This window comes from Lampetra fluviatilis, chromosome 19 (assembly GCF_964198595.1).
Source record: "Lampetra fluviatilis chromosome 19, kcLamFluv1.1, whole genome shotgun sequence".
Lineage (NCBI taxonomy): Eukaryota > Metazoa > Chordata > Hyperoartia > Petromyzontiformes > Petromyzontidae > Lampetra > Lampetra fluviatilis.
In genome coordinates, this window is record NC_136293.1 from 918,796 (window position 1) to 1,062,974 (window position 144,179).

Here is a 144,179-nt window from a genome sequence, read left to right on the forward strand (position 1 = left end):
AAATTCACCGTCGCAAAAAAAAGGGGGGGGGGGGGGTGCGTTCATCCACTCATTCTCGAAAGGGGGGGGGGGGTCGTTTCGAATTAGCCCATCCCGCACTTGGGCAGCGGCCACCGCCACTTCGCGCCCGTGGCTGCTCCGCCCGCTGTCGCCCGCTCCACCTCCACCACCCTCTCCAACAGCCCCCTGGCCAGTCGGCACACCTCGGGAGGCGACATATAGGCGCCCTTAATCAGTTTCTGGCGCGCCATCCACAGGGCCTCTTTTACGGCACCTATGACGGCCCATGCCTGAGCCCAGACCCCACCCGCTCTCTGCCTGAACATCCCCCAAATCATATTAGGCGCTGTGGCCTTTACGGGGCAAAAATGGGACAGCAGGGGTCGGCTTAACTCCCACACCTCCTGGGCAAATGGGCACTGTACGAGGGCATGAGCAGCGCTCTCTCCCAGGCCGCAGCCTCTCGGGCAATCAGGTGAGCGGGCCAATCTGCGGGAGCACATAAATAGTCTGCACTCCAGCCTGTCCCATGCGGCCAGCCAGGATAAGTCCCGCTGCCTTTTGGTCAGGGCTGCCGATGCTACGTTTTCCCAAATTTGTCGTGCCCGGGTACCCCGAGCACCCGGCACCTCTGTGCAGACCTCCTTTTTCGACATTTCCGCCAGGACTTCCCTGGGAACCCACGACCCCCGCGTCCGGTCCGGCTCATACTTCGCGATGTATTCATTTACCGTGGTGCACAACCACCCCTGAGGCCAAGCCAGGGGGGTGCTGCGCGGCAACGACGCCATGCTTAGCCGTCTCAGGAGCCACGCCAGTCTATACCGAACATAATACGAGGCTTTCACCTGGAGCCCATTGGAGAAATATAGTCGCAGCGTATTACAAACAAAAATCGTGTTAAGGATGCACACGACATTCGGGGCCCCCCTCCCACCGTTCTCAGCACGTTTGTACATTGTTTCTCTCTTCACTCGGTCCATCCCTCCCCCCCAGATGAACTTGAAAAACAGGCGCTCCAACCTTTTTGCCATTTGCGCCCCTGGCGGGAACACGTAAGCCAGGTAGATGAGTACCGGGAGGATTTCCACCCTCAAAACTAACACTCTACCTTCCATTGAGAGGCGCCTGTCTGCCCAACCAGCCAGCCTGCCTCTCACCATGCACTCTTTTCCCCGCCAATTCTTAGTCGCCGAGTCCTCCCTATAGAACGTGACTCCTAAGATTTTGATACCCTCACCCTGGACCGTTATACCTGGCGGGCGGCCCTCAAATAACCTGGGGTCACCGAATATCAGCAGCTCACTTTTGCTTACATTCACCTTTAATCCTGAGGCCAAAAATAATCTATCCGCAAGTCTTAGGGCCTCCCATACTGAAGCAACATTCCCACAGAAAATGACAACATCGTCCATATACGTTGCAATTTTTGCTGGTTCCGCACACCCTGGCATGCTCACCCCTCTAATCAGCCGACTTCCCCTGACAGCCTGGGAAAAAGGCTCCACGCACATTATGAATAACACCGGCGACATCGGGCACCCCTGCCGCACACCGGACCCAATTGGAAACCCTTCCGAGAGGACTCCATTTATTAGCAGGCTACCTGTGAGCTTATGATATAGCTTCCCTATCCAGTCTATAAGCTGTTTCCCCACCCCCATTTGCCTCAAAACCGCGAACAAATAATCGTGCGAGATGCTATCAAATGCCTTCTCCTGATCCAAACTGAGTAGACCCAATGAATTACCCCTCTCCACAGTGGTTTCCACCACCTCCCTCAACAGAACGAGGGTATCGGCTATCCGCCTGCCCGGAACCGCACACTTCTGGTCCGACCCCACCACCTCCCCTACCACCTTCCCCAGGCGCGCCGCGATAACTTTGGCCAGGATTTTATAATCGGTGTTCAGCAGGGTGATCGGGCGCCAGCTCCCGAGGTCGCTGCGCTCCCCCTTCCCCTTGTATATAAGGGTTATGACCCCTCTAGTCATTGAATCTGGCACAGGGCCTTCCTCCGTAATTTCCTTATACATCTGCCACATGTCGTCCCTGAGGGTACTCCAAAACGTAACATAGAATTCGGCCGGTATCCCATCTAAACCTGGTGCACTGTGCCGACGTAATCCCCCCACCACCTCATCCAATTCTGCCCTCTGGATATGCTTGTTTATCTCCTCTGGAGCCTCAATAACCCTATCTACCCCCCCTAGCAGTGTGCTCCGCGCCCCCTCATCTGACGGCCTGCTCCTGTACAATTCCTTGTAGTAACCCCTGGCGGCCTCCGTTATCCCCTCTGTGTTCTTGAGTCTACCTAACCTGGGACAAACCAATTCTCGGATTGTGTTGTCTGCTTTCCTGCACTTCTTAAAGAAAAAACGCGTGCAACGCTCACCCTCCTCGACCGCCTTCACCCGAGCCCTGAATGCAAGTTGCGCGGCCTGCTTCTCCCACACCGCAGAGATCCTATCTTTTAGTTGCTTTATTTCTCCCATGACGGGGAATCCCAGTTCCATCAGTTTATATGCTCCCTCCAATCGCTCATTCAATCCCCGCAACTCAACCCCTACGCTCCTCCTTCTACTCTGGGACTGAAAAAAGGACTTAATTCGCCCCTTCACCATTCCCCACCATTCAGCTATCGTGCCAAAGCAGCACCGCAGGCTCCTCCATTCCTCGTACTGCCTGACAAATTCCTCCACCACCTTTTTGTCCTCCAGCAGTCCCGAGTTCATGCGCCAGATTCCCCTTCCCAACCTCAGCCCATCTGGGATTCTGAGCCCCCCCGCTATCATCTTATGGTCAGAAAAAGAGAAAGGTTCGTTTTCCACTCTCTCCACTTTAACCTTGGCAGATACAAAGAGGAAATCAATCCTCGAGTGCGCGGTTCCCAAACAACTCGACCATGTGAACCCTGGTCGCTTTGGGTGTAACGACCGGTAAGCATCAATCAAATCAAAATCTCCAACCAAAGCCCCCAGCCTCCTAGAGGAGGGGTCCAACTTTCGACATCCGGCGACTGGCCGCGTGTCCGCCAGGGTTAGAGGGCAATTAAAATCACCCCCCATGACGATGTGTCTTCGTGTTAGCAGCAAGGCTGCCACGTTCTCTAGCAACTCCACACGTTCCGGAGAGCCTGTGGGGGCGTACACATTGATCAGCCGGACCGCCGCCCCACCATATGCAACATCGACATAGTGGAGTCGTCCCGGGACCACTTCTCGGGCCTCCTGCACCTCTATGTTCTTTCTACCTAGGAGGATAACCACTCCTGAGCACCTATTAACATTGCTTCCGGACCAGAAGCAGTGTCCCTCCCAGTCCCTAGCCAGATCCTCTCGACCAAGGGAGTATGGCAAGTGGCACTCCTGTAAAAAGTAAACGTCCTTTTTCAGGGACCGTAGATAATTTAGAATGGCCCCCCTCCTAGCCCTGCCCCACATTCCCCTCACGTTTACTGATGCTACGGTAAGGTCCATACCCAGAATTGTCTCTCCCTACCCAGACCCGTCGTCCAATAGTTCATACAGGTTTGTGTCAGCCAATCCCTGCAATTGTTCCCCTCTCCTAGGCTCCTTGGGCAGCCCTCTTCCCTGGTTGGTCTTAGCCGCCACGGCACCATCTTCCGACGACCTCGCGTCTATCGAGGAGTCTGTTGCCTCCAGGTCCCGTTTGCGGGTCGTCCTCGCTGGGCCACGCTGCGCTTTCTGCTTTCTTTTCACCACCCTCTTGAATTTCTCCCTCCTGGTGCTCTCCCTCTGTTGCTCCTCTCCGTCTTCCCCCGCCTCCACCGCCTCCGCCCAGTCAACCACCGTTGGGTCGGGGGGTTTTCCCACGGGCTCCTCGTCCTTGTCCCCAGGGTGCTCCACCTGCCGCCCCGTGGGATCCGCGTCTTCCTCCGATGTCATCTCCCCCTCCTCCCTCTCGTCCTGCAGTGGCGTACCCTGCCTGCCCACCTCTCCACCCCCGTCCTCCATCTTCCCGCCGGGCTGCGTTGGCTTCAGCCCGTCCTCGGCCACCTCCCCTTCTCCATCCGACACCCTGCTCCTATGTGCGCGGACCTTATTTGCGTATGACAGCGGGCAGTCCCTGTACAGGTGGTCCTTATTCCCACATAGGTTGCACAATGCCGGGGCGCAGCATTCTGCCACTACGTGGTCCCGTGCCTTGCATCGGTAACATATCCGTGCCTCGCACGCTGCAGCCAGATGGCCACTCCCCCCACATCGCCTGCAGAGCTTCGGCTGCCCCGCATACACCACGTAGCCCCTATTGCCACCAATGTTCAGGGCGCTCGGGATGTGTTGCAGAGCCCCTTCTGCCGTTCCCAACCTCACTCGCCATTGCCTGGCGCCCGTCCAGATCCCTAACGAGTCTTGGACCCGCTTACTGTCCGAAAGCACCAGGCAGTGCTGCCTCAGCCACACCTCGACGTCGTGGTCTGGCAGAGCTTCGTTGTACAAAAATATGGTGACCACTTTAGTATCGAGCTCAGAGAGCAGTTGGAGCTTCAGCAGTGACAGTGGCCGTTCCCCCGCCTTCTCCTCGAACAAAGTCATAAAACGCTGCAGTAAGTTGCTTGTCTTAAAGCTCACGTCAAAAGCCCTGCCACCTGGCAAGGCTATCAAGCAAAACAGATCTGCCGGATCCACCTTCAGAGTTTCGACCATCACTGACCGCACGAACCTCGGTCTGTCGATCGTGACCTCCTCTGGCACGTCCTCCTTAAAGGACACCCGCACGCAGTTATGCCTCTTAGCGTGTAGCGGGGTGAAGTTCCCTGCCGAACCTCCGCGCCACCGCCCTGCGCGCTCCTGGGGCCGCCCTGCCCCCACAGGTCCAGGACTTGCCTGGACCGCGTCGCTTTGGGCACCTTGCGCCTGCAGGCCCGCCGAGCTCGGTGCTTCCTCCGCCTCCTCTCCTGGGCTGGCCGACACCATCCCACTCCTCGTCGGCTCCTCTACCTTCCTCGCCCGCTGCCACCAGGCGTCCTCCTCCGCTCGCCTCGAGGTCGACGCTCGCGCCTCGTCCCTCTCCTCTGCGGGTCTCCCTCCTCCAGGCCGTCTCATCGCACCATCCTCCGCCTCTTGGCTCACCACCCCGGATCGCTTGGTCGCCATGGCCCCGCGGGCCTGCGAGGCTGCCACTGGCCAGGCAGCCAGGGAGCCGAGACTAGACACGACACCAGCAGAGACACAGTAGATACAAACCAGCCGCAGCCGTGGCCCTCCTCATCGGGCAATTCGCCAGAATGGTGAGGCTCTGCTGTGTCTCCCGTTCTTATATATAGAGCAGCAGCAGCAGGGTGACGTCATCATTAACTCATTAACTCATCAGGTGCAAAGATTTGAGGGGGAAGTTATTGTAATTATATACTAGATTAGTAATCAGGCTATTGTTACGATGCGAGTTGTAGATTAGTAATCATTTGGAATGTGTTTTATTGTGATTATGCTACATTAGTAATCAGTTAGTGTTTGTTTCCCTTATAAGGAATTGTAATGTATCTTATTTAATAATACGTTTCCAGGCCGTACTAAGCCTGTAGCTGTCTGAGCGATTAAAGTTATTTCTGTTTCTCTCAATTTCAATCGATTCTCTAATTAGTATTTGCCAGTAGTAACTAGTTTTACACAGCACTTCAACGTTGTCAAAATCAATTGAGTGTCCCTGTTGGCATGCATGTTCTGCCACTGCCGACAGTTGTGTTCGTGATAATTTAATATTTATCTGGTGTTCTTTTAGTCTTACACTAACGTTACGCCCTGTCTGTCCAATATAGCATCTGCCACATACACAATTAATCCGATATACACCTTCTGTTGATAATTTAGGTAATTCGTCTTTAGTGCACGTTACTAGTTGTTGAATTTTGTGTACTGTACCAAATCTTACTGTAATTTTTGCTTTTGCAAAACACGGGCTAATTTTTCAGTTACTCCTGAGATAAATGGTATTTTTATTGTTTTAATAATCTGATCGCTTTCAGCAGTGTTGCTTTGCGATCGTGATTTGGCATTTAGTGCTCTGTTAATTTGAGCATTATTGTAGCCATTCTGTCTTAGTGCTTCTTTAATATGTTTAATCTCTCTCACTAGACTTTCACCATCTGACACTGTTTTAGCCCGATGTATGAGCGTCTTGATAAGAGAGGATTTCTGAGCTGGGTGATGATGCGAATCTGCATTCAGATAGGCATCAGTGTGCGTTTGCTTTCTGTAAACGCTGTGTGTTATGTTACCATTTAGGCCATGCCCAAGTAAAATATCCAGGAACGGGAGTGTGTTATTCACCTCCATTTCCATGGTGAACTGAATGGCCGGGTTTTGTGCATTGAGATGATTTAGAAAATCGTTAAGTGTATCTTTACCATGTGGCCAGACAACCAAAGTGTCATCCACATATCTAAACCAAAAGGATGGTTTTAATGTGCTCGAGGCAAGTGCTCTGGTTTCAAAGTTTTCTACGTACAAATTTGCTATAGCAGGAAATAAAGGAGAGCCCATTGCTGCTCCCTCCTTTTGTTTAAAGAATTCGCCTCTCCATAAGAAGTAAGTGTTATTTAAACAATGGTCTGCGAGTTCCGGAATATCTTTTGGTAAACCTGTATTCTTTACCAGTGTATCAAGTAATTTAAGCGACTCGCTCACTGGAACCTTAGTGAATAGCGAAATCACATCAAAACTCACCAAAATATCATTAGGGTTAAGTTTAATATCTATGATCATATTCACAAGATGTTCTGAATTTCTTATGAATGATGATGTCCTACCGATGTAAGGCTGTATTTGTTTAGTTACATATTTTGCTAATTTATATGTGGCAGAACCAATTGTACTGACTATGGGTCGTAAAGGGATGCCGATTTTATGGATCTTTGGTAGCCCATACAGTCTAGGTGGTTTTGAAGCCCTTGGCTTAATTAGGAATTGCTCATTTTTTTGGATTAATGAATTTGCAATGATTGCAGTAGTCTTACGTTCCAAAGTATTAGTTGGATCGCGTTTAATTTTAATGTAGGTACTTTCCTCTAATAAATCTTTAATTTTATTATCATAATCGGTCCGTGACATCACTACTGTAGTGCGGCCCTTATCAGCTGCTAGGATTTAAATATCTTTGTTTAGACGAAGCTCTCTTAAAGCTTTTGCCTCGTTCGAGCTAATATTTACTTTTGGTACTTTACTATTCTCAATTATTTTGGCAACCTCGTGTCTAGTCATATCTGCCTCATTATGTGGAAGGAGTCTTACTGCTGATTCTACCTCAGCAATTATCTCATCCACTGGAATTGTGCGTGGGGTAACGGAAAAGTTAAGGCCTTTAGAAAGGACAGAAATCACGTCAGTGGTTAAATCAGTGTTAGTCAAGTTCATTACGGTTTTGTTTTTAAATTGTTAGTTTTTAATAGGGATTTGTTTATTGTAAAGTCTAGAAAATGTGTTAATTTGGTTAGCATTTGTTAGATTAAACACATTCGGCTGATAATGTGTTTAATCTAACAAATGCTAACCAAATTAACACATTTTCTAGACTTTACAATAAACAAATCTCTATTAAAAACGAACAATTTAAAAACAAAACCGTAATGAACTTGACTAACACTGATTTAACCACTGACGTGATTTCTGTCCTTTCTAAAGGCCTTAACTTTTCCGTTACCCCACGCACAATTCCAGTGGATGAGATAATTGCTGAGGTAGAATCAGCAGTAAGACTCCTTCCACATAATGAGGCAGAGATGACTAGACACGAGGTTGCCAAAATAATTGAGAATAGTAAAGTACCAAAAGTAAATATTAGCTCGAACGAGGCAAAAGCTTTAAGAGAGCTTCGTCTAAACAAAGATATTCAAATCCTAGCAGCTGATAAGGGCCGCACTACAGTAGTGATGTCACGGACCGATTATGATAATAAAATTAAAGATTTATTAGAGGAAAGTACCTACATTAAAATTAAACGCGATCCAACTAATACTTTGGAACGTAAGACTACTGCAATCATTGCAAATTCATTAATCCCAAAAAATGAGCAATTCCTAATTAAGCCAAGGGCTTCAAAACCACCTAGACTGTATGGGCTACCAAAGATCCATAAAATCGGCATCCCTTTACGACCCATAGTCAGTACAATTGGCTCTGCCACATATAAATTAGCAAAATATGTAACTAAACAAATACAGCCTTACATCGGTAGGACATCATCATTCATAAGAAATTCAGAACATCTTGTGAATATGATCAAAGATAGTAAACTTAACCCTAATGATATTTTGGTGAGTTTTGATGTGATTTCGCTATTCACTAAGGTTCCAGTGAGCGAGTCGCTTAAATTACTTGATACACTGGTAAAGAATACAGGTTTACCAAAAGATATTCCGGAACTCGCAGACCATTGTTTAAATAACACTTACTTCTTATGGAGAGGCGAATTCTTTAAACAAAAGGAGGGAGCAGCAATGGGCTCTCCTTTATTTCCTGCTATAGCAAATTTGTACATGGAAAACGTTGAAACCAGAGCAGTTGCCTCGAGCACATTGAAACCATCCTTTTGGTTTAGATATGTGGATGACACTTTGGTTGTCTGGCCACATGGTAAAGATACACTTAACGATTTTCTAAATCATCTCAATGCACAAAACCCGGCCATTCAGTTCACCATGGAAATGGAGGTGAATAACACACTCCCGTTCCTGGATATTTTACTTGGGCATGGCCTAAATGGTAACATAACACACAGCGTTTACAGAAAGCAAACGCACACTGATGCCTATCTGAATGCAGATTCGCATCATCACCCAGCTCAGAAATCCTCTCTTATCAAGACGCTCATACATCGGGCTAAAACAGTGTCAGATGGTGAAAGTCTAGTGAGAGAGATTAAACATATTAAAGAAGCACTAAGACAGAATGGCTACAATAATGCTCAAATTAACAGAGCACTAAATGCCAAATCACGATCGCAAAGCAACACTGCTGAAAGCGATCAGATTATTAAAACAATAAAAATACCATTTATCTCAGGAGTAACTGAAAAATTAGCCAGTGTTTTGCAAAAGCAAAACATTACAGTAAGATTTGGTACAGTACACAAAATTCAACAACTAGTAACGTGCACTAAAGACGAATTACCTAAATTATCAACAGAAGGTGTATATCGGATTAATTGTGTATGTGGCAGATGCTATATTGGACAGACAGGGCGTAACGTTAGTGTAAGACTAAAAGAACACCAGATAAATATTAAATTATCACGAACACAACTGTCGGCAGTGGCAGAACATGCATGCCAACAGGGACACTCAATTGATTTTGACAACGTTGAAGTGCTGTGTAAAACTAGTTACTACTGGCAAATACTAATTAGAGAATCGATTGAAATTGAGAGAAACAGAAATAACTTTAATCGCTCAGACAGCTACAGGCTTAGTACGGCCTGGAAACGTATTATTAAATAAGATACATTACAATTCCTTATAAGGGAAACAAACACTAACTGATTACTAATGTAGCATAATCACAATAAAACACATTCCAAATGATTACTAATCTACAACTCGCATCGTAACAATAGCCTGATTACTAATCTAGTATATAATTACAATAACTTCCCCCTCAAATCTTTGCACCTGATGAGTTAATGAGTTAATGATGACGTCACCCTGCTGCTGCTGCTCTATATATAAGAACGGGAGACACAGCAGAGCCTCACCATTCTGGCGAATTGCCCGATGAGGGCCCCGACCGCGGCTGGTTTGTATCTACCGTGTCTCTGCTGGTGTCGTGCCTAGTCTCGGCTCCCTGGCTGCCTGGCCAGTGGCAGCCTCGCAGGCCCGCGGGGCCATGGCGACCAAGCGATCCGGGGTGGTGAGCCAAGAGGCGGAGGATGGTGCGATGAGACGGCCTGGAGGAGGGAGACCCGCAGAGGAGAGGGACGAGGCGCGAGCGTCGACCTCGAGGCGAGCGGAGGAGGACGCCTGGTGGCAGCGGGCGAGGAAGGGAGAGGAGCCGACGAGGAGTGGGATGGTGTCGGCCAGCCCAGGAGAGGAGGCGGAGGAAGCACCGAGCTCGGCGGGCCTGCAGGCGCAAGGTGCCCAAAGCGACGCGGTCCAGGCAAGTCCTGGACCTGTGGGGGCAGGGCGACCCCAGGAGCGCGCAGGGCGGTGGCGCGGAGGTTCGGCAGGGAACTTCACCCCGCTACACGCTAAGAGGCATAACTGCGTGCGGGTGTCCTTTAAGGAGGACGTGCCAGAGGAGGTCACGATCGACAGACCGAGGTTCGTGCGGTCAGTGATGGTCGAAACTCTGAAGGTGGATCCGGCAGATCTGTTTTGCTTGATAGCCTTGCCAGGTGGCAGGGCTTTTGACGTGAGCTTTAAGACAAGCAACTTACTGCAGCGTTTTATGACTTCGTTCGAGGAGAAGGCGGGGGAACGGCCACTGTCACTGCTGAAGCTCCAACTGCTCTCTGAGCTCGATACTAAAGTGGTCACCATATTTTTGTACAACGAAGCTCTGCCAGACCACGACGTCGAGGTGTGGCTGAGGCAGCACTGCCTGGTGCTATCGGACAGTAAGCGGGTCCAAGACTCGTTAGGGATCTGGACGGGCGCCAGGCAATGGCGAGTGAGGTTGGGAACGGCAGAAGGGGCTCTGCAACACATCCCGAGCGCCCTGAACATTGGTGGCAATAGGGGCTACGTGGTGTATGCGGGGCAGCCGAAGCTCTGCAGGCGATGTGGGGGGAGTGGCCATCTGGCTGCAGCGTGCGAGGCACGGATATGTTACCGATGCAAGGCACGGGACCACGTTGTGGCAGAATGCTGCGCCCCGGCATTGTGCAACCTATGTGGGAATAAGGACCACCTGTACAGGGACTGCCCGCTGTCATACGCAAATAAGGTCCGCGCACATAGGAGCAGGGTGTCGGATGGAGAAGGGGAGGTGGCCGAGGACGGGCTGAAGCCAACGCAGCCCGGCGGGAAGATGGAGGACGGGGGTGGAGAGGTGGGCAGGCAGGGTACGCCACTGCAGGACGAGAGGGAGGAGGGGGAGATGACATCGGAGGAAGACGCGGATCCCACGGGGCGGCAGGTGGAGCACCCTGGGGACAAGGACGAGGAGCCCGTGGGAAAACCCCCCGACCCAACGGTGGTTGACTGGGCGGAGGCGGTGGAGGCGGGGGAAGACGGAGAGGAGCAGCAGAGGGAGAGCACCAGGAGGGAGAAATTCAAGAGGGTGGTGAAAAGGAAGCAGAAAGCGCCGCGTGGCCCAGCGAGGTCGACCCGCAAACGGGACCTGGAGGCAACAGACTCCTCGATAGACGCGAGGTCGTCGGAAGATGGTGCTGTGGCGGCTAAGACCAACCAGGGAAGAGGGCTGCCCAAGGAGCCTAGGAGAGGGGAACAATTGCAGGGATTGGCTGACACAAACCTGTATGAACTATTGGACGACGGGTCTGGGTAGGGAGAGACAATTCTGGGTATGGACCTTACCGTAGCATCAGTAAACGTGAGGGGAATGTGGGGCAGGGCTAGGAGGGGGGCCATTCTACATTATCTACGGTCCCTGAAAAAGGACGTTTACTTTTTACAGGAGTGCCACTTGCCATACTCCCTTGGTCGAGAGGATCTGGCTAGGGACTGGGAGGGACACTGCTTCTGGTCCGGAAGCAATGTTAATAGGTGCTCAGGAGTGGTTATCCTCCTAGGTAGAAAGAACATAGAGGTGCAGGAGGCCCGAGAAGTGGTCCCGGGACGACTCCACTATGTCGATGTTGCATATGGTGGGGCGGCTGTCCGGCTGATCAATGTGTACGCCCCCACAGGCTCTCCGGAACGTGTGGAGTTGCTAGAGAACGTGGCAGCCTTGCTGCTAACACGAAGACACATCGTCATGGGGGGTGATTTTAATTGCCCTCTAACCCTGGCGGACACGCGGCCAGTCGCCGGATGTCGAAAGTTGGACCCCTCCTCTAGGAGGCTGGGGGCTTTGGTTGGAGATTTTGATTTGATTGACGCTTACCGGTCGTTACACCCAAAGCGACCAGGGTTCACGTGGTCGAGTTGTTTGGGAACCGCACACTCGAGGATTGATTTCCTCTTTGTCTCTGCCAAGGTTAAAGTGGAGAGAGTGGAAAACGAACCTTTCTCTTTTTCTGACCATAAGATGATAGCGGGGGGGCTCAGAATCCCAGATGGGCTGAGGTTGGGAAGGGGAATCTGGCGCATGAACTCGGGACTGCTGGAGGACAAAAAGGTGGTGGAGGAATTTGTCAGGCAGTACGAGGAATGGAGGAGCCTGCGGTGCTGCTTTGGCACGATAGCTGAATGGTGGGGAATGGTGAAGGGGCGAATTAAGTCCTTTTTCCAGTCCCAGAGTAGAAGGAGGAGCGTAGGGGTTGTGTTGCGGGGATTGAATGAGAGATTGGAGGGAGCATATAAACTGATGGAACTGGGATTCCCCGTCATGGGAGAAATAAAGCAACTAAAAGATAGGATCTCTGCGGTGTGGGAGAAGCAGGCCGCGCAACTTGCATTCAGGGCTCGGGTGAAGGCGGTCGAGGAGGGTGAGCGTTGCACACGTTTTTTCTTTAAGAAGTGCAGGAAAGCGGACAACACAATCCGAGAATTGGTTTGTCCCAGGTTAGGTAGACTCAAGAACACAGAGGGGATAACGGAGGCCGCCAGGGGTTACTACAAGGAATTGTACAGGAGCAGGCCGTCAGATGAGGGGGCGCGGAGCACACTGCTAGGGGGGGTAGATAGGGTTATTGAGGCTCCAGAGGAGATAAACAAGCATATCCAGAGGGCAGAATTGGATGAGGTGGTGGGGGGATTACGTCGGCACAGTGCACCAGGTTTAGATGGGATACCGGCCGAATTCTATGTTACGTTTTGGAGTACCCTCAGGGACGACATGTGGCAGATGTATAAGGAAATTACGGAGGAAGGCCCTGTGCCAGATTCAATGACTAGAGGGGTCATAACCCTTATATACAAGGGGAAGGGGGAGCGCAGCGACCTCGGGAGCTGGCGCCCGATCACCCTGCTGAACACCGATTATAAAATCCTGGCCAAAGTTATCGCGGCGCGCCTGGGGAAGGTGGTAGGGGAGGTGGTGGGGTCGGACCAGAAGTGTGCGGTTCCGGGCAGGCGGATAGCCGATACCCTCGTTCTGTTGAGGGAGGTGGTGGAAACCACTGTGGAGAGGGGTAATTCATTGGGTCTACTCAGTTTGGATCAGGAGAAGGCATTTGATAGCATCTCGCACGATTATTTGTTCGCGGTTTTGAGGCAAATGGGGGTGGGGAAACAGCTTATAGACTGGATAGGGAAGCTATATCATAAGCTCACAGGTAGCCTGCTAATAAATGGAGTCCTCTCGGAAGGGTTTCCAATTGGGTCCGGTGTGCGGCAGGGGTGCCCGATGTCGCCGGTGTTATTCATAATGTGCGTGGAGCCTTTTTCCCAGGCTGTCAGGGGAAGTCGGCTGATTAGAGGGGTGAGCATGCCAGGGTGTGCGGAACCAGCAAAAATTGCAACGTATATGGACGATGTTGTCATTTTCTGTGGGAATGTTGCTTCAGTATGGGAGGCCCTAAGACTTGCGGATAGATTATTTTTGGCCTCAGGATTAAAGGTGAATGTAAGCAAAAGTGAGCTGCTGATATTCGGTGACCCCAGGTTATTTGAGGGCCGCCCGCCAGGTATAACGGTCCAGGGTGAGGGTATCAAAATCTTAGGAGTCACGTTCTATAGGGAGGACTCGGCGACTAAGAATTGGCGGGGAAAAGAGTGCATGGTGAGAGGCAGGCTGGCTGGTTGGGCAGACAGGCGCCTCTCAATGGAAGGTAGAGTGTTAGTTTTGAGGGTGGAAATCCTCCCGGTACTCATCTACCTGGCTTACGTGTTCCCGCCAGGGGCGCAAATGGCAAAAAGGTTGGAGCGCCTGTTTTTCAAGTTCATCTGGGGGGGAGGGATGGACCGAGTGAAGAGAGAAACAATGTACAAACGTGCTGAGAACGGTGGGAGGGGGGCCCCGAATGTCGTGTGCATCCTTAACACGATTTTTGTTTGTAATACGCTGCGACTATATTTCTCCAATGGGCTCCAGGTGAAAGCCTCATATTATGTTCGGTATAGACTGGCGTGGCTCCTGAGACGGCTAAGCATGGCGTCGTTGCCGCGCAGCACCCCCCTGGCTTGGCCTCAGGGGTGGTTGTGCACCACGGTAAATGAATACATCGCGAAGTATGAGCCGGACCGGACGCGGGGGTCGTGGGTTCCCAGGGAAGTCCTGGCGGAAATGTCGAAAAAGGAGGTCTGCACAGAGGTGCCGGGTGCTCGGGGTACCCGGGCACGACAAATTTGGGAAAACGTAGCATCGGCAGCCCTGACCAAAAGGCAGCGGGACTTATCCTGGCTGGCCGCATGGGACAGGCTGGAGTGCAGACTATTTATGTGCTCCCGCAGATTGGCCCGCTCACCTGATTGCCCGAGAGGCTGCGGCCTGGGAGAGAGCGCTGCTCATGCCCTCGTACAGTGCCCATTTGCCCAGGAGGTGTGGGAGTTAAGCCGACCCCTGCTGTCCCATTTTTGCCCCGTAAAGGCCACAGCGCCTAATATGATTTGGGGGATGTTCAGGCAGAGAGCGGGTGGGGTCTGGGCTCAGGCATGGGCCGTCATAGGTGCCGTAAAAGAGGCCCTGTGGATGGCGCGCCAGAAACTGATTAAGGGCGCCTATATGTCGCCTCCCGAGGTGTGCCGACTGGCCAGGGGGCTGTTGGAGAGGGTGGTGGAGGTGGAGCGGGCGACAGCGGGCGGAGCAGCCACGGGCGCGAAGTGGCGGTGGCCGCTGCCCAAGTGCGGGATGGGCTAATTCGAAACGACCCCCCCCCCCCCTTTCGAGAATGAGTGGATGAACGCACCCCCCCCCCTCTTTTTTTGCGACGGTGAATTTTTTGTTTTTTTGAGTGAAGGGTGTAAAAGAGGGGAACTTGAACGCGGCGTAGCTCGGTGCGTCGGCAGTGAAGGGGATCCCCTGTTCCCGTTACGTTTGTGTGGTTTTTCCGGTCCTTTTGGCTGTACAAAGCAGAGGCCTGCTCCTGCTTGAAAGGAAATAAAAACCTTAAATCGCGGCTGGTTTGTATCTACCGTGTCTCTGCTGGTGTCGTGCCTAGTCTCGGCTCCCTGGCTGCCTGGCCAGTGGCAGCCTCGCAGGCCCGCGGGGCCATGGCGACCAAGCGATCCGGGGTGGTGAGCCAAGAGGCGGAGGATGGTGCGATGAGACGGCCTGGAGGAGGGAGACCCGCAGAGGAGAGGAACGAGGCGCGAGCGTCGACCTCGAGGCGAGCGGAGGAGGACGCCTGGTGGCAGCGGGCGAGGAAGGGAGAGGAGCCGACGAGGAGTGGGATGGTGTCGGCCAGCCCAGGAGAGGAGGCGGAGGAAGCACCGAGCTCGGCGGGCCTGCAGGCGCAAGGTGCCCAAAGCGACGCTGTCCAGGCAAGTCCTGGACCTGTGGGGGCAGGGCGGCCCCAGGAGCGCGCAGGGCGGTGGCGCGGAGGTTCGGCAGGGAACTTCACCCCGCTACACGCTAAGAGGCATAACTGCGTGCGGGTGTCCTTTAAGGAGGACGTGCCAGAGGAGGTCACGATCGACAGACCGAGGTTCGTGCGGTCAGTGATGGTCGAAACTCTGAAGGTGGATCCGGCAGATCTGTTTTGCTTGATAGCCTTGCCAGGTGGCAGGGCTTTTGACGTGAGCTTTAAGACAAGCAACTTACTGCAGCGTTTTATGACTTTGTTCGAGGAGAAGGCGGGGGAACGGCCACTGTCACTGCTGAAGCTCCAACTGCTCTCTGAGCTCGATACTAAAGTGGTCACCATATTTTTGTACAACGAAGCTCTGCCAGACCACGACGTCGAGGTGTGGCTGAGGCAGCACTGCCTGGTGCTTTCGGACAGTAAGCGGGTCCAAGACTCGTTAGGGATCTGGACGGGCGCCAGGCAATGGCGAGTGAGGTTGGGAACGGCAGAAGGGGCTCTGCAACACATCCCGAGCGCCCTGAACATTGGTGGCAATAGGGGCTACGTGGTGTATGCGGGGCAGCCGAAGCTCTGCAGGCGATGTGGGGGGAGTGGCCATCTGGCTGCAGCGTGCGAGGCACGGATATGTTACCGATGCAAGGCACGGGACCACGTTGTGGCAGAATGCTGCGCCCCGGCATTGTGCAACCTATGTGGGAATAAGGACCACCTGTACAGGGACTGCCCGCTGTCATACGCAAATAAGGTCCGCGCACATAGGAGCAGGGTGTCGGATGGAGAAGGGGAGGTGGCCGAGGACGGGCTGAAGCCAACGCAGCCCGGCGGGAAGATGGAGGACGGGGGTGGAGAGGTGGGCAGGCAGGGTACGCCACTGCAGGACGAGAGGGAGGAGGGGGAGATGACATCGGAGGAAGACGCGGATCCCACGGGGCGGCAGGTGGAGCACCCTGGGGACAAGGACGAGGAGCCCGTGGGAAAACCCCCCGACCCAGCGGTGGTTGACTGGGCGGAGGCGGTGGAGGCGGGGGAAGACGGAGAGGAGCAGCAGAGGGAGAGCACCAGGAGGGAGAAATTCAAGAGGGTGGTGAAAAGGAAGCAGAAAGCGCCGCGTGGCCCAGCGAGGTCGACCCGCAAACGGGACCTGGAGGCAACAGACTCCTCGATAGACGCGAGGTCGTCGGAAGATGGTGCTGTGGCGGCTAAGACCAACCAGGGAAGAGGGCTGCCCAAGGAGCCTAGGAGAGGGGAACAATTGCAGGGATTGGCTGACACAAACCTGTATGAACTATTGGACGACGGGTCTGGGTAGGGAGAGACAATTCTGGGTATGGACCTTACCGTAGCATCAGTAAACGTGAGGGGAATGTGGGGCAGGGCTAGGAGGGGGGCCATTCTACATTATCTACGGTCCCTGAAAAAGGACGTTTACTTTTTACAGGAGTGCCACTTGCCATACTCCCTTGGTCGAGAGGATCTGGCTAGGGACTGGGAGGGACACTGCTTCTGGTCCGGAAGCAATGTTAATAGGTGCTCAGGAGTGGTCATCCTCCTAGGTAGAAAGAACATAGAGGTGCAGGAGGCCCGAGAAGTGGTCCCGGGACGACTCCACTATGTCGATGTTGCATATGGTGGGGCGGCGGTCCGGCTGATCAATGTGTACGCCCCCACAGGCTCTCCGGAACGTGTGGAGCTGCTAGAGAACGTGGCAGCCTTGCTGCTAACACGAAGACACATCGTCATGGGGGGTGATTTTAATTGCCCTCTAACCCTGGCGGACACGCGGCCAGTCGCCGGATGTCGAAAGTTGGACCCCTCCTCTAGGAGGCTGGGGGCTTTGGTTGGAGATTTTGATTTGATTGACGCTTACCGGTCGTTACACCCAAAGCGACCAGGGTTCACGTGGTCGAGTTGTTTGGGAACCGCACACTCGAGGATTGATTTCCTCTTTGTCTCTGCCAAGGTTAAAGTGGAGAGAGTGGAAAACGAACCTTTCTCTTTTTCTGACCATAAGATGATAGCGGGGGGGCTCAGAATCCCAGATGGGCTGAGGTTGGGAAGGGGAATCTGGCGCATGAACTCGGGACTGCTGGAGGACAAAAAGGTGGTGGAGGAATTTGTCAGGCAGTACGAGGAATGGAGGAGCCTGCGGTGCTGCTTTGGCACGATAGCTGAATGGTGGGGAATGGTGAAGGGGCGAATTAAGTCCTTTTTCCAGTCCCAGAGTAGAAGGAGGAGCGTAGGGGTTGAGTTGCGGGGATTGAATGAGAGATTGGAGGGAGCATATAAACTGATGGAACTGGGATTCCCCGTCATGGGAGAAATAAAGCAACTAAAAGATAGGATCTCTGCGGTGTGGGAGAAGCAGGCCGCGCAACTTGCATTCAGGGCTCGGGTGAAGGCGGTCGAGGAGGGTGAGCGTTGCACGCGTTTTTTCTTTAAGAAGTGCAGGAAAGCGGACAACACAATCCGAGAATTGGTTTGTCCCAGGTTAGGTAGACTCAAGAACACAGAGGGGATAACGGAGGCCGCCAGGGGTTACTACAAGGAATTGTACAGGAGCAGGCCGTCAGATGAGGGGGCGCGGACCACACTGCTAGGGGGGGTAGATAGGGTTATTGAGGCTCCAGAGGAGATAAACAAGCATATCCAGAGGGCAGAATTGGATGAGGTGGTGGGGGGATTACGTCGGCACAGTGCACCAGGTTTAGATGGGATACCGGCCGAATTCTATGTTACGTTTTGGAGTACCCTCAGGGACGACATGTGGCAGATGTATAAGGAAATTACGGAGGAAGGCCCTGTGCCAGATTCAATGACTAGAGGGGTCATAACCCTTATATACAAGGGGAAGGGGGAGCGCAGCGACCTCGGGAGCTGGCGCCCGATCACCCTGCTGAACACCGATTATAAAATCCTGGCCAAAGTTATCGCGGCGCGCCTGGGGAAGGTGGTGGGGGAGGTGGTGGGGTCGGACCAGAAGTGTGCGGTTCCGGGCAGGCGGATATCCGATACCCTCGTTCTGTTGAGGGAGGTGGTGGAAACCACTGTGGAGAGGGGTAATTCATTGGGTCTACTCAGTTTGGATCAGGAGAAGGCATTTGATAGCATCTCGCACGATTATTTGTTCGCGGTTTTGAGGCAAATGGGGGTGGGGAAACAGCTTATAGACTGGATAGGGAAGCTATATCATAAGCTCACAGGTAGCCTGCTAATAAATGGAGTCCTCTCGGAAGGGTTTCCAATTGGGTCCGGTGTGCGGCAGGGGTGCCCGATGTCGCCGGTGTTATTCATAATGTGCGTGGAGCCTTTTTCCCAGGCTGTCAGGGGAAGTCGGCTGATTAGAGGGGTGAGCATGCCAGGGTGTGCGGAACCAGCAAAAATTGCAACGTATATGGACGATGTTGTCATTTTCTGTGGGAATGTTGCTTCAGTATGGGAGGCCCTAAGACTTGCGGATAGATTATTTTTGGCCTCAGGATTAAAGGTGAATGTAAGCAAAAGTGAGCTGCTGATATTCGGTGACCCCAGGTTATTTGAGGGCCGCCCGCCAGGTATAACGGTCCAGGGTGAGGGTATCAAAATCTTAGGAGTCACGTTCTATAGGGAGGACTCGGCGACTAAGAATTGGCGGGGAAAAGAGTGCATGGTGAGAGGGAGGCTGGCTGGTTGGGCAGACAGGCGCCTTTCAATGGAAGGTAGAGTGTTAGTTTTGAGGGTGGAAATCCTCCCGGTACTCATCTACCTGGCTTACGTGTTCCCGCCAGGGGCGCAAATGGCAAAAAGGTTGGAGCGCCTGTTTTTCAAGTTCATCTGGGGGGGAGGGATGGACCGAGTGAAGAGAGAAACAATGTACAAACGTGCTGAGAACGGTGGGAGGGGGGCCCCGAATGTCGTGTGCATCCTTAACACGATTTTTGTTTGTAATACGCTGCGACTATATTTCTCCAATGGGCTCCAGGTGAAAGCCTCATATTATGTTCGGTATAGACTGGCGTGGCTCCTGAGACGGCTAAGCATGGCGTCGTTGCCGCGCAGCACCCCCCTGGCTTGGCCTCAGGGGTGGTTGTGCACCACGGTAAATGAATACATCGCGAAGTATGAGCCGGACCGGACGCGGGGGTCGTGGGTTCCCAGGGAAGTCCTGGCGGAAATGTCGAAAAAGGAGGTCTGCACAGAGGTGCCGGGTGCTCGGGGTACCCGGGCACGACAAATTTGGGAAAACGTAGCATCGGCAGCCCTGACCAAAAGGCAGCGGGACTTATCCTGGCTGGCCGCATGGGACAGGCTGGAGTGCAGACTATTTATGTGCTCCCGCAGATTGGCCCGCTCACCTGATTGCCCGAGAGGCTGCGGCCTGGGAGAGAGCGCTGCTCATGCCCTCGTACAGTGCCCATTTGCCCAGGAGGTGTGGGAGTTAAGCCGACCCCTGCTGTCCCATTTTTGCCCCGTAAAGGCCACAGCGCCTAATATGATTTGGGGGATGTTCAGGCAGAGAGCGGGTGGGGTCTGGGCTCAGGCATGGGCCGTCATAGGTGCCGTGAAAGAGGCCCTGTGGATGGCGCGCCAGAAACTGATTAAGGGCGCCTATATGTCGCCTCCCGAGGTGTGCCGACTGGCCAGGGGGCTGTTGGAGAGGGTGGTGGAGGTGGAGCGGGCGACAGCGGGCGGAGCAGCCACGGGCGCGAAGTGGCGGTGGCCGCTGCCCAAGTGCGGGATGGGCTAATTCGAAACGACCCCCCCCCCCCCCCTTTCGAGAATGAGTGGATGAACGCACCCCCCCCCCTTTTTTTTGCGACGGTGAATTTTTTGTTTTTTTTGAGTGAAGGGGGGAACTTGATCGCGGCGTAGCTCGGTGCGTCGGCAGTGAAGGGGATCCCCTGTTCCCGTTACGTTTGTGTGGTTTTTCCGGTCCTTTTGGCTGTACAAAGCAGAGGCCTGCTCCTGCTTGAAAGGAAATAAAAACCTTAAATCGCGCGGCTGGTTTGTATCTACTGTGTCTCTGCTGGTGTCGTGTCTAGTCTCGGCTCCCTGGCTGCCTGGCCAGTGGCAGCCTCGCAGGCCCGCGGGGCCATGGCGACCAAGCGATCCGGGGTGGTGAGCCAAGAGGCGGAGGATGGTGCGATGAGACGGCCTGGAGGAGGGAGACCCGCAGAGGAGAGGGACGAGGCGCGAGCGTCGACCTCGAGGCGAGCGGAGGAGGACGCCTGGTGGCAGCGGGCGAGGAAGGGAGAGGAGCCGACGAGGAGTGGGATGGTGTCGGCCAGCCCAGGAGAGGAGGCGGAGAAAGCACCGAGCTCGGCGGGCCTGCAGGCGCAAGGTGCCCAAAGCGACGCGGTCCAGGCAAGTCCTGGACCTGTGGGGGCAGGGCGACCCCAGGAGCGCGCAGGGCGGTGGCGCGGAGGTTCGGCAGGGAACTTCACCCCGCTACACGCTAAGAGGCATAACTGCGTGCGGGTGTCCTTTAAGGAGGACGTGCCAGAGGAGGTCACGATCGACAGACCGAGGTTCGTGCGGTCAGTGATGGTCGAAACTCTGAAGGTGGATCCGGCAGATCTGTTTTGCTTGATAGCCTTGCCAGGTGGCAGGGCTTTTGACGTGAGCTTTAAGACAAGCAACTTACTGCAGCGTTTTATGACTTCGTTCGAGGAGAAGGCGGGGGAACGGCCACTGTCACTGCTGAAGCTCCAACTGCTCTCTGAGCTCGATACTAAAGTGGTCACCATATTTTTGTACAACGAAGCTCTGCCAGACCACGACGTCGAGGTGTGGCTGAGGCAGCACTGCCTGGTGCTATCGGACAGTAAGCGGGTCCAAGACTCGTTGGGGATCTGGACGGGCGCCAGGCAATGGCGAGTGAGGTTGGGAACGGCAGAAGGGGCTCTGCAACACATCCCGAGCGCCCTGAACATTGGTGGCAATAGGGGCTACGTGGTGTATGCGGGGCAGCCGAAGCTCTGCAGGCGATGTGGGGGGAGTGGCCATCTGGCTGCAGCGTGCGAGGCACGGATATGTTACCGATGCAAGGCACGGGACCACGTTGTGGCAGAATGCTGCGCCCCGGCATTGTGCAACCTATGTGGGAATAAGGACCACCTGTACAGGGACTGCCCGCTGTCATACGCAAATAAGGTCCGCGCACATAGGAGCAGGGTGTCGGATGGAGAAGGGGAGGTGGCCGAGGACGGGCTGAAGCCAACGCAGCCCGGCGGGAAGATGGAGGACGGGGGTGGAGAGGTGGGCAGGCAGGGTACGCCACTGCAGGACGAGAGGGAGGAGGGGGAGATGACATCGGAGGAAGACGCGGATCCCACGGGGCGGCAGGTGGAGCACCCTGGGGACAAGGACGAGGAGCCCGTGGGAAAACCCCCCGACCCAACGGTGGTTGACGCGGTGGAGGCGGGGGAAGACGGAGAGGAGCAGCAGAGGGAGAGCACCAGGAGGGAGAAATTCAAGAGGGTGGTGAAAAGGAAGCAGAAAGCGCCGCGTGGCCCAGCGAGGTCGACCCGCAAACGGGACCTGGAGGCAACAGACTCCTCGATAGACGCGAGGTCGTCGGAAGATGGTGCTGTGGCGGCTAAGACCAACCAGGGAAGAGGGCTGCCCAAGGAGCCTAGGAGAGGGGAACAATTGCAGGGATTGGTTGACACAAACCTGTATGAACTATTGGACGACGGGTCTGGGTAGGGAGAGACAATTCTGGGTATGGACCTTACCGTAGCATCAGTAAACGTGAGGGGAATGTGGGGCAGGGCTAGGAGGGGGGCCATTCTACATTATCTACGGTCCCTGAAAAAGGACGTTTACTTTTTACAGGAGTGCCACTTGCCATACTCCCTTGGTCGAGAGGATCTGGCTAGGGACTGGGAGGGACACTGCTTCTGGTCCGGAAGCAATGTTAATAGGTGCTCAGGAGTGGTTATCCTCCTAGGTAGAAAGAACATAGAGGTGCAGGAGGCCCGAGAAGTGGTCCCGGGACGACTCCACTATGTCGATGTTGCATATGGTGGGGCGGCGGTCCGGCTGATCAATGTGTACGCCCCCACAGGCTCTCCGGAACGTGTGGAGTTGCTAGAGAACGTGGCAGCCTTGCTGCTAACACGAAGACACATCGTCATGGGGGGTGATTTTAATTGCCCTCTAACCCTGGCGGACACGCGGCCAGTCGCCGGATGTCGAAAGTTGGACCCCTCCTCTAGGAGGCTGGGGGCTTTGGTTGGAGATTTTGATTTGATTGACGCTTACCGGTCGTTACACCCAAAGCGACCAGGGTTCACGTGGTCGAGTTGTTTGGGAACCGCACACTCGAGGATTGATTTCCTCTTTGTCTCTGCCAAGGTTAAAGTGGAGAGAGTGGAAAACGAACCTTTCTCTTTTTCTGACCATAAGATGATAGCGGGGGGGCTCAGAATCCCAGATGGGCTGAGGTTGGGAAGGGGAATCTGGCGCATGAACTCGGGACTGCTGGAGGACAAAAAGGTGGTGGAGGAATTTGTCAGGCAGTACGAGGAATGGAGGAGCCTGCGGTGCTGCTTTGGCACGATAGCTGAATGGTGGGGAATGGTGAAGGGGCGAATTAAGTCCTTTTTTCAGTCCCAGAGTAGAAGGAGGAGCGTAGGGGTTGAGTTGCGGGGATTGAATGAGCGATTGGAGGGAGCATATAAACTGATGGAACTGGGATTCCCCGTCATGGGAGAAATAAAGCAACTAAAAGATAGGATCTCTGCGGTGTGGGAGAAGCAGGCCGCGCAACTTGCATTCAGGGCTCGGGTGAAGGCGGTCGAGGAGGGTGAGCGTTGCACGCGTTTTTTCTTTAAGAAGTGCAGGAAAGCAGACAACACAATCCGAGAATTGGTTTGTCCCAGGTTAGGTAGACTCAAGAACACAGAGGGGATAACGGAGGCCGCCAGGGGTTACTACAAGGAATTGTACAGGAGCAGGCCGTCAGATGAGGGGGCGCGGAGCACACTGCTAGGGGGGGTAGATAGGGTTATTGAGGCTCCAGAGGAGATAAACAAGCATATCCAGAGGGCAGAATTGGATGAGGTGGTGGGGGGATTACGTCGGCACAGTGCACCAGGTTTAGATGGGATACCGGCCGAATTCTATGTTACGTTTTGGAGTACCCTCAGGGACGACATGTGGCAGATGTATAAGGAAATTACGGAGGAAGGCCCTGTGCCAGATTCAATGACTAGAGGGGTCATAACCCTTATATACAAGGGGAAGGGGGAGCGCAGCGACCTCGGGAGCTGGCGCCCGATCACCCTGCTGAACACCGATTATAAAATCCTGGCCAAAGTTATCGCGGCGCGTCTGGGGAAGGTGGTGGGGGAGGTGGTGGGGTCGGACCAGAAGTGTGCGGTTCCGGGCAGGCGGATATCCGATACCCTCGTTCTGTTGAGGGAGGTGGTGGAAACCACTGTGGAGAGGGGTAATTCATTGGGTCTGCTCAGTTTGGATCAGGAGAAGGCATTTGATAGCATCTCGCACGATTATTTGTTCGCGGTTTTGAGGCAAATGGGGGTGGGGAATCAGCTTATAGACTGGATAGGGAAGCTATATCATAAGCTCACAGGTAGCCTGCTAATAAATGGAGTCCTCTCGGAAGGGTTTCCAATTGGGTCCGGTGTGCGGCAGGGGTGCCCGATGTCGCCGGTGTTATTCATAATGTGCGTGGAGCCTTTTTCCCAGGCTGTCAGGGGAAGTCGGCTGATTAGAGGGGTGAGCATGCCAGGGTGTGCGGAACCAGCAAAAATTGCAACGTATATGGACGATGTTGTCATTTTCTGTGGGAATGTTGCTTCAGTATGGGAGGCCCTAAGACTTGCGGATAGATTATTTTTGGCCTCAGGATTAAAGGTGAATGTAAGCAAAAGTGAGCTGCTGATATTCGGTGACCCCAGGTTATTTGAGGGCCGCCCGCCAGGTATAACGGTCCAGGGTGAGCGTATCAAAATCTTAGGAGTCACGTTCTATAGGGAGGACTCGGCGACTAAGAATTGGCGGGGAAAAGAGTGCATGGTGAGAGGCAGGCTGGCTGGTTGGGCAGACAGGCGCCTTTCAATGGAAGGTAGAGTGTTAGTTTTGAGAGTGGAAATCCTCCCGGTACTCATCTACCTGGCTTACGTGTTCCCGCCAGGGGCGCAAATGGCAAAAAGGTTGGAGCGCCTGTTTTTCAAGTTCATCTGGGGGGGAGGGATGGACCGAGTGAAGAGAGAAACAATGTACAAACGTGCTGAGAACGGTGGGAGGGGAGCCCCGAATGTCGTGTGTATCCTTAACACGATTTTTGTCTGTAATACGCTGCGACTATATTTCTCCAATGGGCTCCAGGTGAAAGCCTCATATTATGTTCGGTATAGACTGGCGTGGCTCCTGAGACGGCTAAGCATGGCGTCGTTGCCGCGCAGCACCCCCCTGGCTTGGCCTCAGGGGTGGTTGTGCACCGCGGTAAATGAATACATCACGAAGTATGAGCTGGACCGGACGCGGGGGTCGTGGGTTCCCAGGGAAGTCCTGGCGGAAATGTCGAAAAAGGAGGTCTGCACAGAGGTGCCAGGTGCTCGGGGTACCCGGGCACGACAAATTTGGGAAAACGTAGCATCGGCAGCCCTGACAAAAAGGCAGCGGGACTTATCCTGGCTGGCCGCATGGGACAGGCTGGAGTGCAGACTATTTATGTGCTCCCGCAGATTGGCCCGCTCACCTGATTGCCCGAGAGGCTGCGGCCTGGGAGAGAGCGCTGCTCATGCCCTCGTACAGTGCCCATTTGCCCAGGAGGTGTGGGAGTTAAGCAGACCCCTGCTGTCCCATTTTTGCCCCGTAAAGGCCACAGCGCCTAATATGATTTGGGGGATGTTCAGGCAGAGAGCGGGTGGGGTCTGGGCTCAGGCATGGGCCGTCATAGGTGCCGTAAAAGAGGCCCTGTGGATGGCGCGCCAGAAACTGATTAAGGGCGCCTATATGTCGCCGCCCGAGGTGTGCCGACTGGCCAGGGGGCTGTTGGAGAGGGTGGTGGAGGTGGAGCGGGCGACAGCGGGCGGAGCAGCCACGGGCGCGAAGTGGCGGTGGCCGCTGCCCAAGTGCGGGATGGGCTAATTCGAAACGACCCCCCCCTTTCGAGAATGAGTGGATGAACGCACTCCCCCCCCCCCCTTTTTTTGCGACGGTGAATTTTTGTTTTTTTCTGAGTGAAGGGTGTGAAAGAGAGGAACTTGATCGCGGCGTAGCTCGGTGCGTCGGCAGTGAAGGGGATCCCCTGTTCCCGTTACGTTTGTGTGGTTTTTCCGGTCCTTTTGGCTGTACAAAGCAGAGGCCTGCTCCCGCTTGAAAGGAAATAAAAACCTTAAATCGCGGCTGGTTTGTATCTACTGTGTCTCTGCTGGTGTCGTGTCTAGTCTCGGCTCCCTGGCTGCCTGGCCAGTGGCAGCCTCGCAGGCCCGCGGGGCCATGGCGACCAAGCGATCCGGGGTGGTGAGCCAAGAGGCGGAGGATGGTGCGATGAGACGGCCTGGAGGAGGGAGACCCGCAGAGGAGAGGGACGAGGCGCGAGCGTCGACCTCGAGGCGAGCGGAGGAGGACGCCTGGTGGCAGCGGGCGAGGAAGGGAGAGGAGCCGACGAGGAGTGGGATGGTGTCGGCCAGCCCAGGAGAGGAGGCGGAGGAAGCACCGAGCTCGGCGGGCCTGCAGGCGCAAGGTGCCCAAAGCGACGCTGTCCAGGCAAGTCCTGGACCTGTGGGGGCAGGGCGGCCCCAGGAGCGCGCAGGGCGGTGGCGCGGAGGTTCGGCAGGGAACTTCACCCCGCTACACGCTAAGAGGCATAACTGCGTGCGGGTGTCCTTTAAGGAGGACGTGCCAGAGGAGGTCACGATCGACAGACCGAGGTTCGTGCGGTCAGTGATGGTCGAAACTCTGAAGGTGGATCCGGCAGATCTGTTTTGCTTGATAGCCTTGCCAGGTGGCAGGGCTTTTGACGTGAGCTTTAAGACAAGCAACTTACTGCAGCGTTTTATGACTTTGTTCGAGGAGAAGGCGGGGGAACGGCCACTGTCACTGCTGAAGCTCCAACTGCTCTCTGAGCTCGATACAAAAGTGGTCACCATATTTTTGTACAACGAAGCTCTGCCAGACCACGACGTCGAGGTGTGGCTGAGGCAGCACTGCCTGGTGCTTTCGGACAGTAAGCGGGTCCAAGACTCTTTAGGGATCTGGACGGGCGCCAGGCAATGGCGAGTGAGGTTGGGAACGGCAGAAGGGGCTCTGCAACACATCCCGAGCGCCCTGAACATTGGTGGCAATAGGGGCTACGTGGTGTATGCGGGGCAGCCGAAGCTCTGCAGGCGATGTGGGGGGAGTGGCCATCTGGCTGCAGCGTGCGAGGCACGGATATGTTACCGATGCAAGGCACGAGACCACGTTGTGGCAGAATGCTGCGCCCCGGCATTGTGCAACCTATGTGGGAATAAAGACCACCTGTACAGGGACTGCCCGCTGTCATACGCAAATAAGGTCCGCGCACATAGGAGCAGGGTGTCGGATGGAGAAGGGGAGGTGGCCGAGGACGGGCTGAAACCAACGCAGCCCGGCGGGAAGATGGAGGACGGGGGTGGAGAGGTGGGCAGGCAGGGTACGCCACTGCAGGACGAGAGGGAGGAGGGGGAGATGACATCGGAGGAAGACGCGGATCCCACGGGGCGGCAGGTGGAGCACCCTGGGGACAAGGACGAGGAGCCCGTGGGAAAACCCCCCGACCCAGCGGTGGTTGACTGGGCGGAGGCGGTGGAGGCGGGGGAAGACGGAGAGGAGCAGCAGAGGGAGAGCACCAGGAGGGAGAAATTCAAGAGGGTGGTGAAAAGGAAGCAGAAAGCGCCGCGTGGCCCAGCGAGGTCGACCCGCAAACGGGACCTGGAGGCAACAGACTCCTCGATAGACGCGAGGTCGTCGGAAGATGGTGCTGTGGCGGCTAAGACCAACCAGGGAAGAGGGCTGCCCAAGGAGCCTAGGAGAGGGGAACAATTGCAGGGATTGGCTGACACAAACCTGTATGAACTGTTGGACGACGGGTCTGGGTAGGGAGAGACAATTCTGGGTATGGACCTTACCGTAGCATCAGTAAACGTGAGGGGAATGTGGGGCAGGGCTAGGAGGGGGGCCATTCTACATTATCTACGGTCCCTGAAAAAGGACGTTTACTTTTTACAGGAGTGCCACTTGCCATACTCCCTTGGTCGAGAGGATCTGGCTAGGGACTGGGAGGGACACTGCTTCTGGTCCGGAAGCAATGTTAATAGGTGCTCAGGAGTGGTCATCCTCCTAGGTAGAAAGAACATAGAGGTGCAGGAGGCCCGAGAAGTGGTCCCGGGACGACTCCACTATGTCGATGTTGCATATGGTGGGGCGGCGGTCCGGCTGATCAATGTGTACGCCCCCACAGGCTCTCCGGAACGTGTGGAGTTGCTAGAGAACGTGGCAGCCTTGCTGCTAACACGAAGACACATCGTCATGGGGGGTGATTTTAATTGCCCTCTAACCCTGGCGGACACGCGGCCAGTCGCCGGATGTCGAAAGTTGGACCCCTCCTCTAGGAGGCTGGGGGCTTTGGTTGGAGATTTTGATTTGATTGACGCTTACCGGTCGTTACACCCAAAGCGACCAGGGTTCACGTGGTCGAGTTGTTTGGGAACCGCACACTCGAGGATTGATTTCCTCTTTGTCTCTGCCAAGGTTAAAGTGGAGAGAGTGGAAAACGAACCTTTCTCTTTTTCTGACCATAAGATGATAGCGGGGGGGCTCAGAATCCCAGATGGGCTGAGGTTGGGAAGGGGAATCTGGCGCATGAACTCGGGACTGCTGGAGGACAAAAAGGTGGTGGAGGAATTTGTCAGGCAGTACGAGGAATGGAGGAGCCTGCGGTGCTGCTTTGGCACGATAGCTGAATGGTGGGGAATGGTGAAGGGGCGAATTAAGTCCTTTTTCCAGTCCCAGAGTAGAAGGAGGAGCGTAGGGGTTGTGTTGCGGGGATTGAATGAGAGATTGGAGGTAGCATATAAACTGATGGAACTGGGATTCCCCGTCATGGGAGAAATAAAGCAACTAAAAGATAGGATCTCTGCGGTGTGGGAGAAGCAGGCCGCGCAACTTGCATTCAGGGCTCGGGTGAAGGCAGTCGAGGAGGGTGAGCGTTGCACGCGTTTTTTCTTTAAGAAGTGCAGGAAAGCAGACAACACAATCCGAGAATTGGTTTGCCCCAGGTTAGGTAGACTCAAGAACACAGAGGGGATAACGGAGGCCGCCAGGGGTTACTACAAGGAATTGTACAGGAGCAGGCCGTCAGATGAGGGGGCGCGGAGCACACTGCTAGGGGGGGGTAGATAGGGTTATTGAGGCTCCGGAGGAGATAAACAAGCATATCCAGAGGGCAGAATTGGATGAGGTGGTGGGGGGATTACGTCGGCACAGTGCACCAGGTTTAGATGGGATACCGGCCGAATTCTATGTTACGTTTTGGAGTACCCTCAGGGACGACATGTGGCAGATGTATAAGGAAATTACGGAGGAAGGCCCTGTGCCAGATTCAATGACAAGAGGGGTCATAACCCTTATATACAAGGGGAAGGGGGAGCGCAGCGACCTCGGGAGCTGGCGCCCGATCACCCTGCTGAACACCGATTATAAAATCCTGGCCAAAGTTATCGCGGCGCGTCTGGGGAAGGTGGTGGGGGAGGTGGTGGGGTCGGACCAGAAGTGTGCGGTTCCGGGCAGGCGGATATCCGATACCCTCGTTCTGTTGAGGGAGGTGGTGGAAACCACTGTGGAGAGGGGTAATTCATTGGGTCTACTCAGTTTGGATCAGGAGAAGGCATTTGATAGCATCTCGCACGATTATTTGTTCGCGGTTTTGAGGCAAATGGGGGTGGGGAAACAGCTTATAGACTGGATAGGGAAGCTATATCATAAGCTCACAGGTAGCCTGCTAATAAATGGAGTCCTCTCGGAAGGGTTTCCAATTGGGTCCGGTGTGCGGCAGGGGTGCCCGATGTCGCCGGTGTTATTCATAATGTGCGTGGAGCCTTTTTCCCAGGCTGTCAGGGGAAGTCGGCTGATTAGAGGGGTGAGCATGCCAGGGTGTGCGGAACCAGCAAAAATTGCAACGTATATGGACGATGTTGTCATTTTCTGTGGGAATGTTGCTTCAGTATGGGAGGCCCTAAGACTTGCGGATAGATTATTTTTGGCCTCAGGTTTAAAGGTGAATGTAAGCAAAAGTGAGCTGCTGATATTCGGTGACCCCAGGTTATTTGAGGGCCGCCCGCCAGGTATAACGGTCCAGGGTGAGGGTATCAAAATCTTAGGAGTCACGTTCTATAGGGAGGACTCGGCGACTAAGAATTGGCGGGGAAAAGAGTGCATGGTGAGAGGCAGGCTGGCTGGTTGGGCAGACAGGCGCCTTTCAATGGAAGGTAGAATGTTAGTTTTGAGGGTGGAAATCCTCCCGGTACTCATCTACCTGGCTTACGTGTTCCCGCCAGGGGCGCAAATGGCAAAAAGGTTGGAGCGCCTGTTTTTCAAGTTCATCTGGGGGGGAGGGATGGACCGAGTGAAGAGAGAAACAATGTACAAACGTGCTGAGAACGGTGGGAGGGGAGCCCCGAATGTCGTGTGTATCCTTAACACGATTTTTGTCTGTAATACGCTGCGACTATATTTCTCCAATGGGCTCCAGGTGAAAGCCTCATTATGTTCGGTATAGACTGGCGTGGCTCCTGAGACGGCTAAGCATGGCGTCGTTGCCGCGCAGCACCCCCCTGGCTTGGCCTCAGGGGTGGTTGTGCACCGCGGTAAATGAATACATCACGAAGTATGAGCCGGACCGGACGCGGGGGTCGTGGGTTCCCAGGGAAGTCCTGGCGGAAATGTCGAAAAAGGAGGTCTGCACAGAGGTACCAGGTGCTCGGGGTACCCGGGCACGACAAATTTGGGAAAACGTAGCATCGGCAGCCCTGACAAAAAGGCAGCGGGACTTATCCTGGCTGGCCGCATGGGACAGGCTGGAGTGCAGACTATTTATGTACTCCCGCAGATTGGCCCGCTCACCTGATTGCCCGAGAGGCTGCGGCCTGGGAGAGAGCGCTGCTCATGCCCTCGTACAGTGCCCATTTGCCCAGGAGGTGTGGGAGTTAAGCCGACCCCTGCTGTCCCATTTTTGCCCCGTAAAAGCCACAGCGCCTAATATGATTTGGGGGATGTTCAGGCAGAGAGCGGGTGGGGTCTGGGCTCAGGCATGGGCCGTCATAGGTGCCGTAAAAGAGGCCCTGTGGATGGCGCGCCAGAAACTGATTAAGGGCGCCTATATGTCGCCTCCCGAGGTGTGCCGACTGGCCAGGGGGCTGTTGGAGAGGGTGGTGGAGGTGGAGCGGGCGACAGCGGGCGGAGCAGCCACGGGCGCGAAGTGGCGGTGGCCGCTGCCCAAGTGCGGGATGGGCTAATTCGAAACGACCCCCCCCCCTTTCGAGAATGAGTGGATGAACGCACCCCCCCCCCCCTTTTTTTTGCGACGGTGAATTTTTTGTTTTTTTGAGTGAAGGGTGTAAAAGAGGGGAACTTGATCGCGGCGTAGCTCGGTGCGTCGGCAGTGAAGGGGATCCCCTGTTCCCGTTACGTTTGTGTGGTTTTTCCGGTCCTTTTGGCTGTACAAAGCAGAGGCCTGCTCCTGCTTGAAAGGAAATAAAAACCTTAAATCGCCATGGCTTGCCAGGGGAGACACCAGGAGCATCGAGGTGATCCTTCCAGCCCGTCCGGATCTCAAGTGAGACCTAGCCACCAGCCCCGAGGCCTGCGAGGGCCCTGACCGTGTGGCCAGGGATGACCACGCTGCCAAGAAGTGGGGACTGCTGGAGAATGGAGACGGAAATCGCAACAGATGAAGAGGGGGAACGGTGAGAGTCAAGGACCACGAGGGCCACCCGAGTTGCTGAAGGAGACCGGGATGACCGAGCCGCCCAGCTTATGCTCGCAGCAGATGAAGAGGAAGCAGGGAGAGCGCCAAGATAAATGAATACCACCTGCACTGCTGAGGGAGCCAGGGACGACAGAGTCGGACAGACGGTGACTGCACGAGACAAGAAGAAGACGTGGCGAAAGCAGAGGGCCACCGACACCACCTGTGCCGCCGGAGGGGACTGGGGCAACCAGACCGACCCGCTGGCAGCAGGGGGATGCGTGGAGGAGGCACGGAGATGGATGGAGGGGAACGCGGCGGAGGCACGGCAGAAGGAGAGGATGTGGAGGAACTGGATGGGAGGGTGGGAGCTGATGGAGTGGGTGAGGGAAGCCGAGGAGAAAAAGGTATGGCGTCCGGAAGCAGAGAGGCGGGTGCCCCCGAGCGGAGGGTGGGGAACGAAGCCAGGGAGACGCCAGCAACCCTGGGGCAGGGGGAGGCCCGGAGGGAGAACGCGACAGTGGACGCTGGACCGGTGGGAGCTGGGAGGCCCCGGGAACGAGACGGGAAATGGCGAGGCGGGGCAGGGGTGAGTCTGACACCACCTCATGTCAAACGACATAATTGCGTCAGAGTAATGATGAAGGACGAGGTAGCAGAGGAAGTGACCATCGACCGAGCAACCTTTGTACGGTCAATAATGATGGGCTTGCTACAAATAGAGCCGACAGACTTGTACTGTTTGATAACTCTGCCGGGAGGGAGGGCGTTTGATGTAAGCTTCAACTCAAGCCCCCTGCTACAAAGATTTATGACCCGCTTCGAGGAAAAGGCGGAGGAGAAGCCATTGATATCAATGAAGCTACAACTGTTATCAGAGCTGGACACGAAGGTGGTGACTATTTTCCTATACAATGAAGCCCTACATGACCACAACGTGGAGGTCTGGCTAAGTCAGCACTGCTCGGTACTGTCGGGCTGTAAAAAGGTGAGGGACTCGGTGGGGATATGGACAGGGGCAAGACAATGGAGGGTGCGGCTGAAAACAGAGGGAAGGACATTGAGACACATCCCGAGTGCCCTGAACATAGGTGGCAACCGGGGATATGTTGTGTATGCCGGACAACCTAAACTGTGTAGGAGGTGTGGGGGCAGCGGTCACCTGGCCGCAGTGTGCAAGACAAAAGTCTGCTATAGATGCAAGGCACTGGACCACGAGGTAGAAGAATGCAGTGTTCCGGCACAATGTAACCTCTGTGGTAGCCGAGAACATCTGTACAAAAATTGTCCGGAGTCGTACGCCAACAAGGTTAGGGCGTATAGGGTAGGAGGAGCGAGGGATGAGGAAGGGGGTGGGACCAAACTGGACCCGGATAAGGAACTGGTGAGGGAAGGACGTGGGGAGGTGGCTGAGCAGCAGCCACCAGCAACGGACGGAGGGGGAGAAGGGGAGAGGCATGCAAAAAGAGCAGAATCGACATCGAGCGAGCAGGAAGAGGGGCTGGCGGGGGAGGGGAGCGACGGCATGGGCAGCATCTCCGAGACGACCGTGGAAGACTGGGCGGTGGAGGAGGATAAATAAAAAGGGGAACGACAGCAGGAGGAAGGCAGTAGCGAGACATGGGAGGGACCAATCGGAAGGAAAAGGAGGATACGGAGAGCCCCAAAAAGAGGTGCCCCTTCAGGCAGCACGGAATCCTCAGACTCCTCGCCGGACACGAGGCCTCGAGGGAGGGGATGGAGGAAAGGGTGGAGAGCCGGCGCAGGGGGAAACCCTTGAGAACAAGGGGCAAAATGAAATTGCGGGAACTGGCGAATGAAGACGGTTACGGAGGGCGAGCGGAGAAGGCCTCTTCGGACTGAGACACATCCCAACATGGAACTATCCGTGGCGTCCGTAAATGTGAGGAGCTTGAAGGGAAAGGGGAGAAGAGGAGCAATAATACAACTGCTACAGGCTACCAAGTGGGAGGTGGTCTTCCTCCAGGAATGCCACCTACCATACACCCTGGGCCGGGAGGAGCTGTTGGAGAGCTGGGATGGCTACTACTTTTGGTCCGGGAGTAATGAAAATCGATGCACGGGGGTGGTTACCCTCCTAGGCAGGAGGGGTATACAGATAGTCGGGTCCCAAGAGGTGATCCCGGGCCGCCTCCATTATGTGGACGTGTATTATGGAAAGGCAGACCTGAGACTAGTAAATGTGTACGCCCCCACGACGTGCACAGAAAGAGTGGACCTATGGAATAATGTAGCGACCCTACTCATGACGAGACGGCAAGTCATTATGGGGGGTGATTTTTAACTGCCCGTTGTGCCTGGCAGACCTATTATCGGTGGCTGGGAGGAGGAGGCTCGACCCTTCCTCTAGGATGTTGTAGGAGCTGATGGAGGATTTTAAAATGACTGACACCTTCAGAAAGGTACACCCGGTGAGACCGGGATACACGTGGTCGGATAAGGGCGGTAGAAGGCAATCACGAATAGATTTCATCTTTGTGTCTGCCAATGTGAAGGTGGATGGAGCAGACCTGGAACCCTTCCCCTTGTCAGATCACAATTTGGTGAAGGCAAAGCTCGGTGTTCCAGGTGGCCTGAAGATGGGGAAGGGAACCTGGAAAATGAATGTGAGCCTGTTGGAAGACAGAAGGGTTGTGGAAGACTTTGTAAGGAAGTACGAAGACTGGACGACCCTGCAGGAATGCTTTGCCACGAGGGTAGAGTGGTGGAGCATGGTGAAGGGCCGGATAAATGCCCTCTTCCAGACACCTAGTAGAAGGAGGAGTGTAAACAGGGAACTGCAGCTGTGGAACGCTAGAATCGAGAAGAAGCACAGGTTACTTGAGCTGGGATTCCCGGTGGGTGAGGATATACGGAGATTGAAGGGAAGGTTATCCTCGGTATTGGAGAAAAGAGTCAAACAAATGGCATACAGGGCAAGGGTCAGGGCAACGGAACAGGGAGAGAAATGTACGAGTCTCTTCTTTAAGAAATGCAAGGCAGGAGACAACACACTTAGGGAATTGGTGAGTCCGGTCAGAGGCAGGCAGGCAACGACAGAGGGTATGATAGAGCTAGCGGAGGAGTACTATGGGGAGTTGTATGGGAGGATGGAAACGGATAAGGGAGGCACTACTAGGGGAGCTAAGACATGAGGTTAAGAACCCAGAGGTACTGGGAGGGAGGATCCAGATGGAGGAAGTGGAGGAGGCAGTGAGGAGGCAGAATAAGAATAGGACGCCAGGACTGGATGGAATTCCAGCAGAATTCTACATTAAATTCTGGGATTTAATGAAAGGGGACATGCTGCAGATGTATAGGGAAATGCTGGAGGGCGGACTGGTGCCAGAAGAAATGTGTGAGGGGCTCATCATACTGATGTATAAGAAGGGGGACCGGAGAGAGTTGGGAAACTGGCGTCAAGTTACGCTCCTGACCTCGGACTACAAGATTATGGCAAAAATAGCTGCGACGCGCCTGGGGAAGGTGATGGAGGGAGTAGTCGAACCCGACCAGACGTGTGCGGTGCCAGGAAGAAGGATTTCGGACTCCCTGATTCTATTAAGGGAGGCAATAGAGGTAGAAGGAGAGAGGGGATGCCCCCTAGGGCTTCTTAGCCTGGATCTTGAGAAGGCTTTCGACCGCCTCTCGCACGAGTATATGTTCGCAGTGTTGGAAAAAATAGGAGTGAGGGGACCCTTGGTCGATTGGGTGAGGCGTCTTTACCAAGGGCTCAAGACCAGACTACTGATAAATGGGGAGCTCTCGGGGACAATTCCAGAAGAGTCAGGGGTGAGACAGGGGTGCCCGATGTCTGCGTTCTATTTGTAATGTGTATGGAACCCCTTGCACAGGCAATGAGAAACAATGAGGAGATTAAGGGAGTGACCATCCCCGGGAATAAGGAACAGGGGAAGGTGGCACTATATATGGATGACGTAGTCGTGCTCTGTAGGGACGTGGCATCAGTGTGGGGGGCCATGAAGGAGACAAACCGCTTCGGCCTGGCCTCCGGCTTGAAGGTGAACGCGAGGAAGAGCGAATTGATGGCCTTCGGGGACCCGAGACTATTTGAGGGCTGGCCGCCTGAGTTGGGGATAAAGACGGAGGAAGTCATGGTATTGGGAGTGTCCTTTTGCCGAAAGAGGTCGGCGGAACGAAACTGGGACGGGAGGATAAAGCAGGTAAAGGGACAGTTAGGCAAGTGGGCCGGGAGATGGCTCACGATGGAAGGGAGGATTCTGGTCGTGAGGGTGGTGGTTTTACCAACACTCAACTACCTCGCATATGTGTACCCGCCAGGTAGGAGGGAGGCAAGAATCCTGGAATCGCTGTTGTTTCAATTCATTTGGGGAGGCGGGATGGATAGAGTGAAGAGGGTGGTGATGTGCCCCAAATATTGCACGTGTGCTGTCCTCAATTTTTGTGTGCAACACTTTGAGGTTATTCTTTTCCGAAGAGCCCCGGGGGAAGGCCGCTTATTATTTAAGGTATCGCCTGATGTGGCTCCTGAGGGGGCTTGGGATGACCCAATTACCGGCGGGCACGCCCTTGGCATGGCCACAAGGATGGCTGAATGCGGCGGTGGGTGACTACATAAAAGAGTACAATTTGAGTCAGAGAGGGGGACCGTGGAACTCCAAGGAGGTATTGGCCAAAGTAAACGAAGGGGAGGCCTGCGAGGGGGTGATGGGCGCGAAGAGGACTATGTACCGTCAATTGTGGAGGAACACTTCATCAACGGTGCTCACAAATGAACAGAGAGATCTGTCCTGGTTGGCGGTGTGGGATAGATTGGAGACGAGGGGCTTCATGTTTTCTCGCCGAATGGCACGTTCGCCCAAATGCCCGAGGGGCTGCAACACAGATGAGGACGCGGTGCACGTCATGGTGAGGTGTCCCTTCGCACAGGAGGTGTGGAGACTGAGCAGTCTGCTGTTGTCCTGGTTTTACCCGTCGCAGGTGATAAGTCGGGACATTATGTGGGGAGTCTTAAGGGAGGTGCGGGGAGATGACAGAGATCGAACGTGGGCCATAATAGGCGCGACAAAGGAGGCCTTGTGGGGAGCTCGCAGAAAAGAGTTGGATGGATCCCCTATATCACCGTTGGAGGTGTGCTACTGGGCGAGGAGGTTGCTAGAAAGGGTGATTGAAGTAGACCGGGTTAGGCTGGGATACAAGGCCGCAGGTGTGAAGTGGAAGTGGCCCCTACCCGGGGTGGGGTAGCGAGGGGACCGGCGGGTATAGGAAAGGGATAGTGAAGGATGGCCACGGACATTTTAGCCGTACTGCTAAGTCGTGTGGGCGAGGAATGTACGTGTTCGATCGGGGGAAGGCGATGTGATGGAGCAGCGCATGGGTGAATGGTGGTGATGAATGTGAATAAGGGGAACGGGGCGGTGTGCGTTATGGCGGCGAGCTTTTTTTGTTGCATTGTATGTGGGTGGAGTCCGCGGATGTGACGGAGACTCGAAGGGGCCAACCGGGGCGCCCGGGAAGGAGTGGTTTGCAGTACTCTCTTTGGTTTTCCTTGTACCCGCTGAGAAGTTAATAAAAACCTTTAAATCGCAATTACCAGCGAAACGTCGTACTCAAATTGTAAATGTTGTGGTTTTGCGCTTCAACACACTGGTGGGCTAAAGCAGTGAACTAATTTGTCTTGTCAACGTGACACTTTTTTACTGATTGGCCGTGTCGGGTGGTGGAGGGTTACGACACATTTATAAATAACGCGATCTTAACCCAAAAACGTTGATTATGAATAATATTGGTCGCGAAAGCCTACGTGTTAAACTAGTCAAGATTCAGTTCAGTATTCACTGTGTAATAGATTTAAACATGTGATGGAGTATTACCACATGACGCCATCAAAATATGAACTGCTCTATATATTCTGATGCAAGGATGAGAACTTAAAAGATATGAATTGCTTCTAACGTGCATTTATTTAAATATTTTAATTGAAATAGAACAATAAAACATAGAACAATTGTTAAGTTGAAGAAATAAAGTTATAATAATAAAAAATAAAACAATTCCAAAAAGAAAGTAATAGGACTTTTCAAATCGCAAAAAATCGCAGCCTTTGCGATTTGATAATTGCATTCTTTCAAATTGGGATTTTGATTTCAAATCGATTAATCGTTCAGCCCTATTGTATAAGGCCACCACCTACTGTCAATCAATGTTCAAATTGTTACACGTGAAGTCCCATTTAGCCATTTACCTAGCTAGTTTGTAAGGGAGATCCGTGGTGCACCAGCACAAAATAAGAACGATGACATCAACATGGCACGCACGGAGGAACAGGCAACAACTTGAACAGAAAGAGTCAGGAAGAGGCAGAAACGGTGCATAATGAACATAAGCGAGCAATATTAACATAAACAGGCATATTGCACAGTAGTTTGACATATCTGATACAGCTTCTATGTTTGAAAAAAAAACACATTGCCCTTAATTAAGAGGGCTATGCCCCATTCACTATGCACATTTTGATCGGATTGCTCTGACAGAGGTTACACAATTATTTATACAGTATCTTTAATTATCTAGATATACAGTAATATATACCACATGGTATAGACAGCATAGCGGTAGTTAACATATTCCTAAGCCAAAGTGTCCCCATGTTCAAGAGCGAGGGACAGTCCGTAGAGGAAAACCACTGCAATATTAACTTTGAACAAAGTGGCGGATGAACAAATCCCCGTCGACCTCTGACTGGGATTTGAACTCACGACGTTATGATTGCGAGACAATGCTGTTCAACCGTGCCATCTACCGTAGATATCAGACACCTGTAGAGAATGTCGTGCATACATATTCTGTATTATTCAGTGTGCACCATCATGGGTCAGCATTTTATCGGAACCATTTTGAGAGCACCGCAGCTCTAACCTTTAACCGCAGGACTTAAAAAAGCAATCTTGGGTGAGATACAGTCGTAATGGTCCCTTGCTGAAAATACTGTCAAGCTCAGTTCAATCAGATCACTGGGTTCTTTACAGACGCATTGCCTTTAAAAAAGTTCCTTGTTACAGGAGGTGAAATGGTGGAGACATTGAATGGGATCATGTACAACATATAGTTGTTGTACATGCAGTATTTTGATTTAAAATAATCAAAGGCAAGTTTACAAATTAAAATTCCCTCCATCCATTGTATCTGGAAGAGGGACGTTTATTATCCTGTGACATCAATTTGGGTCCCGAACAATCGAACCTGACGCGAAACCATCTTTTGGGATGCTGTTTTCATTTTCGAAAATCTGCTTGTGCCATAAAAGCGAATACATTTTACTGGAGCCTTAATAAAATACGACAATGTATTGCAAAATATTGCGGAGTGTAAATAAGCAATACATTCCACCGGACGTGTTTTGTTCCCAACACAAGCCGCGCAGGGGACGTCTTCTGTCAAGGGAGGGCGGTCTTATTAGCCTGGGAAGAATTCATGTCATAATTTTGTAGGTTCTGCAAGGGTGTGGCGCATCTCGCGTAGGGTGTGCAGACAATATCAAATCAGAAAAAGGTAACCGTATTGGTTTTATATTTAACGCAATCAAATTCAGATGCGAAGGTTCATTCAGCAGTTCTGCACTCAGAAAACTGTCATCGGCATTTATTAATATTTTCATCTCGGAGCCATGAAGGAGATGCATTTATTGAATAGGAAGCAAATGCTGTACCATCTGTGGCTACGCCGCTCAAGCTGTGGACTTGGAAACGACGAATACTAAATGGGTATTGTTCACGGTTGGAAAAAGTCAGTTATTCTCAATGCCACGTGGGAGCCCGGGTAGTCGGCTAAATTAGCACAGCGTATTATTGGTCTGGGGGTTTCAGGCTGTTAATGAGCATGTAAGGGCTGTTATAAAATAAAGTGTCGGTGTTAAAGCCTGCAAATGAAAAAGCATTGTTCCAGAAAATGACTTCTTCCCCGTTTTTTAATTATTGTAACAGCCACGTGAATGCATGTATTAACGTCATTATTTGCTGTTGCTGCATGTGCCATTGTAAAAGGCGTCTGTTTAACGCTGCCAGGCGTGCTCGCATGCAAGGGTTGGCTGTTGGTACGCCTTCCCTTCACAGTTCAGAGGCTCGCCAGCCACCCCAGACACCATTGTGATGGAACTCCCATCATCAAAACTGCCATTCACCACTAAGTGACGGTGATGTCACCATGGCGATTGTACTAGGCTATGTGCAATTTAAGACCATGCGAAGCGTCGAACACCCGCTGGCAGGAGGCCACGAGACAGACCCAGGTGCCATCACCGTCATGCTTAGCAGCAAGACAGGAAGACAGCTCCGCTTGCCTTCCTCTTTCCCCTCTAGTTTCTTCAGACTCCTCGTATGGGTAGCAGCTGCGACAGTTACCCAGGCACGCCCGAGAGTAATGCATGCGCCTCTCCCACCAATGAGGCAGGTGAGCGTTGCTTTAACTTAATTACCCCGCCCAAGCCCGATTGGACGCACCTGTTCCTAATCAGGAAAGCCAAACAGAAGCCTCTGGGAGTTCCATCAGCCAGAAAAAGTAGGTGGGCTTGACAGTAGCTGACACCTCTTCCTTCTATAAGAGTTGTTTTGGGTTATATCGCGTAAATATATAAATGTGTTGTTAAAACCCGCCACCACCCGACACAGCCAACTAGTAAGGGTTGGCACGTTAACAAAACATGCCAATTTATCACTCCAACACATCGGTGTGCTGTACTATTTATATGTTTACGTGATCTAACCCCAAAAACCTCTATTATGGATGATATTGGTCACAAAAGCCTACGTGTTAAACTGACCTCTTGTTTCTACATCAATATAACCATATTCTTTGGGTCTGTCGGTAAAGTCACGTAGATAGGTTCAAACAAAATAACAAACAAGAATAACCCGTAAAAACAAAGTTTTTCACTTTAAATCCTTTATATGCGTGGTGGCTAGAGTCCTCTCGTCCTCTGGCTTGAGATGGATTAAGCAATTGGTAATTAAATATAATATTTTTGTCCTAATAAGTGTAAAATTTAGGAAAAAATTTTTCACGAACATTAATTGTCCCGCACAACGAGTCTGTGTGGAAAATGTCAGCTCGATTGGATCACGGGAAGTGGGTTAAAAAACGACCGAAAGATTTGCACGGTCGTAAGCAAGCAAGCAAGCGCGCAAGTGAACTTAATATAAAGGATTTAAATATAACCAAAAACTACGACGTTTCCATTGCAACGCAAGCGGTCCTCATCAGGAGAAATAAGTATAACCCGTAAAAACAAAGTTTTTCACTATAAATCCTTTATATGCGTGGCAGCGAACTTAATATAAAGGATTTAAAAATATATTCGCCTGTGGAGGACGCGGGGATCGATCCCGCGACCTTTGGCATGGGAAGCGAGGGTGCTACCAACTGCGCTACTCCGCCACGGCCTGTGGAGGGGTTACGCTCTGGGCTCTTATACTGTGACGTTCAGCCAAATCCAGGAATGAGTTATATTTGAATATATGTAAAATATTTTTTTTTTGCCTAAAAAGTGTAAAATTTTGGGATTTTTTTTTCACGAACATTAATTGTCTAGCACAACGAGTCTGTGTGGAAAATGTCAGCTCGATTGGATCACGGGAAGTGGGTTAAAAAACGACCGAAAGATTTGCACGGTCGTTAGCAAGCAAGCAGGCAAGCAAGCAAGCAAGCACGCAAGCAAGCGAACTTAATATAAAGGATTTAAAAAGGAGAGGAGAGCTGCTGACGTAGATTGTTTGAAAGGTTTGAAATTGGTGTAGCCCAAGAGTCATAAACGAAGTGGGCAGGGCTATTGATGTTAATGTGAGAAATTAGCATGTTAATGTAAGATCGTAGGACAACCTCCATGACGAGCGTGTGGAGGTGGCTATGTTAATGTGAGAGAAATTAGCATGTAATGTAAGATTGCAGAGCCGCAGCCACGTCGGCGCACGAGGTGGCTGAAAAATGTAACTTGCTAATGTAAAATCAGAGAGCAGCAAATAACAACATCGAAAGATAGGATGGAAACATCACAGCCAGTTATGACTTAAACTGGTTAATAACGTCCTGCCAATGATTGCTCAGTTTGTATGTTATTAGCAAGTTTAAGTCATAACTGACTAATGTTTCCTATCACAAAGAATGCAGTCACGAAAGCTTTAAGTCAATAGAACCAGTTAGGGTCTTGCCTCACTCACCAATATTTCTCCCTTAACATGCACTTATATTGGCCATGCCCCTGCGTTCTTCACCCGTTCGCCTTTCATGGCTTCGCCATCTCCTGAATGGCAATCCATCAGGATCCTACCTAAGATGTTTAACCAACAGGGGCAGCAACTTCTCAGAACATTCTCGAAACTGGCCTTCTACCATTATTGGCTTGTTAAGGCACGTGCTCTATCTCCCTCTCTCTTGGACAGCACTGTAACCTGGAAGAGCGTTTCAATGGGGAGAGTATGTCCAGAGAACTTTTCTATTGAACGACCTTGCTTAGCCCAGAGCGCATTGTAACAGGGAGCTCATAATCTGAAGGAGCCGCCTCTCCTGAACCATTAGGCGGCATGTCAAAATCCAGCCAATCATTTCACTGACCCAAACGGAATGTGCTCATTGGTTGGGCGGGTGCATGATGTCAAGCCCACCGTGTTGAGGCTCTCGGTGTCCTGACGCAGCCATTCAGTCAGCGCTAACGTCCGAGTAGCGCCACGGCTATTGAATGCCAAGATCAAAATTACGTACAAAAAAATAAGAATTAAGTTTTTTTACTCTTTCTGGATATTAAACAGGTGTTATAAAATGTTCAAATGCCAAATACATAACTATTGGCAAGGCAAATAGGCGTACAGTACAAAGGCAATGCAAGTATGAAAGTATTAATAGTTCGTGTTGAGCAGTCCTTTTTACCAGTCTCAAAATTACCACCAAAAATAAGAATGAGCCTTTAGTCTTCCTGGCAATAAAACATGTGCTAAGATGTTCAAACACCACATCGACAAGGACATGAAGAAAGCTGTCTCTGGTGTTGGCCAATCAGTTTCAAAGACAATGGATATGTAGAGAAGCAGTGAGTGACGTCGCGGGGAGTGACGTCGGGGGAGACCTTGGGGGACGGTGATGTCCCCCAAGGTCGGCCGGTGCAGGGAGGAGAGCCCAGATAGCCGGGGTGATAGGATCCCCAGTACCCTGTCCCCTGGGGAGTTATAAGCTAGGTGTCCCTTGTTAGGCGTAAGCTGGTCACCTAGTTAGGCGTAAGCCCGAAATAAACTTGGCGTGAGTCCCCTACAACTCACCTGCCTCTGCGTCGTAGTTTGCACCACACAACTGGTGTCAGAAGTGACTTCGTCCCTCGCCACCATGTCAAGATCCGACAAGAGGCGAAGACTCACGTCGGCGGTGCAATTCCGCGAAGAAGAGGACGTCGGGGAGGGCCTCGCGACAACCCCGGGGGCCGGGGCCCCAGAAAATCGGCCCATGGAGCTGGCTCGGCTGGAGCTGGAGGGGACGGCGGCTGCAGGGCTGTCGCACCACCGCCGGATGCGTGGTGGGCCATCGTGTGGCAGCTGGAGCTGCTCCAGCACACGCTGGGCCAGCTCGTCGTCACGATAGCTGAGGTGGGGAGTTGCGCACCCACACCAGATGGGCCGCGCGGAGTTCCAGCCCATTCAGCTCCCGCCCAATTCGCGCTTCGCGCCAACTCACCGGCGGGTGCGACGTGGGACTTGGGCGCCATTTTGGCGGCGACGCCGCAACCGGCCACCATTTTGTGCGTCATGCGCCAAAGTCGGCCCCCATGACCGCTGTTATGGCCACGACAATGGATGCCGCTGCTCCGGCCGTCGCCGCTGGTACGACCGCGGTTGGCGGTGCACCGCGTCTGCGGTTTACGCCACGGATGTAGCCGCGGCTCCGCAACTCACCATGGTTTCCCAGCTGGACGCAGGGCTGGAGGCTACCTGGTGGCCCGACGTCGCTGCTGTTGCCGTGGGAACGGCGTCGCGTGGAGCTGGAGGTGAGTGGGTGCCGGTGGGGTTGACGTGGAGGCCGCAGCTGCGCCGATTGCCCCCTGTCGCGCCGTTCACAGCGAAGGGGGTGACTGACTCGACTTCCAGGCCCGCTTTTAGGCGGCCTACAAGTCGGTAGGGTGGCCCATGGAGGAAGCTTTGCGGGCCCTGCCGACTTGCCTCGACGCGCGGGTGTTGCAGGCAGACCAGAGCATCTCGCCAGCTGACAGGGCGACACTCCAGGCGGCTTGTCAGCTGATGGCAGCTGTATTTGAGCCGACGGCGGGAGGAGGGGGAGTCGCCCTTGGCGTTTCAGGTGCTTGCTCTTGGCACTGGCTAAAGCTGCCTACCCCGACCTGGAGGGGAGGGGCTTGGATTCCTTGGCCCTCGAGAGGCTGCTTGCCCTCGCGGGTGAGCTGGGCATCGTTTTGTCCATCCCGGAGGAGGCCAAGATAACATCGCTGGCTGTGGCGCATAACATGCAAGCGCACCTCGCTCTGTGATGCCTGGCCACGGTGGCGGTGTGTGCGAGCGTCCCACTACCGGTGGCGCCGGCGGCGGGGGTCGCGGCCCAGGGTGAGGGCACCCTCGCGGCCGTGGCCACCTTCGACCATCGCGGGAGGAGCGCCGATGCTCGCTGGCCAGAGAGGCGGTGGCGGGCGAGACCTCCTTGTCCACAAGGCGCGGGGCAGATCACCTGCTTCTGATGTGGCCAGCAGGGCCACTTCGAGCAGGGCTGTAATAACGCCCCCAGGGCCCTCGTACGGGCCTCCCCTCCTGCCACGGGGTCTCCGACGGCGGGACCTACGGGCCCACAGGCGAGTCGCGATGCATCAATCGCGTGGCCACTTCATTCACCTCACGCACCTAGCTCGTTTAGGGTCCATCCTCATGGGCCATCTCTAAGGGGTCGGGCTCGGTTTGGGTGGCCCAGACGGACCCACCAGTGGAGGTGCCTCGTGCATCGCGTTGTGGCTGCCGCTGCGGGGTCCTCGGCCGTTGCGGGACGCGTGCAGGGGGTGAACATGCGGATCCTGGTGGATACAGGTGCGTCTGCCACCATGGTTTCGGAGACCATTTATATGCTGCTGCCACGCAGCATTTGCGGGGTTTGTATGGCCACAAACGGGGGCAGCCTGGGTATTATGGATAATGTCGTTGCTTCCATCGCACTTGGCGAAATTGAATTGGTAAGGCCCATTCTGGTCTCAAAGACCTTGGCGGTGCCGTGTCTTCTGGGGACAGATTTTTTGGCCAAGATGCCCGTGCGGATCCTGGTCGACCAAGGTTGCGTAGAAATGCCGTCGGGAGTGCAGTTGCATGTTCTGCAATCCCCCTCTGTGTTGACACCCTTGGCCGCTAGAGTGCGGGCCCTGACAACGGCGTCTGTCACAGTTACACCTGGGTCTCGTATCTTACTACCCCTAAGGCTGCGCAGTCCATTGAAATTGGAATCTTCGGAGACAGGCATCCTCCTGTCTCCCTCCAATTATTTCTCTATGTCCGACAGGTTGGTGGGCGCCTTGACAGACGTGTCGGCGGGCCAGGACCTTTTTTTACAGGTCCTGAATTTGGGGCCTTCGCCGATCATCGTCCCAGTGGGTACGGTGTTAGCACACTCCACCCCGGGCCCTCCGGCCGACGGCGCTAGGCCACCAGGAGGGGTGGTTGTTGGCGTGCTACACAAAGGGAGGATCGACGCATCGTGGATCGATGCATTGTGCAACGAGAATGTCTCGTTGTCCTCCACGGAGCGTCAGCAGCTCCGCAACCTCATCGTCAGGTTCACTGATGTGTTTAGCCAGAGTAAATTCGATTTGGGTCGTAACACTCTTCTGGAACATCACATTGATACGGAGATTCGGCCCCTATTCGGCTAAATTTGCACCGCTTTAGCCCGGTATAAAATGGGTCATGTCCTCTCCGCAGTTGACGAGATGTTGGCGGCGGACATCATCTCCCCATCCACTAGCCCGTGGGGTGCCCCCATTGTTCTGGTCAAGAAACGGAACGGGAGTCTACGTTTCTGCATCGAATTCCACAAATTAAACAAGATTTCGGTGGCAGATGCATATCCATTGCCTCGCATGGATGATTCTCTGGATGCTTTCTCGGGTGCTCGGTTCTTTTCGATCCTAGATTTGCTCTCGGGCTTCTGGCAATTGCCACTCGACGAGGCCTCTAGACCCAAGATAGCGTTCCGCACACCCCAGGGGCTGTTCCAATTCAATCGGCTTCTTATGGGACTCTATTCGGCCCCGGCCACCTCCCAGCATCTCATGGAGATGGTCTTGGCGGGGCTGCAGTGGGAATCTTGTTTAATCTACCTGGACGACGTTATTTTTTCGGACGTACATTTGACGAGCACTTGCAGCATTTTGAAGCAGTGTTCGTCAAAGTGCGCGCCGCGGGCTTGAAGTTAAAATCACAGAAGTGTAATTTATTGCAGGCATCGGTGAAATATTTGGGACACATTGTGAGTGCGTCAGGTGTGGCCACGGATCTGGAAAAGACTGCTTGTGCTCGGACATGGCCGACTCCCACATCTGTCGCTGAGGTGCGTATTTTTGTTGGCTTCGCATCGTATTATCGCCGGTTCGTCCGCGATTTTGCAACTATTGCGAAACCACCGCACGCTCTCTCTGCCAAGAGTCAGAAATGTTGCTGGGGGACGGAGGAGGCAGCAGCTTTCGGGGTGCTTCGTGGGCCTTGGCAGACGCGCCGCCTTTGGAGTACCCAGTGACACAGGCAATGGGGCTGTTCTCGCCCAGGTGATCGCCGGGGTTGAAAGGGTGGTTGCCTACGGCAGCCGCATGCTGTCTCCCACTGAGCAGCAGTATTGCGTGACCAGGAGGGAGCTGCTGGCTATTGTTTTTTTGTCCAGCTCTACCGGCCGTATTTGTATGGTCGCCGATTTACCGCTCGAACCGACCATGCGGCCCTGCAGTACTCCCTGCAAATTGACAAACCCTCGGGTCAGATGTCCTGCTGGCTCGCGGTGCTCCAGGAGTACCCCTTTAATGTCATCCACAGGAAGGGGACTCAGCATAGGAATGCAGATGGCCTTTCCAGGCTGCATACGTACAGCGGGTGCGCTTGTGCCCTGGATTCCAGCCACTGTAAGGCCCCAGTAGACGCTGCGGCCCAGTTGGTCACATCGGCCGAAGCAGCGCCCCCTCCGGGTGTGGCATTACCTGTTGATTTCGGCCTGGGACTCCCCCGGGAGGTATGGTCCAAGTTGCAGATGGAGGATTCCTCTCTGCTGAGGCTGCAACGCCGTGAGGGCTCGAATGCCCTGAGCTCCGCTCCGTCGGTTGCCCCAGCGATCGCCATGCATGACGGCCTCCTCATGTGTTGGGATGCCCCGTTGGAACGCTATTGTGTGGTTGTGCCCATTGGCTTGCGAGGTAAGTTGACCACGGCCATTCAAGAGAAACGTATGCACCTCAGCCACCATAAGACCTTGTTAACTCTTAAACGGGACTACTATTGGCCGGGTGTGGAGGATGATGTGGCCCTTCTTTTGAAAGGTTGCCACGACTGTGCACGGAGGAAGGCCCCGGTTGGTCAAGATCGGGCTCCGCTGCAGTCCATCCGAGTTTCTCGTGTTAATGAGCTTGTGGCACTCGACATTTTGGGGCCATTCCATGCATCCCAACGGGGCCACAGATACCTCTTGGTGGGGGTGGAGTACCTCACGCGTTGGCCTATGGCGTGGCCTCTGGTGGACCAATCAGCCTCGTCCATCACTGATGCGTTTGTTCAGGGGGCGCCAGAACAGCTCTTTCCTGATCAGGGGCAGAATTTTTCTTCCCGTTTGCTCAAGGAGGTTTGTGACCTCCTTGGGACGAAGAAGGTCTGCACTTCGCCCTACCACCTCCAATCCGACGGGATGGTAGAGCGACTGAACCGCATGCTCACATCTATGCTGTGCCATCACGTGAGCGCGTCCCAATTGGACTGAGACCTGTTCATCCCAGGGGTGCTAGCCGCATACAGGTTGGCTCCTCATGCCTCGACGGGGTTCTCCTCGTTTTATCTCATGTACGGGAGAGAACCCGAGCCCCCGATGCATGTCCAGTTGGACCTCGGGCTTTCCAAGAAGGCTTCACCTGTCCCTGCCCCCATGAGAGTCGTGCTCGATTGGTTGCATGAGGTGCGGCAAGTAGCAGGTGGCTAACGAGCGCCTGCCCAACCACCAGGCTGCTTGCCTTCCGTGGGAAAGGGGCTAGTTGGCGTGGCTGCACTGCCCCCAAGTACCTGTTGGCACATCCCCAAAGTTGCATTACCCTTGGCAGAGTCCCGTCGAGGTGGTAGAGGTTCGCCGACCGCAGTGCGTTTGTATTCGGCTGGGTCGCCGCCGTTGGATTGTTCACCCATCTCGGCTCAAGCGGGATGTACCACCGGGCCTCCCGGATTCATCCCCACTTCTGAAGCGGCTGCCGATTGATGTGTCTGACGAGCCAGGCCTTGCAGATTGTGGTAACGAGGGCGATGCCCTGCCCGTGTGTGCGCCCGTAGAGCCCCCGCAGGTAGAGCCGACGGCAACGGACCGCACGGCGGGTATGCCGGCAACGGACATGGGTCCGGCTGGCACACCGTCTGTTCTGTTAGCTGATGCCGCACGGAGTAGCGGCCGGGCCGCGGATGCGTCGCCTGTGCCCCCACCGATGGTGCCAACGACGGCACCTACACCTACACTGGCGGATGGGCCGGCGGCGTGTCCTGTTCCTGCCAGCACGCCGCCAGTCCCGACGACCGATGCTGCACGAGGCGGCGGGCCGGCGGCTCACACACGCTCAAGGGGTGTGCGCATCCGCTGACCACCAGGATGGCCGGGGGTTCTTGTTGTGTTCTCGCTTGACGTGTCCGTGCTGCCCTAATGTTGCGTTCCTGCTAGCAGCCGGTCGGGTCTTCATGCATGTGTCCCCGCTCTCATGATAGTTGCAGCCGGGTCGGCTGGGTTTTTTTTTTCACGTGGGGGAGGTAATATCGAGGAGTAGTGAGTGACGTTGCGGGGATTGACGTCGGGGGAGACCTTGGGGGACGGTGACGTCATGTCCCAAGGGGGTATTTAGGGGGAAGCCCGTGATGTAAGAGGGGTCGCCATGGGAGCCGGGAACGGGAGAGGTTATAGGTTGGGACCCGGGGTAGTGGATCCTCACATGAGGCTAAGGGTGGCTACTTCACCCGACCGGCCAAAGTTGGAAAGCCTAGATAGCCGGGGTGGTAGGATCCCCAGTACCCTGTTCCCTGGGGAGTTATAAGCTAGGCGTCCCTTGTTAGGCATAAGGCGGTAACCTAGTTAGGCGTCAGCCAGTAACCTAGTTAAGTGTAAGCCCGAAATGAACTTGGCGTGAGCCCCCTACAACTCACCTGCCTCTGCATCATAGTTTGCACCACAACACATATATAATTATCAGAGCATGTTAGCTTGCATGTTTTGCTACAAGTATGTGTGCGTAATGCAGGGTTGCCGAAAACCCGACTTACGAAAATATTACCTTACGGAAATTATTCGATAAATAATGTAAAAAAAACATGCAATATGCGGAAATGTTTGCGTTAGTTACGGAAGCGCAAGTAGAGCAGTGCGAGGCATAAGGCGGGCAGCATATTCCCCAAGGTGGTGGTGTATAGCTATTACATTGCTACCGTGTTTATACCAACCACATCGTCTCGTAACTATCAGTGTAATATCACCCTTAATTGCATTGCAATAATGATTGGAAAGCGATCAAGCGCTAGCAAGAGTGCAGGACCTGCTCGTAAGTGTAAAGTTATTGATTTAGAACAGAAGTCTAGGACTAGCCTAATGCATAGTAAACGAACATTCGGAAGTGACTGATTTCTGTTAACAATTAAAATTAAAATGTTTCGTGGTATTCATAAACAATAGGATATAGTATATGTTCCATTAGTTTAATTATGGGTAGTATTAGGGTAGATATTCGATTACATCAAAGATTCATAGGAAGTGCAGAGCTTATATACAGCGATATGATACAGGAGGCAATAGAAAACGGATGATAGTGTGATACAGTACTGAGTGAAAACGAACTAGTAGTAATCAGGTAGGGGAGGCACAACTATTTACAGCTTTGGGATTTTATCTAGATTTTGGGGGACAATTGTTCAGTTTTCGATATATGTAAAATTCGGGTTACAGATCGTTTTCAGGAAACTAACCCTTCCGTCACCCGGGGACTGCCTGTATTTATTTGGTGTTTAAGCATCTTCACACCTGTTTTATTTCCATGAAGTGTAAAACCTAATCTTATTTTTTCCCCATTGTATGCACCATGCCACGCTGTGCCCATGACCTTTCTGCTCTGGTTGTGGGCGTTCGCTGATCTCACGGCCGTGACGCCACCAACAGTTCACATTTCCAAGAATCCCACGTTCACTGTCACACACTGCAACACATACTCATGCCTCTTGTAACATCCCAACCTCATCATCACCCTTATAATCCTAATCACCCATTCCTCTGCTACGATATATCCACACGCACGCTCCACACATTCACCCAAAACCCCATCACAATATCTACATATCTGAGGACGATGTATGTGTTGGATTTCTTTCACACCATACATAGCCAACCATGCTAATCGGAGGTGCGGGGAAAGGACATCAAACTAAATCCAAAAAGCAGTTCTAAAGAAATGAGTTTTAAAATTATAATGAGTTTGCAATGTATGTTTTGAGAAGTTCCCAGGACGCACTCGGAGACGGAAGTAGGGTTAAGGGCTTCCACCAAGGGTTTATTAAAGTTTGGGAGTACACCAGTGTGTAACAACTTCCCACGGGTTAGGGGTCCCGAGCTAGGTCCCACTGGGTCCCAACACAGCCGGCTGCCTTGTGCTGTCTCCTCTGCGCCGGCCGTGGGATCAGCCAACACGGCAGACCGTGGAGCACAGCCACATCCAGCCCTGGCGCTGTGCTATATCCCCTATCCCTACCCTCTTGCCCCTGGACTCCCTGTTTCACCCTCTCTCGACCCTTGACTCCAGCTACGACCTCGCTTACATCACTGGGTCCCCCCTTTATACTCGAGGAGCTGTGTCGTCATGTGCGCCGTCCAGAGCGCATGACCCCACGTCCCGTGACGCCATCGCACCGGACAGTGCACACGACGCCACTACCCTCTTCTACTCCTCTACATCACCCCCCCCTCCCCGTGAAAAAAAAGACAGCAGACCCGGCTGCAACCACCACGCAAGCGGGGCCCAACACCGGACCGAAGGCCGAACAACCAAGAGTGTGTTTGACTGAAGGTAAAACCGGCTGCTAGAATAAACAGAATCCTAGGGCAGCACGGCACCTCAGGCACCACCCGAACAACAACAACAATAACAACAACAAAAGAGTCCAATGGCCTCTTCTGCCCGGCAGTGCCGAATGGGCGCCGGGGTTGGGCCCGATGAACGGCCACCAAGGACATCATTGGAGCCGCATCTCCCTTGAGCGGGTATGCGCTGCCGGCCCGCTTCCCCATGCGGCGTCCGCCGCCAGTGCAGGCGGCTCGCCAGCGGGCAACAGGCCCGCTGCCGTGGCCTCCGGTGACCAAGGGGTCTTCGCCGGCGCTACTTGGGAGGGCCCTGGGGGTACACAAACAGGACGGACGCCACCCTCGTCAACAGGGCCTGTCTGGACAGGCACGACGGATGCATCACCCGCCGGTCGATCCAGAGTTGGGGGTGGATCTCCCAGGGTAGATGGAATATAACGTTTGAGCCAGGACGGGTGCACTATCCGCCGCCGGTGACCGAACCTAATCCAGACGCACTGCGGCCGGCGGACCTCCATGACCTCAATGGGGCCCTGCCAAGGGCGATGCAATTTGTCAGATGTGCCAACGGGGACCTGGGGACAATGCAGCCACGCTTTTTGGCCTGCTACCCATGGGAGGCCAGCTGCCTGGTGTTTGGGCAGCTGCTCATTAGCCGCCTGCCGGCTAGCGGAATTATCGTTAGCAGCCTGCCGCACCTCACGCAGCCGGTCAAGCGCGACCTTCAAAGGAACCGGCACCGCTGACCCCTTTCTGGAGGACCTGACGTCCATTTGGATGTGCACCGGGGACTTCAGCTCCCTACCATACATTAAATAAAAAGGCGAAAATCCTGTTGAGGCATGAGGAGCCAACCGATATGCCGCCAAGACCCACGAGACGAACAGGTCCCAGTCTGACTGGTACGTGTTCACATGGTGGCACAGCATGGACGTGAGGGTGCGGTCTACCATCCCGTCCGATTGGGGGTGGTAGGGCGAGGTGCGGATTTTTTTGGTGCCAAGGAGGTCGCACACCTCCTTGAGCAACCTAGACGAGAAATTCCGCCCCTGGTCAGTCAACAATTGTTCCGGCGTGCCCTTGTCCAACACGTACCCCTGGACGAACGCCTCGGTGATAGAAGAGGCCGACTGATCGACCAAAGGCCATGCCACAGGCCAACGTGTGAGGTACTCAACGCCCACCAATAGATATTTGTGGCCCCGTTGGGATGCAAGGAATGGCCCCAAAATGTCGAGCGCCACGAGCTCATTAACGCGATAAACCCGGATGGACTGCAGCAGGGCCCATTCCTGGACAACTGGGGGCTTCCTCCGCGTGCAGTCGTGGCAACCCTTCAAAATCAGTGCCATGTCACCCTCCACACCTGGCCAGTAATAGTCCCGCTTAAGGGTCAATGAGGTCTTGTGGTAGCCAAGGTGCATAAGCTTCTCGTGAATGGCTCGGGTTAATTTACCACGCAGGCTACTGGGCACAACCACACAATAGCGTTACAATTGGGCATCCCAATGCATGAAGAGTCCGTCATGCACGGCGATTACCAGGGCAGCCGACAAAGCCGAGCTCTGGGCCTTACGCCCGACGTGGCATCGTAGCTTCAGCAGAGAGGAGTCCTCCATCTGCAAGCTGGACCATACCTCCCCGGGGAGTCCCAAGCGGAAATCCGCGGGCATCGTCCCCTGGGGCCTTGCAATGGCTAGAGCCCGGGGTGCAAGCACACCCGCCGCTTGCCGGCAATCGGGATAAACCGTCCGCATTTCCATGCTGTGCCCCCTTCCTGTGGATTACGTCAAAGGGGTAATCCTGGAGCATCTCGAGCCAGCGGGACAGCTGACGAATATTGCAGGGCCGCGTGGTCGGTTCAGACCGTAAACTGCCTACCATACAAGTAGGGCCTATACAATTGTATAAAAAAAAACTATGGCCAAAGCTCCCTCCGGGTAACACAATATCGCTGTTCCGTCGAGGACAGAACGCGACCGCCATAGGCTACCACCTTCTCAACCCCGTCGACCACCTGGGCCAGGACAGCTCCAATGCCCGTGTCGCTGGCATCGGTGTCGAGCAGAAAGGGTTTTGAAAAATCCGGGTACCCCAAGGGCGGCGCATCCGCCAAGGCCATGCGAAGCACTAAAAAAGCAGCCCCCTCTTCCACACTCCAGTGAAACCTTTGGCCTTTTGCAGAAAGGGCATGCAGCGGCTTCGCAATTGTCGCAAAATCGCGGAAAAACTGACGATAGTACGATGCGAAGCCGACGAAGCTACGCACCTCTGCGAAAGATGTGGGAGTCGGCCACGTCCAGGTCCATGGCGACACCTGACGCACTAACAATGTGTCTCAAATGCTTCACCGATGGTTGTAGCAAATGGCATTTCTGAAGCTTAAATTTCAAGCCCACAGCACGCACCTTGACGAACACGCCTCAAGGCGTTGCAAGCGCTCGTCAGTCGTACTGAAAAAAACAATAACGTTGTCCAAGTAAATTAAACAAGACTCCCACTGCAGCCACGCCAAGACCATCTCTATGAGACGCTGGAAGGTGGCTGGGGCAGAATGAAGACCCATAGGCAGCCGATTGAACTCGAACAACCCCTGGGGCGTGCGGAACGCTGTCTTGGGTCTAGAGGCCTCGTCCAGTGGCAATTGCCAGAAGCCAGAGAGCAAATGTATGGTAAAAAAAAACCACACACCCGAGAGGGCATCCACGGAATCATCCATGCGAGGCAGTGGATATGCATCAGCCACCGAGATCTTGTTAAATTTACGGAAATCGACGCAGAACCGGAGACTCCCGTTTCTTGACTAGCAAAATGGGGGCACACCCAAGGGCTTGTAGATGGGGAGATGATGTCCGCCGTCAACATTTCGTCGACAGCCGAGCGGACATGCTCTTTTTTCGCAGGGCTAAAGCGGTGGGGATTAAGTCGAATAGGGGCCGAGTCGCCCATATCTATGTGGAGTTCCAAAAGAGTAGTGCGATCCAGATCGAACTTACTCTGGCTGAACACATTGGTGAACCTCTCGATGAGTTTGCGAAGTTGCTGACATTCCCCGGTGGACGAGGTATTCTCGTTGTCCAACGTGGCAATCCATGATGCGTCGGAGTCCCCCGCGTGCATCACACTCGCCACGACCCCTCCATCCGGGGCAGCGCTCCCGGGTGGAGGCGCCAGGGTTGTGTGCGCCAGGACGGCGCCGGCCGGGACTACGACCGGCACGGGCCCCGAATTGAGGACCTGCAAAAAAAGGTCCTGGCCCCCCGACACGGCTGTCAAGGCGTCCACCAACCAGTCGGACATAGAGAAATAATTGGAGGGAGGCAGGAGGATGCCTGTCTCTGGAGACTCCAATTTCAATGGACTGCACAGCCTTAGGGGTAGCAAGATATGAGACCCAGGTGTAACTGTGACAGACGCCGTGAAAAGTAACTCGACGGGGACAGGATAACCGTCTCCGTGGAGCCCATTTCGAGTGGTCTGCGCAACCTAAGGGGTAGCAGGTTTTGTGACGCCGGCAGCACGGTCACCGCCGCTTTATTCAAGGTCCGCACACTGGCGACCAAGAGAGACAGGACGGTAGGTGATTGTAGGAAATGCAGTCGCCTCCCTGATGGCATTTCCACACAGCCCTGGTCAATGATAATTCGAATGGGCATTCTAGACAAAAAGTCGGTCCCCAAGAGGCATGGAACTGACAAGATCTTGGACACCAAAATAGGCCTGGCCAACTCAATCTCGTTGACCCGAACCGACACTATAACGTGGCCCAAGATGCCCAAACTGCCGCCGTTCGCGGCGACACAAGTCCCACAAACCGGCATTAACGGACCAACGCTGCGGGGTAGCAGCTCGAAAATGGCCTCTGAAATAATGGTGGCAGAAACCCCCGTATCCACCAGGAGATGAACGTATCCCACCACCGCTGAGGAGCTGGCAGCTGCCGCCACCATCCAATGCGCAAGTGCGTCCCAGTGGCGGTTCTGTCTGGGCCGTCCCGCGGGTGACAACGATGGTGCACCCGACCCCTCGAGGACAACCCCATGATGATGGGCCCTAGCCCTGCTAGATGCATGAGGTGAAGGGAGCGGCCGCGCGGGTGATGCGCCGCGACTCGCCTGGGGCCCTGGGCCTGATGCCGATGAGGGTCCGGGAGGAGATGGAGCTTCTTTGCTGAAGGCCCCGGGGCATTCCGGCAGCCCCGCTCGATGTGGCCCCGCTGACCACAGTGGAAGTAGGCCACAGTGGCCGCGTCCTGCGGACGGGAAGGTCCCGGCCGCCCCCGCTGCTCCGGACGGCGACTACTCGCCGCCCCCCTTCTGCGACGATTGGGCATTGCCAGGGCTAGCGAGGGTGTCCACACCCAGATAGGCGGCCCCCCCTTCCGGCGCCGGGACCCCTGCACACGCCACGACCCCTGCGAACACCGCTATCTGGGGCTGTTGGTGGAGGGATAGGTGCGCCTGAATATTTTCGGCGACCACCAAGGATGTGATCTGTCGATCATTGTTGATCGACAGAACAATTCCCACCTCCCGTGCCAGGTCCAGCAGCCTCTCCAGGGCCATCGAATCTAGCGCCCTGCCCTGAAGGTCCGGGTATGCAGTCTGCGCCAGGGCCAGGAGCGAGCAGCGGAAGGCCAGCGGTAGTTCCCCCTCCTCTCGCCGCCGCAGCGAGAACTTTAGCCGTGCGCTGGACGGCGGCTCGAAGACATTGTCCATTTGCATGTACGTGGTGAGGGGCGGTGGCATTGCGGCCTCCGCGGCCCACCCCCCAGGCAGGATACAGATGCGCATCAGCACCCATGACCCACCTTGAAGCCGCGGCGAGGTGCGTCGGCGCTGCGGCCTCCGTGGGCCACACCGTAGACACGGCGGCGAAATGCGGAGGCGCCGCGGCTGCCGCGGCCCACCCCGCCTGCGCGGCGAGGTGCGGAGCCGCAGTAGCAGCAGCGGCGACCTCCGGCGACACGGCAAGGGGCAGGGCCATAGCATTGCCGCGGCGGCACCCGCTGCCCACCCCGGCGGCGCAGCAAGGACGGCACCCGCGTGCTCACCTGAGGCCTCCCCGGTGGGCACAGCTTGGTGTAGAGCCGCATCGTCGCCGGCGGCTGGCCCCGCAGGCGTGGCGCACAGCAGAACCCCGGCTACGCCGGCGAAGAACCCCGGCGTCGTGGTGGCCATGGCGCCGACTTGCGGCATCACAGGAACAATGACCGCCACTTGCTGCGTCGCGGCCGGAACAGCGGTCGCTCGCGGCCCTCATGCCAACATGGCCGCCGCCGGCTGTGTCACACCCAACCTGATGGCCATCTCCTGCGGGCCGCTCATTGGGGGATTGGGGCCAAATTCGAAAACGGCGGGAATTGGGTTGGCGGGAACCCGCCGCTCCCCCTCCGAATGTGGGCCGGGTGACGGCATTCGTGCCTCTACTTTCGCGATCCTGTCGGTGAGCTGCCCCATTGTCTGCAGGAGCTGCTGCAGCTGGTCTGGAAGGTGCTCCCCATCTCCGGCGGCGGTACGCTGGCACTCCCGACCGGTGGTGGCACGCTGACACCCCCGTCCGCCGACTCCTCCTGCCGCATCCCACTCCTCTCCTCGGGGACCGTCTCCGGGGCCCCTGGCTCCAGGGTCCTTGCTGGAGCCTCCTCTCGGCCGTTGGCACCCTCCAATCGTCCCGTCGGTGGTTCTTATCCCGCGTGCCAGATTTAAACATTGCGGTCGACGGCGTAACACTTCTGACACCAGTTGTTGAGAAGTTCCCGGGACGCACTCGGAGACGGAGGTAGGGTTAAGGGCTTCCGTCAAGGGTTTATTAAAGTTTGGGAGTACACCAGTGTGTAACAACTTCCCAGGGGTTAGGGGTCCCGAACTAGGTCCCACTGGGTCCCAACACAGCCAGCTGCCTTGTACTTTCTCCTCTGCGCTGGCCGTGGGATCAGCCAACACGGCCGACCGAGAAGCACAGCCATGTTCAGCCCTGGTGCTGTGCTATATTCCCTATCCTTACCCTCTTGCCCCTGGCTCCCCGTTTCACCCTCTCTCGATCCTTGCCTCCAGCTACGACCTCGCTTACGTTACGGGGTTCCCCCTTTATACTCGAGGCGCTGTGTCGTTATGTGCGCCGTCCAGAGCGCATGACCCCACGTCCCGTGACGCCATCGCACCAGACAGCGCACACGACGCCACTACCCTCGTATGCTCCTCTACATATGTAATGTATGTAAGCGTGGCTGAATTACATCACACAAGAACGCCAGCCATGAGAAAAGGCAAGGCTGAATGTGCAATCTATGCCCTTCGAGGGCTAGCATTATGAGTAGGCCATACATTATTTTAAATCAGCAATGACTGTATAGCCATTCATAACTTTCATTGCCATTCATGCTGAGCTCAACCACCACATTACAGAGCACGTAACACTTATCTTCCACTTCTTCCTTCACACTGCTTACTCAACTTTAGAATTCCCCCCCAATATCTCTTTTTCACGAGCTCTTATAACCTTGATTCGTTTATTAAACATGTTAACTCATCTACAGCAACTTTGGTAGTCGCGCTGTTTGTTGCTGGCTGGTTGACGTTTTGGACCTATCGGCTTGTGCTAAGCCACTGTGTAAAACAAGCTCATTCAATGCCCTTGATGAATAACGGTGAGACACTTTCAGAGGCATGTTCGGGTCAATGGTTGTAATTGTCAACTTTGGTCATAAATTGTCAAATATGGAACTTGGGTTATGGATCCCCAAACATCGGTTGCACGATGACTCTCCCTCTTGTGAAGGTGCAGCAATGTTTTTCACATAAACAATTACAACATTTACAACGTAGCACATACGGTGGTTTGGTGACGACAGATGCAATTTATGACGTAGCCACAGATATTGAACACTGCTTGTCGAAGCAACCTGCTCAACAATTAAGGTGTTCCACCTGGGAAAATTAGATCAAAGGCTGTGATGTGGTAATTAAGTAGATGCATGTGGTGGATTGATCAGATGTGTCCCATGGGATTGCACAATAACAAATGCAAGGCTCTTTTGTTTTTCAATTCTCGTCTTTCAAATAGATTATCATAGTCATTGTTTTTGTGTGTTCCTTAATTGAATCCCAAAGGATTAGCAAGTGAGATGCAGTGATGGTCAGGGGTTTGCTTTTGAAGTGTTAGGCTTAACAGCATAAACGGTGGTTGCCAGCTGAGTACCTTCTGTCGGATGCACAATTTGGAAAATGCTTTACTGAGAGAGCATATAATTAAGGTGAGTCACAGATATTTCCCGTTTTAATGCGCTAGCAAAAAAAAGCAAATAAAGTACACCATCCATGCTCAAATTATTGAGTCCTGAACCACTATCATTAATAATTTTACTTCTGGTTTTATGTTACTGCGTAGAAAGTTAATTATTATTGTGGAAAGTTCCAGATCTATCGTGAATCTAATTGATGTCAGAAAGATAGATAGAAAAATTACAGTTAAGCATTTGGCATAGCATAAACAAAAATGAACCTGAACACATTGCAATTTGGTAGGAAGACAGGTGACTAATACGTAGGGTTTACAGCTGTTGGGGTTTGACCCAGGCAGTCTGAGAATTGGAATTTGTGTTTGGGTGGCAGGAATATATTTTCACCGAAATCTTGTACCGGTATTTTATACATACTGTAACTCTTATCACAGTAAACTACACAGTGTGAACAGACCTGGCCTCACTGAGAAACGTGTCTGGGTTTTGTCTGTGGGAACGGTGGGAACCCTAGTAATAAGTTCCAGAGTTTAGCAGTATGGGATATTATGGAGAATGGGATTGAAGAATTAAGCAATTTCTCTGTGGGGTACAGTTGGCAAGGGGTTCATTTGCATGATGAGATGAAATGTAAGTGGGTCAACTGTCCCTATAATGCCTATATACTTCAGGACAGCACTGACTACAAGCACCCAGAGAAGAGACGAAGGCAGACAATGGGGATGTAGACAAGACAGGAGTGCAGGGTGCTGGATCACCAACTGTGTCCTGGATCAACTACAAGATCCCTCCCACCATCTTTAAATATTCTCCATTTAATCGGCTCTGCCTACCTCTCTCCTCTCATGTAACTCTGCACCCCTTCACAAGCTCTTAGCTCCATCAACCAAGGCCTCCTTCAAACCTCGAGTCAACCTTCACATATAATTCAATATCAAATTTGTCAGGATGATTGCTGATCCAGTTCTCGATTATTCACACTAGCCACTGACTCATGAGCAGTCAGTCACCTCCTTATCACTCTTCTGTCGCTACCACCATGGCTTTCTTCTCCTGTGAACTTCATTTATTTCTCCACCCATGCTGAGGCTTAGATCGACTATACTGACTGTGTGTCGTCTCATCCACACAGTTCAACCACTGCACTGGAGGTGCTTAATGGGGCTGCTTGTGGGGCGGGGTGTATGAGAAGGGAGACAAAGGCGGCCGGGTGTGGTGATGGCCACCCACCCCCCTCGTATGCCTTGCCGGCCTTCATACAGTAAGTGCTGCTTCTCGCTAACAACACTTGCCCCAACAATCTGTTGAGGCTATTTGGGGGCAGAGGGCGTGCTCTTTGCGAGAAGGGCAGCTGATGGACACTGGGCCCAAAGGCCCAACACATCAACTGGCCAGCAACAAACGGCACTATCAATAATCCATAATAAGGGCACTAGCAAAGCACAATCAAAGTTGTAATTAGTATTTGAACGCTTTAGACTAACTCATGCACAATGCGTTCTCAAAGCCAATTATAATAGGGCAATGCCACATTACATGCACAAATCAGTAATGCACACCACCGCGCTGATAGCAAGCCTAGTAATTGGCTGCAAGTGAAATACAGGAAAAAGATTTGTATTAATGTGGCATGTAAGCTTACATGTGAAGTGCAGTGAATAACCAATTTATATTGGAAACCGTGGTGCGTGTCTCTTGGTTGCGTTTATTTACAGTGCACATCTATATGGGTTTAGGGCACATTTTTATTGCGAGAGATGTAGTTTGGTCTGTGGATGAAATTGACCTCTGATTCCTACAAGTATCCATTTAATGGGGTCAAATGTCAAGGGATTGAAAATTGTCAGGAATAACCATTTTCTGTGTTATATTGGCAAACATAATATTATAACATAATCGGACAAATGCATGTTTATACACCCATCAATATTCTGCGTATGTATAGTCATTGATGAGAGGTCACAGATTACAAGCAACACATCACCCACACGGCCTTCTGTTAGTGCATCATTTCAGCAGCTTTAGTTCAACACACATCAAGTATGGACCAGTTTTGATAATCATTGATTCACCAGCAGTCAGCTTGCTTGAACCAATGCTGGTGAACTGCCAGATATTTATAGGCACACCTTTTTTTTAGTGGTGGGCTAAAGTCGATTGGCAGTCTACCTAGTCAGCCAGATAGGAGACTTGAGGTTATCTTTCTCTCCCTAGTGTGTTATGTATCTGTGTGTTAATTTAAACATACCTTCTTTTATTGTAAATGTTAGCCTTCATTTAAATGTTTATTTAAACCAGCGAAAAGGCCATTAGGACAGATTGGGACATGATTGCTGTTAATGGAAGGACAATACTTGTTGAACAATTTAGGGAGACCAGCAGGGCATACAGAATCGGGGTACAATTGTTAGTATTCTATAGTTTGGCTTGTTATAGCAAGATATTGCATGAGTCACACTCAGCGTTGACATCATATGGACTGAGTGTAACCCTGACAAATTTGATGTCCAAAGCTGAGTGTGACCCTGACAAATTTGTCTCACCATCTTGTCCATCAGCATGGTGGTTAATCCGCCCATGGGTCGACACTCACAATTTGTGTCCACACATGGCTACCGGTGCAGGGTTTGGCTTTTGCGAACCCCTGTGATCCGGACGGTCAGAGTGCAGACACGGCTCATAATTAGTCATTTGAAGAAGGCAAGACCTCTATCTCTTACAGTGGCCTGTGCACCTTACTACAAGACGCTGGATTCAAATCCACCACTCTGGCGTTTCAACATGTCTTGCTAAGACTCGTCATTGCTTTCTCCGGCTGGGATAACTCTTAAAGGCAGGACAGTGGGCTCATGATCCTGAATGTATGAGATAAAATAAACTCGGTACACAATATCGCTCTGTGGTTGAAAACATTAGCACTATATAGTGAGCACTACTTGGTACGATAATGCACAAAGTAGTTACGGAATTACTCGTTCCCGCATCACTGTGCAGCTTAATGGTTCACGTGATATTTATTATTTACAGGCACTGTATTCTATACCCTCAGAGCTGAACAATTATTTAAATATGCTGAGTTACAAATATCCATATTTATCTTCAAATGCATCAACCGGAAAGTTACGAATTGTTGGACTTTAAATGTCATTTTAATTCTTCAAGAAAGAGGAAAAAACTGTTTCGGTAGTATGAGCCTTTGGAACTCCTGCCGAATATGAACATTCGATACGACTCATCGCCGAGTTTCAAAGGTGATAGTTATGCGGTATGTTTTTGTCATTTCTATTTTTCAAAATAGAGTTTTTTGTTAGATCGCGAAAATATAAATGCGTCGTTAAACCAACCACCTCCCGACACAAGCAATTTTTAAGGTTTGTCACGTTAACAAAACATGCCAATTCGTTACTAGTACAGCACACCGGTGTGTTGGAGAGTAAACCCACATTTACAATTCGAGTACGAGGTTTCGCCAGTATTTACAACTAGCATCATCAGGCAACAGCCAGAGTTATGTCGGGTGGTGGGGGGTTTAACGACACATTTATATTTATGCGATCTAACACAAAAACCTATATTATGGATAATACTGTTTGGTTCTTTCGGTAAAGCCATGTAGATATAAAACAAAATAAATAAAATCACGATGTTACGGGCGCAACACAAACGTCCGTCATCAGGTGGGACAAACACAGCACGAAACAACTGCTGAGGCGGGCAAAAGGGCTGCTTTTAACAAGGGGCTATATAGTAAGAGAGGGGGGAGGGGGGGAGAGCCAGGGAGGAGGGCTGGAGAGGGTGGGGGTGTTGGGTAAGGAGAGTAGTGTGCCGCACGCTCCTACGGTACGGCAAAATGCCGGGGCTGAGAAGTGAGCGGGGCTGGGAGTAGGGAGGCTAAAGAAAACTGGAGAAGTGGATATGAACGCAAACTATAAACCAGTTAAGGTTTTACCTGGTTAATAACTTCCTTCCAATGATTACTAAATTTGTATCCATCTTCTCGGTTGAAGTTATGTCTATATTTACAGTGAGGAAGAAAAGTATTTAATCCCCTGCTGATTTTGTACGTTTGCCCACTGACAAAGAAATGATCAGTCTATACTTTTAATGGTAGGTTTAATTGAACAGTGAGAGACAGAATAACTACAACAAAAATCCAGAAAAATGCATGTCAAAAATGTTATAAATTGATTTGCATTATATTAAGGGAAATAAGTATTTGACCCCCTCTCAATCAGAAAGATTTCTGGCTCCCAGGTGTCTTTTATATAGGTAACGAGCTGAGATTAGGAGCACACTCTTAAAGGCAGTGCTCCTAATCTCAGCTTGTTACCAGTATAAAAGACACCTGTTCACAGAAGCAATCAATCAATCAGATTACAAACTCTCCACCATGGCCAAGACCAAAGAGCTCTCCAAGGATGTCAGGGACAAGATTGTAGACCTCCACAAGGCTGGAATGGGCTACAAGACCATCGCCAAGCAGCTTGGTAAGAAGGTGAAAACAGTTTGTGCGTTTATTCGCAAATGGAAGAAACACAAAAGAACTGTCAATCTCCCCCAGCCTGCGGCTCCATGCAAGATCTCAACTCATGAGAATGGTGAGGAATCAGCCCAGAACTACACGGGAGGATCTTGTCAATGATCTCAAGGCAGCTGGAACCATAGTCACCAAGAAAACAGTTGGTAACACACTACGCCATGAAGGACTGAAATGCTGCAGCGCCCTGCTCAAGAAAGCACATATACATGCCCGTCTGAAGTTTCCCGATGAACATCTGAATGATTCAGAGGACAACTGGATGAAAGTGTTGTGGTCAGAGTAGACCAAAATGGAGCTCTTTGGCATCAACTCAACTCGCCGTGTTTGGAGGAGGAGGAATGCTGCCTATGACCCCAAGAACACCATCCCCACCGTCAAACATGGAGGTAGAAACATTATGCTTTGAGGTGTTTTTCTGCTAAGGGGACAGGACAACTTCACCGTATCAAAGGGACGATGGACGGGGCCATGTACCGTCAAATCTTGGGTGAGAACCTCCTTCCTTCAGTCAGGGCATTGAAAATGGGTCGTGGATGGGTATTCCAGCATGACAATGACCCAAAACACACGGCAAAGGCAACAAAAGAGTGACTCAAGAAGAAGCACATTAGGGTCTTGGAGTGGCCTAGCCAGTCTCCATACCTTAATCCCATAGAAAATCTGTGGAGGGAGCTGAAGGTTCGAGTTGCCAAACGTCAGCCTCGAAACCTTAATGACTTGGAGAAGATCTGCAAGAGGAGTGGGACAAAATCTCTCCTGAGATGTGTGCAAACCCGGTGGCCTCTGTGATTGCCAACAAGGGTTTTGCCACCAAGTACTAAGTCATGTTTTGCAGAGGGGTCAAATACTTATTTCCCTTATTAAAATGCAAATCAATTTATAACATTTTTGACATGCGTTTTTCTGGATTTTATTGTTGTTATTCTGTCTACCTACCATTAAAATTATAGACTGATCATTTCTTTGTCAGTGGGCAAACGTACAAAACCAGCAGGGGATCAAATAGTTTTTTCGCTCACTGTATATATCTGGATGGCTTCATGAACAAACCTTTGATAGTATCCTGACGGTTTGCAGAGTACCTAGGTCTCGGAGAAAACAATATCATGAGAGCCCACAGCGTTATAGCAATGGTCAACCACAGCGGAGGAATTAGTTCTGCCGTGTTTCAAATCTGACTTGTGCTCGCGAACAAGGTCCGAGACATGACGTTTCGTTTTCCAAATGTAACAGTCCCCACAGGTGCAACTTAGTTTGTAGACTCCAGGATATCGCATGTCAGGAACGACATCCTTCACAGATGGGATTAGATCACGAATTGTGTGTACTGTACTGAATCGGACCTGGATCTTGTGTTTGTTTAAGATTTTGGAATTATTTTTGGTCACGCCTGCTATGTATGGTAACGTGATGGTTTTGATCGGCATCTCAGGGAGTTGTTTCTCCATGGTTGGAAAAACAGCTTTGCGGATATTGCGGTCCGAATATCCATTCATCTTAAGGGCCTGGTGTACGTGTTCCAGTTCACTGGCTAGGTGGTGTTGGTCGGAAATGTAGTGGGCTCGATGGTGTAGTGTTTTCATGAGGGAATTTTTCTGTGCCGGATGGTGGTGGCTTTACCGAAAGAACCAAAGAGTATGGATCCCTGTAGTCACTAAAACTTCAAATCTAGATTATTATGGATAATATTGGTTGCGAAAGCCTACGTGTTAATTTTTTTTGTCTCTCAATAAAAAAAACATGGCAGATGGCATCAAACTGCCTCCCCCTCTTTGGAGACAAGAGTGAGGCATGGCACGAGGCCAGCAGCACAGAGCCACTCACTCCCACTGCGGCTACTACAAGTTTATGCGTCCCCACCACACCTCCCACCCAGCCTTTGCCGAGGGACTCACTGTGGATTTTCATGAACTGCCATATATCCACTAATATGTATTTAACAATGACACCGTGTAAAGCATATGTCTGCTCATTTACGTTCTTAAATAATTTCAGAAGAAGTAGTAACATCGTTTTTTTTACTACCATTTTCAATGGGCCTTGTCATTGGGGGCGTCGTGGTGGCAAAATGTTAACTACCTCACCTGGTATACATGATTACGTGGGTTCGATCCCAGCCCTAACGCCAAAACATTTGGATATCTCTCCCCGTGATCATTTGGATTTTTCTCCGGGTCCTCCGGTTTTCCCCTCCACATTTAGAAACATGCGTTTAGAATATTTGGCTGCTATAAGTCTCCACGTGATAAGCCACTTCTTTGAGCTATTACTTGTGGCCTGGTAAAACAACTTTAAGTTTAGTCTAGTTTTAAATGTTTGAGATGTGATGTAGTCGAAGCACTGTGAGACGCACTGGCGTAGAGGAGGGTCTTCTATATATGTTTAAAAAATATCATGCGTTGACTTGGTAGCGTTCTCTTGTGGTGACCCCTATTCTGAATGGTAACACCCAACATTGGCAAGCAGTACGGGTGGAATGGAATCCGTTACCCCCTCCGCACTCACTCCCGTGATCGCTCTGCCAGGCGTGAAGTTGTGTGTCTGAGCCTCACCTGGAAAACACATTTTAGCATCACACATTTAAATTCATATGTCACGAATTATGAGAAAAACGTGGCGATGCCACATTCGGCCACTTTAGCTGGGTTGCTTGGCAGTCTCCGCAGCTGCCATTCAGCTGGCATTAATAAACAGTTTCAATGTTGGTGGATCGCACAGAGATTTGATTCTGGATGTAAAATTATGGATTTCCCGTAATATTGGGCACAACCAGGAATATAACCCAGTGAGTCACTGGGCCGTTTGAGAAGCAGTAGTTTTACATTTATTGTTCTGCTTGTTTACCCAGGAAATCCTCACAGTCTCATTACTCTGTTTCAGGAGGGTCCTGTAATTTTTCACAGTGGGGGGTGATGATTGCTATGTAGATTCCATTTCCGTAACCCGTGGGTCATTTTTCTAATTTGGACGCAAGAACACAATGGCCTACTCTTTTTGCGAATGGCATCACAGGATATTCCAAGTCCAGTTTAAATAATACGTAAAATAGTGTTTCTAAAGTGATACTCAGTATTGATCAGGGCGGCCGCTGGATTTTAATCATTGACCTCTGCAGCAAGTGGCGGAAGCGCTCCTGCTCGGTCCTGTACATTAAAGTGCAATTCAAATCTCATTTTGTATGTACCTATGTTGAACTTCTTTCGCACAGCACATAGCCAACCGTGCTAATTGGAGGTGCAGAGAGAGGAAGGACAACAATCTAAAAAAAATGAGTTCTAAAGACAATCGTTTTAATCTAGATTTAAAGTGTATAGCTTCAGCTGCATCTAAAAGGGCATCGTGCGCTTTTAGATGCAGAAGCGAATCTAAAAGCGCACGATGCGGTGACCGTCTTTGCTCGTTGGCCAGCCAAAAGCTGATGCGAGGATGGCTGGAGTTTACGTGATGATGGTTTATGCTCCTTGACGAGATTAGCAAGGTATTGTGGTTCATTTCTGCCAAGCACTTTGTGCGGACTGCAATGAATGCGAATATAATGCATGCATACAACACCCTTGGAGGATTTATGGCTGTGTGCAACGGTAAACAGATGAGGCAGAGTGGTCATTATTAGAGCCAACCACAGTTCGTTTTTGGATAATTTGCCTTTTGTAGACGAAGTTCGCCATTAAAGCGTATCTTTTCTCTGAGAATTTATTACAACGGTTACCCTTTCAACGTTATTATCCAGATGATACGTTTCCAAGTGTGGAAGAGGTATTTTAAAAGTTCACAAGGAGCCCCGAAGTAAAATGGAAACGTGACCACTTCTAAATTTGCAAAGCTTGCTCTTAAAGTTGTGTTAGAGTTTTATTTTTTACTGGAGGCTTGTATCGTGGTAGTTTTATTAACCATTTTAAATCTGTCATAATTTATCGATTGGGAACATTGGAAAGTCACTGCAAGGTAACGTATGAATTGTTCCTTCATTTTACTTTAAATGCACGCAAAGTGTTCTGGGTAAACAAACGGTACATTTGCATATAATCTGGCAGGATATTGTGGAAAAAATTTCAGGAGTCAGCTGTAATTAAACTCGTTTCTTATGTTGCACATTCGAAATGAAGGACGTTAGGAGGTGCTCCAAATCGAGGGCAAACACATTTATTATTTTATTTTGTTATGTTTTATTTTTATTATTTTATTACTTCCCTTCTACGTGACTTTACCGAAAGAACCAAGAAGAAGACATTTATTGTGGTTAATCTGTAGAATACAACAGCACGTGTGTCACACATAGCAATTCTTCCGAGTCACCATTAACCATGTGACTGGTGTACAAGTCCGGTTAATCATTATCAGTTTTCTCTTAAACCCACTTCTACTACTGATAAACCATATTTGTCTTTAACAATAACATTTGCACTTCACTATTCGAATATTACTTTAATCCTAAGCTGTATGTCTATCTATACCAGGGGTGGGCAAACTTTTTGACTCGCGGGCCACAATGGGTTCTAAAATTTGACAGAGGGGCCGGGCCAGGAACAGGTGGATGGAGTGTTTGTGTGAACTAATATAAATGACATGTAAAAATCATTACATGAAATGATTTTGCCTTTAACAAGTAGCAAAGCATTTATTTGCAAGGCAATTTAACAAATTGCACGAACATAAACAATACAAAAACATGTTGTAACGTGACTGATCAAACATCATGAAAACATCTGAGCCCTGCGCCAAACCAATTACCTCACTTGAACTTCCTTATTATGTACATTAACAGGTTAGAGCAGCCACGCAGGCTGTGTTGCGGAGATTTGGCTTCAACCTCGCTGCAGAAACACATCATCACTTTCAGTTTCAGTGGGAACAGTGTTGTTGATCTCCCATTTTTGCCAGTGCATCCAAGTCTGGAGTTATTTTGGTTGTGGCAATTCTCATGATAGATCTGAGGTGCTGATCCGTTAACTTTGATCTGTGACGGGCTTTGTTGGCGTTCATGACGCTGAATGTCTGCTCACACACAAAAGTCAAGCCAAACAAAGTCAGTATCTTCTGTGCAGTCCTCCGGAGGTTTGGAAACGTGGCTCTGTTAAGTGAAGCATAAAAGTCATTCAGTTTAACAGAGTTGAACTTCTCCTTTAAGACGGAGTCAGACTGAAGATCTATCAGTTCCAACTGCAGCTCCTGTGGTGCTGTTTCAGGGTCTTGTGACAGGGGACAGGACACCAGCTGAAGTGACTGTTCAATGTTTTCGAAATCAGAGAACCCACGGCAGAATTCTCCGTGCAGGTCCTCAAGTGATTTGCTGTATTTTTTTGCGTTTCGCAGTGCCTCTTCCTGCATGGCAAGTGTGGGGAAATGAGCAAAAGATTTGTTCGCAATTTGTCCGGAGAACAAAGTGAGCTGGATTTGAAGGCTTTCACATGTTTGTACATGTCGTGAACAAACTGATCTTTCCCCTGCAGTTTCACATTCAGCTCATTCATGTGTGAAAATATGTCCACAGCAAACGCAAAGTCACTAAGCCAGCTCTTGTCGCTTAGCTCAGGGAATTCGTCAGATTTCCCCATCAACTCCAACAATGCGATGATATCTTCTTTCAGCTCCCACACTCGTTGTAACACTTTCCCCAAACTTAACCAGCGGACACGAGAGTGGTACAGCAAGTCCTGATGATCCGCATCAGTTTCCTACAGGAAGGTAATAAACTAACGGTGCTGAAGTCCCTTTGCTCGTATAAAGTTCACACGTTTTACGACTGGATTCACGACACGATTAAGCTGCAATACAGACTTACACAGGGATTCCTGTTGGATGATGCTGTGAAGGAAAATAAGATCCTGGATAGGGTTTTCCTCTTTCACTTTATCCTGGATTCTTTTCATCAGCCCAACATTTTTTCCAGTTAAATTTGTCGATCCATCCGTTGTGACATTGACAAGTTTACTCCGTGGTAGCGTCATTCTTTCGATGACAGCAGATACCTGGTTATACAAGTCTTCTCCCCGCGTTGTTCCTTTCAGGGACTCTATGGTCAAAACCTCCTCTGTTATCGCAAAACTGTCAATGCCTCGGATAAAAATGAGCAGCTGAGCAGTGTATTTTACGTCCGTACTTTCATCCAGTGCTGGTGAATATAATTCAAAGGAATCAGACTTTTTGTTTAATTGACTAGCTATATTTTTTATCAATCAGTTCCACACGGTGAGTCACAGTCCTGCGTGATAAGCTGACTTTTTCAAATTTGCTTTTTTTCTCCGGACACAAGATGTCTGCTGTCTGTACCATGCATTCTTTTACAAACTTGCCTTCGGAGAAAGTGGTAATGAGTGGTAATGTTGGTGAGAAGAATGTTTTAAAGAAAATTAAAATCGAAGTGAAGAAGGAAATTATTGAAAAGTTTGTATAATTAATGATTTTTTTTTACTTTAATCATGTGTTCTGTGCTTAAAACTCTTTTTAAAAACTGTGGGGTCTAGAAGGGACTTGTGAAATTTGGAGAGAACTCGGAGTTAAGTGTTGTTTGTTTTGTTGAATTACACAAAGCGTAACAGTTATATTTCGATTTAAAGCTTTCGTGACTGCAGGGATTCATCTTCTTGGTTCTTTCGGTAAAGTCACGTAGAAGGGAAGTAATAATTCTCACGACGTTTCGGCCACAACGCAAGCAGCCGTCCTCAGGCGAAGAATGAGAACATTATCAAGCTAGGAGCTTATATAGGTGTAGCGAGGAGGAGCGCCTTAACAAAAGAATGTGCATATGAAGAGGAATTTAGCATACCAATGGGCAATGAGTAGGAGGTGGGCGGAGGGGTTTCAAAGTCCCATTATGCCCATGCATTATGCAGGATCAACAGCACCACGGGGGGGCGCAAGGAACAGCGTTAATAAAGGAAAGGAATGTTAATGATATGTAGCTGCATTTACCAAACAACCACGTAGAAAACCAAGGTAAAAACTACATAAAAAACTAAAATATAAACTGATACTTACTATACTCTACAATAAGCTGAGTTACTAACAACAAATAATAAATTACAATTCTACGTCGTAAGAAGTATATAATATACTTCCATCTAAACTTTATTCTCTTAGCATATACAGTACTATATACTGCCATAGATAAACCCAACATTAAATTATATACTGAATTGCTGTAAACCACCCTATACTTTATACATTTTAATATAACACTATGTATTATTCAACTCACCCTAATGTGTATCGAAATGGTTTATTACGTCCTTTCAATGATTGCTAAGCCTGAATCCATCTTCTCGGTTAAAATTGTCTCTGTGTTTGTATATGTGGATCGCCTCATGAACGAATCTCTCATGATAGCCAGATGGCTTGCAGAGAACCTCCGTCTTGGAGAAGTCAATGTCATGTGAGCCCACTGAGATGTAACAGTGGTCTGCCACGGCTGAGGTGTTTGTCCTACCGTGTTTTAGATCAGCTTTATGTTCACGAATGCGGTCTGAGACGTGTCGTTTTGTTTCCCCAATGTAACTGCTACCACAGAGGCAACTTAGTTTGTAGACGCCAGGGTACTGTATGTCTGGAATCACATCTTTTACAGACGGTACCAGATCACGGATTTTATGTACTGTGTTGAATCGGACCTGGATCTTGTGTTTAATCAGGATTTTTGAGATCTTTTTTGTGACCCCAGCAATGTAGGGTAAGGTGATGGTCTTGAAAGGCTCCTCAACAGGATCTTTCTTGATGGTTGGAGTGATGGCTTTGCGGATTGTGTAGTCGGAGTAACCATTAGCCTTAAGAGCTTGGCGTACGTGTTTGAGTTCACTGGAAATGTGTTCATGGTCGGAGATGCATTGGGCTCTATGATATAGAGTCTTGATGAGGGAATTCTTCTGGGATGGATGGTGGGAATCCGGTTTTAGATAAGCATCCGTGTGGGTGGCTTTCCTGTAGACAGAGTGGCTCATTGAACCATCAGGTCTCCTTTTGATTAGGACATCCAAAAAGGGTAGCTTGCCATCATTTTCGACTTCCATGGTGAATCTGATGGCTGGGTGTATGGAATTGATGTGGCCGAGAAATTGGTCTAGAGCAGGCCGGCCATGTGGCCAGATGACAAAAGTATCGTCTACGTACCTCTTCCATAAGGTCGGGCGTAGAGTGGCAGTCTGGATGGCGTCCGTCTCAAATTTTTCCATGAAGATGTTGGCTACAACCGGAGATAGGGGGGAGCCCATTGGGGTGCCCTCAATTTGCTTGTAGAAGGTTCCATTCCAGGTGAAGTATGTATTGGTTAAGCAGTGTCTCACCAGGGGGGGTACCCCAGCATTTAGTCCTTGATGAACCAAGTCTTCAATGATTGCGATGGTGTCAGGCACAGGCACCTTGGTGAACAAGAAAACCACATCAAAACTGACAAGCAGGTCGTCTGGGGACAGGGCAATCCCCTTGATTGTCGATACCAGGTCAGTAGAGTTTAGTACTGCAGAGGTGGTTTTTCCAGTGAAAGGCCGTAGGATTTCGGCCAAAAAACGAGCCAGTTTGTAAGTGGGGGAGTTGATAGTAGAGACAATGGGACGAAGAGGTGTATCTTCTTTATGTATCTTTGGCAAGCCGTACAATCTTGGTGGCCTGGCTGCAGAAGGTTTCAACGAGAACTGTTTGGTCTGATCAATTAATGCGGTTGAAGCAGAAATGATGTTGTTGGTTTTGGAGACAAGGCTGTTGGTGGGGTCTCTTTTTATTTTTGTATAGCTGCCATCGTTGAGTAGTTCTTGAATTTTGTTGTTGTATTCTATTTTGTCCATGATGACAGTGGCATTGCCTTTGTCGGCTGAGAGGATGACAATGTCCTCCCTCTTTTTTTATTGAGCTAATTCAAAACGCTCATCTTTGCTGATGTTGCTAGCTGGCATCTTAGCGTTTTTGAGGGTTACAGAGATTTCAGATCTTGCTACGTCTGCAGCGATGTGACTCAAGCCCTTGAGAGCTACATCTACTCGAGCAATTATATCATTAACTGGTATGTGTCTAGGTGTGACTGCAAAGTTTAGTCCTTTAGCTAAAACGGATTTCAAACCTTCAGAAATAGGACTGTTACTGCGATTAATTACGACTTTGTTAACATCTAGCTTTTCAATGTGTGGGTCCGGTTTCTTGTTTGAGAGGCGGTTGAATTTGGAAATCAAGTTGTCCTTACATTTAGTCGACATAGCGGCAGCTGAAGAGGCAGTCATTTTTTCCACGTGTTCCCAATCCGATGTGGACATTGTTGCACTCAAAGATAAGTGTGATTTGTAGAGTATCTTGTCTAACTGATCTAGTTCGGTGCGCGTAAGTCTGATTTTCTCTGAGATAAGAGCTAAGCTAGTTCTAGACAGAATTCGTTTCGCATTAGAAGAAGTTACAGCAGCAGATGTTAGTGTAAATGCGTTTGGTATTACCTTAGAGTCGCGGCATCTCTTCAGAAAGGTGAGAGACTCGATTAGCTGAGCCTTCTTATCCCGGAGCTTGTTGAAGGATCTCAAAGTTATGTGGAAACCCTCCCCGTAGAGGCGGTTAAATTTCGATTTAAAGCTTTCGTGACTGCAGGGATTCATCTTCTTGGTTCTTTCGGTAAAGTCACGTAGAAGGGAAGTAATAAAATAATAAAAATAAAACATAATAAAACAATTCTCACGACGTTTCGGCCACAACGCAAGCAGCCGTCCTCAGGCGAAGAATGAGAACATTATCAAGCTAGGAGCTTATATAGGTGTAGCGAGGAGGAGCGCCTTAACAAAAGAATGTGCATATGAAGAGGAATTTAGCATACCAATGGGCAATGAGTAGGAGGTGGGCGGAGGGGTTTCAAAGTCCCATTATGCCCATGCATTATGCAGGATCAACAGCACCACGGGGGGGCGCAAGGAACAGCGTTAATAAAGGAAAGGAATGTTAATGATATGTAGCTGCATTTACCAAACAACCACGTAGAAAACCAAAGTAAAAACTACATAAAAAACTAAAATATAAACTGATACTTACTATACTCTACAATAAGCTGAGTTACTAACAACAAATAATAAATTACAATTCTACGTCGTAAGAAGTATATAATATACTTCCATCTAAACTTTATTCTCTTAGCATATACAGTACTATATACTGCCATAGATAAACCCAACATTAAATTATATACTGTATTGCTGTAAACCACCCTATACTTTATACATTTTAATATAACACTATGTATTATTCAACTCACCCTAATGTGTATCGAAATGGTTTATTACGTCCTTCCAATGATTGCTAAGCCTGAATCCATCTTCTCGGTTAAAATTGTCTCTGTGTTTGTATATGTGGATCGCCTCATGAACGAATCTCTCATTTCTGCTTCAACCGCATTAATTGATCAGACCAAACAGTTCTCGTTGAAACCTTCTGCAGCCAGGCCACCAAGATTGTACGGCTTGCCAAAGATACATAAAGAAGATACACCTCTTCGTCCCATTGTCTCTACTATCAACTCCCCCACTTACAAACTGGCTCGTTTTTTGTCCGAAATCCTACGGCCTTTCACTGGAAAAAACACCTCTGCAGTACTAAACTCTACTGACCTGGTATCGACAATCAAGGGGATTGCCCTGTCCCCAGACGACCTGCTTGTCAGTTTTGATGTGGTTTCCTTGTTCACCAAGGTGCCTGTGCCTGACACCATCGCAATCATTGAAGACTTGGTTCATCAAGGACTAAATGCTGGGGTACCCCCCCTGGTGAGACACTGCTTAACCAATACATACTTCACCTGGAATGGAACCTTCTACAAGCAAATTGAGGGCACCCCAATGGGCTCCCCCCTATCTCCGGTTGTAGCCAACATCTTCATGGAAAAATTTGAGACGGACGCCATCCAGACTGCCACTCTACGCCCGACCTTATGGAAGAGGTACGTAGACGATACTTTTGTCATCTGGCCACATGGCCGGCCTGCTCTAGACTAATTTCTCGGCCACATCAATTCCATACACCCAGCCATCAGATTCACCATGGAAGTCGAAAATGATGGCAAGCTACCCTTTTTGGATGTCCTAATCAAAAGGAGACCTGATGGTTCAATGAGCCACTCTGTCTACAGGAAAGCCACCCACACGGATGCTTATCTAAAACCGGATTCCCACCACCATCCATCCCAGAAGAATTCCCTCATCAAGACTCTATATCATAGAGCCCAATGCATCTCCGACCATGAACACATTTCCAGTGAACTCAAACACGTACGCCAAGCTCTTAAGGCTAATGGTTACTCCGACTACACAATCCGCAAAGCCATCACTCCAACCATCAAGAAAGATCCTGTTGAGGAGCCTTTCAAGACCATCACCTTACCCTACATTGCTGGGGTCACAAAAAAGATCTCAAAAATCCTGATTAAACACAAGATCCAGGTCCGATTCAACACAGTACATAAAATCCGTGATCTGGTACCGTCTGTAAAAGATGTGATTCCAGACATACAGTACCCTGGCGTCTACAAACTAAGTTGCCTCTGTGGTAGCAGTTACATTGGGGAAACAAAACAACACGTCTCAGACCGCATTCGTGAACATAAAGCTGATCTAAAACACGGTAGGACAAACACCTCAGCCGTGGCAGACCACTGTTACAACTCAGTGGGCTCACATGACATTGACTTCTCCAAGACGGAGGTTCTCTGCAAGCCATCTGGCTATCATGAGAGATTCGTTCATGAGGCGATCCACATATACAAACACAGAGACAATTTTAACCGAGAAGATGGATTCAGGCTTAGCAATCATTGGAAGGACGTAATAAACCATTTCGATACACATTAGGGTGAGTTGAATAATACATAGTGTTATATTAAAATGTATAAAGTATAGGGTGGTTTACAGCAATACAGTATATAATTTAATGTTGGGTTTATCTATGGCAGTATATAGTACTGTATATGCTAAGAGAATAAAGTTTAGATGGAAGTATATTATATACTTCTTACGACGTAGAATTGTAATTTATTATTTGTTGTTAGTAACTCAGCTTATTGTAGAGTATAGTAAGTATCAGTTTATATTTTAGTTTTTTATGTAGTTTTTACTTTGGTTTTCTACGTGGTTGTTTGGTAAATGCAGCTACATATCATTAACATTCCTTTCCTTTATTAACGCTGTTCCTTGCGCCCCCCCGTGGTGCTGTTGATCCTGCATAATGCATGGGCATAATGGGACTTTGAAACCCCTCCGCCCACCTCCTACTCATTGCCCATTGGTATGCTAAATTCCTCTTCATATGCACATTCTTTTGTTAAGGCGCTCCTCCTCGCTACACCTATATAAGCTCCTAGCTTGATAATGTTCTCATTCTTCGCCTGAGGACGGCTGCTTGCGTTGTGGCCGAAACGTCGTGAGAATTGTTTTATTATGTTTTCTTTTTATTATTTTACTACTTCCCTTCTACGTGACTTTACCGAAAGAACCAAGAAGATGAATCCCTGCAGTCACGAAAGCTTTAAATCGAAATTTAACCGCCTCTACGGGGAGGGTTTCCACATAACTTTGAGATCCTTCAACAAGCTCCGGGATAAGAAGGCTCAGCTAATCGAGTCTCTCACCTTTCTGAAGAGATGCCGCGACTCTAAGGTAATACCAAACGCATTTACACTAACATCTGCTGCTGTAACTTCTTCTAATGCGAAACGAATTCTGTCTAGAACTAGCTTAGCTCTTATCTCAGAGAAAATCAGACTTACGCGCACCGAACTAGATCAGTTAGACAATATACTCTACAAATCACACTTATCTTTGAGTGCAACAATGTCCACATCGGATTGGGAACACGTGGAAAAAATGACTGCCTCTTCAGCTGCCGCTATGTCGACTAAATGTAAGGACAACTTGATTTCCAAATTCAACCGCCTCTCAAACAAGAAACCGGACCCACACATTGAAAAGCTAGATGTTAACAAAGTCGTAATTAATCGCAGTAACAGTCCTATTTCTGAAGGTTTGAAATCCGTTTTAGCTAAAGGACTAAACTTTGCAGTCACACCTAGACACATACCAGTTAATGATATAATTGCTCGAGTAGATGTAGCTCTCAAGGGCTTGAGTCACATCGCTGCAGACGTAGCAAGATCTGAAATCTCTGTAACCCTCAAAAACGCTAAGATGCCAGCTAGCAACATCAGCAAAGATGAGCGTTTTGAATTAGCTCAATAAAAAAAGAGGGAGGACATTGTCATCCTCTCAGCCGACAAAGGCAATGCCACTGTCATCATGGACAAAATAGAATACAACAACAAAATTCAAGAACTACTCAACGATGGCAGCTATACAAAAATAAAAAGAGACCCCACCAACAGCCTTGTCTCCAAAACCAACAACATCATTTCTGCTTCAACCGCATTAATTGATCAGACCAAACAGTTCTCGTTGAAACCTTCTGCAGCCAGGCCACCAAGATTGTACGGCTTGCCAAAGATACATAAAGAAGATACACCTCTTCGTCCCATTGTCTCTACTATCAACTCCCCCACTTACAAACTGGCTCGTTTTTTGTCCGAAATCTTACGGCCTTTCACTGGAAAAACCACCTCTGCAGTACTAAACTCTACTGACCTGGTATCGACAATCAAGGGGATTGCCCTGTCCCCAGACGACCTGCTTGTCAGTTTTGATGTGGTTTCCTTGTTCACCAAGGTGCCTGTGCCTGACACCATCGCAATCATTGAAGACTTGGTTCATCAAGGACTAAATGCTGGGGTACCCCCCCTGGTGAGACACTGCTTAACCAATACATACTTCACCTGGAATGGAACCTTCTACAAGCAAATTGAGGGCACCCCAATGGGCTCCCCCCTATCTCCGGTTGTAGCCAACATCTTCATGGAAAAATTTGAGACGGACGCCATCCAGACTGCCACTCTACGCCCGACCTTATGGAAGAGGTACGTAGACGATACTTTTGTCATCTGGCCACATGGCCGGCCTGCTCTAGACCAATTTCTCGGCCACATCAATTCCATACACCCAGCCATCAGATTCACCATGGAAGTCGAAAATGATGGCAAGCTACCCTTTTTGGATGTCCTAATCAAAAGGAGACCTGATGGTTCAATGAGCCACTCTGTCTACAGGAAAGCCACCCACACGGATGCTTATCTAAAACCGGATTCCCACCATCCATCCCAGAAGAATTCCCTCATCAAGACTCTATATCATAGAGCCCAATGCATCTCCGACCATGAACACATTTCCAGTGAACTCAAACACGTACGCCAAGCTCTTAAGGCTAATGGTTACTCCGACTACACAATCCGCAAAGCCATCACTCCAACCATCAAGAAAGATCCTGTTGAGGAGCCTTTCAAGACCATCACCTTACCCTACATTGCTGGGGTCACAAAAAAGATCTCCAAAATCCTGATTGAACACAAGATCCAGGTCCGATTCAACACAGTACATAAAATCCGTGATCTGGTACAGTCTGTAAAAGATGTGATTCCAGACATACAGTACCCTGGCGTCTACAAACTAAGTTGCCTCTGTGGTAGCAGTTACATTGGGGAAACCAAACGACACGTCTCAGACCGCATTCGTGAACATAAAGCTGATCTAAAACACGGTAGGACAAACACCTCAGCCGTGGCAGACCACTGTTACAACTCAGTGGGCTCACATGACATTGACTTCTCCAAGACGGAGGTTCTCTGCAAGCCATCTGGCTATCATGAGAGATTCGTTCATGAGGCGATCCACATATACAAACACAGAGACAATTTTAACCGAGAAGATGGATTCAGGCTTAGCAATCATTGGAAGGACGTAATACACCATTTCGATACACATTAGGGTGAGTTGAATAATACATAGTGTTATATTAAAATGTATAAAGTATAGGGTGGTTTACAGCAATACAGTATATAATTTAATGTTGGGTTTATCTATGGCAGTATATAGTACTGTATATGCTAAGAGAATAAAGTTTAGATGGAAGTATATTATATACTTCTTACGACGTAGAATTGTAATTTATTATTTGTTGTTAGTAACTCAGCTTATTGTAGAGTATAGTAAGTATCAGTTTATATTTTAGTTTTTTATGTAGTTTTTACTTTGGTTTTCTACGTGGTTGTTTGGTAAATGCAGCTACATATCATTAACATTCCTTTCCTTTATTAACGCTGTTCCTTGCGCCCCCCCGTGGTGCTGTTGATCCTGCATAATGCATGGGCATAATGGGACTTTGAAACCCCTCCGCCCACCTCCTACTCATTGCCCATTGGTATGCTAAATTCCTCTTCATATGCACATTCTTTTGTTAAGGCGCTCCTCCTCGCTACACCTATATAAGCTCCTAGCTTGATAATGTTCTCATTCTTCGCCTGAGGACGGCTGCTTGCGTTGTGGCCGAAACGTCGTGAGAATTGTTTTATTATGTTTTATTTTTATTATTTTATTACTTCCCTTCTACGTGACTTTACCGAAAGAACCAAGAAGACGTAACAGTTATGTATATAACTTTTGTTATATAAAATTCCTAGTAAGATATTAATTTTGTGAGTGTAGTCATACCCCTCCCCCTCATTCAAGCCGTAATTTAGAGAGCGAAAGCGCCGAGTACGTAAATCGCTAAAATAAGAACCCGTTAATCTCTTCTCGCATCATTCATACGATGATGCGGTGAAGTAAACGTTGATACGATATTACGGTGAATGCTTCTAAAAACAATACTGTACCCACATATTAATGTTAACTTACTTTCAATAGAAACATGAATTGCTCATACGAATATTCTCTCTCTCTCAGAATCGACCGACTGATGTAGCAGACGAAACAATCATCTTGTTGAACGATTCTAAACCTTGATGTGGCAATGTTAGTTTTCTCTGTTATTCAAGGTGATCTCAGTGTTATTCAATGTTGTTACATTTAGTTTACTATTATACTGAATTCTATGGCGTAATTAACTATTTTTGTGCTTAATAATCTTTAAAAAAAACAATATTTATATACAGTTCGTAGGAGCCTGGAACGGATTAATTTTAATTACATACAATCCAATGGGGAAATTAGGTTCGAGTCATGACCAAATCGGGTTGGACAAGTTCGGCGGGCTGGATTAAAAAGTCCAACGGGCCGTAGTTTGCCCATGTCTGATCTATACCACCCACTTATATCGGTATCTTACACCCATTATCTGTACTGTATAAGTACAGTATACGTACTGTATTTGTCAACATTGTACAACTTACTACTTTACATGTGTTCTATTCTCAATAGCATTGCAAGTAGTCATACTCTGGGTGCATGGGAATGGTTATAGAGTGAACAGTATTAGGGTAAGATAATGCACAGTGCTAAAACCCCTCCAATTCAAAGCCAAGCTTGAAGTCTAGAACAAGTCTAGTACATTTCTATAACGATCAAAAACAACATTTGGGTAATTTACCTGTAGAATGCAACAGCACGTGTGTCACACACGGCAATTCTTCACCGAGTCGCCATTAACCACGTGACTGGTGTACATGTCCGGTTAATCATGAACAGTTTTCTCTTAAACCCACTTCTACTACTACCAGCAGCCCCCCACAGGCCCAACTCAGTCATCACATGCTGGTGTACACACGTGCATTGATGTACTGCACAGCACAAAAATACTTTTCTAGTGATTTGATAGCTGACAAGGGTAACAAATTATTGCGTGGAGACTACCATCATAAAATTTGCATTTATGTATCACTTCAGCTTTCCTGGCGTGAAGCGATAATTTTAAAAGGTCAATTGCACAGTGCTAAAGGTCAATTGATGTAACACCTTAAACTGCTTTGTGGCATCATTTTCTCGGGCCATTTTTAGATCTTGCGTGACGTTCTGTTGAAGGTAGGAGATCTGGAAAAAACATGTCCTTATTCTTGCGACATGACACCAGTCACAACATTGAGATATGATTGGTGCCATGAAAAAGGAAGAAAATATTTAATCGTGACCTTGCTTATTGACGTGATCATGCAATTAAGCAGCTGATTCATTCTTAACGAGGGCGAATGCCGTATTCATTTAATGAGAACCGGCAGCTCCGCATTCACCAGAGGCAGAGATCTGTCTAAATCCTGTGCTTTAAAAAAATGTAATTTATTTAAAAAAACGGAGTGAGATCTCTTTGAAGTGTCGGCATGTCCATATGTTGTGGGTCTGGGGGGGGGGGACGCTGTTTGGAAGGACAACAAATCCTCACTTATCATTTGTTCATTTTTCTTTTGTTTGACACCCCAGGTGCCCACTGGCAGCTCCCGGTTCACACTGGCAGGCACTAAAGCTATGAAATTGCCACACTGAAGTGAAGGACCTCCCGAAGGTTTCTTGTGCACGGCAGTGTTTAATAACCCCCGGTTATGACATCGCTTTAAAATGTTTTAACGTTGTGTTTTGCTCATCTGAAGTGCACTCATATCGTGTGTGTTATATAATACCATGACCATACCAGCAGTTGTTAATATACCGATATGGAGTTGCCGTTTCATGTAATTATTTCATGATTAAAAAAAGTAGAGAGCTACAGACCACAATGTTCATGCGATGGTATGTATTTTCTATAATTACTGTCACTAAATGAATGAAAACACGAATTGCATTTTCATCATGCTAGTGCTGCCTATGGACCATTATGCAATGTCAATTATTTTAAGGTAGCAGCTAGTTTAAACTTCTGAGCAGTAATACCATATCACAATAAACAGGCTATTGTATACTGTTTCAGCCAATATTTGAGAATGTAGCAATTACTTGTTATAAAAAATGCAAGAAAAAATGAATTTCCTCACGTGACGAAACAATTACGTCTTCCATGTGTAATGCATGATCGTATTGCTGTCTCAATTAGCAAATACGGGGGTAACTGATGGGTTCTTATGAAAACAGCCTAAGCACATGTTACATGCACGCATGGCGTATGTGAGTATGCCGGAGAAGAGCTGGTGGGCATTTTGAATTAGATTGTCGATGGAAGGTCACAAGTGGAAGCAGTGCCATACCGGAGCCGCGTGCAGAAAGGCTGGGCTTGGCCATATAATTGAGTGTCTTTTACTTCGTGTGGCTTGAACGAAACAGTTGCAGAGTAAATTGGATACTGTGCTTGCAGTGGAAACGTGTTATATTTGGCTGAAGTGAAGGCATTTGACAGGTCACCAGGGAAAGACAGTGAAAAGTCTAATTTTGGAAATATGCCATAGCTTATGGCTTATAACGCACATCATTTTATCTGCTCGTACATCACCATAAATATCCCCATGTGATTTCTATACATGTATGTATGCTGCATATATTTTTACATTTGTATTTCAAATGTTGAAACTGTACGGTTTGCATCGGTAACATTATGCGTAGACTTTGTTGTACTGTATAATGAGCGTTCTCATCGTTATATCCTCTGAACGAGACAAAGCAACGTGCAGTGTGTTCCATTCTTACATTTTCACGTTGTTATTATTTTAACCTGTCACACATTGCGTTATAACCACGAAGCTTCCATCCGCTCGTTGTCACGTGACAAGGAGCATTGGGTTTCTGCTGTGAACAAATAAAAGAGCGAGGGCGCAAAGGCAACATGAAGGATGATTCTTATTATTTAACAAAGAGCTCTCCCCATGGTGCATGCGAAATACTGATGACTTTGAAGCGCTCCCGATTGAATCAAATATTGATTCTCATTTGCATTGTGACAATCGGACCATCGACAATTATATGAACATACTGTATAAGGTCGCACGCATAACATGCAAACACAGCGCTTGCCACAAATGAACCACAATAGCTTGTAGATCTCAAGGAGCATAACCCATCACACAAACTCCGGTCATCCTCGCAACGGCTTTTGGCTGGCCATCGAAAGAAGATGGTCACTGCATCGCGCGCTTTCAGATGTGCTTCCGCGGCCGCCTGGAATGTTCTTCCTTCTGATATTAGGAAGCCACTGGAGCTATGCTGAAAAACGCATATCTTCAGAACTGCTTTTTGTGTTTGGTTTGTTGTTCTTCCCCCGCACCTCCTATTAGCGCGGTTGGCTAGGTACGGTGCGAAAGAAGTTCAACATGCGTAGGTACAACATCACTTGATATCACGTTGACATTAGCTGGTCGTGGTGTTGCACCCTGTGGAGTGCGAAACCGCACGGTTCGGGAATGGCATCAGCCTCGCTCGAGTCACTAAGCGCGCGTGTGTGCAGGGTGGGTTGGAGGGTCAGTTGCCGAAACGGGCACTGTAGTGGTCTTTACGAGTCCCGCGGCCAAGTTGGAAGGCCTCAGAGCCGATGGTGGGGTGAGAGCACCGAGGCAGAGCTCGGTGGTCGCGCGTCCATTGTGCAGCAGCTGCACAGGGATTTGGTGGAAGGTGCAAAGCGTTGTCGTCTGGCGGCATCAGTGGCTGTGGTCTTGATGACATCTTCATCTTTTATCTCGAACATTCAATAGAGGCTAGCACGAGCACAAAATTACGTCTGTGTTTAGTTTGTTTTCCTTCCCCCGCACCTCTGGCTATGTACGGTGCAAAATATGCGTTTTTCAGCATAGCATATACTGTATGTACAATAAGGTTCGCTATTACAATAAAATTTGATGCGATATGCCTGGCAATGCGAGTTTCTAAGAGTTCATACATTGAATTTTGGAGGATGGCAGTGAAACGGTGGAGAATGGAGACTCATTAATAACGGAGACAGCCTGGCCTTGTGTGTGGAAGCTTCGTTCGATTAGATTATTTCACAGGACACTGGCCACAACACCACTCTATCCATAATAGAGAATCTATCGAAATTTAAATAAAGAAAAAATAACTTTAACCGTTCGGATAGCTATCGCCTTAGTACTGCGTGGAAGCGAATAATTAAATAATACATTATTCAAATGCATGCCTACAAAGGGCAGTATACTTCAATAGGGATTACTCTTGGTACGGCTATTTTAATTCACACAATAGACAGGAAGGACAAGATCAAAGGGCTTGCATAATGCATAATGTACGTTGCCTCAGTAATCCCACCCCTCCACGTGGCGCAAGAGTGCAGTAGCGTGGTCACCACATCTACGCCTCTATATAAGGAACAAAACAGTTACACATCTCCACAGATCTGGCTGTCGCCTGATGAAGCTAGTTGTAATTACTGGCGAAACGTCGCACTCAGATTATAAATGTTGTGGCTTGGCTCTCCAACGCACCGGTCTGCCGTACTAGTGACGCATTGGCATGTTCTGTTGACGTGACAATCCTTAAATTTCGATTTAAAGCTTTCGTGACTGCAGGGATTCATCTTCTTGGTTCTTTCGGTAAAGTTACGTAGAATGGAAATAATAAAATAATAAAAAATAAAACATGATAAAATAATTATCACGACGTTTCGGCCACAACGCAAGCAGCCGTCGTCCTCAGGTGGAGAACAGGTCTTGTTCTCCATCTGAGGACGGCTGCTTGCGTTGTGGCCAGGTCTTGTTCTCCACCTGAGGACGGCTGCTTGCGTTGTGGCCGAAACGTCGTGAGAATTATTTTATTTATTTTTATTTTTATTATTTTATTATTTCCATTCTACGTTACTTTACCGAAAGAACCAAGAAGGTGACAATTCTTACTAGTTGGCTGTGTCGGGGGGTGGTGCATTTTTATTGACATATTTATATATTTAAGCGATCTAACTCCATAAAAACTTATATTATGGATAATGGTCGTAAAAGGCTTCGTGTTAAACACCACTCTACGTGCCGTGATGATGGCGGTGACCTGAAATGTTGACGTGACAACAAAGCACATCTGCTTTCATTTTAGGTAAACCACAAGCGCTAGTAATGGGATATTTTTTTGTTCAACAAGTGCATAAAGGATCTATGCAGATTGACAACATGGTTTGTATAATTGGTTATTTACTCTGCCATGTGCGGAACTGAATGTGACCATGTCTATTTTCTCCAGGCTGCCTTATCAAACAATAGGAGCGTCCAATAAAGTGATGCAAGCATGTTCTCCTGAGTCATTGCTTCGCACTTATAAAAGAGCAGAAAAAAAGAGAAAGGCATATAATCTGCCTATTTTTAAAAATGCCAACTGCCAGCAGCATTTTTTGTACCAAACTAATTTAGAGCTGTCAGGATTCTTTATGGATTAGTGCATGTAAATTTTATACTATATTGAGTATTATATATAAAAAAAAGTTAAGTAAAGATTTGAAAAAAAGAATAAGTTTTACCATTTCTGGCAATAAAATAGGAGGTTTTAGATTTGAAGCTTTCGTGACTGCAAGGATTTATACTCTTTGTTTTTTCCGGTAAAGTCACGTAGGTAAAACAATTAATAAAATAAATTTAATGAAAACCACTAAATTAAATCACGACGTGTCGGAGGCAACACAAGCCTCCTTCATCAGGTGAAAAAAGGCACAGCAAAATAACTGTAGCGATAGTTATTTGTGATGAGACATTGTTACATAGGGTAAGAGGAGGGGGAGGAGCCAAGGAGGACGGCCGCAGGATGGGGGTTGGAGCCAGGAAGGTGATAGAGAAGGAGGACGGAGCCCCGGATAGGGGAGGGGGGACGCAGAGCGGGGGAGAGTCACGGTTGATGGGGGGTGGGGGCAGGAAGGTGATAGAGAAGGAGGACGGAGCCCAGATGGGGGAGGAGGGACGCAGAGCTGGGGAGAGTCACGGTTAAGGTTTAACATGGTTAATCACATCTTTCCAATGATTGCTCAATTTGAATCCATCTTCTCGGTTGAAGTTATGTCTATGTTTGTATATCTGTATTGCCTCATGGACACATCTTTGATGGTATCCAGACGGCTTGCAGAGTACCTTGGTATCGGAGAAAACAATATCATGATTACTCAACATCGTTGTAACAATGAGCAGCAACGGCCGAAGAATTCGTTTTGCCATGTTTCAAATCTGATTTGTGCTCGCGAATTCGGTCCGAAATATGTCGTTTCGTCTCCCTGATGTAGCAGTCACCACAGGTACAACTCAATTTGTAAACACCAGGGTACTGTAAATCCGGAATGACATCCTTTACGGATGGGATCAGATCACGCATTTTGTGTACTGTATTGAACCGGACATGGATCTTGTGTTTGTTTAGAATTTTGGAAATCTTTTTGGTAATGCCTGCTATGTATGGCAGTGTGATGATTTAAGATCGGAGTTTCAGGTGGTTGTTTCTGCATGGTGGGAGAAACAGCTTGGCAGATAGTACGGTCTGAGTATCCGTTCATCTTGAGGGCCAGATGAACATGTTTTAATTCACTGGCCAGGTGGTGTTGGTCAGAGATGCAATGAGCCCTATGGTATAGAGTTTTGATGAGGGACTTATTTTGAGCTGGGTGGTGGTTGTCTCGGCATCGCTGTGCGCTGCGTTGCACCGCTAGCTGAGTAGTTAACCTCGCATCCAATAAACCCTCAGAGCCAGGATGAACGTAACAATCCAAACGTCATTTATTGAATTTAACGAGGTAAAACTTATAAGAAAACAGCACAGATACAGCATCTGTTAATACCGAGAAACACCAACACAATGAATGAACACCACAGCATCATAACATTGTCTTAGATAACATGTTTCTAAACATTAGATCCTGGATGGACCAGACACCTACATTACCACTGAATAACTATACAAGAGCATAAGCTGCTGTGTTACATTAAGGCACCACCGTGTTATCATCACACTGCACCCCAGATGTACAGTACTACACATAACACTGTACTATGAATGAGACATTTCGTCATCCTTGCTCTCCAGATCACAATAAAGTTATTTGGGTACAAGTTTGACTCGACTTTATTACAAGTAACATCCACAATAAGGAAAGTTGCAGGCTTCGTTGTTAACTAGGCCTCGTATTTATCATAACAATTTAACAGCATTATAAGGGAATTTACATGATTATAACGGTCATTCTAACATTATAACATCATTGCCAATATTATAAGAACATAAACGAACTTACAGACAATGCTTCTTAAAGTTCCACAATGGACAATTGCGGCTGGCTTCACTGGGACGCGATGTGTGCCGCCATCTTGAATTATGTGTGTAATGGCCAACGCCCGCGTGGTTGAGCTGGAATCTTAAATCGCAACTTCCTGGTCACATGACCAAACTTAGCATCACAAACAGGAAATTCCTGTGTACATACGCCCCACATCTGCACCTGCCGTGAGGCAGAACAGTGGTGGAAATCTGGCTTCAAGTAGCAATCTATGTGGGTGACCTTCCTGTAAACAGAATGTCCCAAAGAACCATAAGACCTCTCAAACAGAACATCCAAGAATGGCAGCTTGCCATCTTTCTCCACTTCCATGGTGAATTTAATGGATGGGTGTCTAGAATTGATGTGGTCTAGGAAATGGTTCAATGCTGGGAGGCCATGTGGCCAAATGACGAAAGTATCATCCACATATCTCTTCCACAGGGAAGGACGAAGGGTGGATGTCTGGATGGCGTCTGATTCAAACTTCTCCATGAAAACATTGGCTATCACTGGTGATAAGGGGGAACCCATAGGGGTACCCTCATTTTGTTTGTAGAATATAACATTCCAGGCAAAGTAAGTGTTGGTGAGGCAGTGCCTAACCAGCGCAGGTACATCAGGGTTTAGTCCATGTTGGACCAAGTCTTCAATTATTGTTATGGTGTCAGGCACTGGGACCTTGGTGAACAGAGAGACCACATCAAAGCTGACGAGGATATCGTCAGAAGACAGTACAATGTCCTTGACCATAGAAACCAATTGGGTTGAGTTAAGTACTGCTGAGGTGGTCTTGCCAGTGAAGGGAAGCAGAGTATCCGATACGATTTACAGTACCCCGGTTTTTATAAATTGAGTTGTACCTGTGGTGACTGCTACATCGGGGAGATGAAACGACATATTTAGGACCGAATTCGCGAGCACAAATCAGATTTAAAACACGGCAAAACGAATTATTCGGCCGTTGCTGATCATTGTTACAACGCTGTGGGTGATCATGATATTGTTTTCTCCGATACCAAGGTACTCTGCAAGCCGTCTGGATACCACCAAAGATGTGTCCATGAAACTATACAGATATACAAACATAGACATAACTTCAACCGAGAAGATGGATTCAGATTGAGCAATCATTGGAAAAATGTGATTAACCATATTAAACCTTAACCGTGACTCTCCCTAGATCTGCGTCCCCCCTCCCCCATCCGGGGCTCCGTCCTCCTTCTCTATAACCTTCCTGGCTCCACCCCCCATCAACCGTGACTCTCCCCCGCTCATGCGTCCACCCTCCCCCATCCGGGGCTCCATCTTCCTTCTCTATCACCTTCCTGGCTCCACCCCCATCCTGCGCCCGTCCTCCTTGGCTCCTCGCCTTCCTCTTACCCTATATAACAATGTCTCATCACAAATAACTCTTGCTGTATTTAGATTTAAACTTTCAATTTAAAGGTTTCGTGACTGCAGGGATTCATCTTCTTGGTTCTTTCGGTAAAGTCACGTAGAAGGGAAGTAATAAAATAATAAAAAAATAAAACATAATAAAATAATTCTCACGATGTATCAGCCACAACGCTGATTGTGTTCACGTTTACGGTGACTTTCAGACCGCGTTCCACTCACTGGCATTGTAATCTCCGCAGGGAATGGATTCTTTGCTCCGTTGCAAGTTTTCCTCCCACTATCCCATTGACATATTTCGTTGCTTCTTCTTAGTATCTTTCACACGACGGTCAATGGTACAGTGTATAATAACAAATAGTATAACATTGATATGCTTAATACAATGTACAAAGTAATATATAGTATCGTAATTGTATAGTGAATATACAGCAGTGTGATATACATTAGGGTGGGTAAAATAATACATAGTGTAATATTACAATACAGTATATAATTTAATGTTGGGTTTGTCTATGGCAGTATATAGTACGGTGTAGACTCGTGTGATGTAAGAGAATAAAGTTTAGATGGAAGCATATTATATTTTTTACGATGTAGAATTGTAATGTATTACTTACTGTTAGTAACTCAGCTTATTGTAGAGTATATTTAGTATAATGATGATACTATGTAGTTTATACTTTAGTTATTTACGTGGTGGTTTTAGTTACTGCAGCTACATACTATTAACACTTCTTCCCTTTATTAATGCTACCCCTATCCCCTCCCTGTGATGCTGCTAATCCTGCATAATGCACGGGCAAAGTAACACTAATCACATACCTGCATTTCCCATATCCCCTCCCTTGGATGCTGCTAATCCTGCATAATGCACGGCATAAGTAGTACTAATCACATACCTGCATTTCCCATAAATATGCTAAATTCCTCTTGATATGCAAATTCTTTTGTCAAGGCGCGCTTCCCCCCCCCCCTTCCAACCCAGCTTATATATATTCTCCAAGCACGTGTGCTGTTTCATTCAGACGCTGTCGCCTCGACAAACCTGGTTTCACCTGAGGACGGCTGCTTGCGTTGTGGCCGAAACGTCGTGAGAATTATTTTATTATGTTTTATTTTTATTATTTTATTATTTCCATTTAATTTTATTAATTGTTTTACCTACGTGACTTTACCGAAAAAAACAAAGAGTAAAAATTGGAGGTGTTAAGATGTTCAAACACCAAATAGAAACCTTTTGCAAGGAATCAAGTCTGCATTAACCACACGTACTTGTAGTGAACATGCAAACAAACATGCTCTAATAATCTTGATTTGAAACTTTCGTGACTGCAGGAACTCATACTCTTTGATTCTTTCGATGAAGCCACGTAGGAAGAAAAAAAACTTCTGAAGATGAAAACTGCTGCCTTCAGCAGTTTTCTTGCTGTGGTTGTCTCACCTGATGACGATTGCTTGTATTACGATCGAAACGTCGTGATCTATTATTTTTTCTACCTACGTGACTTTACCGAAATAACCAAAGAGAATGCTCTAATAATATATGCATTGTTTTTTTAACTGCTCTGGATTCCTCCCACGTGCTCAGACACTCATAAAAAGATCCCATGAAAGAGCTGCTCAGCCTGAGCTATAAATGGTCAGATACGTGCATTGTCTTTGTACTTTTCGCCTTTTGGACTTCTCTGGTCTGACACTGGTGAGACTAGGCCATACAGAAGGCTGTCTCTTGTGTAGGCCAATCAGTTTAAAAGACAATGCATGCATTATTAGCGCATGTTTGTTTGCATGTTCACCACAAGTACGTGTGGTTAGATTTTTTCGGTAAAGTCACGTAGGTAAAAACATTAAAAAGTAAAATAAAATAAAAATAAAAATCACGACGTTTCCGAGGCAACACAAGCTTCCGTCTTCAGGTGGTACCGTCACAGCCACGACAGCTGTATCAAGTAAATGAGAGATTGCAGGAGTTACCACTGCGTTTATATAATGGTTGGAGAAGGTGGTGGGGCAAGGGCCGCATACTTATTATTAATATGGTAAGGTGAGGTTTGAGACTAAGAATAGACTGCATAACAAAGGCTGAGCCTTTGTTATGGAGAGGTGCGGTTTGTGACTCAACCTGTAACAAGAAGACCACCACTAAACATGGTTAAACAGTAATGGTTGTCTGTCAAATAAGATTGGCAAATAAGTGTAGTTAAATCTTTTTTTTGCATGGTTAATCACATCTTTCCAATGATTACTCAGTTTGTAACCGCCAAGACCCCTGGGACGAACAGGTCCCAGTCTGACTGGGACGTGTTCACCTGGTGGCACAGCATGGACGTAAGGGTGCGGTTCAAGCACTCTACCATCCCGTCTGACTGGGGGTGGTAGGGCGAGGTGCGGATTTTCTTGGTGCCAAGGAGGTCGCACACCTCCTTGAGCAACCTAGACGAGAAATTCCGCCCCTGGTCAGTCAACAATTGTTCCGGCGCGCCCTTGTCAAACACATACCCCTGGACGAAGGCCTCGGTGATAGAAGAGGCCGACTGATCGACCAAAGGCCATGCCATTGGCCAACGTGTGAGGTACTCAACGCCCACCAAGAGGTATTTGTGGCCCCGTTGGGATGCAGGGAATGGCCCCAAAATGTCGAGCGCCACGAGCTCATTAACGCGAGAAACCCGGATGGACTGCAGCGGGGCCCGTTCCCGGACAACTGGGGCCTTTCTCCGCGCACAGTCGTGGCAACCCTTCAAAATCAGTGCCACGTCACCCTCAACACCCGGCCAGTAATAGTCCCGCTTAAGCGTCAATAAGGTCTTGTGGTAGCCAAGGTGCATAAGCTTCTCGTGAATGGCTCGGGTTAATTTACCACGCAGGCTAGTGGGCACAACCACACAATAGCGTTCCAATTGGGCATCCCAACGCATGAGTAGTCCGTCATGCACGGCGATCGCCGGGGCAGCAGACGAAGCTGAGCTCCGGGCCTTATGTCCGACACGGCGCCGTAGCTTCAGCAGAGAGGAATCCTCCATCTGCAAGCTGGACCATTCCTCCCGGGGAAGTCCAAGGCCAAAATCCGCGGGCGCCGCCGCACCTTGAGGGGTGGCCGCCTCGGCCAACGCGACCAACTGGGCCACGGTGTCCCCTGGGGCCTTGCAACGGCTAGAGCCCAGGGCGCAAGCACACCCGCCGCCTGCCGGCAATCGGGATAAACCGTCCGCATTTACATGCTGTGTCCCCTTCCTTTGGATTGCATCAAAGGGGTAATCCTGGAGCACTTATAGCCAGCGAGACAGCTGACCCGAGGGCTGACTAATCTTCAGCGAATATTGCAGGGCCGCGTGGTCGGTTCGGACCGTAAACAGCCTACCGTACAAATATGGTCTATACAACTGAACAAAGTAAACTATGGCCAAAAGCTCCCTCCGGGTCACACAATATCGCTGTTCCGTCGGGGACAGAACGCGACTGCCATAGGCTACTACCCTCTCAACCCCGTCGACCACCTGGGCCAGGACAGCCCCAATTCCCGTATCGCTGGCATCGGTATCGAGCAGGAAGGGTTTCGAAAAATCCGGGTACCCCAAGGGCGGCGCATCTGCCAATGCCGTGCGAAGCGCCGCAAAAGCCGCCTCCTCCTCCGTGCCCCAGTGAAACCTTTGGCCTTTGGCAGAAAGGGCGTGCAGTGGCTTCGCAATTGTCGCAAAATCGCGGACAAACCGGCGATAGTACGATGCGAAGCCAACGAAGCTACGCACCTCCGCGACAGATGTGGGAGTCGGCCACGTCCGGACACAAGCCGTTTTATCCGGGTCCGTGGCGACACCTGACGTGCTAACAATGTGTCCCAAATACCTCACCGATGGTTGTAGCAAGTGGCATTTCTGGGGTTTGAATTTCAAGCCAGCAGCACGCACTTTGACGAACACCGCCTCAAGGCATTGCAAGTGCTCGCCAAACGTACGGCCAAAACAATAACGTCATCCAAGTAGATTAGACAAGACTCCTACTGCAGCCCCGCCAAGACCATCTCCATGAGACGTTGGAAGGTGGCCGGGGCCGAATGGAGACCCATAGGAAGCCGATTGAACTCGAACAACCCCTGGGGCGTGCGGAACGCTGTCTTGGGTCTAGAGGCCTCATCCAGTGGCAATTGCCAGAAGCCGGAGAGCAAATCTAAAGTCGAAAAGAACCGCGCGCCCGAGAGGGCGTCCGGAGAATCATCCATGCGAGGCAATAGATATGCATCAGCCACCGAGATCTGTTCAATCTACGAAAATCGACGCAGAACCGGAGATTCCCGTCCCGTTTCTTGACTAGCACAATGGGGGCACCCCAAGGGCTAGTAGATGGGGAGATGATGTCCGCCGCCAACATTTCCTCGACAGCCGAGCAGACATGATCTTTTTCCGCTGGGCTAAAGCGGTGGGAATTAAGTCGAATAGGGGCCGCGTCGCCCGTGTCTATGTGGTGGTCCAAAAGAGTAGTGCGACCCAGATCAAACTTACTTTGGCTGAACACATCGGTGAACCGCTCGATGAGGTCGCGGAGTTGCCGACGTTCCCCGGAGGACAACGAGGCATTTTCGTCGCACAACGTGGCGATCCATGATGCGTCGGGGTCCCCCGTGTGCATCACGCCCGCCACGACCCCTCCATCCGGGGCAGCGCTCTCAGGTGGAGGAGCCGGGGTCGCGTGTGCCAGGACGGCGCCGGCCGGGACTACAACCGGCAAGGGTCCCGAATTGAGGACCTGCAAAAAAAGGTCCTGGCCCCCCGACACGGCTGTCAAGGCGCCCACCAACCCCTTCGTCCTTGAAAAGTAGCTTGACGGGGACAGGAGGATACCCGTCTCCGTGGAGCCCATTTCGAGCAGTTTGCGCAACCTAAGGGGTATCAGGATTTGTGACGCCGGTGGTACGGTCACCGGCGCTTTATTCAAGGCCCGTACACCGGCGACCAAGGGAGACAGGACGGTAGGCGATTGTAGGAATTGCAGCCGCCTCCCTGACGGCATTTCCACACAGCCCTGGTCAACGAGAATTCGGATGGGCATCCTAGACAAAACGTCGGTCCCCAAGAGGCATGGCACTGCCAAGGTCCTGGAGACCAAAATAGGCCCGGCCAACTCAATCTCGTCAACCCGAACCGACGCTACAACGTGGCCCAAGATGCCCAAACTGCCGCCGTTCGCGGCGACACAAGCCCCGCGAACTGGCCTTAACGGACCCATGCTGCGGGGTAGCAGCCCAAAAATGGCCTCAGAAGTAATGGTGGCCGACACCCCCGTATCCACCAGGAGGCGAACGTGCACCCCTTGCACATATCCTGCCACCGCTGAGGAGCCGGCAGCTGCCGCCACCATCCTATGCGCAAGCGCATCCCAGTGGCGGGTCTGTCTGGGCCATTGAGGGGGTGATGACGATGGTGCACCCGACCCTTCGAGGTAAACCCCATGACGATGGGCCCTAGCCCCGCTAGATGCATGAGCTGAAGGGAGCGGCCGCGCAGATGATGTGTCGCGACTCGCCTGGGGCCCCGGACCCGATGCCAACGAGGGTCTGGGAGAAGGTGGAGTCCCTTTTCCAAAGGCCCCCGGGGCATTCCGGCAGCCCCGCTCAATGTGGCCCCGCTGACCACAGCGGAAGCAGGCCACCATGTTCGCCTCCTGCGGACGGGAAGGTCCCGGCCGCCCCCGCTGCTCCGGACGGCGACCACCCTCCCCCCTTCCTCGACAATCGGGCATCGCCAGGGCCGCGAGGGTGTCAACCCCCTGAGAGGTGGCCCCCGTCCGGCGCCGGGACCCCCGCACACGCCGCCATCTGAGGCCGTTGGCGGAGGGAGAGGTGCGCCTGAATGTTTTCAGCGACCGCCAAGGATGTGATCTGCCGATCATTGTTGATCGACAGAGCAATTCCTAGCTCCCTTGCCAGGTCAAGCAGCTTCCCCAAGGCCATAGAATCAAGTGCCCTGCCGTACAGGTCAGGGTATGCGCCAGGGCCAGGAGCGAGCAGCGGAAGGCCAGCGGCAGTTCCCCTTCCTCCCGCCGCCGCAATGAAAACTTTAGCTGCGCGCAGGATGGCGGCTCAAAAACGTTGGCCATTTGGATATAGGCCGCCGGGAGCGTAGCCCGCTTGGCCGGATGGATGGACTTGAAGGCCTGCAGAGCCCTTTCGTCCAAGCAGGTCGGAAGCGCCGGCAAGGCCTCCTCTATGGACCAGCCGACCGACATGTATGCCGCGTCGAACCGGTCCTGGAAGGCCGACCAGTCGCCTCCTTACGCGACAAACGGCGCGACGTCGGGTATCCGGCGCTGCCATTGGCCGCGCGGCGCCGCGAGGTGTGGAAGCCAAGCGGCACCTGCGGGCCACCCGGCAGACGCGACGTGGTGCAGCGGTGGCAGCGTTGCGGCACCCGTGGGCCACGTCGGAGACGTGGCAAGCGGCGGGTGTGTTGCGGCACCACCCGGCCATGCCGGAGACGCAGAAAGGTGCGGTGGTGCTGCAGCCCCCATGGGCCACGCCGTAGGCGCAGTGAAGTGCGGCTGAGTTGCGGCCCCCATGGGCCACGCCGTAGGTGCAGTGAAGTGCGGCTGAGTTGCGGTCCCCATGGGTCACGCCGTAGGCGCAGTGAAGTGCGGCTGAGTTGCGGCCCCCATGGGCCACGCCGTAGGTGCAGCGAAGTGCGGCTGAGTTGCGGCCCCCATGGGCCACGCCGTAGATGCAGCGAAGTGCGGCTGAGTTGCGGCCCCCATGGGCCACGCCGTAGACGCAGTGAGGTGTGAAGGCGCCTGCGCTTTCACGACCCACTTGTCAGCGGCGGCGTACGAAGCCACGGCGTCGTCCGCGGCCCACCCCGCAGGCACGGTTAGGTGCGTGGCCGCGGAAGCCTCCCGCGACGCGGCGAGGGACCATGGCGTTGCAGCCTCAACGGGCCACGCCGAAGACGCGGCGGTATAACACGGAGCCGCAGCGGCCCCCGGGGCCCACCCCGCCGGCGCAGCGAGGTGCGGGACAGCAGCCGTAGCCGCGGCAACCTCTCGCGACGCGGCGAGGCACCACGGCGTTGCGGCCTTCCCGGGCCACGCCGAAGACGCGGCGGTATGATACGGAGCCGCGGCGGCCCCCGCGGCCCACCCCGCCGGCGCAGCGAGGTGCGGGACAGCGGCCGCAGCCGCGGCAACCTCTCGCGACGCGGCGAGGCACCACGGCGTTGCGGCCTCCCCGGGCCACGCCGAAGACGCGGCGGTATAACACGGAGCCGCGGCGGCCCCTGCAGCCCACCCCACCAGCGCAGCAAGGTGCGGGACAGCAGCCGCAGCCACGGCAACCTCTCGCGACGCGGCGAGGCACCACGGCATTGCGGCCTCCCCGGGCCACGCCGAAGACGCGGCGGTATAACACGGAGCCGCGGCGGCATCCATGACAAGGGACGCAGGCACGGCGAGGTGCAGAGCCGTGGCATCGCCGGTGGCCGGCCCCGTGAGCGCGGCGACAGGTGGAGCCGCGGCAGCACCCGCGGCCCATTCCGGCGGCACGGCGATGTACGGGGCAGCGGCAGCCGCCGCTGGCCACCCCGGCGGCCCGGCAAGGACGGCACGTGCGTACTTACCCGGGGCCCCCCCGGCGGGCGCAGCTTGATGTAGAGCCGCGTCATCGCCGGCGGCTGGTCCCGCAGGAGCGGCGTGCCGAGAAACCCCGGCCGCGTCGGTGGAGAGACGCGGCGTCGCGGTCGCCATGGCAGCCATGGCGCCGACTTGCGGTGTCGCAGCAACAATGTCTGCCGGCCGCCGCGTCGCAGCCGTAGCAGCGGCCGCATACGGCTCCCGAGCCAATATGGCCGCCGCGGATTGCGTCGCAGCCAAAATGGCGGCCATTTCCGGTGGAGCGGTCGCTGGGAAACCGGCGGCAGTTTCAACGTTGGCGTTTGACGGTCAGCTGCCCCACCGCCTGCAGGACCTGCTGCAGCAGAGCTGCGGGGACGCTCTCCATCTCTGGCGGCGGCGGTGAGCTGGCACTCCCCGCAGCCGACTCCTCTCGCTCCGGCCTGCTCGTCTCCATGGGGACCGTCACTGGGGTCCCGGGCTCCGGGGTCACTGCTGGAGCTTCCTCTCCGCCTTCGGCACCCTCCAAGAGATGTGCCGGTGGGTTCTTATGCCGTGTGCCCGCTTTAGACATGTTGGCGACGGTGTAAACTACTGACACCAGTTGTTGAGTAGTAGACGGAGGTACTCGGAGACGGAGGTGAGTTAGGGGCTTCCGCCAGGGTTTATTAACATGTATCACTATCCCTGGTTCCCTCTTCACCCCTTCTACTATCCCCGTTCCTCCAGTGACCCCGCTTACGTCACGGGGTCTCCCTTAAATACCCTCTGAGGCGTGACGTCACGTGCACTGCCCAGCGCGTGCGACCCCACGTCCCGTGATGTCACCGCACCGGACAGCGCACACGACGCCACCACTCTCCTCTACATATGTGTGACTGAGTGATCAGCAATCTCAGTCAGTCGTCAACCAATAATGCCTGGGTCTGTCCCCTGACCTGTCAGCGAGCCTTCCAAACTTCGCTTGGCCTCAGAGTGCATCTTTCCTGGCAGGCAAGGGTTGTGGTGACGTCACCATCACTTCATGGCAAATGCAGGCTTGAGATGTACCGAAATACGATCTCTAGTTGGCACAGAGACCTTCCATCAATTGCAAAGAGCAGAATCGGGTCAACCTTGCACCACCACCTCAGTGTTGCTCAAATGCTGGCTGGGCAGTGGTGTACATTGTTTTACCGCTGCACTGATGTCAGTTTTATGCTCATTTTACAGACTTCCGGGAATCCTACTTGACATTCATCAGCTTGGATAATTTAAACATCAGTTTACACAGACACCTTTTCACTGTAACTAATGGAACACTTGCAAATTGGCTGTACATATATATTTAGTGATTTGTGCAAAATATGGTATTTTTTTGCAATTTAATGACTTTCTTGAAATGTTCTGCATTTTATTGAACGGTTGACGCTCCATGTACACAATGTGTACGCACAATGTCCCTCTACACTGCATTTGTGTTGACGTGATGTATGGGAGCAACGACACGGTGGTTTGCACACTGCATTAATCTGAGCTTAATTTCAGATCAAGGCTAACAATGGTGTTTGGTATTGTAACATTGTCCAGGGTCTTTACTAGGTTGGCTTAGCCTTAAATTAGTACCTGATACAACACGAGTGGATAACTAAATTCCATTGTTAAGAAACGATGTCTTGTAAGAAACACAGATAATCTGCATGCACATTGGCTAGTTTCATATTTGATAATTTCACAAATAAAGTACTCTCCATACGTATGACTGCATCATGGATAATGATTATTGGACTGCACTGAGTCGTGCCCGTGACACACACGAGTGGCAACTAGTCTGAACATGGTATGACACTGACAGTCTTACATTCAGCTTCTGGAGATCCAAGTAAACATCAGCACTCAGAATACAAAAGGCAGCTTGGGGTGATTTTCGCCACACCACTCTCTCACGTGTCATGCTCGCCTCAATATGGACTCCAACAGGACCAACACTGACAGTCTATGAGCTCAGACTGTTGGGACATTTTTTGTGTATGGAAATATATCATATCTAAAGTTTCCATTTTTGTTTACTTTTTGCCATGACGAAAAATAGATGTATATTAAATATATCTTTGTTGAAAAGAAGAAGGTGAACAATGTTTCCATCTGACACTACTTAATGATTCATTTCTTGTCAGGACTAAACAAATGTGAACCACGATGTTGCTCCACTTATCAGCAAGACACGGTCGGTTTGTAACAATTGCTAAAGGCCCTACCTTGACTTTCATCGGTGAAAGCTGATGTAATGTGCTGTATCACTGGTATGCATGTGTAGTGTAATAGCACCAGCTGGTGGACAGCAGCAGCAACTTTGGTGGGCAGACAGTACACACGCCGGTGAGGGTGTGCACTGTGTGTTGGCAGAGAGGAGGAACTCGGGAGAGGGTCAGGGAGGACCCCATTTGGAGGCCCTTGGAACCTGCTAGCGGGTTCGAGAAGGGAGGCACGGTCAGGGCGGAGCCAAGCCGTACTGGTAGTTGTTAATAAAGAAGGTGCCTCCTATAAACTTAGTCGCTGAATCGTTGACACTACACATCTAGGATAAAATTTAAATTCACGAAATAAAATGTGATGCCAAAGTCTGATTTTTTTTTCTATACAAAATAATATTTAACGGTTGTGTATGGGTCAAAACTTTTCTGCGTATTGTTTTATAGTTGTTACCTTGATGACCTTTTATAATAAGAATTACTATTAACATTAGTCTCAATGGCATCAAAACAATTACACACATGTAACCTGAACAGAAAGCATGCATGGTATTGTTGTTAAATATACCAATGTTACAGTTGGCAGGATAGCAAGTTTATGTGGAGTCAACAGTTTAACTCCTACACAATTCAAATTGGTCCCGTGCTCACGTGATCATTAGTCTCGCGCTCTCATCTTCGTCGGCGACCCAAACTGGTGGCAGATATGACAAAGTTGTATGTTAAGGTTCCAGTGTCATTGTCCACAGAATTACACTGTCGACCTCACACACTATGGTACTAATTTTATCGGCTTCAAAAGGGTGATGAGTTGAGTTGGCCCCATCCACGATTTTAACTTCTGGCTCTGCCAACACAGTACCGACAAGGCACATCCTTAAATCTTAAATCCACCTGTTAATCGAATCAGCCATCTAATTTTTTTCATGGGGAATTATTGATCTCAAGTTCAAAATTACCTGCAAACTAAATTGCAAATATGTGTTCACATTGCCATTTGGTTACTCCTTAAGAAATGGATAATCTAATTTGCTCGAATTGGGGGAAATTGGGCTAAATTTGAATGTGCAATCTTTATCACTCATGCCAAGGGGATTCAAGACATGCCATCCATTACTGCTATGTGCTAATAATGTTCCAACTTCATGGTTTCATCTGCTTGATTGTGGACATTATCAAATATCCCATAGAAAACCAATGTGTGCTAATTGTGATGTTTACATTGATCCCAGACTAATTTAGGTGTATGAAAAAAATAAACGTTTGTTATACTTACACATGAAGGCACTTAAATACTTTCTGTGGCTTTCTATATGTATGCACAATGATTTTGACAATGTTAGTGTGTTTTTTGTGACCAACAATAACAACGTACAACTCAAATAGTATACCCTGAACAGGTGTGCCCGCACGGGAAGCGAATCGCCATTTAAGTTTGTACAGATGGTCCACAATGAGAAAGAAACCAACTTCTCTCGGAGTAAACTGCACTATCGACGGTGTGTCTGAGTGTGTGTATTTGCTTTGTAATGGAGTAGCTGGTGGTGTGCAACGCGAGACGACACAATCAGGGTCACATGGGTAAATATGCGTGGCTATGGGTACTCTTAATCCAGCTCCACAGATGCTGCCACTCCGCAGGCCTGTCCCCTCACCAAATCTAACCCACTGCAGGCCACCGCGGAGCGGATATAGTTGTGTAAAAAAAAAGTTTTTAAATTTAAATATTATTGTGTGGGACTGCTTTTAATAATACTATTTTGGAGAATTACTGTTTTCCAGACTAAATGTCTCCACAGGCCAACATTGGCCCAAAGGTCACAGTTTAGACAGCCCTAGTTTTGAAGATTTTTTTCTATCTATTTTTGTTTAAATTTTGTTGCAGATTGGAGGTGACTGACATGTACATGAAATTGGACCAAAATCCGGCTACCAAGTTTTTTCATGGCTCCGTGCACAAGTCACTCCCCCCGGGCACGTGATTGACAGGGTTCCATCGTCGCGAGGGTCTGGCCTAGACCTGCTCTAATCGCACGCACTTTGATCCACTCCGACGAGGCGGAGAACAAGAGTGGTAAAATGGGCATTTAACAACGGCGCATCGACCCCCTGCTGCATTGCAAACGCGGGAGAGGGAAGGGGAACGATGTCACATAAAAGCAGCCATTTCCCCCATAAGGGGGCAGAATGGTGGTCAAAATTGCTACATGAATTAGGGCTCTTTACCTCTGGGTGGAGAATGGCAATTATGGATCAAGAAACGTGCCTCGGGCTTAATTGCATGATCTTAGCACAAAACAAAGGAAGTGATTCTCAATTGGCTCTAACATTATATAATTTAGTGTCTTTCCCTTAAAGCATTTTTTACCACTGCATGGCTGAGCAGGTGGATGGAGAAGATGCATTTTATTGACAGGTGGATTCACTGCTAAATGCTAATCTGGTAATTGCTGTGCAATGAAGGGCCTTAGGTAAATTCGGCCATACACGTTGGTGGATTTGTCCCTTTGCCTTATTCATGCATTGGGAGTGTGAGAGTTCACTCAGATTTCAGAGTAGGCTTATTTGTTTTCTTATTTACATGTGTAATAAAAGACTCGGACGCTTCTCTCTGTCCTGTGTCCTTTATTTGGGTTCGATCTCTTTTCCCTCACGGTACTCCCCTATATACTCTCTGCTCTGCAGCCCCAGGCTGCTGTCGCTCACGTAGCCCAACTCCCTCCTAGCAGACCCGCTGATGTCACGTCGTGCAGACCCCTGTTGCCCGACTCCTCCCTTGCAGACCCGCTGCTCTCTGCAGCCTCCTCGCTGCTCCTGCTGCCCGGGGGTCGGTCACCGTTGGCCGACGGTGCCGATCCTCGTGGCTCGGGTGTGTGGCGATCTCGCCACTCTCTCCTCACCCTTCGCCCTGCGTGGCCTCCCACTTTCCCAGTCTCCGATCACTCCCGACTGCTTCCGGTTACCCCCCTTATAGACCCTTACCCTCTCCCCCACGTGACGTAACTCCTCCCCCCATGACGTCACTTCCGGGAGGTCGTTTACGCCCGCATTACACATGCAATATGGGCTTCTAATGTATGTATGTTGAACTTATTTTGCACTGTATATAACCAACCGCACCAATCGGAGGAACGGGGGTAAGGATCAGAAGGTGTATATATATATAAGGTTGCAGCTTAAATAAACACATACATCTTACTGATCAATGCAATGTAGATGTGTTTGGTGGTTTGATTCCCACAGCCAATTGGTAATGCATGTGTAGTGACTGGGAATGTCACTGTGTGGTGCCGGGCTTGCGAGGCCACGGCGGGATGTCTACTGTTGTGTGTACACCCCGGACACGGGGTGTAGTACCAGCCCTAGAGGGAGCTTGGGTGAGCGCTGGTTAAGCGCGGTGGCACCACACACAGCGTGCGGTGCGGGCTCCTGTTGAGAGAGCAAGAGAGTGTTAGCCAGCTTGGGGGCATGATACTCTGGCTGACCTGGGGACATGTGACCGGATGATACTGGAGGGGGGCCACCGGTGAAGGGGGCCAATGGGTGGTCACATGGTCTGAGAAGAACTCTCGAGAGGCTTCAGGCAAGGGCGAGAGAGATCGAGAAGGTGGGCGGGGCGAGAGGCGGAGCCAGCCCCAGCCCAGCCCGATATAAGTTGGGCCCTGTGAGGGGCTCGTGGTTCTTCTGTTGTAGATGCAGGAGATCCACGTCAAGCTTGAAGAAGCCTTCAGCCACGTGGTCCGGGACCCAGCTTGTGGTCCGGTCCGGGATAACGGAACCGTGTCTAGTTCCGCCGTAGCGTGGTTAGTTGGGTGGTCACCACCTGAGAGTGTGTTGTGTTAATAGCCTGGAGTATGTTGTGCAAATAGTTTAATAAAACGTGTTGCTCCCTAAGACAACGTCTGTGACTCAGTTGGACTCACTACACATGCTTACAAGCACATTGTTCGGTGTACAATCAATCTTGTACATCGTGTGGTCTCGTGCTCAAATGGGAACCGTTGTATGTTGGTATCAGTATGATTTTATTGAGGTCTTGGTAGGTTTGTACAAAATGTTGCATGCACAAACCTGTCCGATACATTTCTGGCCGTGAATGTGTTATCTGAAATGCATTTGAAAATGGATATGTTGGGTAGCTATTGAAGGCAGATTGGGATAACCGTGATGAACAAAAAGTGGTGGATGCAGCAGGTCGTAGTGTTTAGAAACCTAACTTAATGAAAAGCAACACAGTAATGTGCCTAAATAAAAAGCGTTTTGATCACTGTATATTGCCTCCAATGGCAAGGCTCAAAAACGTGGACGATGATAGTTAAACAAAACAGAAAGTTGAAAGTGTGCAGAGAAGCATGGATGTGTACTTATATGTGCTTAGAATAACGTTGATGGACAAGAAAGAGGAACGCGTGGATTAGAGCGAACACATTCAAGTTTAAAACGTCCTATTGCCTGTTTATAAAAGCAAGCGGGGATGGGCAGGATGCGTCACTGGATGTAAAAATGGCCGATGGTCGACACGGAATGAAAACAGCAACCAAAGTACGGAACGGGTCTGAGAGAACGTCCGTTGTGGAGATATCACAGAGAATGAAGCTCAAGCGCAGGACTGAAGAAGAATTGTTTTATCGTGAGACCATGATAGTTGGTAATGGCTTGGGGAGGCATGTATCCAGCAGTGGATTGATCATGGCCAGTGACGATGATTTACTATTAGAAGTCTATTATTATTTTTAGAAAATCGTATCTCAACTGTGCCAGATTGAAGTGACTGCCCCAATATGATCGAGTCTTTAGAATCGTGGTAGCTTTTGCTTGAAATAGTATTTTGACACAATTCTGGGCACATTAACATTGAACAACCATGAACTCCCCAATCTGAGTATAAAACAGGTGGCATCCCTTGGTAATTATCTAGGAAAATTATCGGTTGGCTTTGGCATAAATTTAAACAAATGCAATTTAGCAGTGAAAAGCTGAATTTTTTAAGCTACAAATCTATGCATTCTATGCATGCATCTCTAAAATATGTATTCCTTTTATTATCGTTCCTATCGGTACACCGAATGGCAGAGTGTGTCCTGGTTTGACATGAGCCCATAATAGTCCATTACAAAGCTTGACTGTTTCCATTAAGAAAATATGCATTTTTCCATTAATGCAATATTTAGCCCAATGAAGCATAAACAGTAGATTTTCTCGAAGAAAGATGACAATAACAACTCAAATAAAATATATAAGTGTACATAGGTCATGTGAAGCATGTGACAGAGGTCACATACAGAGACTTGTTGAGTTGAATCTGTATACAGTATTTTGAAGACTTATCAGATTGAACGCACACACACACTACGGTCTGTTCCACACGCTCTTCAAAGCCTTCTACTGTAATTACGTTTTACTCCACAAACTATTTTGAAATGATACTTACACTTTGAATTCTAAATAAAGTTTGACACAGTAGGCAAATATTTGAAATGTCGTCACGGGTTCTTTCACATCCACTTTGCACCTTGAGGAGATGGAGTGGTGAAATCAACGTGTGTGCCGCTATAAGGTGAACGATTGCATCTCAGGATCGTGAGAGATAGGAGACAGCTTGAGAAGGCCTTCATCCAGCAGTGGATTGATCATGGCTGATGATGAACACCACTGAAAGCAAGTTTGTTAAGCCCCTCAGATAGATATTACCATCTTGTGAACTGTATTCAACTTCAAAGCAACCTTTCTCCGTTTTGATGCTCACATGTTCACTATTCCGTCTTTGCAAAATACAGCTAACGCGTAGGTGGATTGTTCGCATGCATTTGCACAGGTGAACAAATATCACCCACATACGCCTTTGTATATTACAACTTTTATGGAGGAGGGTAAAGTTAGAATCCATGTTCTCCAAAGTGTGTTATAACCTGCGGCTTCACCAGAGCATCACGCTGTTGTTTACTGAAGGAATTGAGGGAGAGATGGGCTTTAACCGACGTCTGATTTCTTAAAGGAAGCATGCAACACAATGCCGCATTACTAGACCATTTACGTGACAAATCTCTCAAGTAAAAAAATCGAATGTGTATTGCTTCACATGATAAAGCAAACGTATTAACCCCTTCATGCAAACAATACACAGTAACATTGTTCATTTAATTTTTCATATGTATGTAGGACTCGTACTCCGGTTGTCTTTCTCGTTCCGTTTATTCGCACTTCAGGGTTCACACCTTCTCCTCATCACTGCTCCGTGTCTCCTCGTTCGCTCCGTTAATCTATCCGCCATCAACGACACTCTATGTCTCTCCGTTCGCTCTCCTGCTCTCCCCAGTTCCGTTACTCCGCTGCTACCCTGTTCTCTATTCCTCCGATGCACTCCTACCACTGCTACCGCACTCTGCGTTCTCTCTCTCTACTGCCACCGTACTCTGTCCTATCTCTATCCACTGTTACCGTATTTTATCCTATCTCTATCCACTGCTACCGTTATCGTATCTTCTCTACTCACTGCTGCTCCGTCTCTCTCCCTGGCACCAACGCTCCAGCTCCAATTCCAATCCCAATCAAGACTCCCGTCTCCCCGTTACGCTATCCTCTTATCCCCACACCAATCAGTCCCAATCAATTATCTCACCCCCCCCCGCTTCGTCATTCGCCCCCAGGCCCCCAGACTCACGTGGCCTTGTTATTTCCGCCAGAGCGGCGCCGGTCATTAACTACTCACCCTCCTAACCAATCACCGGCCTGCATCCTCGGTTACCCCTAACACCTGTCGCCCATCTTAACGACGTCTCCCTCACGCCCGACAACAACAACCCCGTCCTCAGAAACCCCCTACTGTACACCGCTCGTTTGCATAGCAACAGAACAACAGAACGCGTGGCGCGTCATATTTCAAGTCCTACATCTATATTCTCCAATGCACTGTGTTTCTCAACACAGTTATGTAGCGTAGTAGGGCCAAAGCCCCAAAACATCAAGGCCAGCCAGCAACAAACAGCACTGCCAAGGTGGTAATACATATGCGTTAACACGCATCTTGAATGGAGGAAGGTTATTATTATTATTATAGTAGCTTGGGCAAAGAGACAATGGGGAGGGAATTCCAAAGTGGAGCTGCGCGAGGAAAGAAACAGACATGGAAGTGTCATGGTGAGCGTAGTGGGTGAGTGTGTTGTTGTGACCTGCGGTGTGGTGAGCGTAGTGCAGGGGTGGGCAAACTTTTTGACTCGCGGGCCACAATGGGTTCTAAAATTTGACAGAGAGGCCGGGCCAGGAACAGGTGGATGGAGTGTTTGTGTGAACTAATATAAATGACATGTAAAAATCATTACATGAAAGGATTTGGCCTGTAACAGGTAGCAAAGCATTTATTTGCAAGGCAATTTAACAAATTGCACGAACATGAACAATATAAAAACATGTTGTAACGTGACTGATCAAACATCATGAAAACATCTGAGCTCTGCGCCAAACCAATTACCTCACTTGAACTTCTTTATTATCTACATTTACAGGTTAGAGCAGCCATGCAGGCTGTGTTGCGGAGATTTGGCTTCAACCTCGCTGCAGCAACACATCATCACTTTCAGTTTCAGTGGGAACAGTGTTGTTGATCTCCAATTTTTGCCAGTGCATCCAAGTCTGGAGTTATTTTGGTTGTGGCAATTCTCAGGATAGATCTGAGGTGCTGATCCGTTAACTTTGATCTGTGACAGGCTTTGTTGGCGTTCATGACGCTGAATGTCTGCTCACACACATAAGTCAAGCCAAACAAAGTCAGTATCTTCTGTGCAGTCCTCCGGAGGTTTGGAAACGTGGCTCTGTTAAGTGAAGCATAAAAGTCATTCAGTTTAACAGAGATGAACTTCTCCTTTAAGAAAGAGTCAGACTGAAGATCTATCAGTTCCAACTGCAGCTCCTGTGCTGCTGTTTCAGGGTCTTGTGACAGGGGACAGGACACCAGCTGAAGTGACTGTTCAATGTTTTCGAAATCAGAGAACCTACGGCAGAATTCTCCGTGCAGGTCCTCAATTGATTTGCTGTATTTTTTTGCGTTTCGTGGTGCCTCTTCCTGCATGGCAAGTGTGGGGAAATGAGCAAAAGATTTGTTCGCAATTTGTCCAGAGAACAAAGTGAGCTGGATTTGAAGGCTTTCACATGTTTGTACATGTCGTGAACAAACTGATCTTTCCCCTGCAGTTTCACATTCAGCTCATTCATGTGTGAAAATATGTCCACAGCAAACGTAAAGTCACTAAGCCAGTTCTTGTCGCTTAGCTCAGGGAATTCGTCAGATTTCCCCATCAACTCCAAAAATGCGATGATATCTTCTTTCAGCTCCCACACTCGTTGTAACACTTTCCCCAAACTTAACCAGCGGACACGAGAGTGGTACAGCAAGTCCTGATGATCCGCATCAGTTTCCTCCAAGAAGGTAATAAACTGACGGTGCTGAAGTCCCCTTGCTCGTATAAAGTTCACAAGTTTTACGACTGGATTCACGACACGATTAAGCTGCAATACAGACTTACACAGGGATTCCTGTTGGATGATGCAGTGAAGGAAAATAAGATCCTGGACAGGGTTTTCCTCTTTCACTTTATCCTGGATTCTTTTCATCAGCCCAACATTTTTTCCAGTTAAATTTGTCGATCCATCCGTTGTGACATTGACAAGTTTACTCCGAGGTAGCGTCATTCTTTCGATGACAGCAGATACCTGGTTATACAAGTCCTCTCCCCGCGTTGTTCCTTTCAGGGACTCTATGGTCAAAACCTCCTCTGTTATCGCAAAACTGTCAATGCCTCGGATAAAAATGAGCAACTGAGCAGTGTATTTTACGTCCGTACTTTCATCCAGTGCTGGTGAATATAATTCAAAGGAATCAGACTTTTGTTTAATTGACTAGCTATATTTTTTATCAATCAGTTCCACACGGCGAGTCACAGTCCTACGTGATAAGCTGACTTTTTCAAATTTGCCTTTGATCTCCGGACACAAGATGTCTGCTGTCTGTACCATCCATTCTTTTACAAACTTGCCTTCGGAGAAAGTGGTAATGAGTGGTAATGTTGGTGAGAAGAATGTTTTAAAGAAAATTAAAATCGAAGTGAAGAAGGAAATTATTGAAAAGTTTGTATAATTAATGATTTTTTTTAACTTTAATTATGTGTTCTGTGCTTAAAACTCTTTTAAAAAACTGTGGGGTCTAGAAGGGACTCGTGAAATTTGGAGAGAACTCGGAGTTAAGTATTGTTTGTTTTGTTGAATTACACAAAGCGTAACAATTATGTATATAACTTTTGTTATATAAAATTCCTAGTAAGATATTAATTTTGCGAGTTTAGTCATACCCCTCCCCCTCTTTCAAGCCGTAATTTAGAGAGCGAAAGCGCCGAGTACGTAAATCGCTAACATAAGAACCCGTTAATGTCTTCTCGCATAATTCATACGATGATGCGGTGAAGTAAACGTTGATACGATATTACGGTCAATGCTTCCAAAAACAATACTGTACCCAAATATTACTGTTAACTTACTTTCAATAGAAACATGAATTGCTCATACGAATATTCTCTCTCTCAGAATCGACCGACTGATGTAGCAGACGAAACAATCATCTTGTTGAACGATTCTAAACCTTGATGTGGCAATGTTAGTTTTCTCTGTTATTCAAGGTTATCTCAGTGTTATTCAATGTTGTTACATTTAGTTTACTATTACACTGAATTCTATGGCGTAATTAACTATTTTTTGTGCTTAATAATCTTTAAAAAAACAATATTTATATACAGTTCGTAGGAGTCTGGAACGGATTAATTGTATTAACATACAATCCAATGGGGAAATTAGGTTCGAGTCACGACCAAATCGGGTTGGACAAGTTCGGCGGGCCGGATTAAAAAGCCCAACGGGCCGTTGTTTGCCCATGTCTGGCGTAGTGGGTGAGCGGGTGAGTGTGTTGTTGTGACGTGCGGTGTGGTGAGTGTACAGGACTCTTTCGAGGCTATGGTAGCGGGTAGTTTGTGATAAACTACCTCAGGGCGTGACGATCCTGCCTTACGCGAGTCCCAGGTACAGCTGGCCCGGCTGTCAGTACCTGGTAAGGGCCCCTCCCAACGTTATGCGGTTTTCTCACTCCCTTGTGAGTGTTTCGGGAGAGTCAATGTCTAAGGGAGTAAACCCCGACAGAAAATCAGGAGTGGGGCCCCTCATGTGGTTTTGTGACGCACTGCGGCACATTCCCGGCAGCCCCTGCAGCCAAACTGGTACCAAACGTCGTGCTACGCACTCCTTTGGACATCACCAGCAAGGCCGAGGGTGGGATCCTGGCGCATGGGCAACCCAGGATTTCTAGAATAACCTGCCCGGGCTTTGCGCCAACAAGAGGTGCAAAAATGGGGAGAGGACACTCCTCAGCCACCTAATCGTGGCCAAGAAACACAGATGGCAGCAGTCACGGGTTATAAGCTCATTTTAGATTGGCAAAAAAATGGGCGCCACGGGATGCCATCGTCGGTGGGAGGGGTCATTGCACCCCAATGGATAGCTACCGCCCGCCTCAAGCTGGGCAGCCCCTGGCCAATAAGGTGCTTTCCCGCCACGGCTCATCTGCTCCAATGGGTGCTTGGAGCTTATGGTTCATCACCTGACAAGTGAGCTGCAACACCTGCACCGGACAAATGTAAAACAAAACGAACGAAGGTTCCAGCCCTTTATTTTGCAAGCTGGAATGTATGTACAATGTGTTCTGGACTCTCCGAAGATCTATTGCAGATTGAGGACATCCGCAAGACTGCAGCTATCGACAGGGAGCTGGCGAGACTTCATGTGAATATTGTAGCACTGCAGGAGACCGGCCTTTCTGGCAGTGGCTCACTACGAGAGAGTGAATACACTTTCTACTGGCAAGGAAAACAGCAGAACGAACCAAGGCAACACGGTGTTTGGTTCGACGTCAAAACACACTCCTTGGCATGATAGAACCACCGACTTCAGGCTCCAAGTGGATTCTGCTCATGCGACTGCTCACTGTTTCTGGCCATGTAAACATCCTGAGTGTCTACACCCCAACACTCTACTCACCTCCTGAGATTCGTGACCAGTTCTATGAAGAGCTTCACAATATTATTAGCAAAATTTCCAGCTCTCAGCACATGTTTCTGTTGGGAGACTTCAATGCAAGGGTTGGCGCTGACCAGGACGCTTGGCCTGCATGTTTTGGCTATCACGGCATTAAATTTCGATTTAAAGCTTTCGTGACTGCAGGGATTCATCTTCATGGTTCTTTCGGTAAAGTCACGTAGTCTGAAGACTCTGTCTTATCAACAGACCTGTTCTTCACCTTAGGATGGCTGCTTGCGTTGTGGCTGAAACGTCGTGAGAATTATTTTATTATGTTTTATTTTTATTAATTTATTATTTCCATTCTACGTGACTTTACCGAAAGAACCAAGAAGATGATATCACGGCATTGTAAAGATGAATGCCAGTGGCCAAAGACTACTGGAGCTTTGTTCATACCACAATTTCTCGATTTAAAGCTTTCGTGACTGCAGGGATTCATCTTCTTGGTTCTTTTGGTGAAGTCACGTAGAAGGGAAGTAATAAAATAATAAAAACAAAACATAATAAAATAATATAATTCTCACGACGTTTCGGTTACAACGCAAGCAGCCGTCCTCAGGTGAAGAATGAAACACCACCAAGCTAGGAGCGTATATTTAAGCTGGCTTGGAGGGGGGTAGGTGGGAAAAAGAGCGCCTTAACAAAATAATTTGCATATCAAGAGGAATTTAGCATATGGAAAATGCGTAGGAGGTGGACAGAGGAGTTTCAAGTTAATATTATGCCTGTGCATTATGCTGGATTAGCAGCATCAAAGGGAGGGGGAAGGGGGGTAGCATTAACAAAGGAAAGGAATGTTAATAGTATGTAGCTGCAGTTACTAAACAACCACGTTAAAAAAACAATCAAGGGGATTGCCCTGTCCCCAGACGACCTGCTTGTCAGTTTTGATGTGGTTTCCTTATTCACCAAAGTTCCTGTACCTGACACCATCGCAATCATTGAAGATTTGGTTCATCAAGGACTGAATGCTGGGGTACCCCCCCTGGTGAGACACTGCTTAACCAATACATACTTCACCTGGAATGGAACTTTCTACAAACAAACTGATGGCACCCCAATGGGCTCCCCCCTATCTCCGGTTGTAGTCAACATCTTCATGGAGAAATTTGAGACTGACGCCATCCAGACTGCCACTCTACGCCCGACCTTATGGAAAAGGTACGTAGATGACACTTTTGTCATCTGGCCACATGGCCGGCCTGCTCTAAACCAATTTCTCGACCACATCAATTCCATACACCCAGCCATCAGATTCACCATGGAAGTCGAAAAAGATGGCAAGCTACCCTTTTTGGATGTCCTAATTAAAAGGAGACCTGATGGTTCAATGAGCCACTCTGTCTACAGGAAAGCCACCCATACGGATGCTTACCTAAAACCGGAATCCCACCACCATCCATCCCAGAAGAATTCCCTCATCAAGACTCTATACCATAGAGCCCAATGCATTTCTGACCAGGAACACATTGCCAGTGAACTCAAACACGTACGCCAAGCTCGTAAGGCTAATGGTTACTCCGACTACACAATCCGCAAGGCCATCACTCCAACCATCAAGAAGAATCCTGTTGAGGAGCCTTTCAAGACCATCACCTTACCCTACATTGCTGGGGTCACAAAAAAGATCTCCAAAATCCTGATTAAACACAAGATCCAGGTCCGATTCAACACAGTACATAAAATCCGTGATCTGGTCCCGTCTGTAAAAGATGTGGTTCCAGACATACAGTACCCTGGCGTCTACAAACTAAGTTGCCTCTGTGGTAGCAGTTACATTGGAGAAACCAAACGACATGTCTCGGACCGCATCTGTGAACATAAAGCAGACCTGAAACACGGTAGGACAAACACCTCAGCCGTGGCAGATCACTGTTACAATTCAGTGGGTTCACATGACATTGACTTCTCCAAGACAGAGGTTCTCTGCAAGCCAACTGGCTATCATGAGAGATTCGTTCATGAGGCTATCCACATATACAAACCCAGAGATAATTCCAACCGAGAAGATGGATTCTGGCTTAGCAATCATTGGAAGGACGTAATAAACCATTTCGGATCTTAACTGATTGTGTTCACATTTACGGTGACTTTCAGACCGCGTTCCACTCAATGGCATTGTATTCTCCGCAGGGAATGGATTCTTTGCTCCGCTGCAAGTTTTTCCCCCCACTACTCACCCATTGACACGACGGTCAATGGTACAGTGTATAATAACAAATAGTATAACATTTATATGCTTAATACAATGTACAAAGTAATATATAGTATCGTAATTTTATGGTAAATATATAGCATTGTGATACACTTTAAGGTGGGTAGAATAATACATAGTGTTACATTAAAAACGACGTAGAATTGTAATGTATTACTTACTGTCAGTAACTCAGCTTATTGTAGAGTATAGTAAGTATACTGATGATGCTATGTAGTTTATACTTTAGTTGTTCATGCAGTTTATACTTTAGTTTTTTTCGTGGTTGTTTAGTAACTGCAGCTACATACTATTAACATTCCTTTCCTTTGTTAATGCTACCCCCCTTCCCCTCCCTTTGATGCTGCTAATCCTGCATAATGCACGGGCATAATATTAACTTTCAACTCCTCCGTCCACCTCCTACGCATTTTCCATATGCTAAATTCCTCTTGATATGCAAATTATTTTGTTAAGGCGCTCTTCTTCCCACCTCCCCCCTCCAACCCAGCTTAAATATACGCTCCTAGCTTGGTGGTGTTTCATTCTTCACCTGAGGACGGCTGCTTGCGTTGTAGCCGAAACGTCGTGAGAATTATATTATTTTATTATGTTTTGTTTTTATTATTTTATTACTTCCCTTCTACGTGACTTTACCAAAAGAACCAAGAAGACCACAATTTCTGTATCACAAAATCATTCTTTCTCAAAAAAACATGCCATAAAGTATCATGGAGACATCCAAGGTCTCTTAAATGGCACGAACTGGACCTCATCATCACCCGACGAGCCCTCCTCAACTCCGTACTCATCACACACAGCTACCACAGTGCAGTCTGTGACACCGATCACTCGCTGGTATCCAGCAAGGTCAGACTATGCCCAAAAAAGATACACCGCCTCAAACAAAAGCGCTACCTACGCATCAACTCTGCCAAGACCTCCCTCCCAGAGCTCACTCAATCATTCTAACACAGCCTTGAGCAGTCCCTACACGACACACCGAATGGGAGCGTGGAGACAAAGTGGGCATACATCAGAGACACCGTCTTCAATGCAGCCATAAATGCCTTCGGTAAGCAGACAAGGCAGAACACAGACTGGTTTGAGGACCACCTGGCTATATTGGAACCCATCCTCCAAGCCAAGCGCATGGCGCTCCTGAAGTACAAGCGAGTCCCAAGTACAGGATCATTAAGGGTTCTGAAAGCTGCCCGCAGTGCAGCTCAAACGACCGCCAGACACTGCGCCAACAACTACTGGGTGAACCTCAGCAGTATGATCCCACTCGCCTCTGACACTGGCAATATCCGTGCCATGTATGAAGGCATCAAGACAGCCTTTGGTCCAAACATCAGGAGGACTGCCCCCTTAAATCCAGCACAGGGGCCATCATCACTGATAAACAAGAGCAAATGGCCATGTGGGTAGAACACTACTCAGAGCTCTACTCATAAGACAACGGTGTGTCAGAAGCTGCCCTTGCTGCTGTAAAGCCCTTACCAACGATACACGAACTGGACAATGTTTCAACCTTGAAGGAACTTGAAAAGGCCATCAACTCACTAGCCAGCGGCAAGTCGCCGGGACAGGACGGCATCACACCTGAGGTACTGAAATGTGCGAAACCCGGCATCCTCAAAAAACTCCATGAACTTATCTGCCAGTGCTGGGAAGAAGGAGCAATGCCTCAAGACATGAGAGACTCCAACATCATCATCCTATATATAAACTAGGGTGAACGTGGGGACTGCAATAACTACCGTGGCATCTCCCTGCTGAGCATCGTGGGGAAAACATTTGCCCGTGTGGTCCTCAGCAGGTTACAGATACTAGCTGAGAGGACGTATCCTGAGGCTCAGTGTGGCTTCAGAGCAGGAAGGTCCAAAATTGACATGCTCTTCTCCTTGCGTCAGCTACAGGAGAAATGTCGAGAACAGAGAATGCCCCTGTACTTGGCTATCATTGATCTTACAAAAGCCTTTGACCTCATCAGTAGGGGAGGTCTCTTCCAACTCTTCAAAGTGACCAGCTGCCCACCGAAGCTGCTGGCAATCATCTCCTCTTTCCATGACAACATGAAAGGAACAATACAGCACAGCGGCACCACCTCAGAGGAATTTCCCATACTCAGTGGTGTAAAGCTTGCCCCAACACTGTTTGGCATCTTTTTTTCACTCATGCTCACACATGCCTTTTGGACAGCAGAAGAGGGAGTCTTTCTCCATACAAGATCTGATGGCAAACTCTTCAATCTCGGCCGTCTCAGATCCAAAACCAAAGTCCTCATCAGAGAACTCCTATTCGCTGATGATGCCGCCCTGACAGCTCACACAGAACAAGGTCTGCAGACACTCATCGACCACCTTGCCAATGCCTGCAACAACTTTGGCCTGACAATGAGTCTGAAAAAGACCAATGTCATGGGCCAGGATGTTAGACACCCCTTCCATAAACATTGACAGCTACACCCTGGAAGTCGTTCAGGACTTCACCTACTTGGGTTCCACCATCACCTGCAATTTGTCCCTTGTCACAAAAATTGACAAGCGCATTGGGAAGGAATCTACAGCTATGTTCAGGTTGACCAAAAGAGTGTGGGAGAACAAATCCCTAATGCTCAACACCAAAGTACAGGTGTATCGGGTCTGCGTCCTTAGCACCCTCCTCTATAGGTCTGAGGCCTGGACAACATACGCCCATCAAGAACATCGACTAAACACATTCCACCTTCGATGTTTCAGGCGAATCCTCGGTATCAGATGGCAAGATCACATTCCCAACACCTCAATCTTCAACTTGGCCAACATTCCCAGCATGTACTCTCTACTCAGTCATAGGCGCCTGAGATGGCTTGGACACGTGCGCTGCATGCAGGATGGCAGAATATCCAAGGATGTCTTGTATGGCGAGCTGGCATCAGGCACATGGGTCACTGGTCGCCTAGTCCTGCGCTTCAAAGATGTCTGTAATCGGGACATAAAGAGCTGCGACATCAACCCAAATGACTGGGAGAAAACTGCCGGCGACCGACTCAGCTGGCAGCAGGCTGTGAAAACACGCCTCAGGAGAGGCGAGGAGAAAAGACACACTGCTTGGCAGACCAAGAGGAAGCGGCGTAAAGATAAAGCAACAAACACCTCTGGAGCTGCCACCGCATTCACTTGCAATTGCTGTGGCAAGGATTGGCACTCAAGGATTGGCCTACTAAGTAATTCTAGGTGCTGCAAAACCTACAGCTGACCTCGTAAGGCGCAAAAGAATTGTCTCTCGAGACACAAAGGCCTATGATATGTGGTGAGTGTGGTGGGTGAGCTGGTGAGTGTGTTGTTGTGACCTGCAGTGTGGAGAGTGTGGTGGGTGAGCTGGTGAGTGTGTTGTTGTGAACTGCTGTGTGGAGAGTGTGGCGAGTATGTTATTGTAATGCGAGCAAGGAATGAGGGGGCGAAGTCTGGGTCACGTAAGGAGAAGGAGGAGTCTGGGTCACGTGAGGGAGAGGATTTAGGGGGAGAACCGGAAGGGATCGGGGAGTTGAGACGGAGTGGAAACAGGAGGAGGCCACGCTGGGCAGTGGCGAGAGGGTGGCGCGATTGCCACGTGGTGGAAGGCCACGGCACCGTCGGCCAGCGGTGTACGTGGGGCACAGCAGAGCTAGTAGAGTGTGGGAAGCTAGCCGGGCGTGAAGAGCTAGCAGAGTGTGCGGGGCACACAGAGCAGCAGTGTGGCTGCAGAGTGGAGCAGCGGTGTGGCTGCAGACGGAGCAGCAGTGTAGCTGCGGAGGGAGCAGCAGTGTGGCTACAGGGTGTATGGTGGAGGAGGTGCGGGTCTGAGCGAGGACGCCGTAGGGGCGAGAGAGAGACAAGAACCCGAATAAAGGACAACGGAGATCTACACTGTGAAAGAGTCCTTTATTACATTGGTGTCGGAAGTGAAATGACATGTCAAAACAGCTCAGAAGAAAGAACGTCCCTGCACCATCTTCTGCACCATCTTCTGAAGACGATCTTCCTCCGGCGGTGGCGCTACCGATGATGGAGGGAGGAGGCCATGCAGGGACGAGCGACGCGCCGGGGGTGCAGGACGTTGCCGGCTCAGCAGGTCCGTCCGCGTTGGTGGACGCCGACGGAGGATGGCGACACGTGGCGGCCCAACTTGAGTCGCTGAAGGCTGTTTTAACGCAGCTATGCACCCTTGTGACGCCCACGACGAGTTCGGGGATGCCAAGCGGGGACCATCCGACTTGGGCCTTGCCGACACTGTCAGCCCTCTCCAACACGCGGCATGAAACCGTCATCTTGGGCGTGGCTGAGGAGGAACGGCGGGAAGCTGCCATCTTGCTGCCTCCACCGCGGGAGGCCGCCATTTTGAACACGTTGCGGAGTGACGCCATCTTGTCGCTGCCGCACGAATCACCATCGACGGAAGACGGTGGAGCAAGGACCCGCAGCCATCATCTAACAACTGTGAAAGAGTTCTCCATCGGCGGAGATTGGAGCGCATTTGCCTGCCGTTTTCGAGCGGCTGTACGATCCGCGAAATGGACGGACACGGAAGCCTTGGAGGTCCTGCCAACACTTCTTGACGACGAGTCCGTCAGGTTCTTCCGCTCCATCAAGGCCGAAAAGAAGAGTACGCTACAGGGGGTGTTTGAAGAAATGGCAGAGGCGTATGAGCCCCCGGACGATGCTCATCATAGGTTCGTGCAGCGGCAACGGGCACCTGAAGAATCGCCGGTGGCATTCTGGGGCACCGTGATGGAGCTAGCTATGGCCGCGTATCCGGAGATGGAGCCCGATTTGTTGGAACCCCTGATATTGGGAAAGATGTTGGAGTTATCCAGGGACTTTGGCATCCCCATGCCGGTGTGCGGGCACGATAAGTTAACGTCCCGTGCGGCGGCTAAGTGCCTGGATGCCCAATTTAACCTTCGACGGTGGAAACAGGTGTCAGCTTGGACGGGGGGCCCCTCGGTCGAAGACAGTGTGACGGGATGGGACCCGAAGAAGGCTGTCTACGTTCGAGACGACAGGGGTCCTGAGGAGTTGACGGCGGCATCCACCCAGTGGCCTGCTCGAGGGGGAGCGGGGTTGCGCTCCGGGCCGCCGGCGCGGGGAGCGCCAAGACAGAGGGGGTGCTGCACGGCGAACCGACTTGGCGTGTTTCCACTGCGGCTGTAAAGGCCACTTCGCCAGAGATTGTTGGGCTCGCATTCCGCGGCCGCCCCAGCAGGAGGCCTCGACCACAGATACGACGCGGCAGGACCATCCAGGACAGGCAAGTCGGTACGCATCAGACATCCGGCAAGGCCTGTCATCTCATGCATCACCATCGCCGCGCGGGCCATGTGCTATTAATAACGGGGGGGCGGTGGTTGACCCGTGTCGCTCGCTGACGCAGTGGCGGAAATTGGCACAGAGGGTGGTGGCGGCCGCTACTGGGTCGTCCACTGTGCCTGGTTCGATCCAAGAGGTCGGTGTGTGCATTTTGGTGGACTCAGGTGCGTCCGCGGCTATTATCTCTGACGTGATTTTCCATCTCCTAGCCATTCCGCCGGGGAGAGTGCGACCGGTTTATGACTCTTGCATTGCGGCGAACGGGGGAAGTATGGGCATTGTGGGCCAGGTGGATGCCAGCATATCAATTGGGGGGGTGTCGGCTTCAGGGACCGTGTTGATTTCCAGGTCCCTCGCGGTGCCCTGTTTGTTGGGGACCGATTTCCTGGCAAAAATGCCCAATCAAATAAGGGTGAATCATAATTGTATTGAATTACCGGGGGGTCGAAAAATTTCATTTTTGCCATCGCCCTGGGGCCAGTCTGCTCCTGTCAGCCAGGTACAGGCGCTGTCCGAGGTATCTGTTGATATTCCACCTGGTTCGCAGATGCTTATTCCGTTGAGGTATCGGAAACCTGTGCCTGGCATTGAGGGAGTGGCGGGTGTGTTGTTATCGCCGTCCACGGCTATAACGGGTGGCTCGACGCTAGTCGGGGCACAGACGATTGTCCGGCCGGGTCAGCCTCCGTTTTTACAAGTGTTGAATGGAAGCGCGGATAATGTTAGTGTACCGACCGGAACGGTTTTGGCTCACACTACGACGGCTTTCACGGCCCATGACGACTGGCACTGCTGGGGCCTTGTAGGGGGAGTCTCGGCCTCCATGGCGCAAGATGATCGGTGGATTGCCGAGTTGTGCCAGGAAAACGCGTCTTTGACTGGGGACCAACGGTCCGCGCTTCGCGCGCTGTTGGAAAGGTATTCCGACGTTTTTAGTTCGGACGATTTCGACTTGGGACGTACCTCCTTGCTCTCCCACCATATTGACACGGGGGATGCCGCTCCGATTCGGATGAACCCGCATCGGTTGAGTCCGACGGAGCGGGATCATGTTCGCGGCGCAGTGGAGGATCTGCTGGCTGCTGACATTATTTCCCCGTCCAACAGTCCATGGGGCGCGCCGGTGGTCCTTGTGAAGAGAAAGGATGGGAAATTGCGATTTTGTGTCGATTTTCGCAAATTGAATAAAGTGTCGGTGGCAGACGCATACCCCCTGCCGCGTATGGATGATTCCCTCGATGCCTTGTCTGGGGCGAAGTTTTTTTTCTATGCTTGACCTCTCGTTGGGATTCTGGCAGCTTCCCCTGGACGAGTCCTCGAGGGAAAAGACGGCTTTCCGTACGCCGCATGGCTTATTTCAGTTTAGTTGTCTTCCAATGGGCTTGAATGCTGCCCCCGCCACTTTTCAGCGGCTGATGGAGCTCGTGTTAACAGGTCTGCAGTGGGAGACATGTTTGATATATTTAGATGATGTTATCGTCTTCAGCCGCACGTTTGAGGAACATCTGCAGAGATTGGACGCGGTGTTTGCTAGGATGCGCTCCACCAATTTGAAATTTAAACCCAAGAAGTGTCACCTACTGCAACGATCCGTGCATTATTTGGGCCACATAGTCAGTGCGGACGGGGTGGCCACGGACCCAGAGAAGACGGCGTGCGTTCGTAACTGACCAACTCCGGCCACAGTGGGGGACGTACGTCGGTTCATTGGGTTCGCTTCATATTATCGCAGGTTCGTTCCGAACTTTGCTATGATCGCTAGGCCGTTGCACCTCCTTACGGCGAAGGGCCGGAGGTTCAGCTGGGGGCGAACAGAGGAAGCGGCGTTTGAGGGCCTACGCCATCGTTTGGCGACAGCACCGACGTTGGACTCTCCGGATTTTGATCGGCCTTTTATTCTGGATACTGACGCTAGTGACACCGGGATTGGGGCCATTCTGTCACAGTCCAAGGGCGGCGTTGAACGCGTAGTGGCTTACAGTAGCCGTGTGCTGTCTCCGGCAGAGACCCGCTACTGCGTTACCCGCCGCAAACTATTGGCTATTGTGCATTTTCTCCGCCAATATCGGCCGTATCTATACGGCCGTACGTTTATTGTTCGGATGGACCATGCGGCTTTGCAATATGACCTGAGAGTTGACCAACCATCTGGCCAATTGGCACGATGGTTGGAAACCCTGCAGGAAATTTCGTTCGAAATGTATTATTGGAAGGGGTCGCGTCACGCGAACGCGGACGCACTCTCCAGATTGCCGCAGGGATTCCCTTGCACTTGCGCTTCGGGTACGAATAGGTGTACGCGGGTTCCGCAACCCCCTCGGCCTGTCGTGTCAGCTGTCGAGGTGCCCGAGGCTTCCGTATGCCCAGGACCGGCTGATGGGGTTTTGAACCTGCCGCGCTCGGTATGGATTCGCGAGCAATTGCTTGATGAGTCACTGGGGGCCTTGCGGGGTCGGGCTGCGAAGGGGACGGGGGGACCGCTGTCCGGTGGGACACCGGGAGCCGCTCTCCGGGATGGCTTGCTGATGTGGAGGGAAGGGTTGCACGATCGCTGGCGTCTGGTGGTGCCGTCGTCGTTACGGTACGAGTTGGTTCGGACTCTGCACTCCGAGACTCTGTTACATCTCGGGGTGCAGAAAACCTTGTTGACATTGCAGCGGGACTACTTCTGGAAAGGCATGACAACTGATGTCGTCGGGCACATTCGGGACATGCCCGAATGTGCCCGGCGGAAGCCGCCTAAACACCCATATGTACCGCCAGTGCAGTCCATACAGGTGTCTCGGATTAATGAGTTGGTGGCGTTGGATATTTTGGGGCCCTTCCCGCCATCCGCTAGGGGGAATACATTTTTGTTGGTCGGGGTGGAATATCTTTCCCGCTGGCCGATGGCTTGGCCTTTACCCGACCAGTCGGCGGCGTCTATCACGGACGCGTTCCTGTTCGGATATGTAATGGACAAAGGGGCGCCGGAAAGGTTGCTCACGGACCAAGGGCGGAATTTTTCTTCTAAATTGTTGGCTGAGGTGTGTGCTGCACTGGGAACCAAGAAGGTTCAGACGTCTCCCTACCACCCGCAAACGGTTGGCATGGTGGAACGGTCACACAGTTAGCGAAAAACAGGCTGATTGGGATTTGCATATTCCTGGGGTACTCTCCGCATACCGGATGACGCCTCATGCGTCGACGGGGTATTAACCTTTTTTTTTAATGTACGGCCGCGAGAATGTGCCGCCGGTGGACATGCAGCTGGGTACGGGGACGAAGGGTCCTGTTAAGCTTCTCCCTGAGTACATTCAGGACGCTGTTCGTCGCGTGGCAGAGGCACGGGAGGGGGCCCGATTGGCTACGGCCAAGACCCAGGCCCGGAACGAACGTTGCGCTCGGCGCTCGGATGGGAAATCCCCCTGGCGAGTGGGGGACATGGCCTGACTGCACTGCCCGCAAGTGCGGGCGGGGACCTCCCCTAAGTTGCACAAACCATGGCAGGGGCCGGTTGAGCTTTTGAGGTTCCTAACCCACAGTCTGCGCGTGTTCGGTTCGGATCGCGGCGCTGGTACGTCCATACGTCTCTGTTGAAACCCTACGTGGCCCCGCAGACGGATGCGTCATCTCCTAATATTGCCTTGCCGGTGTCTGTTGCCTCCGACGCGCCTCTGACTTTGCCTGTTCAACCTGCAAGCGCGCCTGTCGTGCCTTCTACAGACGAACCGGCCGTGACACAGGCGGATGCAGCCAATCCTGCTCCGGGTGGGCCTACCACGGCGATGGGGACACTTGACCCCGCTGCCCCTCCAACCCCACCACGGATGCGATTGCGAGAGACCCTGGCGACGGGTCTCTCTGGGGAACGGGACTTTGGTGTTGACGGGCCTCCAACAGCGGCGGGCGGTTACGATCCCGCCGCTCTTAAAACCTTGTCGCGGTCACGGTCTGTGGGGGGGCCGCCTCCCGTTCGGGACGGGCCGGTGACCCGCACGTGTTCCAAGTCCCTTTCCTTTCATTAATTGTTGTTCTTGTTGTTGTTGTTCGTTAATTGTTGTTCTTGTTGTTGTGTTGTTATGATCTCCGTTGTCTGGTGATGCCCGATGGTTGTAAATTGCTCGCATTATTTTGTTCTGTTGCAGCCGGGGACGGCTGGGTTTTTCATCAGGGGGGGGGGTCATTTAATGCGAGCAAGGAATGAGAGGGCGGAGTCTGGGTCACGTGAGGAGAAGGAGGAGTCTGGGTCACGTGAGGGAGAGGATTTAGGGGGAGAACCGGAAGGGATCAGGGAGTTGAAACGGAGTGGAAACAGGAGGAGGCCACGCTGGGCAGTGGCGAGAGGGTGGCGCGATTGCCACGTGGTGGAAGGCCACGGCACCGTCGGCCAGCGGTGTACGTGGGGCACAGCAGAGCTAGTGGAGTGTGGGAAGCTAGCTGGGCGTGAAGAGCTAGCAGAGTGTGCGGGGCACACAGAGCAGCAGTGTGGCTGCAGAGTGGAGCAGCGGTGTGGCTGCAGACGGAGCAGCAGTGTAGCTGCGGAGCGGAGCAGCAGTGTGGCTACAGGGTGTACGGTGGAGGAGGTGCGGGTCTGAGCGAGGACGCCGTAGGGGCGAGAGAGAGACAAGAACCCGAATAAAGGACAATGGAGATCTACACTGTGAAAGAGTCCTTTATTACATTACTGTGACCTGCAGTTGAGATGAGTGTGTTGTTGTAACCTGCAGTGTGGTGAATGTAGTGAGTGGGTGTGTTGTTGTGACCTGCGTTGTAGTTGTTCAACACAGTGTTTAGTATGCGACTGCGTCCCATGCTGCGGCCCGCACAGTCCTGGAATTGATTTGTACCGATATCTGATGCCGGCATTTCTGTGTTGAACTTTATTACAGGACACTGCATAGCTTTGATAGACCCAGGCTTACAAAAACATACGTATGGGTATTGTATACAGTGAAAAAGGAGGCAACTCTATATTGCAGCACTTAGCAGAAAGTCAACGCTTGTCGTCTTAGTGACACAATAACAAAAGTTTATTTCCACAGAGAGCTCAGGAGTGCAACGGAGAGGGAGCGCCACACCCACGTGAGCGTGAAGACACCTCGAAACGCCACTGCTTGACTTGAAACACCAACAGCAAGGTTCAATACTGCGGATTGAGATACGCTTTCGGAATATGCAACTCCAAGCGTTTAACGTCTTTGTGAATGCTCGGAGAAGCCTGTGACCATTCTGTCGTTTGAGCTCGGTCGTTTCTAAACCACCGTTCCTCCCGGCTGATAGCACGAGCATGCTATTCGTTGGGTGTGTGTTTGCAGAACGTAGGGTGAATGCGTCAGAGAGGTGAGAGATCTCTAACCCCAATACCCAACCCTTGCTGCAGCACTGCATATGCCTGACAGATGCAGTGGGCATAGTGTCCCTGCTGAAAATTGTATTTTAAGCTCGCTTGACAGTTTCATTTTAAAATTGTCTGCCGACGTTCTGCTTTCAGTAGCAGATATTGCCAAGCTGTGCCCTCTAATTTTAGAAATCCTCTGAGGATGTTTTTTTTTTTCTCTTGGCAGGTGTAATTAAGCACTTCACTGTTTTCTGAAGAAAGATTAGTTTAAAACTACTTCACAACTTGGGATGTTACCTCTCCGAGTTTGACCCAGAGCGTCTGGGAATCGGTGTCTGAAGATCAACTGAGATCTGGGTGGCATTGTGTTGAACCCGCGCAGTTTCGATGAATAAATGGTCTTCAGTGGAAAAGGTGGCAGGCCCCACTCGTCACAGAGAAGCGCCCTGCATGATCCCAATGGGTCGCGATAATCTGGCAGAATACTCGTGCCGTTTAACTGTGAATGACAGATTTGCTCCCATTTTAAAGAGTGGATATCGGGCTGCACCCATTCCTCCCAGCAAACTAGTGGTGAAATGGGTTCATTGATTGAACGCAAGTACTTTGTGGGTTCATTTGAAACGTCAGATCTGAGCCATTGTTAACTCAGCTCCATCATCTATTGATGGCCGTGAAATAAGTATCATCTGGTGATGCTGAATAATTTGAAGTTCATTCAACAGTAATTGTAAATCCAAGGAATAATCCAGGTAAATATATTAAAAAAATAAAAGTATATATTGGTTATTGCCATATTTGAATATCATCCACTGGCTGAGCCAAGTGATGTGGAACATTTGAATGGCCGTAGGACTCTTTGGGTTGGACTATATACCGTGAAATGTAATTCATTTGTATAATACATTGGATAAACAATGTGATCCGAACAATTGCACGTTATGGAGGATGGATGCAGACTTATAATGAGACGGTGTGAAACAATTCATTATTTTGTTGTTGTCCTAGTGTAAAAAATAAAAAAATATAAACCTCTGCCAAAATGTTTCGACAGTGAAGCTGGTAAAACTTTTTTAATGATATTCCTTAACTCAGTCATCCTGCTGCATTGGCTATCAGCCAATGTTCTTGTTCTATGCACATGCCATAAAACACACACGCCCCATGTCCATGTGTTAAATTAATACTTGCTTGCAGGGATAATATATGTTTTCATGAGCCAGCTGGTGTGCTGATACGTTTCATGTATTTCACTGTATTCCACAGTTATATCACTCTAGATTTGAATTCTAAAGTAAAATGCTTCGTTTCTGTCTCCCTCTAAGCCATCAATACTGTAATCCGTGGCCACACACATATCCGGAAAAAAATCCCATCATGATCAAGTTTATTGTTGTTATCATGATTATAATTCACAGATGAGAGGAGTCACCCAGAAGACATCTGAGCGGGCACTGCACGATTTCTAGCATCTGCGACGTGTGTGGCTAAGATGAGTTGGGTTGATGGACCAACAAACACACGGCTTTGACCGGGAGGCACCAGTGTGTCTGTTACGCTGCGGACAAGAGCGTGACCATGGGCCTCAACTTTTGCAGGCCGTGTGGATGCCCCATTCCCTCGCAAGAACACACAAGGCGGACGATGTTGATGCTGACAATGTTGGTGTCAATAACGATAACTGTCGCCGTTTCTATTATATTTATTATTAGCCTTGTTAACCAGGAAAGCCTCACCGAGTTTCAAGACTCTCTTTCAGGAGGGTGATGTTGCTGTGTGGAATCCCAATTGGATATTAAATAAAATAACGTGTGAAATAAAATACATTAATACAAAACCAAATTCGTTGTTTTACTTTGATGAGCCTCATATGTTAACACTGCAACCCAAGATTTGCTCTGGGTCCCCAAACCCTGGTCATTAATGTTAAACATTACTCGTATAATCGTAATTACTATAAAGGACGTTGATATTGTTTGCATGCTAATGTGTGTGAACACGCACTCGTCATTGGTGAAGGCAATTAGCAGGGCGCTCCAACTCTGCTGAGTGCAGCAGCTGTGGTTCCCTGGACGCGGTCCGCACTTCGTCACAAGGGTGGGCAAGATCAAAGCACACTTTCTTTCTTCTCTCTTTTAGCCGTTACCTATTTTGTTAAGAAAGACATGCAAACTTGTTTTTTCCGATTTGGAGAGAATATGTATCTATTTCATTTATGCACATGTGCATATATATTTTTTTCTCTTTTAAACAATTTATTTTGATTAATTAAAAATATATTTTCATAGATTATTTATTTTATTATGTATAGAACAAAACATAGAATTTTCAGTTAACTGAAACAACATTGTGTTCATGCCTCCGTGTGTGTTGTTAACATGAGACTTTGGTGGCATATTCGCTCATGAAACTGCTTTCAACACCATCTTATTCAATCACAATTCTTGCAGCCTCATCAAACGTACGTAATATCATGCTACGTAAGCCTTATCCTCATATCATCTGAACATATTCTTAGGTTTTTTCGGTAAAGTCACGTAGGTAAAAAATTTAAATTAATAAAAGTAAAATAATATAAAAATCACGACGTTTTGGAGGCAACACAAGCTTCCGTCTTCAGGTGAAACCGTCACAGCCCGACAGCTGTATCAAGTAAATGAGAGATTACAGGAGATACCACTCTGTATATATAATGGTTGAGGGGGGGGGGCAGGAATGGCCCACTTTCTATTATTATGGTAAGGTGCGGCTTGAGACTATGAATAGACTGCATAGCAAAAGACCGAGCCTTTATTATGGAGAGGTTCGGTTTGTGACTACGCCTAGCCTACATAACAAAAGTGTGAAAAAAGAAAGCTAAACCTGGTAGAAAGCTTAACCTGGTAAAACAAAACTGGCTGTCCATCAGTAACCTGCAATAGTTTTCTGTCAAATAAGATGGTCAAAATATGTGTAGTTAAATCTTTTTTTGCATGGTTAATCACATCTTTCCAATGATTAAAGGTGCGGCTTGAGACTATGAATAGACTGCATAACCAAAGACTGAGCCTTTATTATGGAGAGGTTCGGTTTGTGACTACGCCTAGCCTACATAACAAAAGTGTGAAAAAAAAGCTAAATCTGGTAGAAAGCTAAACATGGTAAAACAAAACTGGCTGTCTATCAGTAACCTGTAATAGTTTTCTGTCAAATAAGATGGTCCAAATAAGTGTAGTTAAATCTTGTTTGCATGGTTAATCACATCTTTCCAATGATTACTCAGTTTGTAACCATCATCACGGTTGAAATTATGTGTGTGTTTGTATATTTGTATGGCTTCGTGTACTAACCTTTGATGGTAGCCAGGTGGTTTGCAGAGCACCTTGGTCTCGGAAAAGACAATTTCATGAGAGCCCACAGAGTTGTAGCAATGATCGGCAACGGCCGAAGAATCAGTTCTGCCGTGTTTCAGATCTGACTTGTGCTCACGGACACGATCAGAAACATGACGTTTCGTTTCTCCAATGTAGCAATCACCACAACTGCAACTCAATTTGTAGACTCCAGGATACTGTAAGTCAGGAACGACATCCTTCACAGATGGAATCAGATCACAGATTTTATGCACTGTACTGAATCGGACTTGGATCTTATGTTTGTTTAGAATTTTGGAGATCTTTTTGGTCACGCCTGCTATGTATGGTAACGTGATAGTTTTGGACGGAGTTTCATGTGGCTGTTTCTGTATGGTGGGAGAAACAGCTTGGCGGATGGTGCGGTCAGAGTATCCGTTCATCCTGAGGGCCCGATGTACATCCGCCAAGCTGTTTCTCCCACCATACAGAAACAGCCACATGAAACTCCGACCAAAACTATCACGTTACCATACATAGCAGGCGCGACCAAAAAGATCTCCAAAATTCTAAACAAATATAAGATCCAAGTCCGATTCAGTACAGTACATAAAATCCGTGATCTGATTCCATCTGTGAAGGATGTCATTCCTGACTTACAGTATCCTGGAGTCTACAAATTGAGTTGCAGTTGTGGTGATTGCTACATTGGAGAAACGAAACGTCATGTTTCTGATCGTGTCCGCGAGCACAAGTCAGATCTGAAACACGGCAGAACTGATTCTTCGGCCGTTGCCGATCATTGCTACACCTCTGTGGGCTCTCATGAAATTGTCTTTTCCGAGACCAAGGTGCTCTGCAAACCTCCTGGCTACCATCAAAGGTTTGTACACGAAGCCATACAACAGACATAATTTCAACCGTGATGATGGTTACAAACTGAGTAATCATTGGAAAGATGTGATTAACCATGCATAAAAAGATTTAACTACACTTATTTGGACCATCTTATTTGACAGAAAACTATTACAGGTTACTGATAGACATCCAGTTTTGTTTTACCATGTTTAGCTTTCTACCAGGTTTAGCTTTTTTTTTCACACTTTTGTTATGTAGGCTAGGCGTAGTCACAAACCGAACCTCTCCATAATAAAGGCTCAGTCTTTTGTTATGCAGTCTATTCATAGTCTCAAGCCGCACCTTACCATAATAATAAAAAGTGGGCCATTCCTGCCCCCCCCAACCATTATATATACGGAGTGGTATCTCCTGTAATCTCTAATTTACTTGATACAGCTGTCGGGCTGTGACGGTTCCACCTGAAGACGGAAGCTTGTGTTGCCTCCGAAACGTGATTTTTATTTTATTTTACTTTTATTAATTTTCTTTTTTTACCTACGTGACTTTACCGAAAAAACCTAAGAATATGAATCCTTGCAGTCACGAAAGCTTCAAATCTAAAATCATCTGAACACTTTAGTCAATAACATTGCTGTAAAGGAAAAAGAAACACATAAGAGGCGACGATTTTGGCAATTGCCCTTTCTCAGCTCATAAGCTATGAATGTTTTTGTTAATTGTGCTTGTGCACCATTGCCAACGCAGTGCCACCACAGAATTTGCTTCATGTCATCTGCTCGTCCACTGACAAAGCTTGGATAACACGCTTCTCAGAGTGTGTACGAAACATCGCAGTTATCATTGATCCCGAGCTCATATCTCAACTCTGCGAGGACCTCACGTCTTTACCCAGCCAACATCACCCGCATCCACCATCACCACCACCTTACTCCAGCGTCAACCCAGACCCGAATCAACGCCGTCATCCCAACCTGACTTGCAACTCTGTCCGATGGTCGGCCTACCTAAACCCCACATCTCGAGACTCCAGATGATCCAAAATTCTGCTGCCGGACCACTCGGATATTTAAGGCATTCTGCTTTTGGCGACGTATTAAAGCTGACACAGCACACGATTTGGGGGTGTTGGCAGCATCAAACCTCGCCACCTTACAAACTCACTCGACCCACACACGTTTATTGTCAGTAAATTACACTTTCTGGCTATGGCTTTTCTGCAGAACGGTTACTTATAATTAGGTTGGTAACGCGGCAGTAGAAATTGATCCACCATAGTTACTGAATCGGCAGGTTGCGTGCGGTGGGGTAAAGTGTGGGTACTCCCACCTCTTCTAAGGTGACACGGTGATGAGATGTGAACTATCTCGCCTGGTATAAAGGAGGTCATTGGTTAGATCCTGACTCCTGTATTTTCGGAGTTTGAATGTCTCTCCACCATAGTCGTGTGGGATTTTTCTCTGGGTCCTCCGGTTTTTCCCTCCACATCAACATGCGTTTACCGTATTTGGCTGCTGCACATTTTCACGTGATAAGCCACTTCGTTGATGTATCATTTGTCGTCAGGTTTCTTCTGAAAAAGAGATATATAGCTCAGTGGGTCTTATCTGGTAAAATATTTTTTTTTATTTTTTTTAGTCTAGCCAGCGTGGATGAGCAGACCAAAATAGCCTGTAGAGCGGTTCTCTAAAGGGCCCTCTCATCACAACTTCAGCCAGCAGTGGCTGAGCAAGTGATTTTAGGGCCAATCCTTGAGTCGCTGCCTTGTCTTCAAGAGTACAGTGAAGCTCTTCATTTCTCAGAACTCCAAGTTCCACCAAGAAATGACATTTTAGCTCCGAGGGGACTACGTCTGTCAATATTCTATTTCAGTTACAGTGGAAGCTTTCGCAGTCGCATGCATTTGCAGACACTTCTCAAAAAGATCCCGATGGTAAGGTGATGCACACATGCTGCAAGACATACCGTAGGGCACTTTGCTTGTCGAGACCCTCTGAGTGCCGCGTCATTAATACCTTGAGGTAAAGTAGAAATGTAATCAATATGAAAATGTAAAGGCAGTTATAAAGCCACATTTAGTTTATTAAAAAAATGGTGAGCTGCATAATTTCACCCTCCCCAAACATTTGTATAATTTTCTACATTTTTCAAAGCGCCTTATAATCATTTTAGAAAATGCCTTTAGTGGGCCCTTATTAAAACCTGAAGCTTAGGGAAAATGAAATTAACTGAAATTAGAACATCAATATATCAACTCTTCCTCTAATTGGGCTCCATAAGTCCAAATGCGAGTGTAATTATTGAAAAAAAAACTATCTCCATACAAGGGTTTATAATGACGTTATCAGTATGTGAATGAAGACATTACCATTTTCAAATCATTGTGGATTGCCCCTTAGAGGATGTTAATGACCTTGATCTAAACATGCAGATGGTCAAAAACATATTGTCATTTATCCTGCTGGCTTGAGAACTTGGCACAACTACAACACAAAATATTTAAGTATGTAGAGGAAAAAATACAACGCATGACAAATCACTATGGAGGCAAATATTTCATCCGTATATAAATAACTACTATTATTCGTGCCCATCTTTAAATAAAGATAATGCAAGTTGATGGGCTCTGACTTAGTGAAATAAGGGACACTGAAAGGAAATAAACATTTGCCCATCATTGCGATTCTTTCTGTACCATGAATGATGGTCGCAGCTTGCGTTTTCAGGGCTACTCTTTGCGATTCACCAATCATCAAATTCTTATTACTTCATACTCCAACTGCATGTGCGGATTTCTCTCAGTTTATCGTGATATTATCTCCTCTTTTCTCATTAATCCTTTTGAGGAGTTTTACAGTTGGCTGCATTTTTCTTTTGTTGCATGTGTTTGTTATTGACAATGCAACCGCATATCCTCATGCTTTATAGGGGGAAACAACCTCAGAACGCCTCGATCTGGAAAACTCTGGGAAATACATTTAGTCGAATTATTTTCGTATGATTCCTCCTCTTCATCATGCATGTTACAGTTTAAAATAATTATTCTGATGTTTGTATTTATATCTACCCCTCGCTCTCAGTACTGACCATTAATATACTGGATATTTCATGATGTAAATCAGTGAAATCGATGTTATAATTTGTTTCTGTAGTGAAGCTTTCCTGGGTGAACAAGCATGGCAATAATAATAATAATGAATCTATTTCTCTGGGCTTGTTTACATTTCCTGTTTTACCCCAGTGGATTCCCACCCGAATGTCTCATGGAGTGGCAGTCAAATGATGTGTGTAGTGTTCATCCAGTTCCCTCAATTCGCAATTTCCATATTCAAGAGCTACATCGTCACTCACATTGGCATAATCTGTACATGACAGCATGTGTCCTCTATACTGATATGACCTCAGGCAGTGAAATACATTTATGTGTTAATTATCCAGCTTGCATATTGTATTAAAGCAAATGACTCACAATGCCACCGACATATATATGCAGATTATGCGTATGTTTCCCTGCACGTTAAACAGGCGTTCTTTTTTTACACATCCCATCAGCCACAAGGCCTTCTGGGAGTACATAATCCCAGCAACATTGGTTCAAAACAAGCAAACTCTGGACCAGTTTCAACATTCATTGTTCCATCAGCAAAGCCAAGGCTCCTTAAACCGATGCTGGTGAACTGCTAGTTTGACTGAATGTATTCCTCACGAGTTACTATGAATGGATGATTACAAAGGAGTTTTTTGTGAGAAATGAGGAGACTGAATGTGAGGATTTGGAAGGATGTTTTCATTATGTAACATTTTACCTGGGTAATCCCGTGAGGTGAAAATCTACAGGGTGTAAAGTGACACATACATATCCTACACATAATGACACATTCATGAACATATCTTTTCTTGGACATTTTACATAATTTCTCATGCAAAGACAAACATTTTTGCGCTAAAAATATTGGTTGCAGTACATGTGTTACAACATTTTAATAATTCATGCAAGCGTGTAATGGAATCTACGGGCACTGGACAGCGAATTTGGTCATTCTAAACTAAACGATTTTATTTTATTTTGCTAGGGAAGGCACACTGCGATATATTCAGAGACAGCCGTGGAGTCCTCCAGGATCGGCAGCGAGACGCGGGGTCCGGCCTCACCGCCCTGGGTGGGGCCACGACGCTTTGTGGGCTCAGCGCCTGCCGCTCCACACTACGGGGCTGGCCGTGGTTGCATGTTAGTGTCAAACATGCTCTGGAGTTTTAGCACCGGAGCAGATCAGACGTAAGGCAATTGATCAATAAGCCACGGGCCAGCTGCACGGACAGAATGCATCCTTTGATGTTCACCATTTTTCAAATCTGGCTCGGCACGGTTCACGTGAAAGGTCACGTAGCAGACAATCTCGCTGTGCCTCGTCCGGAGAGCTGTCCACAGGGATGGGATATAATGAACCTGTATCAATGTGCAGTGGGCTAATTGGTGCATCACCGTGCGCATCGCTGTGCCCCAATTTAGACCAATCAGAAATGTTATGCATGGCTCCCTTGAGTCGGGGCTAATGACTCCCACTTGCAGTATTGTGCACACTCAGTTGGTTGTTCTTGGTCTCACTGCTGCCGCTTCTTACACTGCAATATGATGAATGCCTGTTGTTTTGCACATTCATTAGGTGAATGTAGGGTGCTTGAGAGTAAATGCACATGCAGGTGATTATAGCGCTATGATACGGCAATCGTTTTAATGTTTGTGTACCAACTTCATAGCTTTAAAGACGCAATCTAAAGTCCAATGAATTAGCCCTTTCATTTATGTGTACATGTCCAATGGGGTATCACTGTTGCAAATGTTAACCCTGCAGAAGAGTCTAGTGTAACGATTCATAGAGCACACGGTACGTCTTGTGAACTTTGCGGCATCTGAAATACGATGAGATTCACTCAGAGCTTGACTTACAATCGTGTACGTAATAAGATTAACATCTCTCATGTTGGTGGTGTATAGCCTGTTGGGGCAACTTCCACGGGCTAAGACCCACTAAGGTCACCCGCACACAAGGGGAAGCACGGACGTCCACAAAGATGGCTGCATTTTCCTCCCTGTGCTGCTATTGATGCACACCACTGAACCGCAAATCTAGTTTTAGGTTGATGTGACTTAAGGTGGGATCTGGCCCTGAGAAGATAACCTTTGTGCATCATTGCAGTAATAAAACGAGGGTAACAAATATCGTGGCTTAAAGTGATAACTGCCATACTAATAGTGTATTTTAAGATAAATTGCATCATTATTTGATCTGTATTAATAAGAGAAGCATTTTGATGTTTTATCTCTGCATTTTCAACAACCATGGTGGGAGTTTTTATTTGCTTAAAAGAAAAAAAATGCAAGATGGATTAATTTACCAAAACAAGCTCTCGGTTTTCCCGCACGCAATCTCAGGATGCAGTAATGCAGACCGACGGTGCTCTTTTTACCTTGGCTCGATATCCATCAATCACGAGTTCTAAAAAAAACGAAAACGCTCAACGAAATCCCATAGTATTGGGCTGATCAACACTAAATGATCCTCCTGACTGAAAGCAAGGCAATGCATACAAAGTGAGTCTCTGAGCGAGACTGGTGCAGCGGTGCATGCCGGTAATCCTGTGACTTACACAGATATTTAAAAGTTATACGCGTGATACTTCACACCGGCAGGGCAGTAAGGTGCTTGTAGCATGCAGTTCAGCCAGTATTAATCTGAGATGTTGTATGGATGTAGTTTAAATATTATTCCTTTGTACGTTTTTTTTTTTATGCAGGCACCGTGAGGACTCTCCACATCCAAAATTATCCCAAAAATTTACCGAACATTTGAAGCAGGACTTTCCAATAAAGGTTCAAGACTCTGAGCATTTCTTGGATAAATTAAGGATTATTGCCAATTAAAAATGATTTTATCTTCAAATCAACATTTTTTTATTTTAAGCTCGTGGTTAACACACTCTTTGGAAACTCTGGGCAACCAAAATGTAGCTTGAGCTTAATGAAATTACAATGCCTGAATGGAGGAAATATTTTACCCTGCATTTCAGCACGAGGCTATTAAATACAGTTACTCGATTTCATTAATGGATTGCACGTCTGTGCTAGGATTGATAGTAAAACACTTGCCCCTGAGCTTCAATGCTTAATTATACCCGTTCTTCAAACTGAAGAGTGTAGATCACAGTCTGATTTTTTTTACAAATCTGTACCTCCTCACGAGCCACAGGAAACGCTATTGTTGTTGTAATAGTCCATGTAGACCGTTGTTTAAGAGAGCAGAATGGGGCTCTGGATAGAAAATGTACGTAATTTCATTGTGGTCGTCAGAGGGACTTAAACAGCTCATATACTTAGCAACTAAAAGATGTAGAAGTCTGGATAGCTTCATGGCCACAGTGTCGACCTCTGAGATATCTTGCATAGATTAATGTCAATAGTTAAGCGTATATGGGGCGTAACAAATTGAAAACACTATTTAGTATTCATGTGGCAGTGGTGGATCAAAGGTGGGAGTTATTACCCCCCCCTGAGACCCACGAAAGTTGGTATTTTATGTATGGTATTTAGCAAAGAAAATGCACTGAACGTTTTTTTTTTTAATTAATGCAGGTGCCATATTTTAAAATTGCCAGCTTTGCTCGGGTGGTTGGAATGTATTTGTGCCAACATCTGGTACTGGTATTGTATTGAACTGTATTATTGTCAAATGCAGTTTTTTACAGACTGATAATATTTTGGATTTGGATAGGCAACCCTGGCTATTGCTCGAAACGCTGCCTTATTATGTTTTTCATTTACAGGGCATTATGCCGTTGGTGACATATTGAATGTGCTCACCTCCTTAACCAGCCAACACTGGCAGCATGGTTAAAGTATGGTAGGGTTATAACCTTTTCTACTGACCCAGGCCAGGACATATATCTCAGGCAGCTGAGGTAATTTTTGCTGATTTGGGATTAAACATTGCCCCTTACTGGCAAATCGAATGCCCGTTTACAGGCTGGTACCGAGTCACCTTTTGGCACACAGCGACGGCTGTTTGAGATGAGTCGTGATGTAAGGTGCTCTGAAATGCCCTAGTGTATATGAAGGCACTACTTAAAAACATTAGTAAATCTGAGCAGTAAACTGTAATACGATCAACACAATACCAGTACCAGATTTCGGTATACAGTAGATCAATTAATGCCACCTGAACACCGATGCCGATTTATGGAGTGCCAGGGTCACACCAGGACAGTGCTAATCCAATCCATGGTCATACAGTATGGGGAGGCCTTCATCCAGCAGTGGATTGTCTTTGACCTGATTTTTTTAAAGTAAAAAGCAAATTACAGTATTCAACACATGCACAGAGCAAGGGGTCCATTCGGAACAGATTGGGACTATCCCTGCAATCTGTCTTGATTCAAATCTTGCCATCAAAACATTTCTTTGTGTTTTAAATTGAGTTATTTTTTATCTTACATTGCAATACAACATGGTAAAAAAAGTAAAGATGTCCTTGCCGATGGTTGAACACATAGTCGTGGTGCTTTCCCGAGCAATATTATCCATAATAGAGGTTTTTTTGGGGTTAGATTGCGTGAATTGAATTGTGTCGTTAAACCCACCACCACCCGACACAGCCAATTAGTAAGGTTTGTCACGTAAACAAAACATGCCAATTCGTTACTAGTTTAGCACACCGGTGTGTTGGAAGGTAAACCCACAATATTTACAATTTAAGTACGACGTTTTTCCGTAAATTACAACTAGCCACATCTGGCAACCTCCAGAATTGTGTAGAAATCTTCATATTGTTAATTTAATGTAAATGCCCTTACATATGGCTGAGGAAAATGTTACTCCATTATGAAGCACCCGTTAATATCGCCATGGTACATAAGATGGAAATGGAGACCAACCACACCTGTCCACCTTTGTTTCCCCAGTGCTGATAGTCAGACATCATAAGAGGTATGTGTTAATGTTGAACTTCCCTCGCACCGTACGGAGGTGCGGGAATCGGTAGTGAGGCTGTCAACCTACCGGAGTCCCAGGCCATATTTAGACTACAGTTGATGCTGTCCATAGCTAGTAATTGAATGTAGGTGTCTAGAATTGTAGCATATGTGTTACGGTCTTGCTTTATGTGTTACGGTCATGCTTCCCCACCTGATGATGGACGCTTGTGTTGCGCCTGAAACATCGTGATTTATTTTATTTTATACCTACGTGACTTTACCGAAAAAACCAAAGAGTATGTGTTACGGTAATAATTGAAATCACTATGCTATCGATCTACATGAAATACCGTTTGCAACAATATAAAAGAGGTCAAAATATATATGGCAAAAAAACGTGATATAAGCATATATGTAATGCACACCTTAGGTGTATTCAATTATCAGCATAATACGATTGCCTTGGAAATTACTAAATGGGTCGTTGCAATGATTGAGCATGCTTGTGGTGCTGTCAGCATTTCACACCCCGCGTCGTCCAGTCTCTCTCCGACCACGGCAGTGGTGTTGTTCCATCGTGCAGCCACGGTGCATTTGTTAGCAGTGGCCATAAAATACACATGCAGGTCTTGAAATGAATATGCATTACACATATTTGCACAAGGGATCATTAAATGATATCCACCATTATATTCGGCGATGCAGCGTGAATTATTACCGCTATAAATGGCAAATATTACATCACAGCAGGTGGGATAAATATTCCTCTAATTAACTCAAAAGTTTTTTTATTCTCTTTAATAAATCCTTTAAAAAAATGTCTATCCGTTTTGTATTTTATGGTCATTTACAATTTTAATTTCTTTACTTTGGAACAAGTATTTCATTTTCGATTTAAAGCTTTCGTGACTGCAGGGATTCATCTTCTTGGTTCTTTCGGTAAAGTCACGTAGAATGGAAATAATAAAATAATAAAAATAAAACAATAAAATAATTCTCACGACGTTTTGGCCACAATGCAAGCAGCCGTCTTCAGGTGAAGAACAGGTCTGTCAGAAAGACAGGTCTGTCGTGAGAATTATTTTATTATGTTTTATTTTTATTATTTTATTATTTCCATTCTACGTGACTTTACCGAAAGAACCAAGAAGAAGTATTTCATTGTGTCTATTCATATCTTAGGCGATACTATACATAATCTAACATGAATTAACTTGAAGCGGCATTGCACCTCGTTTGTACTGGAGAAAATATTTAATTGTTAATTTTGCTCTGTGGTCCCACGACTGTAAAGAGTAAGAAATCAATCAAGGCAAAGGGGATTTGCATCAGCATTGGGGATTGAGTGCTGGGAAACACCTCATGGAATATGACAACAGAGCCTATTTTTGAGTGCCAATGCATACACATTCCCAACTACATTTCAATTTACTCCTGTCTCCGATTTGACGAGGATTGATTCGATAGGCAGAGTCCTCGTGCTGCCGGTAGAGCAGTGGTTGGCTACGTACGGTATGAAATAAGTTTAACATACGTACATACACCGCCAACATACAATGGCCAAATTCAGAAGGGGACTTGCTCATAAACCCGTGAAGCTCAGCAGCCCCGGTTGCTTCACTGACCCAGCAGGCACCGTGGCTGGTGGCTCCAGAGCTACTGGGTCGTGGCTTAGTTAGGTCAGTCATAGGCAAGGGGGGTAATTGACCATACTTTGCTACACCGGTCATTTTATATGATACAGCAGGAGTTGATAATTACAGTGGAGTGGCATTTTTACTCTGTCCAGGAATCACAGGCGAAGTTTTAAACATTAATCTGTCCAAAAAATATTGAGACTTTGTTGCAGCTGATTGATTTCCATATAATTGCTTAGAGAACAGTTAAGTCCAGTTATGATGAGTGTAGTAAGAATTCGTCTAGTTGAGAAGGTATAACTATATTTTTTGGTTCTTTCGGTAAAGTCACGTAGATAGGAAAATAAATAATAGATCACGACGTTTCGATCGAAACAACAAGCAATTGTCTTCAGGTGAGAGAGAGAAGCATGCCGTTGTGACGAGGCATTGTATAGATCCGAGACGGGGGGAGGGAGGGGAGGTAGTAACAGGCGAGTGGGTAGGGGTGAAATTCAAAGAGGGATTAGGTTAAAGAGAGAGAGAGAAAAGAAAAAGGAAGCTTAGATATCAGACTTAACCAAATTTGGAAATGTAATGCAACTCATGAGCCTGAAGACTCTGGATGGATTCCTGGCCACACACACCCACAAGGTAAATTGATGTTTGAGCCTTTCTCAGGCCAACACCACCTACAATGAATACCCCTGGTAAGGGGATCTTTGGATGCATTTGTTACTTTAATTATAACACAACTGGCAGCACTGCTATTTTAATTATAACACAACTGGCAGCACTGCTATTTTAATTATAACACAACTGGCAGCACTGCCACTTTATTTATAACACAACTTGCAGCACTGTCACTTTAATTATAATACAACTAGCAGCACTGCCACTTTAATTATAACACAACTGGCAGCACTGCTACCTTAATTATGACACAACTGGCAGTACTGTCACTTTAATTATAACACAACTTGCAGCACTGCCACTTTAATTATAACACAACTGGCAGCACTGTTACTTTAATTATAACACAACTGATAGCACTGCCACTTTATTTATAATACAACTAGCAGCACTGCCACTTTAATTATAACACAACTGGCAGCACTGTCACTTTGATTATAACACAACTGTGAGCCATGCTACTTCTACTCACAGTTGTATAATATTTCTGCCACACGTAATCTGCGACTGAGGACAAACAAGCCTGCTCACGCGTGATTTTGTGATTCTGCTTATTTATTTATACATTAAACCCGGGGCAAAAAAACACACTTAATGTAACATTTCTTACGTGGCAACTGCACATTATTATTCCGCACAGGGCGAGTGGTCTTGTTGGCCTGTGTGTAATAAAGGACTCTTCCACTGTGTCTGTCTCCGTTGTCCTTTATTTGGGTTCTTACAACTTTGCCCCACACAGCCCTCGCTCAGAGCCTTCCGCTTGGCAGCTTCACAGCTGCCGTCGCTCACGTAGCCTTTTCTCCCCACTCCTGATGCAGCTCCGCTGCTGGCTTCCCTCTTAGCCTCTCCGCCTTTGTGCAGTCTCTCAGCTGCTCTCGCTGCAGCCCCACCGCTGCTCTCCGTTCCCCCGTGCCCGGACACCGCTGGCCAACGGTGCCGAGTCCCGTCCTGTGGCGATCGCGCCACTCTCCACCCTCTGCCCTGCGTGGCCTCCTCCTCTCTTTATTCTTACACTCTCCTCTCGTCTCGTCCGGTTACCGCCCTTAAGAGCTTACCCCTCTCCCCCACGTGACCTAACCCCTCCCCCCGTTACGTCATATCCGCGAGGCCGTTTACGCCCGCATTACACCACCCTCCCCCGTGGAGAAAATTCCAGCCATCCTCGGCTGAACAACAACAACAAGTAATGCGAGCGACCACCAACTATCAGACATGCAAGGACAACGAAGCATACAATAAATATAACAATAACAACAAGAACAAGAACAGTATCAATCAACGAAAAGTAAGGGACTTCGACCGCGTGCGGGTCGCCGGCCTGTCCTGGACGGGCGGCGGCCCCCCTGCAGACGGAGAACGCGACGGGGTTTTAGGAGCGACAGGATCAAAACTGCCTGTCGCTATTAAAGGCCCGCCAACGCCACGGTCCCGTTTCCCCGAAGGACCAGAGTCCGGGGTGTCCCGCAATCGTGTCCGCGGCGGGGTCGGAAGGGCGGCGGGGCTCGGCGTCCCCGCAGCCGTGATAAGCCCACCCCGAGCAGAGTCCCCTGTTTCCTGCAGTGTCACGGCCGTCTTGTCTGTAAAAGGCACGACAGGCGCTCTTGCAGGGTCAACAGGCACAGGCAAGGGTGCGTCGGCAGCAACAGACCCTGGCAAGGCAACATCAGGGAATGACGCATCCGTTCGAGGGGCCACATTTGGTTTCAAGCGAGACGTGTGGACGTACCAACGCCGAGATCCGAACCGAACGCGTGCAGACTGTGGATTGGGAACCTCGATGAGCCGAACAGGCCCTTGCCATGGTTTATGTAATTTAGGGGAGGTCCCTGGCCGCACCTATGGGCAATGCAGCCAGGCTATGTCCCCCACCTTCCAGGGGCACTTCCCCTTAGAGCGTCGAGTGCACTGTTCGTTCCGGGCCTGGGCTTTGGCCGTAGCCATGCGGGCCCCTTCCAGCGCCTCAGTGACACGGCGAACGGTGTCCTGAATGTAATCAGGAAGAGGCTTAATAGGTCCCCTCACTCCTGTTCCCAACTGCACATCCATCGGCGGCACGTTTTCGCGACCGTACATGAGAAAAAACGGCGAATATCCTGTAGACGCATGTGGCGTCATGCGGTATGCCGAGAGTACCCCAGGGATATGCAAATCCCAATCCGCTTGTTTTTCATTCACCGTGTGATACAGCATGGCGGACAAAGTCCGATTCAGCCGTTCGACCATACCATCCGTCTGCGGGTGGTAGGGAGATGTCCGGATCTTTTTAGTTCCCAGAGCCTCGCACACTTCCCCCAACAACTTGGAAGAAAAATTCCGGCCTTGATCCGTGAGGAGCCTCTCCGGCGCCCCCTTGTCCATAACGTACCCGAATAGAAAGGCGTCCGTAATGGACGCCGCCGACTGGTCAGGCAAGGGCCAGGCCATCGGCCAGCGGGAGAGGTACTCCACCCCAACTACCTTTATCGGATGGCGGGAAGGGTCCCAAAATATCTAACGCCACCAGCTCATTAACTCGAGACACCCGAATAGACTGTATTGGCGGCACATATGGGTGTTTAGGTGGCTTCCGCCGGGCACAATCGGGACACGCGTGAACGTGCCCGACGACATCCGTCGTCATGCCATGCCAAAAGTTATCTCGCTGCAACGTCAATAGGGTCTTCTGCACCCCCAGATGTAACAGCGTGTCGCAATGCAGAGTCCTAATCAATTCGTACCGCAAGGATGCCGGTACAACAAGACGCCAGCGTTCATCTAACCCTTCCCTCCACATCAGCAGTCCATCGCGGAGAGCTGTTCCCGGCGTTCCCCCGGAACCCGGTCCCCCACTCTCCTTCGCAGCCCGACTCCGTAGGGTCCCCAATGAATCGTTCAGCATTTGTTCACGAATCCATACAGCCCTTGGAAGGTTCAAAATACCATCAGCCGGTCCCGGCCCCACTGGAGTCTCAGGCACCTCGACCGCCAACGCAACAGGCCGAGGGGGCTGCCGGATCGGCGCACACCTATGCGTCCCCAATGCGCGCGCGCAAGGGGATTGCTGCGGCAACCTAGAGAGCGCGTCCACATTCGCGTGACACACCCCCTTCCGATGATGAATTTGGAAGGAAAATTCCTGCAGCGTGTCCAACCATCGCGCCAACTGGCCGCATGGTTGGTCCACCTTCAGGGCATACTGCAAGGCCGCATGATCTGTGCGCACAATAAATGAACGGCTGTAAAGATACGGTCGAAATTGGCGGAGAAAGTAGACAATAGCCAAAAGTTCCCGGCGAGTGACGCAGTAGCGGGTTTCGGCGGGAGACAAAACCCGGCTACCGTACGCCACCACGCGCTCCACACCGCCTTTGGACTGTGACAACATGGCCCCAATGCCCGTGTCACTCGCGTCCGTATCCAGAATGAAGGGGTGATCAAAATCTGGATAATCCAACGTCGGCGCTGTAGCCAACCGATCGCGCAGGCCTTAAAACGCCGCCTCCTCTGGCGGTCCCCAATCAAATTTTCGTCCTTTACCCGTAAGGAGGTGCAGAGGCCTCGCGATCGTTGCAAAATTGGGAACAAACCTACGATAATATGAGGCAATCCCCAAAAACCGACGCACATCCCCCACCGTGGCTGGGGTTGGCCAGTCACGGACGCACGCCGTCTTGTCCGGATCCGTGGCAACCCCGTCCGCACTAACGATATGTCCCAAATAGCGCATGGACCGTTGCAGTAGGTGACATTTCTTAGGTTTAAATTTCAATTTGGCGGAACGCATCCTGCCGAACACCGCCTCCAACCTCAGTAAATGTTCATCAAATGTGAGGCTGAAGACGATAATATCGTCTAAATATATCAGACATGTCTCCCACTGCAACCCCATTAATACCAGTTCCATCAACCTCTGAAATGTGGCGGGGGCAGCATTCAACCCCATCGGAAGACAATTAAATTGAAATAACCCCTGCGGCGTACGGAAAGCTGTCTTTTCCCGCGAGGACTCATCGAGGGGAAGCTGCCAGAATCCCGAAGAGAGATCCAGCGTCAAAAAGAACTTCGCCTCCGACAAGGCATCGAGGGAATCGTCCATACGCGGCAGGGGGTACACATCTGCCACGGACACTTTATTTAATTTCCGAAAATCCACGCAAAATCGCAATTTCCTGTCTTTCTTTTTAACCAAGACAACAGGCGTGCCCCATGGGCTATTAGATGGAGATATTATGTCTGCAGCCAACATGTCATCCACTGCCCCTCGAACATGATCTCGCTCCGCCGGACTCATCCGATATGAGTTCAACCGAATAGGAGCAGCGTCCCCCGTGTCAATATGATGGGAAAGCAGGGAGGTGCGTCCCAAATCAAGATCGTCGGAGCTAAACACATCCGAATAACTCAACAATAGCGCGCAAAGCGCGAACCATTGTTCCTCGGAAAGGTAAGAATTTTCTCCGCACAATTCGGCGATCCAGCGATTATCTGGGGCCGCATAGGCCGAAACACCGGCAACCATCTCCCGGTGGCCCAGATAGTCCTGGGCCATAAACGCTGTGGTGGCATGTGCCACAACCGTTCCAGCCGGCACACACACATTTTCCGTACTCCCATTAAGCACCTGCAAAAATGGCTGCTGGGGATGCCCAACAGATTGAAAATTACATCCGATATAATGGTCGCGGACGCCCCGGAGTCCACTAAAATGCACACGTCAACCCCCTGTATAGAACCCGGTACAGTGGATGAACCAGTAGCGGCCGCGACGACCCGCCGTGCCAATTTACGCCACTGCGTTACTGAGCGACATGGGCCAGTCGATGGCCTCCCTTTATTAACTACACCCGGTTCGCGCGGCAATGGTGATGAATGAGGTGTCAAGCCTTGCCGGGTGTCTGGTGCACACCGACTTGCCTGTCCAGGAGGATCCTTCCGCGGCACGTCTGCTGTCGAGGCCTCCTTCTGGGGCGGACCTGGGATACGGGCCCAGCAGTCCCTGGCGTAATGGCCCTTACGACCGCAGCGGAAGCACTCGATGTCATTGCGCCACGCCGCAGGCCCCCCATCCTGACGCTCCCGCGTCGGCGGCGCAGATTGCGGCCCCGGCCCACCGCGGGCCGACCACCGCGCAGAGGCGGCTGTCAGCTCCTGCGGGCCCCCCCCGTCAGGAACGTACACCGCCTTTTTGGAATTTCAACCCACGGCACCTCCCTCGATAATGGGTCCCCCCGTCCATGCCGTGACTTGCTTCCAGCGGCGTAGATTAAACTGGGCATCAAGACACTTTACGGCCGCCCGGGATGTCAGCTTTTCATGGCCATACACCGGCATAGGGATCCCCAAATCCCGGGACAGCTCGAGCATTTTGCCCAAAATGAGGGGTTCGAGTAGGTCAGGCTCCGTCTCCGGGTATGCGGCCATGGCTAACTCCAAGACAGCACCCCTGTATGCCCACTGGCGTTAAACGAACCGGCGGTGAGCATTATCCGGCGGCTCGTACGCATCCGCCATCTCGTCAAAAACTCCTCTCAACGTTTTCTTTTTCTCGGCTTTTATAGAATGGAAGAATCGCTCCGACTCGTCGTCGAGAAGAATTGGCAGGACCTCCAGGGCCTCTGCGTCGGTCCACCTGGCGGAGTGCACCGCCGCCAAAAATCTGCAGGCGAAAGCACTCCAGTCGCCACCGATGGAGAATTTTTTAACAGTTGTCAAATGACGGCTGCGACTCCTCGCTGCGCCGTCCTCAGCAGGTGACTCGTCGCGTGGCATATTCAAAATGGCGTCGCACCGCAATGTGTCCAAGATGGCGGCCCCCCGCCGCGGAGGGCGCAAGATGGCGGCTTTCCGCCGTTCTTCCCCTGCCACACCCAAGATGGCGTCTTCGTGCCGCGTGGCAGATGGCGCTGGCAGCGCAGGCAAGACCGAGGCCTGCGGATCACCCCCGGGCCTCCCCGACGGCGTCGCCGGCGTGACGAGGTCGCACAGTTGTGCAAGCACGGTTTTCAAGGTCTCCAGCTGCGCCGCCATCTGCCTCCATCTTAAGTCAGCGTCCTCCGGCGCGGACGGGTCCACCGACGCGGTGACATCTCCCAGACCCGTACTCGTTCCCGCTCGGATCTCCTCCTCCATCGCAGGCAGGTCCACCGCCCGAGGAAGGTCGTCGTCGTTGGATGATGTAGCAGACGATGGTGCAGGAATATTCTTTCTTTTGAGCTGTTTTGACATGCCGTTTCACTTCTGACACCAGTGTAATAAAGGACTCTTCCACTGTGTCTGTCTCCGTTGTCCTTTATTTGGGTTCTTACAACTTTGCCCCACACAGCCCTCGCTCAGAGCCTTCCGCTTGGCAGCTTGACAGCTGCCGTCGCTCACGTAGCCTTTTCTCCCCGCTCCCGATGCAATTCCGCTGTTGGCTTCCCTCTTAGCCTCTCCGCCTTTGTGCAGTCTCTCAGCTGCTCTCGCTGCAGCCCCACCGCTGCTCTCCATTCCCCCGTGCCTGGACACCGCTGGCCAACGGTGCCGAGTCCCGTCCTGTGGCGATCGCGCCACTCTCCACCCTCTGCCCTGCTTGGCCTCCTCCTGTCTTTATTCTTACACTCTCCTCTCGTCTCTTCCGGTTACCGCCCTTAAGAGCTTACCCCTCTCCCCCACGTAACCTAACCCCTCCCCCCGTTACGTCATATCCGCGAGGCCGTTTACGCCCGCATTACATGTGCAAGAACAGCCTTGCGTAGTTGGGATCAATCACGCTGCTATGAGTGTACAGCTTACTGCCACCTACGGTTTAATAATGCCAGGCATGTTGACTGATTATAGCACTTGTCTATAACGAATGCTATGTCAGCGATTCCCGTATTGGAACTCTGCATGTAATAAGAGTTTGAAATAAAATGGTCAATGTTTTATCCACGAAGATAGATGTTCTACAACATCAGACGTCTTGTTAGTGAGGACGGTGATCTGCATGACCTTGAATGGTGGGAGGCATTACAATTATATCGCTCCAATTTTGACTTATTTCGGAGAGAGTGAAAAAAATACATGACTGCTCGTAAATTCTGCAGCAAGTGCTAGCTGGCTTCCAGTATTAGTTTCCTGAAATATGTTGTTTTTAATTGACTAAACTATACTTACTTCACATATTAAATGTTACAATTCATGGGCACCACTGTTTTGCTAAAATGATACACTGTGTCAGGAAAAAGTTGTCCCTGTAAACACACCCAATCTAAGTTCACTCAAACCTTACCTTAGACCATAACACTCGCCTTAATGCTTCCTAATAGCCACAATCTGAGCCATAGCCTGGACACAAACCTAACATTACACTGCACAGGATTTTTAACAATTGGAAATCTTAATAAACAATTATACGTAGTAATATTGTATTAAAGGGAATGTTTAATAACATGGCACAATCTTGGGCACTTGGTTAAATATATATTTTGGAATGTTTCTTTCCTTACACCCAAAAAGTGACATCCGATTGTGTTGTCGTTTAGCACGGTTGGCTACGTATGGTGCGAAAGAAGTTCAACATATGCAAAATCCATCTGGAACACTCACGGAGTAGTGCATCCCTTCATATTCCAGAACGACCAATGGAAGTGGATATCGCAGAGCTACCCCTGAGATCCCTTCGAGTAACCACTGGTCCACGTAACTGGAAGCAACATTGTCCCACGTGATCTACACACACACAGATGGACGTTGGTGGCAAACCCAATATTTGAAATGTTCAGAGTTGGGATGTAGCCAAGATTAAGTGAAGTGCTCCTCCTTTATATGCCCATGGTAGATAATGCCTAAAATGTTGCGTTATTTTGAAATAGCAAACTATTTATAGAATACTATGATTGTCCAAATTTGATATATTTTTACGTATGCAATGAAAAACGTGTGTAGCGTTTCTGATCTCAAGGCTCTGGACAAGAGAACACGTGATACGAAGCAAACAGGAAAACACAATGATGCTTTCAAACATTTTTCAATTTAATATTATCACCAAATATTGCAAAGCATATTGAGTTAAAAAATAAAAAATCTGAAAATATTAAGTATAAGTTTGGTGTTGCATGGCTTGTCAGGATTGTTCTGCTTATTACATTTAATCTTTCTTTAGAACTGCTTTTTGTGTTTAGTTTTGTTGTCCTTCCGCCGACACCTCCGATTAGCACGGTTAGCTAGGTACGGTGCGAAAGAAGTTCAACATAGATATACATACACGGTACGAAAGAAGTTCAACATAGATATACATGATCAACGTCTAACAAATGTGTGCGGATACCAATACAAATTCCGTATAAATACTTTGCATACACGGTAGGGAAGCAGGGATGCCTGCATCTTCCGCATGATGCACAAACACTTCCTCTGGAGTGCTCAATCACAGCTGCATGACACCGCTCATCAGCCTAGCCATGAATTACTCCCCACACAACCCATTGACAAAACCTGACGCCCTAACTTCTCTTCATACTGGCCAAGCCGAGATCTGATTTATCACGAGACAAGCTGCATTCCGAGCCAGGCATGCTGCCTCGGTGGTTGTAACGGTTATGACAGAGGTCGCCAGTTCCGTTTCACCTCCTGGCACTGCAGTTTTTTTTTATCTGCCTCTGTCCACCCAGCAGTATAAATGGGTTCACCACAGTTAGTCCATGGGCAGGTGGAGTGTGGTGGGATGAAGCGTGGATACTCACACCTCTTTTTAAATGCCTCGCCAGCGTGGAAGAGCAGGCAAAATACCCCGGGGCCCGCTATAGCAAGGGCGTGGGACATCAATAGCATCTTGTATTGTAAGGTTTAGATTAGTACATTGAATGAACAACCAAGGCAGACCATTTAAGACAATGAGTCGTGATATTTAGTCAAGTTCTCCTGCATACACAAACGTCGTCACCGCTGTGTTCAACTTGCTCCACGGTTCAACTTGGCCCAGAATCAAAAAGCAATGCGTTCACACTGTCATACGCAGATTGTTGCAATGCTCCCCCAGCTCTCATATCACTATAATTGCTTTCAG